The sequence below is a fragment of the Choloepus didactylus genome, chromosome 2 (assembly GCF_015220235.1).
Source record: "Choloepus didactylus isolate mChoDid1 chromosome 2, mChoDid1.pri, whole genome shotgun sequence".
NCBI lineage: Eukaryota > Metazoa > Chordata > Mammalia > Pilosa > Megalonychidae > Choloepus > Choloepus didactylus.
Genome location: NC_051308.1, coordinates 240,150,795 through 240,292,414, shown reverse-complemented (window position 1 = coordinate 240,292,414; position 141,620 = coordinate 240,150,795). Strand labels below are relative to the sequence as shown.

Genomic DNA, 141,620 nt, shown 5'->3' with positions numbered 1-141,620 from the left:
AAAGCAGGTAGTAGAGCTGGGCCCCACCCCTTTCCTCTTAGAGAAGATAGACCCCCTAGGGGGAAGTCATTAGCATTTCAATGGTCTCTCTCTGCCGGTGCTATACCCTTGTCTGGGTCACAGAACTGGGAACTGAAAATGGCCAAGGCTTTCTCCACTGAGTCAAAAAAGAACAGAGCTAGTCCAAGGTGACCCTCTGGCTCTCCAAGGGCAGTCATCACCCAAAGCCTCTGTCTGCTTGTTAGGGATTCATACCTTGTAGTGAGCAGTTCACACTCGCTAATTAAAACCCCAGTTGGAGCTCAGCTGAGCTATACTCACTTGCTGGGAGAAAGCTTCTCTCTGGCACCACGCGGCTTTGTAGCTCAGGCTGTGGGGGAGGGGTCTCCTAATTTGGATCCACAGTTTTTACTTGCAGATTTTATGCTGTAATCTCGGGCATTCCTCCTAATTCAGGTTGGTGTATGATGAGTGGATGGTCATGTTTGTCCCCCTGCAGTTATTCGGGATTATTTAGTAGTTGTTTCCGTTTTTTTTTTTTTTTTAGTTGTTCCAGGGGGACTACTTAGCTTCCACTCCTCTCTATGCCACCATCTTAGATCCTCCTGCTTTATTCTTTCAGATGCCTTTGAAAATGGAATTGCTTTCTTAATTTCCCTTTTGGATTATTGCAAATGTATAGACATACAATTAATTTTTGTTTGTTGAACTTGTATCTGGCAACCTTGTGGAACTCATTATTAGTTCTAATAGTTTTTTGAGCATTCTTTAGTATTTTCTACATACCAGATCATGTCACCTATGAATAGAGATGGTTTTACTACTTCCTTCCCAATCTAGATGCCTTTTATGTCTTTTTATTGCCCAACTGCCCTGGCTAGAACTTCCAGGACTGTGAATAGAAGCAGTGAGAGCAGAAATCCCTGTGTTATTCTTGATCTTAGTGGGAATTCATCCAGTCTGTCACCAGTAAGTAATTCTAGCAAAAGGATTTTCATGGATGATCTTTTCAGGTTGAGGAGATTCCCTTCTATTCCTAGTTTTTGAAGTGTTTTTATCATGAGAGGATGTTGGTTATTTTCAAATGCTTTTTCTGCATCTACTTAGATGAATATGTGGCTTTTAAAACATTTTTATTCTCATAATATATATATAACCTAAAATTTCCCCCTTTTAACCACATTTAAACATACATTTCAGTGGTGTTGATTACATTCACAGTGTTGTATTACTATCACCACCATCCATTACCAAAACATCGTGAGCCTCCCAAACAGAAATTCTCTACCAATTAAGCATCAATTCTCCATTCCCTGCCTCCATCCCAGCCCCTGGTAACCTCTATTCTATTTTTTGGGACTCTATGCATTTGTTTATTCTAATTATTTCATATTGGTGAGATCATACAGTATTTGTCCTTTTCTCTCTTATTTCACTCAACGTGATGACTTCACCTTTCGTCCATGCTCCAGCATGTTTCAAAGCATCATTCCTTTTTATGGCTGAATAATGTTCCATCGTATGTATATATACCACATTTTGTTTATCCACTCATCTGTTGATAGACACTTGGGTCACTTCCATCTTTTGGCAATTGTGAATAATTCCTCTGTGAAACTCAGTATGCAAATCTCTGTTTTCAATTCGTTTTAATATATACTTAGAAGTGGGATTGTCAAGTCATATGGTAATTTTATACTTAACTTTTTGAGGAACCACCAAACTGTTTTCCACACCAGTTGCAAATTTTACATTTCCACCACCATTATACCAGGGTTCCCATTTCTCTGCATCCTCTCTAACACTTATTTTCATTTTTAAAAATAGTAGCTATTCTAGTGGGTGTGAAATGATATCTCATTGTGGTTTGATTTTCATTTCCCTAATTGCTAATTATGTGCAACCTATTTCTGTGTGTTTATTGCTAATTTCTGTATCTGCTTTGGTGAAATGTCTATTCAAGTCTTTTGCCACATTTTAAAATTGGGTTGTTTGTGTTTTTGTTGTTGAGTTGTAGGTCCTGAGAGGCTTCCTTATGTTTTTTTCTGGGAGTTTTATAGTTTTGGTTCTTGTATTTACATCTTTGATCTATTTTGAGTTAATTTTTGTATATAGTATGAGGTAGGGATTCATCTTCATTCTTTTGCATATGGAAATCCAGTTTTCCCAGCACCATTTGTTGAAGAGACTATTCTTTCCCCGTTGAGTGGATTTGGCACCATTGTCAAAAATCAATTGGCTATCGATGTGAGGGTTTAATTCTTAACTCTCAATTCAATGCCTTTGGTCTATGTCTGTCCTTGTGTCATTACAAGGCTTTTACTATTCCAGAAGTTGTAGGATTACAGAAAAAGCATGCATAAAATACAGAGTTCCCATATATCACCCTATTACTAACACCTTGCATTAATGTGGTACATTTGTTACAATTTATGAAGGAACATTTTTATAATTGTACTATTAACTATAATCCATCATTTATAGTAAGATTCACTGTGTTGTACAGTCCTGTGTATTTTAAAAATTTCATTCTAGTAAATATATACAACCTAATGTTTATTTCTGAACTCTCAATTTGCCTCCATTGGTCTATATGTCAGTTGTTGACAATTCAACAAAACCCCGATTTCAATAATGGTTAGAACAACTAGTCAGTAAGCAGATCTAGCTAACTATTATTGCTGAATTGTCATTTCTCCTTTAATTTTTGTCAGTTTTTGCTTCAGGTATTTTGGTGCTTGTATTAGTCAGGGTCCTCCAGAAAAACAGAACCAAGAGGGTATGAAATAAACATGAGGTTGTTCAGAAATAAACATTAGGTTGTATATATTTACTAGAATGAAATTTAAAAAAAACATAGGACTGTACAACACAAACAGTGAACCTTACTATAAATGATGGATTATAGTTAATAGTACAATTATAAAAATGTTCCTTCATAAATTGTAACAATGTATAAATTGTAACATATGTATATGTGTGTGTGTGAGAGTGCATATATATATATTTAGGAAGAGAGAGAGATTTTTTATAGGAATTGGTTCACATGACCATGGGGATTGGCAAGTCTGAATTCTGCAGGGCAGGCTGCAAGCTGCTAATCCAGTGACGGTGACGCTGAGTTTCGCAGGACAAGCTGGCTGGCTGAAGAAGAGGCAGAAATTCTTCTTTCTGCCTTCTGAAATCCTCAGTTCTGGCTTTAAGATCTCCAACTGATGAAATGCATAGACTCCCCTCATTGTGGAGGGCAATCTCCTCTGTTTATTCAAGGAGCTGTAGATGAAATCAACTGACTAATGATATAAATCCATCTATGAACTACCTCACAGAACAATCAAGCCATCGTGTACATGACCAGACAACCCGACCCCAGAACCTGGCCAAATTAACATATGAAATTAACTGTCACGGTGCTCTCTTGTTAAGTGCATGCATATTTACAAATTGTTATATCTTCCTGAGGCATTGACCCTTTTATCGTTATAAAATGTCACTCTTTTTCTCTAGTAACATTTTTAAACTCTGTTTTGTTTGATAGTGGTATAGCCACTCAAAGTTCTTGTGTTCAAAGTTTCATACAAACATCAAACACAAACATCTTTTTCCATCTTTTTACTTTTCAATTTATTTGTATCTTTGAATCTAAAGTATGTCTCCCACATAATTGGATCTTGTTATTTTATCCAATGACAGCCTCTACTTTTTGATAGGATTAATTCATTCACATTTAACATTATTATTGATATAGTTAAGCTTACATCTTTTGTTTTTATTTTTTGTTTCATATATGTCTCATGTCTATTTGTTCCTCTATTCCCCCTTTATTGCTTTCTTTTGTGTTAAGTGAATATTTTCTTATGTAGCATTTCAATTTCCTTAATGATTTTTTACTCTGTTTTTTACTAACCCCTTTAGTGGTTGATCTAGGGCTTACCATATGCATGCTAACTTATCAGAATCAGCTTTGGATTTATAATTTATACTAGCTTAATTCCAGTAAGCTATTGAAATGTCACACCTAGATAGTTATATTCTCCTTTCTCACTTTTTTTGTGATATTATTGTTATACATGTTGCATCTATAAATGTTACAAATCCAATATCACATTATTATACCTTTTTTTAATTGAGATTGTTAACATACCATACAATTATTCAAAGATCCAAAGAGTAAAGTCAATTGCCCCTGGTACCATCATATAGCTGTGCATCCATCACCACAATTAATTATTTTTTCAATTTTTAGAACATTTTCATTACTCCAGAAAAGAAATAAAAACAAAAAAAAGGAAACTCAAATCTTCCCATATGCCTAACCACCCCGCCTCCATTATTGATCCATAGTATTGGTATAGTACATTTGTTACTGTTGATGAAAGAACATTAAAATGCTACTAACTGCAGTATATAGTTTGCAATAGGTATATTTTTTCCCTATATGCCCCTCTATTATTAACTTCTAGTTATAGTGTCATACTTTTGTTTGCTTCATGAGAGGGATTTCTAATATTTGTATAGTTAATAACAGACCTTGCCCACCACAGGATTCACTGTTTTATATATTCCCATCTTTTAACCTCCAGCTTTCCTTCTGGGGACATACGTGACTCTGAGCTTCCCCTTTCCACCACCTTCACACACCTTTCACCAATGTTAGTTATTCTCACACTGTGCTACCATCACCTCTGTCCATTTCCGAACATTTAAGTTCAACCTAGTCGAATGTTCTGCTCATAATAAGCAACCACTCCCCATTCTTTAGCCTCGTTCTATATCTTGGTAAGTTATATTTCATGTCTATGAGTTTACATATTATAATTAGTTCCTATCAGTGAGACCCTGCAATATTTGTCCTTATGTGTCTGACTTATTTCACTCAGTATAGTGTTCTCAAGTTTTCTTCATCAACCAATTTTTTTAAGTTTTTTTTTCACACACTGTCCTAAGTAAACAATCAGTGGTTCCCTGTATAGTCACATATTTATGTATTCACCACCACCACTATCTACATAAGGACATCTCCATTTCTTCCACAAAGAAGGAGGAAGAGTCAAAGAAGGTAGAGAGACAAAAGAAAAAGAAAGAAAGAAAAATGACAGCTAGGAAGCAACAAAAGGAAAGATAGCATTAAACTAAAGTAGAATAAAGAGTCAGACAACATCACCAATGCCAAGAGTCCTATACCCCTCCTTATGTCCCCATCTTACATGCATTTAGCCTTGGTATATTGCCTTTGTTACATTAAAGGAAGCATAATATAATGTTTCTGTTAATTATAGTCTCTAGTTTGCATTGATTGTATTTTTCCCCCAATACCTCCCTATTTTTAACACCTTGCAAGGTTGACATTCATTTGTTCTGCCTCCTGAAAAAAACATATCTGTACATTTTATCACAATTGTTGAGCACTCTAGGTTTCATTGAGTTATACAGTCCCAGTCTTTATCTTTCCTTTTTCATTCTGGTGTCCTACATGCTCCTAACCTTCCTAACCATACTCACAGTCATCTTTGTTCAGTGTACTTACATTGCTGTGCTATCATTGGCCAAAATTGTGTTCCAGACCTCTCACTCCTGTCTTTTCCTATGTATCTGTAGTGCTCCCTTTAGTGTTTCCTGAAGAGCAGGTATCTTGTTTACAAACTCTCTCATTGTCTGTTTGTCAGAGAATATCTCCCTCATATTTGAAGGACAGTTTTGCCACATATAGGGTTCTTGGTTGGCGGTTTTTCTCTTTTAGTATCTTAAATATATCACACCAATTCCTTCTTGCCTCCACGGTTTCTACTGAGAAATCCACACATAGTCTTATCAAGCTTCCTTTGTATATAATGGATCGCTTTTCTCTTGCTGCTTTCAGGATTCTCTCTTTGTCTTTGATGTTTGATAATCTGATTATTAAGTGTCTTGGCGTAGGCCTATTCAGATCTATTCTGTTTGGGGTACACCATGCTTCTTGGACTTATAATTTTGTGTCTTTCCTAAGAGATGGGAAATTTTCATTGATTATTTCTTCTATCATTGCTTCTGCCCCTTTCCCCTTCTCTTCTCCTTCTGGGACACCCATGACACATACATTTATGCATTTCATGTTGTCATTCAATTCCGTGAGAAATTGCTCATATTTTCCCTTTCTTTTCCCCATCTGTTCTTTTGTGTGTAGGATTTCAGGTGTCTTGTTCTCCAGTTCCTGAGTGTTTTCTTCTGCCTCTTGAGATCTGCTGTTGTATGTCTCCATTGTGTCTTTTTTTTATTATTATTTTGAAATAATTCAAAGTTATAGGAACAGTTGCAAAAACAATACTAACCCCATACACAGAACTCCATCATACCCTGACCCCCCTCCCCTGATAGTCCATGCTGTCACATCGCTATTTCTTTCCCTCCCTCCCTCCCTCCCTATCTATCATCCATCATCTTTTGCTCTGTCTTCTGAACATATGAGAGCTAGCTGCACACTTCCTTGAACAAACACTATAATTCACATATACACTTCCCATGAACAAGAACATTCTTTTATGCAATCCCATTAAGCACAGCTAAGAAGTACAAGAGATTCAACAATGATACAAAGCTTATATTCTATATTTCCTTTTCCTTATGTCTCAACTGTGTCCCTTTGAGACTCCTGTCCTCCATCCTCCAATCCCATCCAGGTTCGTCCTTGGCATTCAATTGTCATCTATTTAGACTGCCTTTTTTTTTTTTTTCAATTGTGGAAACATATATACAGCCAAAATCTTCCCATTCCACCCCCTCCCTAGCCTTCCAGTAGTGGGATTAATCACCTTTAGAATGTTGTAATGCTCTTTCTCACCATCCATTACCGGAAATTTCCCTTCACCTCAAACAGCAACCCTACACTCATTTCTTAACTCCCCATTGCCCCTTCCCCCATTTCTCTTAACCCATACTCTACTTTTCATCTGTATGGTCATATTCTCTGATAATTTCTTTGTGTTTACTGTGGGGCTTAAAATAAACCTCTTAAATCCATAACAATCTTGTTTTTCTTTGATACCACCTTCACTTCAATAGGACAATAGGACATATAAAGTATGTTCCTGTACTCCTCCATTCCCCCACCTTTATATAGTTGTCTAAAATTACATATTTTATGTTGAGTTCAAAACCACTGATTTGTCATTAGAGTTTGTGTATTTTATATCATATAGGAAGTAAATCGTGGAGTTACAATTTAAAAATTATTGACTTCTATTTGTATTCCATTGTGGTTGGAGAATGTGCTTTGAGTAAATTCAATTTTTTTTTAAATTTATTGAGGCTTGTTTTATGTCCCAGCTTATGGTCCCTTCTGGAGAAAGATCCGTGATCACTAGAGGAAAATGAGTGTCCTGGTGATTTGGGATGTAAGGTTCTATATATATATCTGTTAAAATTCTCTATCTCTCTTTCTCCCTTTCTTTGTTTCTCTGTTGGTAGGGCTCCCTTTAGTATCTGAAGTAGGGCAGGTCTTTTATTGGCAAACTCTCTTAGCATTTGTTTGTCTGTGAAAAATTTAAGCTCTCCCTTAAATTTGAAGGAGAGTTTTGCTGGATAAAGTATTCTTGGTTTGAAATTTTTTTCTCTCAGAATTTTAAATATGTCATGCCACTGCCTTCTCGCCTCCATGGTGGCCGCTGAGTAGTCACAACTTAGTCTTATGTTGTTTCATTTGTATGTGGTGAATTACTTTTCTCTTGCTGCTTTCAGAACTTGCTCCTTCTCTTCAGTATTTGAGAGTCTGATCAGAATATGTCTCAGAGTGGGTTTATTTGGATTTATTCTATTTGGAGTTCACTGGGCATTTATGCTTTGTGTATTTATATTGTGTAGAAGGTTGGGGAAGTTTTCCCCAACAATTTCTTTGAATACTCCTTCTAGACCTTTACCCTTCTCTTCCCCTTCTGGGACACCAATGAGTCTTAAGTTTGGACATTTCATTTATCTATCGTATCCCTGAGATCCATTTCAATTTTTTCGATTTTTTTCTCCATTCTTTCTTTTATTCTTTCATTTTCTGTTCTGTGGATTTCTAGGACACTGAGACATTGTTCCACTTCCTCTAATCTTGTATTTTGAATATCCAGAGTCTTTTTAATTTGGCCAACAGTTTCTTTTATTTCCATAAGATCTTCTATTTTTTTTATTTACTCTTGCAATGTCTTCTTTATGCTCTTCTAGAGTATTCTTTATGTCACTTATATCCTGGGCCATGGTCTTCTTGATGTCCTTTAAATCCTTTGCCATGTTTTCGTTCCTTGATTGTAGTTCTTTGATTAATTGTGCCAAGTACTGTGTCAATTCTGATATTTTGATTTGTGTGTTTGGAATTGGATTCTCTATATCATCTGGTTTTATCATATGCATTAAGATTTTCTGTTGTTTTTGGCCTCTTGGCATTTGCTTTGCTTGATAGGGTTCTTTCAAGCTGTAAAAAACAGATACCAATCTAATTTTTCAGAAACACAGTTTGGTGGCATACGCTTTCTCTAACTAACCAGCACATGGTGTCCATGAGTCACCTATACCCCTCAAGTCATTTCTCAACCTTGTTCCCACGGTGTGTGGGGAAATGATTCTTGTGGGGTTCAGCTGGAGAATTCAGTTTGGGTGTGTTGCTGGAGCCGTCCACCCTGAATGCAGGGCATGTGTCTGGGTGGCCAGGGAGGAAGAGCAGCTTTAATATTCAAATCCCCCAGGTTCCCGGAGATTCAAGGCCACCTCAAGAGTCTAAGCCTTCATTTCAGTTCAGCCCCAGACCCTCTCTCTCACTGTCCCACAAACCACCGGACTTGGTGTAGTGTCCCTGGGTTCTCCAAGCGGGTCCCCCCTCCCAGCCACAATTCTCCAGGACCTCTGCCAAGGGAATGCCGCGCTACGTCACCAGTGCGCGCCATCCCTCAAGGGAAGCCCCGGGCCTCTGGGCCGTGCAGAGGTGCTCTCAGCCTGATGCAAAGATGGCCAAATGGGGCGTCTCAACCACCCCCTCCTCGCACAGTTCCTCCTTCCCAGCTCCGGGACAACTGACAGGGCTCTGGGCTGTGGGCACGGCCCCGGGCAGGAGTTTATCCAGCCCTCTGGGGAGCCAGCTGTGAGCCGTGGGGTTTCTTTCTGCTTCCAGCTCTCCCCTCCATTTCCCTGGCCCTGAGGGTATCTGTAGCGGGCTATCCTCTAGGCCAGACACCGAGAGGCTGGCCCAGCCCCCTCTTGCTGTGTTTTACTGCATGGTTCCCACTGTCACAACTGCAGCCACTCCTGGGTTTTCCCTTTTTTTTTTTTTTTTTTTCCTTAAAGAACCAGTCGGTCTCCAAACGCCAACCCTGGCTTCTCCACACTGCCGCATGGCTGCAGGTCTTCCAGCCAGCTTACTCACTCATTTCAGAATGCAGACTCCTGGTTTCACCAAGTATATGGCCCCCATGGTACTAGCAGACCTCATCCAGCTGGTGCATTGCTGTAACTGGTATTCTGGGTCACTTTCTCGTTTTTATCTAGTGTTTTTCATGGAGGTGTTTTTTGCCGTCTCACCTAGCCGCCATCTTAGTTCCATTGTGTCTTTTATCTCTTGTGTTGTGCCCTTCATTTCCATAGATTCTGCCAGTTGTTTTTTTTTTGAACTTTTGATTTCTACCTTATGTATGCCCAGTGTTTTCATTATATTATATGCTTCATCTCTTTTGCCATATCTTCCCTAAACTTTTTGAATTGATTTAGCATTAGTTGTTTTAATTCCTGTATCTCAGTTGAAGTGTACATTTATTCCTTTGACTGGGCCGGAACTTTGTTTTTCTTAGTGTAGATTGTAGTTTTCTGTTGTCTAGGCATCTGGTTTCCTTGGTTACCCCAATCACGTTTTCCCAGACCAGAATGGGCTCAGGTCCCAGAAGGGGGCAATATTCAGTATCAATTTTCCCTGAGGATGTGTCTGAGAAGATTGACACACCCTGTGAGGCATCAAGCCACTGTGCTTTTCTTAACCTGCCCAGCAGGTGGTGTCTGTCAGCCTGTAGCTCCTGACTGGTATAAGGAGGTGTGGCCCCCTTAGTCCTTAGTTTCTGTTTTGGCTGTTTTTCCCCAGGCTCTTGGGTCTGGTTCTGAATGGGAGGCTGGTAATAGGGCTGGGCACCACCTCCTTTCTCTTAGGGAAGATACACCCCCGAGGGAGTTATTATCTGCATTTAAATAGGTTCTTTGTCTATCTGACTCTGCTATTTCCACCCTTGTCTGGGTCAGAGTGCTGTAAACTGAAAATGGCTGCGGTTTTCTCCACTGAGCCACTCAGGTTGAGAGGGAGAAAAAGGGATAGAAAGCCACCTTTCAGGGCCAGTCCACGGCCCGGCCCCCAGTTTCACCCGTCAACCAGAGATAGCACCCAGTCGTCTGGGTTCCCTCTCCTAGGACAGACAAGTCCTCCTGCTCTTCAAGGTCAGTCATCACTAAAAGCCTCTGTCTTCTTGTTGGGGATTTGTAGCTTGCATTGAGCAGTCCACATTTGCCAATTAAAACCCCAGTTGGAGCTGGACTGAGGTATATTCTCTTGTTCAGAGAGTGCTGCTCTCTGTCACAGAGAGGCTTTGCAGTTTGGGCTGCCATGGGGGAGGGGGCTCTCGTTGCAGGTCTGCAGTTTTTACTTGCAGATTTTATGCTGTAATCTCGGGCATTCCTCCCAATCCAGGTTGGTGTATGATGTGTGGACAGTCATGTTTGTCCCCCAGCAGTTATTCCAGATTATTTACTGGTTGTTACTGATTGCTTTTAGTTGCTCCAGGGGGACTAACTAACTTCTATGCCTCTCTATGCCACCATCTTCTTCCATCTCCACATTGTTATAACTTCTGCTTTATGTAATTTTGTCTTTTAAAGAAGCTAAGCAAAGGAGAGAGTGTATATATTTATAACTTTTATTATATTAGCCATTTTATTTATCATCTCTGGTTCTCTACATTTATTCCTATGGATTTGAGTTACCCTCTGGAGTAATTTCCTTAGCCCAATGCAATTTTACTCCCACCCACTTCCTTTATACCATTATTGGCAAATATGTTACATTTCTATATGTTATACGTCCAGTAATACATTTTATGCATATTGTTTTATACAATTACTTTTAAAATAAATTAAGAGAAGAAAGTTGAAGAAGTATGCATTTACATGGTTTTACTTAATTACTTAATTACCTTTACTGGTGTTCCTTGTTTTTCCATGTGGATTTGAATAATTGTCTGGGGTCACTTGTTTTCAACCAAAAGAACTTCCTTCTGGTATTTCTTGTAAGGAGGGTATGCTAACAACAAATTCTCTAAGTTTTCATTTATCTGGAAATGTCTAAATTCACCTTTATTTTAAAAAACAGTTTTGCTGGATATAGAATTCTTGGTTGACAGTTTTTCTTTTCTTTGAGCAATCTGAATGTGTTAAATTGCTACCTTCTGACTTCTGTTGTTTCTGCTGATAAGTCAGCAGTTAATTTTACCGGGGTTCTGTTCTAGTTTGCTAATGCTGCAGAATGCAAAACACCAGAGATGGATTGGCTTCTACAAAAGGGTTTATTTGGCTACACAGTTACAGTCTTAAGGCCATAAAGTGTCCAAGGTAACACATCAGTAATCGGGTACCTTCACTGGAGGATGGCCAATGGCGTCCGGAAAACCACTGTTAGCTAGGAAGGCACGTGGCTGGCATCTGCTCCAAAGTTCTGGTTTCAAAATGGCTTTCCCTCAGAACATTCCTCTCTAGCAAGCTTGCTCCTCTTCAAAACACCACTCACAGCTACACCGAGTTCCTTCTCTTTGAGTCAGCTCATTTATATAGCTCCACTGATCAAGTCCCACCCTCAATTGGTGGGGCCATGCCTCCATGGGAATATCTCATCAGAGTCATCACCCACAGCTGGGTGGGGCACATTCCAAGCAAATCTAATCAGCACCAAAAGGTCTGCCCCACAAGACTACATCAAAGATAATGGCGTTTGGGGGACACAATACGTTCAAACTGGCACATTCCACCCCCTGGACCCCAAAATGACATTATCTTTCCAAGTACAAAATACATTCATTCCATCACAATATCACAAAAACTTAAATCATTTCAGTAACAATAGTTAAGTACAAGATCCTATCAAAATCAATTACAGGCGTGGTGGGTCCTAAGGCATAATTCTCCTTTAGATTTGGATCTGTGGACTTAGAACAAGTTATATGCTTCCAATATACAAAAGGAGGGACATTCATAGGATAAACATTCCCACTGCCATAAGGAGAAAGAGTAAGGAAAACAGGGTTAACAGGACCAAAACAGTTCCTAAAACCCAAAGGACAAACTCCATTAGATTTCAAAGTCTGAGAGTCATTTACAGAACAACGTTGCATCCTTGGGGCTTGAGAGAGCGGGAGTCTAACCCTTCCTAAGGGCCTTTGTGGCAGCCCTTTCCTCTCCAAACACTTGGGTGAGTGCTCCAACTTATCCATACATTGGGGAGACCACCTTCTCGGCCCCACCCTCCTCAAACATCGGGGCAGCTCCCAGATTCCCTTCCATCTCTGGGGCACACTCTCAACCCCTTCAGAACAGTGTGGTGGCAGCCAGGCTCTCCCCAGTTCCCTGGAAATGTGCTCCACCCTCTTTGGGACCTGGGATGGCAAAACTCTTTAAGAGCATCGAGGTGGAATGCCTACCCTTGACCTCCAGGGCAAACTCACCCTTTCCGTGCATGTGGGCCACTCTGCTCTCCCAGCCCAAGGCCTCTTGACTCCAGACCTCAACCTCCATGGCTCTGTCTTTGAAGAAATTTTTCCTTCAGTTTGTTCCTTGTCTTTCTCCTCCAGTCCAGACTGGCAATGGCTCTGTCTGTAAAGATCTCGCAAAACTTCTGTTGGCTTTGCATGAAGCACACAGGGGTCAAAGCCATCAGACAATAGGACTTTCCACAAATCCTTTCTGCTTAACTCCTTTTCCAGTCTTGGCTTATACTGAAATGACAGCTGGGTTCCATGTTTGGTTACATCCTCATATTGGGCTGTAGCTTCTGGGATTCTACCCCCTGGAAGCTCATAATTTTCCAAGCCATCAGCTTCTGGTTTCTTTGAACCCAAGAGTTCAGTTCTAAGTTTATCTCTGTCCTGTCGCATTTTACTATAAGCTGCAAGGAGAAGCCAGGGTACATCCTCCACACGTAGTCTGGAGATCTCCTCAGCTAAGTATTCCAGGTTGTCACTTTTAAATTCTTTCTTCCATCTGACACCAGGACACAATTTTGCCAATTTCTCTGCCACTTTAAAACAAGGATCGCCTTTCTTCCAGTTTGCAACAACACATTCATCATTTCTGTTCAAGGCCTCGTCAGAGGTATCTTTAGAGTCCATATTTCCACAAACAGTCTCTTCAAAGCAATTTAGGCCTTTTCTATCAAGCTCCTCAAAATTCTTCCAGAATCTTCCCCTTATCCATTTAAAAAGCCATTCCAACATGTTTGGTATTTGCAAACTCAGCAGCAAAAGCACCCCACTTCTCTGGTACCAAAATCTGTTCTAGTTTGCTAATGCTGCAGAATGCAAAACACCAGAGATGGATTGGCTTTTATAAAAAGGGGTTTATTTGGCTACACAGTTACAGTCTTAAGGCCATAAAGTGTCCAAGGTAACACATCAGTAATCAGGTACCTTCACTGGAGGATGGCCAATGGCGTCCGGAAAACCTCTGTTAGCTGGGAAGGCACGTGGCTGGCGTCTGCTCCAAAGTTCTGGTTTCAAAATGGCTTTCTCCCAGGACGTTCCTCTCTAGCAAGCTTGCTCTTCTTCAAAACGTCACTCACAGCGGCACTGAGTTCCTTCTCTTTGAGTCAGCTCATTTATATGGCTCCACTGATCAAGGCCTACCCTGAATGGGTGGGGCCACGCCTCCATGGGAATAGCTCATCAGAGTCATCACCCACAGCTGGGTGGGGCACATTCCAAGCAAATCTAATCAGCACCAAAAGGTCTGCCCCACAAGACTACATCAAAGATAATGGTGTTTGGGGGACACAATACATTCAAACTGGACAGGTTCCCTTCTAAATGACGAGTTGTTTTTTCTTGCCACTTTCTAGATTTTTTCCTTGTTTCACTTTCAGCATTTTTATTCTGCTGTGTCTTTTGTGGATGTTTTCATGAGTATCCTACTTGGAGTTTGTTGAACTTCCTGGATTTGTAGATTAATGCTTTTCAATAAATTTAGGAAATTTTCAGCAATTATTTCCTTGAGCATTTTTTTTTTTTTTCTGTTCCTTCCTCTTTTTTCTCTCCTTCTGGTTCTCTCATTATGGGTACATTGGTGCACTTAATGGTGCCCCACATGTCACTGGGTCTCTGCTCATTTTCTTCATTCTTTTCTCTCTTTGTTCTTTGGATCAAATAATCTCTAACCATCCATCTTTGAGTCCTCTAACTCTTTCTTCTAGCAGTTCTATTTGACTGTCGGTCCCCTCTAGTGAATTTTTCATTTCAGTTATTGTAGTTTTCAACTCCAGAAATTCCATTTGGTTCTTTTTAAAATAATTTCTATCTCATTATTGATATTCTGTATTTGATAATATTCTCTATTCTCTATCATCATCATCCCTTTACATCTTTAATCCTTTGCTTCTTTAACTACTTTGAAATCTTTTTCTGTTAAATATGACATCTGGTAGCTTTCACAAACAGCTTCTGTGCCCGCTTTTTTCCAGTGCATGTCATAATTTCCTGTTTCTTTGTGTGCCTTGTAATTTGTTGAGAACTGGACATTTTAGATATTTTATTGTAGCATTATGGATGCCATCCTCAGAGTCTGGGACTTATTGTTAATTGCTTGCTTACTTGTTTAATCACTGCCTGGATTATTTTAGTGAAGTCTTTACACACTCACACACACCCACAGTATGACACTTCTAATAGTGTTCCTCGGGGAGAGCAGCTTTGGGTATACCCACAGTCACCCCAGGATGCCAGGGGCTGTGGCAGGGCTCTGGTTGACTGTCTCTTTCTCTGACCACACCCAACTGTTAAGCTCCATTAATCGCCAGATAATTGTTCTAGTATTTTAAACAATGTTCTGGTTCGTAAATTGCTCCACAAACTAATCCAATCAAGTTCAGGCTCCTTTTGAAAGGATATTCCTGAGGTCAGTGTTTGTGATTTGACCCCAGAAGGGCTCCTTCCAGCTGCCTCTTTCCTTGTTTCTCTCCAGCAAACTAGACCTATGGGTTAGTCTTTAGCTTCAATGAATCTTTGAGTCTCTTCTCAATTGTCTTTCACCACAACCCCCACTGCCCTTAGGCTTGAACTTCTCCACACTCTGTTGCAAATGACATCAATTCCTTTGGGGAGAGATTTGGAGCTCTCTGTTCTACAGCCTGGGCGAATTCTCTGAGCCCTGGCTCTAGTGCTGGGTGCGGTGCACTTCCTTTTAGGTGACATCCCCACTTTAACGGCTGAGGACTTGGTGGAAGGCATCGGCAACAGCCCCAGATCCCCTCTGCTTTCCTCACCTGGCATAGAACCCCTACCGTACTGTCACAGCCCAAGAGGGCTTTTGTAGCCAAAAGACTGAAGAAAGCACCAGACACGTTCTGAGACATGAGCTTTTATTATGGGGTCTACCTACAGGGTGGGAAGTCGAGTCACATTGCCCTGAATTCAGGAGTTTCTCTGAATGGATTCAGAAGCTGCTCTGAATGGCAGCAGGTTCAGAGCCCAATGTGAAAATACTCTGCACTTTTGGGGGGTGTTCCAGTTTGCTAACGCTGCCCGTTATGCAAAATACCAGAAATGGATTGGCTTTTATAAAGGGGGTTTATTTGGTTACAAAATTACAGTCTGAAGGCCATAAAATGTCCAAGGTAAGGAATCAGCAAAGGACACCTTCACTGGAGAAAGGCCACTGGCATCCAGAAAACCTCTATTAGCTAGGAAGGCATGTGGCTGGCATCTGCTTGCTTCCAGGTTGCGTTTCAAAATGGCGTTCTCCAAAGTGTTGCTCTTGGGGCGTTTTGTCCTCTCTTAGCTGCAGCTGCTCTTTAAAATGTCACTCTCAGTTGCTCTTGGGGCATTTGTCCTCTCTTAGCTTCTTTGGAGCAAAAGTCTGCTTTCAAAGGCCATCTCCAAAATGTCTCTCTAAGCTGCAGCTCCTCTCTCAGCTCCTGTGCATTCTTCAAAGTATCCCTCTTGGCTGTAGCAAGCTTGGTCCTTCTGTCTGAGCTTACAGAGTGCTCTAGTAAACTAATCAAGGTCCACGCTGAATGGGCGGGGCCACACCTCCATGGAAATTATCTAATCAGAGTTATCACCCACAGTTGGGTGGGTTGCATCTACATGGAAACACTCAAAGAATTATGATGTAATCAACACTAATACATCCGACCACACAAGATTGCATCAAAGATAATGGCATTTTGGGGGACATAATACATTCAAACTGGCACAAGGGGGCTGAATAAGCTGGTTATAAGGGCTCAACATTCCAATGGGTATGAGAGCATAAGGTGGGAGCAGGGGTCTTGCAATGTAGGGAGGGATTGGTTGTAGTCAACAGGGAAGAGGGGAGGATTATAGATTATCTTGTAGATAACGGTATCTCAGGGAGTCTCAGGATGGAGGTATAGATCACATTTAGCAGCGGGGGCCTGATTTTACAAGGAGAATAGGTCAAACACTAACTGTCCTAGGTCAAGCAAGCTGCTGTGTGCAGTCTTCAAGGCCCTTGGGGAAGGCCCTGAACCCAGGGCTCCCACACCTACAATCCAGGGCAAAGGCTATTGGGACCCAGTTTTTTCAGCAGCACCACCCCCAAGGAGGCATCTCTGTCCCATGAGGGGGGCCAGGCAGAAGAACGGAGCCTCCACTCTCAGCGTCACCTGTCCAGCTTAGCCTCAGCAACAGGTAGCTGGGGACATGCTGAGAAGTGCTGACATCCTGCACCTTCGGGGAAGCCCTGTGCTCCTCACTGTACCTGTGCGAAAGGAAGTTTCTGTCTGGCTGAGCAGGGAGTAGGGAGGGAGAGAGTGGGTCTTGGTTTAAATACTATAGCCTCTCACTGCTTTTACTGAATTATAGTCGATTTTTTTGAATAAATGTTTCTTCATTTGCTGTGTGCCCTTAGGACCATTCCCAGAGACTTTAAATGGTTGTTTTAAAAAATAATTCTTGCCAGTTTCATTGGGCAGTGGGTCTGCAGAACTCTTCATGCTCTTATGCCAGAAGTGTGGAAGTGTTTTTAAAGAACTTTGCAATAATTATTGTCACAAGACCAAGGTCATCTCTTTATTAAATTCGTTTCAAAGTCATGGAACTCTCCCCAAGCCTAGTCATTGCCCAATGTCTCATTTAAAGCTACTGAACTTTGCTCTGCATCTTTTCCTTTATTGTGACCATTAACAATATCTATTAGAGCTAGGCTGCAATCTCACAATTTGCCAGAAGGTGTCACTGTCTAATAATATGTAATCCTGAACGAAAATACAGAAATTTAAAGCCAAGTCTTTTATAAAATGAATCAATGTACTATAATTCATGAATACTATAAGATCAAAATTCATCTTCAGTTTCACTTTGTAAGATAAGTGCATCTTATGCTAAGGATGGAGAATGGGGACTAGGACTAAATTTTATTAATATGCTTTAGTGTTCTTTTTAGTTGTGATGGATCTTGCCACACTGTGGCATGGAAACTTTTTTTTTATTGTTGCAATAATATCTAAAATGTGTATTATCTTGAAATTCCTCAAATTTCATTCTAACACAATGCCCTGTGCACGTTGTATGCAATAAATATTTATTGCACTCCCCCATCCAAATCCTAGGAAACATGTAGAGTTATTGTACAGATGAGGAAATTGAGACTCAGAAATGTTAATTAACACATGCAAGCTCCCACAGTTGGCAGACAGCTGAGCTGGGGTTTGCGGGAGCGCTTCTAATTCCAAGCACCTTGCCAAGTCACTCCAATCGGCAGTAGGGACTCAGAGAGGGTTGGAGCCCTCAGCACTTGTGAGGGCAACGGGATTCTGCTCTACGGCCCCAATGAGTGTCCAAGACGTGTCTGGACAGACTCAGAACTATCACCAGATACACAGCTTGAAAGAGTAGGCAATGCTAATTTTTTAAAAATGCATTTTTACTGAGACATATTCACACACCATACAATCCATCCATAGTATACAAATCAATGAGGTGACACTAATTTGATATCTCACAGATCTTCTGCATCATTTTCCTTAGACCAGAGAAGTGCACAAGTTGGGCCCACGCAAGAGATGAAATGGGGGGTGGGGGGGGTGGCCCCACCAGGAGCCCAGCGCCCCCCCACCCCCATCCTTACTTGTCCCTGTAGAATACAGTACTTGGTCTGAATCTTGAGTCAGTCTTCAAATTCCTGGGTGGTGTTTATCAGCTGATGTCACGAGATTTCAAGATGATGTATCCTTTTAACAAGCAACAGCATCACGCTGATTTGATGAGTGCACCCTCCCGGCACACAGAGTCTGGCCTTGGATGTCCAGCGCAGCGCCACGCCGAAGCGGGGTAAGCTGGATGACCAGCTCTCCAGCATCATCGGGCCTACCTGCCCCGCGTCCCAGAGGACAGGGAACCTCACTCTCCAGGGCTTCTTCCTGGAAATGCAGGTCAGCAGGATCTAATTACCCAACGTGATCAGGGCTGAGATTTTAAGATTAATACTGCTGAAGTGTGGGGAGGGTTCTGAGGAACCTTCCTTGGGACCTGTCCTTTTCATGGGGCCCCCATTGAAGGTGGGGTCTCTGGCCCCACATGAACAGACCCTGCTGCTTGACCTCCATGTGGTCTGCCCCTGGCCTGCCCCAGAAGGACTAACAGCATCACAGCCCCAGGCTGTGTGGCTGCAGGGCCAGCTCCACTGAGATGTCAGCACCCAGCAAGGGACACATGTTTCCTGCTAGACACAAGGAAAACGGAAGGGGAATGAACCAAACAGAGGCAGTGACACCCTGTGATTTTCAGGAATTCAACTCCTCTGGGGTATATGAGTAACTTGGAAAGACCCTCTGCGGTCCCCAAGGTTCCTTCAGTTCTCCTAAGTGCGGTAACCTAACAATTCTCAAACTGCAACATGGGCAGAGGGAGGCGTGCGCTATTTTAAATTCAAAGCACCACCAGACTGCCGGGATAGCCGCCCACCTGTGCAGCCTGGGGTTCAACCTTCCTAGACAACTCAGATCAGGAAAGTCAACCAACGGCCGAGAGCGCCCACTCAGGCCCTGCCCACCGCCGCCAATTGAGCCTCGGTATTTTTATTCTAGGTTCAAAACAAAACAAAACGAAACTGGCTTTCAGAGAAGTGAGAAAATAACAAACTTTGGCATCTAACAAAGTCCAGTGGGGTTCCCAGCTCTGCTGCAGCCTTCCCAGGTAGGGTCAAGACTAAGGACGGAAACCACAGCAGTTCTAAAAACTTCTGGAGTCATGCTAAGTCCCCTTCCCCTTCACTACACACAGTGAGGTGTGGGAGCATTTAAAGAGATTCTGCTCTTAAAACAACAATTTCTTTAAAATCTTCCCAGTCCTAGCGTGTAGGATCCGCCTGAATGCGGGGTTGACCAAGCAATCGCTAGTTCATTCAACAAACATTCCTGGCGCGCCTACGGTGGGCTCAAAGTCGGCGAGGCGCTGGGGAACCCGAGGTACCCGGGTCCCCGGGGACTCGAGGTCTTGAGACCCCCCCCTTCCCAGTCCCAATGGGCACTGAAAAGAGGAGCACGTCGCGAGGGTCCCCGCATTATTCGCCTGTCCACGTGCCGCTGTCCCGCGCCCCAGAATGAGAGAACTTTAAACTGTGGGGAATTTCAGATGAGACAAGCAAGGCCTCGCTTCCGAGGTTACGGAAGCAGCCCCCACCCTCCGAAAGGAGGTGGGTTTTTTTCTTTTTTAATTAGCAAGCCCCCGACCTCCGGGCCTGGCGCCGCCGCGGGCCTCCGGGTGTCGCAACCCCGACCTCGCGCCCCGCGGAGGCTGCCCGGCGTTTCCCAACGACGCCTCCGGGGGGGACGCGAGGCCGCGGGCAGCCAACGCCAAGGCCGAGGCCGCCAGACGCCGGGGCCGGGCCAGCCAGGGCGCGCGCCGCCCCGCGCTCCCGCTCCCCCGCGGCCTCGCGCGCTCCAGGCGGGCGCCCAGGAGGAGGCGGCGACGGGGGTCGCGGGGGAGGGCCGGGCACGTGACGCCCCCCCCCCCCCCCGGCCGCGACCCGCCCGCGCCGGCTGCGCCCTGGGGCCGCCCTTGCAGCGCCGCGCGCGGGACCCGGAGGGGCGGGGCGGGCCGGCTCCGCCCCCCCGCGCTGGTCGTTTTTTTTTTTTTTTGTCACTTTAAAGCCCTCGGTCGCTTCTTCTCCCTCGCGCAGGAGTCGCGCTCGGGCCGCCCGCGCGCTCGCAGCAGGAACCAGGCTCCAGTTGCCGGCGCCGGGGCCGCGGGAGGAGGCGGCTCCACTCCCGGCGGCGGGCGCGGCCCGGGCGCCCCGAGCCCCGTCGGCCCCGGAGAGCGAGCGGTGGCGGCGGCCTCCCCGGGCGCGCGGTAGGCAGGGCTGGGGGCGGGCGCGGGGGTCCGGGCACCCGGGCCCGGCGGTTGGGCGCAGGGGGCGCGTTCCTCCTCTCACTGGCGCCGGGGACCCCCTCGCTCGCCGCGGGTCCCTGGGGAAGGGGCCGGGGCGCCGCCCAGCGCCGCTGCAGCTGCGGACGGAGGCGGGTCGCGGCGGGCTCCGGGCCCACCTGCGGGGCAGGACCGGGCGGGACAGGGCGGGGGTCCCGGAGACCCAGGGACGGGTCGCGCCCGCGGTTGAGTCTCGGCGGCTGCAGACGCGGGAAAGGGATCTGGGGCGGCGGCCCCTGCCGACCTCTCGGGGCCCGGGCGCCCCGGAGCCCCCTTCCCTGGCTGCCCGGCGGCCGGGAGGGGGCACCGCGACCCCGCTCCGCAAAGTTGGTTTCGCTTTTCCCGCCAGTCCCGAGCGCCGATCTGCAGAGAGGCCCGCCCGGCCCCCGGGGCACCCCCACCCCAACCCCCGCCCAGCCTGTAGCCGCCTCCCCCGGGAAGCCCGCCGGCCGACATCCTTGGGCGGCGCCGCCGTCCCCGCCTGGCCCCGAGCACCGCGGCTTCTCCCGGCCCCGGAGGGAAAGCCCGAGTTTGGCAGGACCTATTAAAAGAGAAAAGTTAAAGGAACCTGTGTAGGTCGGTCGGCCCCGGGATCCGATCACCCGGTGCCCGGGATGTATATATTGGGTGGGTGGGTGTGGGGGTGGTGCTGGGTGGTTGTCCTGTCCAAATTCGAGTGATGGGGACAGGGACGGTTCCTCCCGAAGCAGACGGTACTCGGGCTTGTGGGCTCAGCCTGCGGGTGAGAGTCTGCCGGGCTGGGAGGAAGCTGTGTGTGGCTGAGTGCATGTGTGCGTGTGACTTTGTGAGCCTGTGTCTGGTGTGTTGGTGTGTGAGCGCCTGTGAGTGTGTGTGTGTGTCTCTGTGTGTGCTTGCCAGTGTATGTGTCAGTGTGATAATGTGAGTGTGAGGCCGTCTGTGACAACCTGGCAGTGCCCCACCCCCGGCACCCCCAGCTGCTTAACTTTCCTTGCTTGGCTTTCACATGGGGGCTGCGCTGGACCCCACACCCCCGCCGGGGACGCCAGGGTGCCCAGCCAAGCAGGCAGGCTCGCTCTCTCTCCTTCTCTCTTTTTCTCTGAAAACGAACTGGGCAGTTTGGGGGCGAGTTGGCAGGGGCTGCTTCCTGTGAGTAATATTTAGTTAAACACTCCAGCCAGTAGCATCAGAAACTGGTCATGAGTGGAGTTTTAACAGGTGTTCGTGGCAAACGCGCCATCCTTGGTGACTAAGGTTTGATGTCTTGGGAGAATTCTCTCCCGGGGTAGGACATGGGGTGGGGGGAGTGAGGCTCACAGTTTCATCCTGGTTGTTTTCAAGGGGATGCTGTGTCTCCCCTCAGTGCTGTCCGTCCCTTCCTCGTACTCCCTCTCTGGGCAGCAGAAAGTACTGGATTAAGCACTCCCGGCCAGGCAGGCTTGGTCACCAGGGGGTGGTGGAGTTGGAGAAGCCCTTACAGATCATCCCTCTCTTCCCAGCCCTGTTGACCAAGTCCCTGAAGGCCTGGCTTCGGCAGTCGGTGACCTCGCGTCCAGCCCTGAGGTCACGGGCAAGGCACGGACTGTCTCCCCAGCTGTCAAATGACGGGTTTCATTAGATCATTTTAAAGGCTCCTCCTGTTCTCTTGCTGCCTTTTTCTTCTGCAGGAAGCACTTTACCCAGCAGATGGGGGGTGTGTGTGTGTGTGTGGATGTGTGTCTACTTGTGGACCGATGGGGTGCCATGGGTGCCATAATGCAGTAACTTTACAAGCCTGCTTTCTCTTTCCCAGCCTGGCAGGCAGAGAAAAGAAAAACTGTAGAACATTTAGCCCAGTGGCTCGGACAGCCAAGAGCAGCAGGCGGGCCTGGTTTCGGCTTCTGAGAGCTCGGTCCCGTGGGGGAATGGAGAGATTTCAGGGTCCTTGGAAAGGAGGGGTCCTGCCTGGGGCTGGGTGAGGCTGCATTCCTTGGGCTGCTCACGACAGCTAGGTCCACCCTTCAGTGGTTCCCCAGGACTGCCTCATGAAACTCGCCCCTGGGCAAGCTGCACAGATGTTTAATTTCTCCCACCAAGCTGGGGCGTGGGGTGGGGGGCCTGCTAGGTGAGGCCAGGGCTACCCCTGCTGCCATGTTCCCCACTCCCCGTCCTTCTCGCACCCACCCCTCCTCCCAGCTGAGTGAAAACTTGCCTGCAGACGCTGTTTTGCAGTTAGCAAAGCCTCTGATTCTTACACTGTTTGCGAGTTGAGTCTGGGGATTTCTTACCCATGCTTCTCAAGAAACAGGTTGTGGCTGGCGTGCATGCATTGATTGATCTTTTTGTTTCTGAAAAGTTTGAGAATAAGCATCTTCATCAGACAGAAGCACATGAGCAGGTACAGGTGTGTCTCGATCTGTTTAGGGGTGCATATGCCTTCCCCCCAAGTCCAATGGATGAAATCCAGAAGTACAGGGGATTTCATTTTGGACTTTGAATTTGGTGCTTTCCCTGTCTTCCGTCGTCTGGTAGCACCCTCCCATATAAGGGTCAAAGTGGCACTCTGGTCAGCTGGCAGCACTGTGCTGAGTGCTCTTTGGGCATGACCTTGGTTGAGCCCTAATAACTATAGTAGCAAGAGACACTTTCATAGCGTCCACCAGTACCAGACAGACCCAGCACCGAGGCCTGTCACACTTAGCTCTTGGACTCTTCCTAGAATCCCTGGGCTGTAGGCTCTCCAGCCCCTCACGTGCTGCTGAGGCTTGGGATGGGCAGGTGATGTGGCCAAGGGCTCTGCCACTGAGCAGGGAAGCCAGAATTCTAACCCCTGATTTTGGCACCCAGGCCCTAAACCCCGGACAGTGTGCCCACTGCCCCTGCCATAGCCTTGCCATCAAGAAGCGTGTATTTATATATATTTTTTTAAGATAAAAATGTTTTATTTGGAAAATTTCAAACCTGTACAAAGTAAGAGAGTAAAATGAACCCCCAGATGCCATCACCCAGCTCCAGTAGGCATCACACAACACTCACACACACGCAATGCACATATATATGTGCACACGGACACACACACGCACACACACATACATACACGCACACACATACATGCATGTACACGCATGTGCTGGATTATTTTAAAGCAAATCTCAGACATGCTATTGGGTCATATGTAACTACTTCCCAAGATACGTGTGAGAGACGAATCGAATCTCAAAGAGGCTGACTTGGGGACAGGAGTCGGTGTTACCGGATTCCTTCCTGACTTGGAGTGGGATCCTTTATTGCCGTGACCTTGATGGGGAAGGACAGTGGAATCCAACGGGGGGAGGGTATGGAATCTGCCTTGTGCCGCTCCACCCCTCGGAGCCTTCGGGAAACTTCTCGCTTGTTTTGTGTTTGAAAAGCTCTGTTCATTGCCCAACAGTAAAAATAAATGAGTACAGTGATCACGAGACAAACCACACCAACATCAGGCTGCGGCGCCTGGCCTTCCATTGGCCGTGGGGAACCCCAGAGAGGCCTGGGCTTTGCCCCCCACCGAGGGCTAGGCCTTGTGCAGTGCAGGCCCCGGGGATTTGTGGTGGGGCCGGGCATCAGGGGATGTAGACATAGCTGGTCAGTGAGTGCTGGGCCGGACCTAAACCCATCTCAACCCTCTTGAATCTACTGCGCGGATGTCACCCACAGGGCACATCTTGGAGATCGAGGGAGGTGGAGGGTCATCTTGGCTGACGTGGGCCCAGGACTCGCGATGTGTGGGATATAAATGCACACTGGGGAGAGGGCTGCCGAGTGGGACTTTAGAATCCCACAGCTGCCCCAGTTGGGAACAGACAGGAAGCTCGTGGCTGCCCAGAGCCACTGGCTCCGTTTTGGGGCTCTCTAACTGTTAAAACTGCATCTTCATGTCGTGGTGCCATCTGCCGCCTCTGTTTGTGGTCTGGGACCCCCTCCCCACCTCCCCGACCTCAGGGGTGAGTGGCCTTCTCCTTTGGGTCGTGGATGCTTTAAGAACCTGGTGGAAGCCTGGGACCCTTTCCGCAGGAAACTTCACATACACACACGCAGCCACAATTGTGCGTGCTGGTCTAGGGAGTTCCCAGACCCTCGGGAACTCATCTGTCATCTCCCAAGATCCTGGGGTCCTGAGCTTAGAGACTTCCCCAAGACAGCAGCTGTCAGAAGGAGCCGGGATCATCGAGGTCCCAGGGGGTCCTTGGGTGTCTCAGCTGGCAGCCCTGAAGTAGGTGGGCAGTGGCTCCCGGCTAGAGGCTGGTTAGGATGTCCCCCGGGTGGCAGGTGTTTTATCTGTGGGGGTGGCTTCCTGGACTCGTGGGAAAACGAGCTTGGAATGTGACGGGACCATGTCAGCAGCATAGTGGCAATGGAAGACTGGTGTTCTCATCTCCTCTCTGGTCACTTGGGAGTCTGAGAAGCCCTGCTCCAGGGAAAAGAAAAGCAAGGGAGGAGAAATGCCCCAGTGTCCCTGGTTTTGGGCATGTGGGAAGACACCCAGCAGTGGCAAGGAGCCTCCCCTATGAGAAGCCTGTCCCTGAATGGCTGAAATGGGCCTCCTGCTTTAGGGCAGGGGCCGAAAGGCTCAGGGTCCTGACCCTTCTCCGCTGTCTCACAGCTGATCCTAAGGAAGAGAGCAGGCTCCGGACCGAAAGCCAGAAAAGCTGTTCCACGGAGAACTGATGGGTTCAGGCTACATGCACCAGACACCACGTCGGAGGCCTTGAAATGCTCACAGCCTGTAGGGCACATAGAGGTGTGTGATGCACAGGGCTTAGGGAGCAGAGAGGCAGGAGGGACCCACCCTGCTTTGGGAGGGCTTCATGGAGGAGGCATCTGTGCCCTGTGGAGTGAATAGGAGTTTACCAGATTATGGATGAGCAGATGGGGCCAGCTTTGTGTGTCAGACTTGAGGGTGCAGCCATAGTGGGGTGAGCACCCAGCATGCTACTTGCTGAGCTTGAGCTTGGGCAGGCCACGCACCCATTCTGAGCCTCAGTTCTTGTGTCGGTAAAATGAGGATTCTTTTGGTACCGCCTCATGGGATTGAGGTGCTTGAGTTATGCAGGTAAAGCAAGCATGTGCAGCCTCTGTAAACCAGGGGCATCCCCTGCTCAGGGCGGCTTGAGGCTGAAACAAGAAATTGTGTGTAGGACCCCACCCAGCCTGGGCACACGGGAGCTCGGATGGCTTCGGTTCCCCCTTGCAGTCTCTTGGGCAGCAGCACTGGTGGCACGACCAGGTTGGTTCTGAGAGAGAGAACTCCGGGGGCTGCGGCCGTGAGGACCTGGGCTTGGGGACACGAGAAGGCCCCGCGTGGCTGCATGCTGGTGTTTCATGGCCGGTGGGGACGGAGGCTGGGGGCTCTCCCGAGGTGGACCCTGCAGGCTGGGGTTACTGTTGATGTGGCAGGTGAGGAAGGGAGAAGAATTCTGGTGCCTCTGAGGTCCCCAGCTGGCTTCGGGGTTACCGTGGGAGGCCACCCTCCCGAGAGGGCTGAGAGTGGACGAGACAGAGGAGGAGCCACTTGGAGCAGGGGACCCAGGTACACCGGGTGGCCTCAAGCCTGTCCCCAGTGGAGAGCCTGGGGGGAGACAGACATGGCAGGACCTGCCTCACAGGGTGTCGATGCTGCTGGCAGGGGAGTGTTGGGCTGGGGCTGGGGTTTGCCTGGGGGACACCCCTCATTCCTGGCATTTTCATTTGGAACCGGGAAGACGCCTTTCTCCAGTGCTCGTGTGCTCACGCCCAGGCCCACGGGTTTGGGGAGGGGTGCCTCTGACGGTGCTGGGGGCCACGGGGCCACTTCTCACCTGGGCTGTGCTTGGATCGCAGAGAGGGGGGCCAGGGTGCCCAAAAGCCACCAGGGAAGTTTTGGATTTTAGGGGTGTCTTCTCTTTTGTTTTTTTTTAATTGCATTCACTGAGATTACAAACCCCAGAGAGGGTGGCACCATGCTGTGCTTTTTGAAAAAAAAATGTTAAATGGGGTGACAGATATACAGCCTGATGTTTCCCATTTTAACCACTTTTAAGTATACAATTCAGTGGGATTGACCACACTCACAGTGCCTGCCACCCTCCCCACTGTCCACGACCAAAACTCTCCCATCAGCTCAGGCAGAAACCACACCCGTTAGGCAGCCACCCCCCATCTCCCCTCTCTTCCCCACGCTGCAATCTGTCCTCCACCTTCCGTCTCTGTGACTGCGTGGTCCAGCTGTTTCGTTTAAGTGGAGTCATATGACAACTGCTCTTTTGTATCTGACTGTTTCATGCAAGGTGACGTCCCCAGGGTTCATCCAGGTTGTGGCATGTGTCAGAACTTCACTCCTTTTTTACGGCTGAATAATGTTCTGCTGTACAGATAGGCCATGTTTTGTCTGTCCGTTCATCTGTCGATGGACTCCTGGGTCGTTTCCACCTTTTGGCCTTTGTGAATCGTGCTGTGATGAGCACTGGTGTGCGAGTAGCCGTCCGAGTCCCTGCTTTCAGTTCCTTCGGGTGTAGACCTGAAGTGGGATGGCTGGCCCACATCTATAAGAGCTAACTATAGGAGGAACCGCCACACTGTTTTTCATGGTGGCTGCACCATTTTACATTCTCGCATCATGGGCTTCCGTGCTGCGTGTGGGATGTGGGCAGAGGGGCTCTGCTGGTGGGCTTTTCGGACCCACTCTCCCTGATGGACCCTCTGGGTGGGTGAGGTTGGGTGAGGCTGTTTGTCGGGCCTGTGCGCTCTGGGCTTCACCTGGTCACAGACCTGCCACCAGGGAAAGAGGGGCCGGCCCCTCCGGCCACACCCAGCCCCCTACGTCACCTTGTCACCTGCCCGTTCTCAGTGTGCAGAGTGCAGCCAGCACACCTGGTCTCCATGCCTCCCTCCCCCGATGCTCCCAGGCCTCTACACCCCCTGACTTGCCCCCGAAACTGCTCAGCGGAGGTCACTGACGGCTCCCCAGCTGCCAGATCTCACCAGCACATTTTACTTTCTGTCTCCTCTCCTGTCCTGCTGCCTCCACTGCCTGGCTGCTCCCTCCTGCCTAGAAAGTTCTGTCCACTCCTCAGATGCCAAGACCACCTCTGGCTTCTGCTGTCTCCCTGACTGGTCCTGCTTTCTCTCCCTGTGGGGTTCGTTTCCTGCCGCCCCCTCCCCAGCCCCACGCACGGGTTCCCCAGCCCCTCTCTTAGCATTTCAGCCACCTCTTCTATATTCTGTGGATGCCCAGTTCTGTCTCTGGCACAAATACCCTCCACCCACCGTACATGTTTCATGCCGACCAGCCCAGCTTCCAGCTGCACTTTTCTCATGGACATCCTGCAAGCCCCTTTTGCTGAACTTTTTAACAATGGGGCTCCTGGCACTCCCCTCTTCCCGGGCCCACTTGCTGCTGTGGCGTCTCTGCTGCTTGGTAGCCCTGGAATCCAAGCCAGACGCACACACTCTGCATGGGCAGCTAGCGGTTGTCCCCCTGGGCTGTCGGCTCCAGGAGGGCGGCACCGGGGCACATCCATTCTGTGCCCTTGGTGCCCGCAGAGGGTCCTTGGATGCCTGTGGGAGGAATGGGTGCAGGCCAGGCTGGCGACTCTGTGGTTTTGGGCAGAGGCTGGGAGGTGGCCTGGTCCGGGCCTCGCCTTGGAGCCTTATGCCCCGATCTGTGTGGGGGGTGAGGGAGAGGTTTCAGGGAGGTGTTGGGCCTCGGCCCTGCACACAGCCCAATGCACGTGGTGTGGGCTCCGAGGTGGTAGCTGTTGCCAGGCCTCCCCCTGGACTCTCAGTTCCAGGGCCCTACTGCAGAAGTTTCAATTCTCAGATCTGAATTTCCTCCATGACCCCATGGGAGGTCAGAGATGCTCCAACCAAGGTTCATTTCTCATGAACCGTTATTGGACCACTCAGTGTTCATTCCTTCATCCAGAACTTATTGAGCACCTGCTGTCTGCAGCTGCTCTGCTGGGGCTGAGGATACACAGGATGGAGGTGGTTTCACTCTGCAACCTCACTGTCTAGTGGAGAGACAGGCTGTCACCAGTAATGACAGTGCCAGGGGTGTGGGGACATGGGGGTTTGGGTGGGGAAGGCAGGTGGGAGGGATGAGCATGGGCTAGTGTGTGGCTGGAGTGAGGCCAGGTGAGGGCAGAAGGGCCCACATGCCTTGGTGATGTTGGTGTGACTACGAGTGACCTGGGAGAGGGTCTTGTGCTTTAGGGTGACTGGGCAGTTTTGGAGAATCGGGCAGCCGGCCAGGACACTGTCCAATGTGCCTGTGGGGAGCTGGGCTGGGCCGCAGGGGTGCTCCTGGAGGGCAAGCTCTGGCTTGGCCTCCTTGGGGCAGCCGAGGGCCTCTCAGGCAAGTGCTTGTTCCTGTCAAGTGGCTTCACCTTCCCAGCACTGGGGTGGGGTGGCTGAGCCCTGGGCCTCCCTCCGGGTGAGGCATCTTCCCACAGCCTCTGACTTGGCAGTTCTTTCCTTATAAATAGCCAGGTTTCGACCACGGAGAGCATTCTGGGCACAGCAGTGTTGGGGGACGGTAACCAGCTTTCCTGTGTGATGTCTCTTTCCCGCCAGGGTCAGACCGGGGCAGGCGGAGCTGGGGTGCAGTGTGGGCAGGCTGTGGGGAGGAGGGTGGGTCTGGGCTCCCAGGGCACCTGGAAAGCCAGGCCGGATGGTTTGAACACAGTGAGGTCACTGTTGCATCAATGAAGTCTTCTGTTGTGGACAGAAGAGCCGTGCAGTTGCACATGAGATCAAGTGGCGTAGAGATGCATCCTAATTCAGGCGGGGTGCCGAGGTTGCCTAATGGGGGGCTGATGTGGGGCTGGCCTGTCCAGGTGTGCCCCAGTACTGTCCAGGTATGCCCCAGTACTATCCAGGTGTGCCCCAGGTGCCATCCAGGTGTGTCCCAGTACTGTCCAGGTGTGCCCCAGGTACCACCCAGGTGTGCCCCAGGTACCATCCAGGCGTGCCCCCAGGTGCCGTCCAGGTGTGCCCCCGGGTGCTGTCCATGGGGTGACTCCCTCAGTCTTCAGAATCCCAGTAACACCTCTAAGGTAAACAAGGCCCCACTTGACAGATGAGAAAACTAGGACCCCACAAGGTTAGTTCAGGGTCACCCAGCTGGTAAAGGGAAGAGCCGGGAGCTGAACCCCAGCAGCCCGACTCCTGGGTCTACACCCTTGACCACATGCTCTGCCGCAAAGAAGGAACAGAGAAGAACGGAATGATTCTGAGGGACGGGTCAGGAAAGCTAGTGTCACCGTGCTCTGAGAGTGGATGCAGGAGCCAAAAGAGCCGTCTCCAGGGTGGCCCCAGTTTGTGGGGACCCGACGGTGCCCCCCGCAGAGATGGGCTTGGTGGCTGGGTGGCCGTCCCACCTTGATGGAGAGCGCGGGTGGGGTCTTGACCTGCCGAGGCCCACGCATGTGCTGGTGTGTTCTGCAGACACTGGCTAGTTAGGTTTTGTGGGGGAAGAGTGTTTCCTAAATGGGAAGAGTATTTCCTAAGTGGAAGCTGAATTTTCCTTCCTGGCTCCTCCATAGGCCACTTGGAGGTGGGAGCGGTTGGGTTCAAACAGTTTGTCTGAAAGGTTAACCTAGAACGGCCAGTATCTTCCTTCTCTCATGGCCGTGGCCTCCGCAGACCTAGCCACTGCGTTAGTGCGCCCAGAGAAACAGAACCGGCAGGAGATATGTGTTATATACATAAAGAGATTTATTCTAGGAACTGGCCCATGTGACCATGGGGATTGGCAAGTCCGAATTCTGTAGGGCAGGCCACAAGTTGGAGACTGGTGAAGGTGAAGTTAAATTCCCCAGGAGGAGATGGCTGGGTGAAGTTGAGACAGGAATCCTTCTTTCTGACTTCCGAAATCCTCCGTTCTGGCTTTAGGATCTCCAACCCATTGGAAGAGGAGGCTCCCCTCATTGCTGAGGACAATCTCCTTCTATGCAACCGGCATAGAAGCAGTCGACTGACAGTAGATGCAAATCTATTTAGGAAATACCCTCACAGTAGTAATCAGGCCTGAGCTTGCTTGACCAAACAGCTGGACACCATCGCCTCACCGACTGGATACAGGAGACTGACACAGCACTACCCTCTTCCAGCCAGTGGTCTTTTAAAAATGAAAACCTAATGATTCCAATCTCCTTCTTGAAATCCACCAGCAGCCCCCCACAGGTCTTAGGGTAAATTCCCGGATTTATGAAATGATTCTTTGGAGCCCTGCGGACTCGTCCCAGACGTGGCTTGTGACACACACACACACCCCCAAGCAGTGATGTCACACGTCTCCTGGGTGGCCCAGATCAGGCTGGTGCAGGTGCTGCTCCCCGCCCCCGGCCACCCAGGGGGCTGGGGCACCCTTGTCACACTTAGTTTCTGGCAACATTTAAATGTGCTCTCTCTTCCAATCCTTTTGGTTTTAGCCACTTCTTTCCTTCTCTCCTTTTCATTTCTTTTCTCCTTTCCTCCCTGTGTTTTATGAGTTAGAGGCCGGAATGGGGCGCCGTGTGCCCGAGTCTTACTCGGTGTGTGGCTGTAATCTACAGCTTCCAGCTGATGCCCTTGGGACGGTGACTCGGTCGCTCCAACCCGTGTCAGCCCCCACGAGTGTCATTTGCTCTGAGCCCACCTTGCCTGGGCCACTGGCCCCCCAGCAGCCGGTCCTGCGAGCCTGGGTCCCCAGAGCTGCGGTGCCATGACACGCGTGGCGTCAGTTCAGAGCACAGACTGGGGGTTCGCCCAGCGCGGGGGAAGATGGCATCTGCCCCCACCAGAAGGAAACACTGATGCCTTGCTGTTGGAGTTCTCCTGGCTTTTTCCTGCTGTTTCCCTCCCGTTCTCGGGCCGGCACTTAGTTGAGCAAATCTTACCTGCCATGTGTAGGGTCCTGCCAGGAATAGCCTAAACCATCACTGACTGCTGCCGTGGTCACTGCGCTTGCCACCGTGTGGAGATTTTGAATCTGTAAAACGACCCTGCAAGTTAGAGCTCACCTCCCAGTTTGCAGAGGAGGACGAGCTTCAGAGAGGGTTTCCACACTGCTGGAGGTAACACAGCAAGGTGGACAGTAGCGGGTTTACCTCCAGGTTGGCCTGCTTCCAAAGCCTGGGTTCTTTTTCCTGTGATTGGAGAGCCTGCTGGCAGCATTTATTAGGCTCTTAGTGTTTACCAGGCACAATGCTGGAGGTGCGTAAGGCCGTTCAGGACCCCTGGTGGAGTCCACAGGTGTGTGAGGGAGGCTGGCTGTTGGCCAGGTGTGGTGGGTGGCCACGGGGTTCTGCCCACGGCTGTTCAGGTTGCAGGGTGGAGGACAGGGAGGCAGAGTGAGCCTGAGGGGGGACTGGCCATCCTGAGCAGGACATGGAGAGGCTGTCCGGAGCTGTACAGCATGGGGGCCTCCAGGGCCAGGGCCAGGAGCTGTCAGTGGGTCTGGGGTGACCTCACCCACCCACCCACCCTCTCGAAAGTTGTTTCTAAGATGCTCGGAGAAGATGGAACTTTTCCTCTTGATTCCACGGTGCCCCTTGGTGTTCAAAGTGTGCCAACCAAGGGCTCTGGCCAGTTCGACTCCGTGGTCCTCTGGTTTGGAAGTGCTGGGGGGTCTCCCAGGCAGATCATGAACCAGCCACTTGGCAGTTTGGCTGTGGGGCTGACTGAGGCACTGGGATTCCTGGGTGGGGTGGCGCTGCTTGGGAACCCTAAATTTCCCATGGGCAGAGGATGGTAGGAAGACCCTGTGATGCTCCCGCAGCCACCCTGGCTCGGTTCCCACAGGGGAAGTCCACCGAGGAAACGGGGCTCATGCAGGTGGGATTCTCCTGGTGGGTTGAACCCGTGAAGCTTCATGCAACCACGAGGTCCAGCTCAGGAAGCTGAGATCGGCAGTTTCCGTGAGGGGTGAGGGGCCAGCGTTCAGTTCTTCTGGAGCCTCAGTGGATCTCGGGGGGATGAGCCCCTGGATGGGTCAGGAGCCCTTGGGAATCAGGACTCGTCCCTTAAAATTACTCTGAAGACGAGCCCGGGGGCCTCTGCTGGATTGGACATGCTTGAGAGTCTTCTCGAGTTGGAGACTTTAAGCAAGCGGTAGGAAGGAAGGGCCCCTGGCATTTGTGAAGCTTGGAACAAGTACCCTAAGGGATCAATGGCAGCTGGAATTGATTATAATTCTACAGAAATGTCAGGGTTCCTTTAAAAAACATCCTCACCTTTGGAGAAATGTCCTGTTCAGAAATACGGCTGGTTTATTCCCCTTTGGTTCCCTCCTCTTGGGTCAATTTGAAGCTGTTCTATGTGAACAGTCTTTTTTTTTTCCTTCCCACTTCTTGTCCCCTGAACTTCCAGAAAGACCATTTTCCTCATCACCGTGTCACACTCAGGGGTGTCTAGACTGCTCTGCATAAAGGTGTTTTGTTTCTTTGTAATTTCTTCATTATTCGGCCACTATCCCCTGAATGCCCTCCCTGTCCTGCTGTCACAGCACAGAGAGAGAGAGAGAGAGACAGGGCCTGACAGAGAGAGAGAGAGAGAGAGAGACAGGGCCCGACAGAGAGAGAGAGAGAGACAGGGTCCGACTCAGGCCAGGAGGATACCTGGGGTGTCTGTCTTTTCCTAGCTTTGCTGTCCGCGTTTATGTGTATGTTTTTATTTTTAGAGGACAGTGTCAGCAGAAGCAAGGGCAGAGAGTGCCCTGAACCCCACGTCTGCACCACCAGCTCTGACAGTCAGCTCCTCCGTGCATCTCTGACATCCCCCTTTCCTTAAAGATCAGTCTTAGTGACAGCGTCAGAGCCCCAGGACGTACCAGATGAGGCTCTTGTGTTTTCAGGGGGTTTAAAGCTGAACTTTGTTTTCGTTTTCCCAGTAACTCCAAAAAGGTGGCATTGGGCTCCCCTGGATGCCGGCCTGGAGAGTCGGGGCTCCCACGTTGGGGCACTGCCTGCCCGGACGGTGGAGAGACAGGGACCTTTGAACCAGACCGGTCCAACTTCTATTTTTGGGGTTTGTTTTGTGTGTGTGAGAGGGTCCTGTGTAAGATTTCAATTTGGGGGGAGTAGTTTGCACTGCTAAAAAATAAGCTTGCAGTCCGCTCTCCTGAAGGCTGGCTGTGGGTCATCTCCTTCCGCCCATCCTGCCCCTCCTGCCCCGGCCCTCTCCCCGGAAACGCTGCTTGGAGGCACAGTTAAAGGCCCGTGCTTGCCGGGCAGGGGAGTCCAGGTGGCTCTGCTGGAGTTGCAGGGTGTCGGGTGGAAGGTGACTCTGCCCACCATGTTTCGGGTTTGGGGGATGTCACCTCTATTTTCTTCCTGGGAAGATGGATTTGGAGCACCCCTGGAATGCCTGAAATTAAATGCCCTGGCCAGTTAAAATAGCTGTGTTCAGACAGACTAGAAAAACGGAGCTGGCTTTCTCTCCTGGTGCTGGTGACTGAGCAGCGAGACGCAGTAGCCCTTGTGATCATGAAGTTTTGTGTTAATGTAACCGTGTCCTCTGCCTATTTTTAATAAGACAAAGAAGGTACGTGACCTTCCTGAGTGTTTCAGGCAGTGGGTGCCACCTCTTCAAGGCTCAGAGTGTACACACAGGGAGCTAGTGCAGAACTAGTCTTTCAGCCGTTTTACTGAGGTGTAATTTCCATGCCATGCAGCTCACTTGTACAGTGAAGTTTGCTGATTGGCAGTAATTGTGTACAGTTGGCAGCCCTCCCCACCATCCTAAAATTCATTTTCTCATTCTTTCAGCAGGCTCTGTGGGTGCCCGGCCTGGGGGGCACGGGGAGATGGTGGTTTTTCCCAAAATCTGTAGGTGCTGGTAGCAAAGTCACAGCCATGGAGGTTTCTGGAACGGGCAGCTTGTGAGCTTGAATTTGGTGGAAGGTTGGCCAACCTCACTCGTTGACTCATCTCTCTGAAGTGGCACGGTTTTGGAAAGCACCTGGCAAAGCTGCCCGGGTGGAGTTTTCAGGATGGGGAGCCCCCCCACAGCAGGAGATGTGGGACTGACCGCCCAAAGCCAGTCCCAGGCGGGGCATGTACACAGCGGAGCAGCGGAGCCGTGTGCCTGGACCACCACCTCCTGCTGCCTCTATAAACAAGACGCGCTCACTCTGGCTTTCGAGTGCAAGGCTGTGTGTGAGCCAGGCACCACTCTAGGCTCCTTCCTCCTCTTAGGCCATTTCCCACCTAAGGACCTGCTGAGTGAGCTTCATTATCCCCGTTTTACAGATGGGAAGATCAAAGCACAGAAAGGCTGGACCACCTGTCACTCAGCCAGGGATGCTGACGCAGGCGGGCTATGCTCCTGGGCGCTGCCCACGCTGCCTCTGAGCACCAGTTGGGGGAGGGGGTCTCAAAAGGCAGCTGTCATTGGGAGAACGTACCGTGCCAGTTCTGCGCTGGGGGGCGGGTGCCCAGGTGCTCTGGGATGGGCAGCGGGGGAGAAGCTTCTGGAGGAGGGAGGCTTGACCACGCAACGAGAGGGTGTGGGAAGGCTTCCCAGGTGAAGGGGGCAGGGGTGGAGGTGGGGAGGGGGGAGCTGCTTCTGTGACCCAAGCCCCAGCCCTTAGCAGGTGCCCAGGGACGGCCAAGCGGACGGAGCGGAAGCCACCAGCCAGGCAGTGCTTTTCTCTTCCAGAGGGACCAAGACAACTTGAAAATGTTCCCAGATGCCCACTTGACATTTTGGACATCTCTGCAGGGCTGTGAGCTGAGCCGGCCGTGTCCTGCCTAATTCTCCCCTCACCCCCCCAAAATAAACAAAACAGCTGGCCAGCTCTGGAAGCTGGAGGGCCCCCCGTTCTGCAGGCCACCATCCTGCTTCCTTCTGACACGAGCATCGATTTGGGGCTTCTCCGTTTTGACAGCCACCCCTGAACGTCCAGAGCGGCGGGGGCCCCAGGGCTGGGCATCTTTTGTTTCATGACCAAAAGGGGAGGGAGGAGGTTGGCAAAATGGGACGTCGGCTTCTGATCTGTTTTGTAAATCACGTAGAGGATGTCAGAAAAGTCCGGCCTCCTCCCCGGGCTTCCCCGGGCCAGACTGGGATGTAGGTTTCTTACATCGTCCTTGTTTTTCTGCAAGAAAAACCAGCCTGAAGTGTCAGACTTTAATTACCTTCCCAAGGGACCCTTCCCGTGGATATTTCTAGTGGCAAGTGGCTGAGGTCGTGCTCCTAAATAAAATTAGGGTTTTAAACTGGGTCACAAATTCAGATGCCCCCTGGGGCCAGGAAGGGAAGCGGCCAAGGAAGGGTGGTAAAGGAGGAGACGACAGTGGCAGAGGGGACATCTGTCCACGTAAGGGGGGGTGGGTCCCAGGGGGGGCTGTAGCATCTTTTTTCTTCCCCCTAAGAGAAGCCAGCAATCTAAATTTTTAAAACATTGGAAAATAATTTAGTGTGGGTTTGTTTTTTAAAAAAAACAAAAATTTGTCCTCCCTCTCTGAAGATGAGGAGGACGCAGTTGGGAAGCCCAGTGCCAAGGGGCTCAGACGCCACCGTGACCTCCTGCTCCCCGCCCCACCCACCGTGTCTTGGGTAGAGCAGCCAGTTGCCCTGGATGCTGTCCCCGGGCTGGCCCCTGAGGGACAGAATGCCAGGCAGTCAGCTGCCCATCTTAGCTCCTCTTTTCATTCCCTGGCCCGGCCACGACCTGGGAGGCTTAAGACAACACTAAGTGTTCTCTCACCGAAAGCTAGAGGTCTGACATCAAAGGCAGGGAGGGGCCCTGGCCAGGCCTTTGGCTCCTGGGGGTGGCCGCTGGTCCCTGGGGTCCCGTGGCCTGTAGACACATCACTGCAGTCTCTGCCGCCGCCGACACACCTGTGTCTGTGTGTCCCTCCCCTTTGTACAAAGGTACCAGTCATGGGATTTAGGCTCGTCCTAATCCAGTGCAACCTCATCTTAACTAATGACAGCTGCAGAGACCCTATTTCCAAGTAAGGCCACGTCCAAAGTTCCAGGGCACATAAATTTGGGGAAGACCCTAAAATCCCTACAGCCCCCGATCCAGAGCCAGCAGGTACTGGCCACCCACCAGGTGCCAAGCACAAAGTTCCTAACGTAGATCATCCCTCAGGATCCCAACAACACCCATGGTGGGCTGTGTTATCCCCTTTTGGCAGATGAGGAAACTGAGATGTGGACTTGCCCTTGGGACTTGCGATGCATCCTGATTTTGACCCGCCACTGGGGCATCAGCGGCAGTGTGGGAAGCTCTGCCTCCTCGGTGTCCCGGAGCTGGCAGCCCCGGGCCATCCTGCTCCCCCCCCCTGGAGAGGGGACCCTCGGGAACCAGGAGGCCCCACCTACAGAAGGCCAGGCCTCCCAAGGTTGCTGACTCATTCTCTTTGCAAACGCTTTGGTTTCACATGTTTGAGTTTCCAGTAACTACGTGGGTGGATTTGTTTCATTTAAGGGGAAAAACAAAACAAAGCATGGAGGGGGTTTTCTTTCCCAAGAAGACTCAGCCGATGACGGGTTTCGCACGTGCAGCCAAACAGGTGCCAACGGTGGGGGACGGAGCAACACAGAGGTGCAGAGCGGACGGTGGCCCTGTGCTCTTCCCAGCCCAGCCCTGCCCCAGCTGCGGTGAGGGGGGCGGGGGGCGAGGAAGGTGCCGGGTGAGAGCTGGCTGCAGCCCCCCAGGACCTTACCCTGGGAAGGAGACTTCCCAGCGGGCCGAGCCACCGGCTTCCGCTAAGTTGGAGACTGCGGTGTGCCTGGCCGAGTTATATTCTGGAGAAGCTTCCAAAGGACAAGAGAGGACAGAGGGTGTGTGTGTGCATCTGTCTGTCTGCCCACATGCACCCTGCTGTGGCACAGGCACTGACCGAGCAGAACAGTCTCTGGCCTTGGCATTGTGCCGTGCCAGGTGAGACCCCTTCCATGGGTGGGTGGTGGTGAAGCGGCCAGTCGTTGGGGGAGGGGCACCCGGGCCTGGAGCAATCTGCCAACCGGGACAGGAATGTTCTGGGATTTTAGAGCCCGTGCAGCCGTCCCAGTGCATCCCGCTGTCTCTGAGCACAAATGCAAGCATTCTGGTGATGTCACTTGGCTGGTTTGACAGCAGTGAGGCCCCTCTCCAGAAATCTGGCTTTTTCGCTGCACGATGCCATCTCAGGAAGCTGTGTTTGGTTTGGCTCTGGGGATGGAAGTGTGAAGAGCCTGGCTTGGGAGGCTCCAGGACCTTTGGTGTGCTATTTAACCTCTCTGAGCCTCAGTTTCCCATCTGTGAAATCGGGTCTAAGAGCACTGCCTGATGGGGACGAGACCACACGAGTGAACTGCCCCATGCTTTCCCTCAGGAGCGATCCAGGCTTGAGACTGGGTGGGGACCCCCCAAAGCGTTGTCCTGCTCCAAGGTGTGAAGATGCCCTGGAATTTATAATCCTTGATCCTGATCTTTGAGGGTGTGCTTCATGTGCTTTCTAGAAGGCAAGAGGGCAAATATTTAGATAATTCTCGAGCACTAATACTGGGCAAAAGGGAGATAAAGGCAATGAGAGGCGAGCAGAGTTCTGAAGTGTTTACTCTTGGTAGATGAATCCAAGAAGACTTCCTGGAGGAGGTGACATTGGAGCTGGGCCTTTAAGGATGCATAAGACCTGGAGAAGGAGGAAAAAGGGCAGGTTGGAAGAAATTTGTCACTGGTGTAAGGGGGAGTTTGTAATGCACGACCATGGGGAGCTTGGGTAGTACCTGCCTGGCACATAGTAAGTGCTTAAGAAATAGCATCATCCATTTGAGCCCCACAATTCTCCTGGGTCATTGAGTGGGGGCTTTTATTCTTCTTTGACCTTCCATTCATTCAACATGTTTTTTTAAGGGCCTCTGTGTGCCAGGCTCTGTCCTTCCTTTGTGGGACATGCAGACGGGAGACCAGGAAACAGTCCCAGTTACCCATCTAATTGCCTTGGTTGGGATTTTGAGCCTGTTTTATTCTGGAACTTCCCGGTGCCCTGGAGCGCGCAGGCTGGGTGTGGGGTCTGAGCGAGCATCCTCTTGGGGCCTGAGGAAAGGGGATGGACGGTTGTGGGCTCCGTGGGGCCCAGGATTCCGTGGCAGTCAGGTGGGGACGGGAAGCAGCTGTGCTCACTTCCCTGTTTCGGGCAAGTTGGGAAAATGCAGCGTTTGTTCTGGGAAGCTCCAGCCTGGGGAGAGCGATGTTTCCTGTGGCCCCATGAGGGCAGGGTTTATGGGGGCTGGGCTGACCGTGGGGGAGGGCTGCAGGTGGGCGTCCCCCGCTCTAAGCCCCTCCTGCTGTTTGTTCCGCGTCCTTTCTTTGCTTCTGTCTCCCCTGGGTGTGGACCTCCTGCAGTGCAGCGTCTCCAGGCGCCCTCTGCCCTGTCCCTCTCCGTCCCCCAGGCCTTCCCCCCTAACCCTAACCCTAACCCTAACCCACTCCCAGGCCCCTGGCCTCCTGGGAAGACTGTCAGTTTTGATTCTGGCTGCTGATCTAGACCCTGGGCAAATTATTTAGCTGCTTCGAGCCTTGGTTTCCCCATCTCTAAAGTGGACGTGGGACGCATCTGCAGAATTGCCACAGGAGATTAAGACAGACACCAGCGTGACTAGCGCCGTCGCATTTATTTTCCGTTGTTCGGAGAATGCGCTTTTGCGTACTCAGCAGTTTTGGCGGGTCGCCCAGGCCAGTGTCTGCTAGGCTGTGGCCAAGACGGGTCCTGGCCCTGAGGACTCAACCGTCCGGTGGGAGGACACGGCAGTCACACGCGCTGGTGATTATAATGCAGCGTGGCTGGTGCAGGGCCAAGCCCAAGGTGGGACCCCAGCCCAGGATCCCCACCTGGGGGTCCCTGAAATGGGCCCTGAAGGGTGGGGAGGAACTGGAGCGGGGACAGTGCGGGAAAGGCCGAGCAGGGCAGGGCGCAGCCAGCAGGGTGAGGGGGCTGGCGGGAGAGACAGGGCCGGGCCTCTGGGCCTCCTGAGCCGGTGTCCCCCTTGGTGCTGCCATCCACCCCCCACCCCCGCCAGCTGCTTCTCCTTGTCTGGGACTCTGGAATGGAGGGGCAGAGGGGAAGCCACCTGCAGGCCCTGCCCGCCCCTGCCCTCCCCTGGAGACCCCTGCCCACTGCTGTCCTTCTGGCCTGCGTGTGCCCTGTGGTCTCTGGGAGGCTGCCCAAGGCCAAGCCAGACCCCTCGCTTCCAAAGGCCATGGGGTGAAGCAGCCCCAGCTGTTCGCGAGCCGGGGAGATGGGGAATGGGATCGGGGTGGCAGGCGGTGATAGGTTTCACGTGGTTTTAAAGGGCAGGCTCCTCTCGGGTCCAGGGGTAGCTGGAATGAGTTTTTTGGGGAGTGGGTGTGTGCTGTTGGTGAAACCACTTCTCAAAGGGCGTGACTGCTAACACTGACCGGCCTGGTGGCCTGAGACTGTGCAGCCCACTCTGATGAGCTTTGCCTGTGTGGGGTGCTCCTCTCTGCTCCCAGCATCTAGGCCCAGACCTCCTGGGGAGACCACGGCTGGGGTCAGAGGCAGGAGGGAGACTCGCCTGCTCAAAAGGATGGGGGGGACTCAGTACCTTCGAGCCCATCGGCTGGGTGGCTTCTGGAGTGGCAGCCAGCTTCACCTCCCCAGGCCAGGCCAGACCCCACGCCACCCCCCACCTCACTTTGCTTTCTCTTTAAGCTTCTCTCCTAATTTTGCACAGCAGAAACTCCCTTCTAGAAAGGGTTACTGAAAACCCACCGTGACAGGCCTTGATCCAGCACGGGATTTGCAGCAAGAGTAAGATAGAACCAAGGGGAGTTACTAGCCATGACTGTCTCTTTGGCCGGGGCTCCAGGTGCTCAGACACTGTCTTTTGTGCCCACCTGGAACATCCCCTCTGTCCCCAGCCCGGTCAGGTGACTTTATCCTCTAAAGGACTTTGCCCAGGCACAGTGGGTGTTCAGTAGGTATTTGTTGAATGAATGAATGAATGAATGAATGAAAGAGCCGGCCAACCTCTCCCCGGAGGATGGAAGAGTTAGCCTCCGTGGTCCCATCAGCTCCTGTCCTTCTCCACGAGGGCAGCTCCTAGGTTGTCTTGGGGACCCTTTGCTTCATAGACAGTGCTTGGCGCCCGGTGGGTGCCAGATTCCCTCATGGACAGCATGACTGGACCGTCCAGTTGGATCCAGTAGGATCCTAGCCACACCCCTAGATGCCCCCCACCCAGCAGTGGTGCCCTGTCAGGCGGGCTCTGGGTTTCCTCCTTCCTCGTGGGGAAGTTTTTGTTTATGTCCCGGGTGCTTCTGAGGCCAGTGCCTCCTGTGGCCAGCTGCAATGGGGTGGAGCTACGGTGACATCTGCTCAGGAAGGGTGGCCGTGGTGGGGGGGAGGCTGAGCCACACGAGCTCCAGTCGAAGCCCCCCTGCTCCTTTTTAAACAGTCACCCAGTTCTTCTCTGCTCTGTCCACATCTCCCAGGCCGTGGCCTGGGATCCCGGTGGAAAAAGCCAGCAGTCATTACAGGTACTGGAAATAATCTTTTTCCCTTTCAACCTTTTCTTTATCCCCTTCAAAAAAAAAGAAAAGTAGACGGAGCCGAAAAAAGCTCTTAAATCTTCTCCGTTTAGTCTGCCGAGGCAGCCCAGGCGGTGGGCCTTAAACATTTGCATTCTTTGGGCTTAGCCCGCTTGCTTTGAGTGTCGAGTTTCTGGGTGAGTGGTACATGTAGGGTGAAGCGAGAAGCTACCAGGAAAGCATGCGTGCTTTGGAATTCCAAATATCCCGGCGGCACGGGGCAGCCTCCCAGCCCAGGGCCCGTTCTTGGGAGACAGCGGCCTCTGAACGAGTCTTGCTCGGGCCCGTTGTCCATCACCTGGGTGTCTGCTAGGGAAGTGTTATGGCAGGTCAGCTCTCCGGGCCTCTCTGTGTGCAGAGGATTCTGCCAGCGAGGGGACAGAAGGTAGCTCCTGCAGGCCGAGTCTCAGCACACCTGAGGCCCGTCGGGGGCGAGGACACCATCAGGTCCTGCAGCCATGGACACACTGCAGACCCGGCTGCAGGACCAGCCCTGTTACAGAGGTGTTCAATAGTGAACTGCTGGACTCAGTGTCGGGAGAGACGTGGGGGGGGTGGGGGGTGCAGCTGGCCAGGGAGCAGCACCAGGTACCTGGGGGGGGGGGCTCACTCAGCCACGGGGGCATCTTGGGTGTCGTTTTATGGGGGGGGGGGTGCTGGGGAGTGTGAGGGCAGCCAGATCAGTGCCGACGGGCCCTGCTGACCAAGCACTCACCGTGTCTGCTGGCAGTGGCCTGCCCCGTGGGGAGCTGCCCTGGGTCTCTTTCACACACGCGCAGGAGCAGGCCCAGGTGATTAAACCTGGAAATAGCATCGGGAAGGTGATTTAAATACCTGCCCTCCCTGAACTCCCATCCTCCAAGGGTTGATTGACTGTTTATTATAGGAAACTTTTAATTTTGAAATAATTTCAAACTTGCAGAAATTTCGAAGTTGTAGAAATAATACAAAACCCATACAGAGAACTCCATCATACCCCCTTGTGCTGGTTTGGAGCTGTTATGTACCCCAACTTGTTCATATGTCCCATTCTGGTAGTGAATGGTGGTGAGCGTAGCATAATTTTGTGAATCTGATTAATCCCAACAAACTGTATCCTTGGGAATGGTCAAGATGGGAAATTTTAGGCTGCATATGTTTCTACAACTAAAAATCAAGAGAGCCTGTGAGATTAAAGAGACAATGACAAGTAAATGCAATACATGATCCTGAACTGGATCTAATAATGGAGGAGAAAAGGCCCAAAAGGATATTCTTGGGACATATGAACAAGTTGAAGTATATAGACTGTAAACTTTAGATCAATGTTAAAATTTCTGAACTTAATATTTGTACATAAGGTGGTGAATATCCTTATTCTTAGGAAAAGTACATTGAAGTATTAAGTGTTCAAAGAACATGATGTGTGCCATGTGCTCTCAAATGTTCAGAAGAAAGCAAGATAGGTGTAGATGACAGAAATAGGTGATGGATAATAGACAGAGCATGATACGGCAATGTAGCAATATACTAAAGTTGGTAGATCTGGGTATCTGGGTGGGGGTGTTTCGGTTTGCTAAAGCTGCCAGAATGTAATATACCAGAAATGGACTGTCCTTTCCAATGGGGGTTTATTAGTTCACACATTTACAGTTCTAAGGCCATGAAAATGTCCCCATTAAGGCATCAACAGGATGATACCTTCTCTGAAGAAAGGCCGATGGCATCTGGGGTTCCTCTGTCACATGGGCACATGGCCAGAGTCTGCTGAACCTTCTCTCCTGGGTGTAGCTTCTGGTTTCCATTGTTTTCTCCAAAATGTCTCTGGGCTTCTGTCTTAGGTTCCCTCTCTTACCTCCTGTGCGTCCTTGCTTCTTTCTCCCAGGGCGTTTCCCTCTAAGCGTCTGGGGGTCCTCTCTTAGCTTCTCTTTGGCAAACTCTGGATTTCATCTCTTAGCTTCTCTCCTGGTTCTGATTTCAATGGCTGTTACATTATGCTACACTCACCACCATTCACTACCAGAACTTTCCCGTCACCCCAAACAGAGAACCTGTACCGTCTATGCATTAATTCCCCATTTTCCACTCCACCTCACGCCATAACCTGTGGTCTACTTTCTATCTCTGAATTTGCATATACTAGCTATTTCACCTAAGTGGAATCATACAATATATACCTTTTTGTGTCTGCCTTATTTCACTCAACATGGTGCCTTTGGGGTTCATCCGTGCAGTTGCATGTGTCAGAACTCCATTCCTTTTTTACAGCCGAATAGTATTCCACTGTATGGGTGTACCACATTTTGTTTATCCACTCATCTTTTGAAGGACACTTGGGTTACTTCCATCTCTTGGCAATTGTGAATAATGCTGCTATGGACATTGGTGTGCAAATATCTGTCCAAGTCCCTGCTTTCAGTTCTTCGGGGAATATACTTAGAAGTGGGATTGCTGGGTCATATGGTAGTTCTATTTTAATTTTTTGAGGAACCACCGAACTCTTTTCCACAGTGACTGCACCATGTTACATTCTCACCAGCCATGTTCTCTGCATCCTCGTCAACACGTTACTTTCCTTTTTTTAGTAAGGAACATCCTAGTGGTGCAAGGTGTTTGATTGGCTCTTTATGAAAAACCCAGATCCCCGGGACTTAGATCCTAGTGCTGACCTACTGCCCTTAAGCAGCACACCAGGCTGAGTGTGCACCAGCTTCGTCTCCTCAAATCCTCGAAACAATCCTACAGGGTCGGTGCTGTCATTACCCTCCTTTTGCTGATGGGGAAACTGAGTCTCAGAAAAACTTAGGTCATAGCAAGGAAAGGGGCAGAGCTGGGATTTGAACCCAGGGTTTTCAGCTCCAAAGCCTGTGCCCATCTGTCATTTTTTACACATTTTCAACAGATTTTCATTTGCTATTTCGGTTCTGCTCCCTAATCTGTCTTGGGTATTGACCTGTTGGAAAACAGGATTTAAGCATCCTAACTTTGTGGGTGATTGGAAAGGGGTACCTGTGAAGACGGCCCCAGGGGCCAAGGCTGATGAGTTGTTTTCAGAGGCCTCGGGGCAATGGTGCACTTGCTGGGCCGAGGGTGGAGGTGGGCTGGGGAGGGTCCTGGGCCAACTGAGGCAGGAAATGGGCAGAACATTCCGCGGGGTAAGGAGAGCCTGCTCACACAGTGGCAGGTGCTGGACGTTCAGTCTAGCTCAGGCCACACCGATGGTCAGCAGGAGGCAGAGGTGGAGGGGATGGGGTGCTGTCATCCCCACGGACACCCCCCTTCCTGATACGCTTCTCCAGCCCCGCTGTCCTTTGTTGTCTGGCCACGTCAGGCGTCTGGGCTTGCAGGGAGGTTCCTGCACGGGGCTTGGGAATAGGGCCCTCCCTTCCCGTGCCGCCAGCCCTGACCCAGATGTGACCTTCCCCGCGGTGACAGTGTCTGGACACCACTCTTTGATGCCCGCCGTGGCAGGGAGGAAAGAGGACAGTGCGTGTCCCCAGGGCAGGGTGCCGCCCTCCCCGGTTCGGGCCTTCGAGGACCTTCGAGGACAGTTGCTTGTGGAGGCTCCGTCAGCAGCGCCCCCTCCCCCTCTGCCATATTGAAAAGGGGAAATCCATACTCCCAGGCCTGCTGTCTGAGCATTTGACCTTTTCCCCTTCTGGCTGGACTGGCGGCCTCGGGCATCTGGAAATGACAGACTGGTTCCTGCTGGGCCGGGGCCGAGGTGGGGAGCGGCAGCCTGACTGGTCTCCGCTCGTCACCCCATCCCAACGGACTGGCTCGCGGCAGCCGTTGGTCCTTCCGGAGAACCGCTGGGGTTTTTCCATTGCCCCCACCCTCTTGCCGAGCCGTCCCTCGGGGCCTGATGGCAGAGATCACAGTGGACCTTGGGAGGTCCTGGCCATGGAATCCGGGTCCCCATGCATCCCCGTCAGCGCGTCCCTGGTGCCCAGGCCTCAGTGGGCCCTGCCCCAGAAATCCGTGGTGGGCTGGCTGCATTACCCCTCGCCTGGTCCCAGGGCCCCGTCTACCAGGGGTGGCTAAATTTGGGATGAATTTCCAGTCTTCATAGAATCTCAAACACAGAAGAATACCCAAACCCATGTCCTCCAAGGAGGGGTTTCCTCCTCTCACATGGGGTGCCCTGGTCTCCGGGCAACAAGTGCCCAAGTTGGGCAGAGTCTAGGGAAATGGCCTTTGCAAAGCCTTAAGGTGGACGAGGCCAGGTCTGCACCACTGACGTTCCTGCTTCCAGGTTTCCAGGGTGCTGCAGGATGAATTTTGGGGGACTTTGGGACCGTGGACCTTTCCCCTGCACTTCTCTTGCTTCCTCTCCCCCTGTGGCAAATGGGAAGTACAAGGGGAGCACCAGGATACGGACCCTAAATAGGTGAGCCACCTGCAGATGCTTCTACCCTTGGCAGCCTGAAATCCAGCTCTGCAGCCCCCCTCGGGCGTCTGCTCTGTGTTCTGGCTGCCCTGTCCTGGGCCCAGGTTTTAGGCCAAGTCAAAGTGAGGAACCAAAGTCCTGGTAGGTGATCGCACGTTCATGCATTTCTGAGCCAAGAAGTTTGTGCCTCTGCTGCAGCCGCACTGTGCTCCACGGGGACAAGAGCTTTGTCCTTCTCGCCACCATGTACCTGCCGCTAAACACTTAGTAGGCCCTCACATCTGTGTGTTGCTTCGTTGCATCGCAGCACAATTGGCTGTTAGTGTTGTCACACCTGTCACTGCCCTGTGCAGCAGGTTGCACTGAGACCCCAGGGTTCAGCGCATAGTAGGTCCTTAACGAGGTTTTGATTTGGAACAGGGCTTGCATTTGGCGCCTGGACGTGTGTCCCTCGCTGTTCTCGGGGGGTCTCTTTGGGCCCAGACTAGGCAGGGCTGTGCGTCCTGGATGCTGAGCACCGAGGAGCAGGCCAGCCTGAGCAGGGACGGGGCCGAGTCAAGACAAAGGCTCAGTTGTGCCCTCGGAGAAGATCCAAACCTGGGTCTCCCTGAGGCTGAAACTGCCAGGCCCGGCCTGTCTTGTTCCCATAAAGGGCACTTTGTGTGGGACTCCTGGCAGGAGGGGGAGGCTGGGCAGCGTCTCCAGGCACCCAGACGCTCCCTGGGAACGTGTGACGGCCTCGGAGCCACAGCTCGCTGCCGTGGTACCTCCTGTGACCCTGGGCCCTGTAGCCGATCTGGGGCAGACGGTCGCCTTTGGGAAAGCCAGTCCGTCCACCGTGTCATGGGGCAGCGTCTGTCGAGTCCAGACCAGACACATTCTTTCTTGGAAAACTGAGTGGGGCGGGGGCGGCGGGGAGGGCCCAGACTGAGGAGAGGACCCTAAGGAGCTGCCCTGTGCGGGGTGGACAGTGGGGCCGTTGGCAGCCGCAACTGGAAGTGCAGCGGCCCCCCTGGCTGCCGCCTCCCACATGGAGGGCTTGTGTGGGTGCAGCCGGGGCGTCTTCACATGCTGGCTTGGAGCTGTGGTGGGCACAGAGCCCCCCCATGGAGGGCCCACCACAGAGCCGGCCTCTGCTCCCCCGGCTGACCTGGGCCCCTCAGCCCAGGCGCTGGCTGTACAGATAGGACTGTGGTGTGGTTTCTGGCCCCGTGTCAGTGCGCCTTGCCCCTGGGAAAGAGTGGCCCGCACAGGCCAGGGTGATGGGGCCAAGGCGCTCCCTGCTTTTTGGGTACCAGCTGGCCCTGAATACTAGGCATGATTTGGGGTGTGTTGGATTGAGCCCCCAGCACATCTGGAGAGTGAGTTCTCACAGGCAGAGCCTGGGGCAGAGGAGCTGTGGATCATGGGGGAACGTTCCGTAGCAGGTCAGGGACAGACAGATGGACGCCTGACTGCCTCCTCAGGAAGGGGGTGCAGGAGGGGGCGGGACTCGGACGCCCTTCCTCGGGGGTGGCACTTCTATGGCACGTGGTTGTGTGGGCAGGTGACATCACGAAGCAAAGAACTTGGGCTTTGAGGCGGGAGAGCCACTTGCTCATTCAGCAAGCATTTATTAAGCACCTACTGTGTGCCAGGCTCTGCTCTAGGTGCTGGGTAACGGCTGTGGACAAGACACAGCCCCTGCCCTCACAGAGCGTATATTCTCCCGGCAAGACGGCCTCAAACAGATAACTGAGTAAGTGTACAGTCGACCCTCATTACTCGTGGTTTTGGTATTTGCAATTCACCGCCTCGCTGAAGTTTGTCTGAAACCCCCAAATTAATAGTGGCAGTGCCTTCACGGTCAAATGTGGTCATTTTCACTGTGCAGAGCAGTGAAAAATGAGTCCCCAGCTGAGGGTGAGCTCAGGGACGTTCTGCTGTCTCATCTGAGCCCGCATGCTGTGAACAAGTGTCATTTTGTCGTCTATTCCATGCCACATTTTACACATTTTTGTGCTCTTTGCCAACTGTAGTGCTGGTGTGCTATCTAGTGCACCTGAGTGACAGAGCAGCCATGACGGAGAGAACGCGTGTCAGCGAAGCTTCATTCAGTCTGGGTTACAGTGCAGCTGGCCATGAGTTCTCCGTGAATCAGCTGTTCTTGTTAAATAAAGGGTCTTGAAACAGAAGCTCCCACAAACAAGGTTATTGACTGATGTGTCAATGAAAATGTGAGCAGAGGCTCACGGGCACTGCACCCTGAATTTCCCCTGGGGGTCACAGTTGAGTCTTTGCTGATACAGTGTTCTCCGTGACCTTCCAGAATAACGAAAACAGCTATAAGAGAGGAAAGCAGGGAAAGGGGCAGGGGCATTTTAAATGGACGGTTGCGAAAGGCCTCGGGGATGAGGTGGCCTTTGAGCTGAGGCCCAGTGGGGCTAAGGGGAGAGCCATCTGGGTCCTGGGCCAAGTGTGGGTGCACAGGCAGACGGCTTGGGAAGTGCAAAGGCCCTGAGGTGGGACGGCCAGTGGGGAGGACAGAGGATGGGACAGGCGGGAGGACGGTCCTGGGGACTGCTGGGCACTCTCAGACATTGGCTTTTCACTGAGGGGGTGGGGACAGAGGTAGGGACAAGATCTGGCTTAGGATTCAGACCTGGGGAGGCGGCTGAGCTCCTGCAGTCACCAGATGAGAAAGTCACCAGATCCAGTGGGGAGCAGCGCAGGTGTGAGTGGCCGAATCTTCAGGGCAGCGTTTGCTCCTGGGGGTGTTTGCGTTCTGACCCCCATTTGCACACTGTGGGTGAATTCTGCCATAGTGAGACAGGACAGCTCCCTCTTCACTCATTCAGCAGACGCCCATGGGTGCTGGAGCCCCCTTGCAGAGTGAGCCCTGGCTTCAAAGAGGAGCTCTCCAGGGGGTGGGGCAAGTGAGAAAATCAGCAGTCCGTGCATCTCCTGAGAGGCAAGGACTTTCGTGCTCAGTATGTTTTGTAGTCTTTAAAAAGCTTGACTTGGCAATCAGCTAGGACTTCTTCATTTGCAAGTGACAGAAAACCCAACCCAAACAGGCTTAAGCAATAAGAGGTGAAAGCATCAAGGGGCTTCAGGCACAGCAAGATCCAGGTGCTCAAACCCTGGTGTCAGCTTGCACTTCTCTCTGTTTAAGCATCTGCTTTCACTTGTGTTGGCCCCTTTCTCAGAAGATCATTTAAGTTAAAGCAGAATCCCAGGATTGGCCCCAACTGGTCCCGTATATTCCCCGTCATGGTGGTCTGTGGCCTCTGATGCTGCAGACTGAGGTTTTGTGCCCACCCCAGAGCCAGGAGTGGGGCCCCCAAAACAGAACAAGAGAGGCCAGCTTTCCGCCTGACAGCTCCTTAGGGGACACTGTGGGTATTTTCATGGGGCTGGCAGGGGTGGGGGCAGCTGTGAGTTGGAGTGGGGTGTGCCGTAGCAGAGAAGGGATGAGAAATGAGGCCAGAAAGGGGACAGGACCAGATCATAAAACCCTTCCACGTGCAAGAGTCGTGGCCTTATCCCCGAAGTGCCCGTGGGCCTGGGCAGTTGTTGGCGCTCAGTCCCCTCATGGGGTAAACCGGATGTTGCAGGGGAGGCTGCCGGCTGCTTTTAAGCCCAGAATGGGCTCCATTCGGGGAGCATTTGAGAGAGCTCCCTGTGGGGGCTGGCAGGGGGCTGCCATCAGCACCTTGGGGGGGACTTAGTGAGAACCCAGCCCGGGGGAGGCCCCATCACTGCCTGCCCCCACCCCCACCCTGGCCCCCTGTTTCCTTCTGTAGCAGGTTCTGGAGCTCCTCGGATGCCCCGCTCCGTTGGAGGGGGTCTGGATGAATTTGGGTGGAGGAGTTGAGCCCTGGCATGAAAGGGAGAGCCGTTTGGTTCACTTTTAGCACCCACCCGCATTTTGGGGTTGTTTCTAAAAGCCATCCTGGGCAGGCACAAAGTCCCCCATGGGTGGATTTTCCTTCCAAAGAAACTTGCACAAAAGATGCACCCGGGTCCTTTTGCTGCTTCCACTCAGAGGGAGGGTCCTGCAGGTGACCCCCAGTGTTGTCCCGTGGCAAGGGGTGGGTGTGGGGGCAGAGCTCTCCTGGGTCGTGGCAGCCATGAGGTCGAGCCCCCAGACCCCGTGCCCTCGTGATTCTGTCTATTGTTTGGCCGCAGAATCGCGGCTGGGCCAGTGGCTGGCGAGGACTGGGCGGGTGGAATGTTCTCCAGGGTAGGCTTGCTCTTCCCCTGCCCTTGGTGGGTCGGGTCTTTGGAGAGTGCGTGTGAGAAGACTGTTGGGGAGACCTGGGAGTTAGTCCTCGCACCCCCCAAGTCTAGTCACACGACTTTTCTGAGCCTCAGTCTCCCCCTGGATGGAGGTCAAGAGATGAGCCCACAGCCACTCAGACTGTGCCCCGGCAGCTCTTGGAGGTGCCCAGAGTCCCCTCAGACAGTCAGTGGGTGTCTGAACAGTCACCCCAAACTGCCCCTCACACAGTGGCCAAAAGAGCACGACCTGAGTTGCAGGAAGTTGAGCTTCTGGAGCTGGTTCTCTCCGGGTCGCCACCGTCTGCCTTGGCCCAAGGTTCTCCCCGGTGGGGGGAAGGCAGGAGGGAGGGGGGAGCTGGGAAGCTGGGGGCGCCTGAGAACCCAGGGGGCGGCTGCTCCCCCAGGCCGGGCTGCGGCCAGGCCCCGCTTCCAGACGGATCTGCTGGGACAGAGCCACCCTGGCCTTCCCGGAGCCGACTTCACAGCTTTCCCGACTGCCAGGCCGCTCTCCTCCTCCTCCTCCTCCTCCTCCTCCTCCTCTCCTGCCAGAAACGGGCAGCGCGGGCAGGCCGCTGCGCAGGGGCTTTCCTCCCCACTGCAGTTTAGTCTGCGGCGGCTCAATTTGAAAGACTTATTGCCTCTGAGTCAAAACACAGAAATCCCCCTGGATGCGCATGGCACTCACTGCCGTGGGAGCAGCTGGCGCCGAATCTGTGGGGGCAAGGGGGGGTCCCTAATCCTTTCCGGCCCGCAGCCCTCACCCAGCACTCTGGGAGGAGCAGGCACCTGGGTCCCAGGACCCTGGCCATCCCCCCACCCAGGGGTCTTTGGCTTTGGGACCTCTGAGGCAGGTGTGCAGGGTCCCGTCCGCTGGCGTTTCTCGGGGAGAACTGCCAGTGCTGAGTGCCTGCAGGTGCTGGGGTAGCACGTGAGCCCACATCTCCAGGGTGGGCTGCTCATACGGTGGTCATGTGGCAAGACGTGAGAATCGTTACTTTTATTTTTATCTCATCCTTTTAAATGTGTGTTGTTTTGGCCTGTGTTTCATAATGCATGTAACCTATTGATACAGAGGTGTGTGGGTACCACTTATAAATAGGTGTGTTCCTTTGGGGGTTACATGCTTTGAAGTTGTTTGCTTGTTGGGTGCAAATCAAAAAGGATGGGAAACTCTGCTGCCCTGAGGCCCTGGTGGTGATGGGGGTGGTGTCCCAGGGGCCCGGGAAGGCTGGTGGCTGGAGAAAGCGAGGGTGGGAGGGGGCGTGAAAGCAGAAACCGCCCCGAAATTCTCTTGCCTTCTCGGTGCAGCTGGTCCTCCCAGTGTGCACGGGCCAGGCACCGGAGGCCTGCACTGGGTAAACTGAGTCTCGGTGGTGTTTGGGGGAGGGATTTGGCCCCCCTGTCCTCAGGTCTAAACCAGGGCTCAGCGCACTTGTACCGCCATGAAGCGCCAGACAATAAATATTTACACTGTGCAGACCACGCGGTCTTGGTTCCAGCCACTGAAATCTGCCGTTGTGCCGTGAAAGCAGCTGTAGACAGGCCGTCAACAAACGGGTGCACCTGCATTCCAATAAAACTTTATTTACACACATAGGTGGTGGGCCAGATTTGGCCTGTGGGCCATAGTTTGCCGACCCCTGGTCTAGATGAAGAAAGAGGACAGGCCCCAACAGGGCAGAGAACCAGCCTCGGTTCCCCCCAACCCCCCATCAGCGAGCCCCCAACCTTGACCTCATGAGTCGGTCCTGGGCTTCCGGAAGGTTCTGCAGCAGGTGTGGCCCCAGTAGCCGGGTAGGCAGGTGAGAATCCCCTTATGTCACATGCTAAGCACTCTTGACCCTGCAGCACACGTTTACACCGTCCCCTTTGGAGCCAGGTCAGCGTGGCTGTGGGGGATGGAGCCGAGGGAGGTGTCAGGGGCCCTGCTCGTCAGAGAATCCACAGAATCACAGGGCAGCAGGGCTGGAAGTGATTCGGAGGCCTTCCAGCCCATTCCCCAAACTGTTGCCCCTTGGGTTTGTCTGAAAAGTTGTACAGTGAGAGGGGCACTCTCTTCTCTTCGAGTTTGGGAAGTGCTTTAGTTGAACCCGCTAAGTTTTGGATTTCTGCAGGACTTTTCAGAGCCTTTAAGAGGCTGATGGGCTTTGTGAATCTCCAGGAGGGAATATAATAGGCATGTTCCCCAAAACTCAGAAACTGTTTTTCAGATTCTTACTTATGAATCTGTTGAGTTCATTTTGGGGAACAGCTGATCTCTGCCGATCCCTCCATCTTGTAGACAGGGAAACCCAAGGCCCAGAGAGGTTCAGCATCTTGCTCAGGGTAACACAGAAGCCTGGGGACGGTGTGTGGGCGAGCACCAAGTTCCTACTCAACCGCCTTCCAGGCTGCCTTGGGGAAGCCTCGGAACTGAAGCTCCCCCACCCCACCCGCCTCTGCCCTGATGTGGGGTCACGGTTGTCGGGGACCCAGACCTGTCCACACTGCGGCAGTTTTGGCCCAGGGCTGAGTTGCATCCTTTTGTCTCGGATTTCTCGGTCATGGTGCTGCGGATGTTTGAGCCAGATTGTTCTTCATCGTGGGGGGCAGCATCTCTGGCCTCCCCCCACCAGAGGCCAGGAGCACCTGCCCCCGGCTGCAGCAACTAGCTGGGAGGGGGCAGGGGGCGAGGGTCGGGGCGGCAGATGCCCGGTTGAGAACCACTGCCCTACGGGTGTGACTCTGCCTTCGCCAGGATGTGCCGATAGGCGGCAGAAAGACCAGCCAGAGCTTAGAGGGACGTTTGGACGTACAGGAGAGTTCGCTGGGTGGGCTCGGGGGGCGTGCAGCATCCAGGCAGCCTGCTTGGAGAGTCCTGAAGGGATGTCACGTAAAGGGGGTCCCTGGGCAGTTCAGATTGAGGGCTTGATGGGTGGGAGGGACTTGGGGGGAGGGAATGGAGGGTGTGCGCCAGGGTTGCAGGACTTCAGGCCGTGGGCAGGTGGGTACTGGGGGTGAGTGATGCTGGATGGTGGGTGAGGTGGGAGGACTGGAGCAGAGTGGGGAGTGGGGGGGTGTTTTAGGAGGTGAGGCTGGGGAGGGCAGCTGGTCAGGCAGGAGGTGTACGGAAAACCTTCAGGGGTGGGGGCTGTGGCTATACACACATTTTATTCCTGAAAAGTCGATGCTCTAAGGCTCTGGGAGTCTTTTCTTGGACCGAGCCCTAGCGTCCAGGGAAGAAAATCTCCTCGGTGGGTGGGACCATGGCTCAGGGTTGACCGTGGCCAGCTCGGAGTGGCCGGGAAACAGGCGGCTGCCCAGTTTTCACAGAGGAAAAGGGAAAACCAACCATCTGCTCAGGCCTCTCTCCCCTTCCACTCCACAGGGTCTTTTCTCACCAAAGTTTGCCAGACACCAGGGGCTTAAACTAATCGCGAGGCGTCCGAGTTCAGGCAGAGGGCACATCCTGAGGTTCTATTTGAAAGTCTGACAGGAGCTCGTGGAAAAGAAAGGGACCGTGCCTGTGCCCAGTTTTTTGTGTTGCTTCTTAAGTGACAGGGGCTGCGGAGGGTTCCGGAGGGTCTGCAGGTTCTGGTAGGGGTGCAAGGGGTGGACGGAGACCAGAGCGGACTGTGAACCACATCCCAGGGGCAGGAGGCAGCCAGATGGGTGCACTTTTCCAGGATAACATTACAGCACATGTCACAAGGGCTTTGACCTCAGCCGGCTTCCAGGAGGCAGAGCCGGACCCGAATTTAACCATGTTCATTCATAGTGATCAGTTCCGCCTGGAGAGAATATGAGGTTCGGTGCTTTCCACCTTTGTACTTTTCTGTAGTTTTCTCCATCTCAAAACAAGCTCTGTTGTTGGTTTTCATGCATGTGCGTCATGAAGAACAGAACCTAAAGAGGTAGAAATCAACCTGGAATCCTTCCACCAGCGATAACCACCACTAACATGGTGTTGTTTTCTAAACTTTTTATTTTGAGATAATTTCAAACCTACAGAATGGTTGCAAAAATAATGCAAAACCCATACGGAGAACTCCAGCATACCACCCAGATGCCCAGGCCACTAACGTTTGACACCCACACTTGTAATGCCCTCACGCACACACACACGTGTGCACACACACTTCCTAACTTCACCTGGACACGTTTGGGGGAGTAGTTTCTGTTAGCTTGTGGCTCCTCTCTCCTACCTCCTCTTTTCCACTCTCATCCCAAACCAAAGTTAATAACCCAGAGCGTGGCCTTAGGAACTTTATTCTTCTTAACATGAGCCTCTTATTGGGGGATAATGCCTCTTGGGTCAGGAGAAACAAAACACAGCAGAACCTTAGATGAGCCCTCCTGCTCTGGAATATTCTGTAGCTCCCTGTCAGCCTGGGCAGATATGTGTGTGTCTTTGGGGCTGCTGTTATTTTCGTAAAATGAGATCATCTTCCCCACTCTACCCTGCCCTTCTCACTGAAAGCACGGGGAGCTGTGCCAGGTTCACCGGCGTGGCCCTGCCTCGTCTTTTCGCTGCTGTTACTGGTTGATGGTTCAGGCACACAGAATTGTCTGCGGGTTGCTCTCCCGCCGATGGCAGTGCAGTTCCTTTGGAGTGGCAAAAATGGGGGCAGCTCTAGTAAAGTCCTCTTACAGAGATCCTTAGGATGGGGTTTCCATTTCTATGGGCTCAAGTACCGGGAGTGGGATTATTGCCAGGCTGGATGCCGGTTTGTTTCCCAAAAGGCTGCTCGGAGTCCCATTTCCGCCAGACACGCGGCCACACACACGCCCTCACCCCCAGCAGTGGCGGGCGCCGTCCTGGTATTCACTCAGTGATCCGAGGGTGTGAAGCAGTGGCACATTATGACTTTATTGGTGTTCGTCTGGTTTATTTGCCATTTGGACTCACTGGTTTCTGAATTGCTTGTCAGATCCTCTGGCCATTTGTCTATCGTGCAACAGAAGGACGAAACAAGCGTGACAAGTCGTTGACGGTTGTTAATTTGGGGTGTTAGGAATCTGGGTACCTTTTGTACATTTTTAAATTACACATTTTCAAAATAAAAAAGAAACTAACTGAGAGTGTTCTAGGAAGTTGGTTTGGGTGGGCAGGGGCAGAGAGGCCTCGTGCACAGGGGGATTGTTTGGAGACTTTTGCCTTGTGAGCAAAATGACCCAGACAGCTTGAGCAGGCACAGATTTGAGCAGTTTCAGGGAAGGAATCTCCAGCATTTGTTGAGAATGTGGGAAGCCAAGAAGAGGAGGCACCAAGGTGTTTGAATCTGGGTGAGCAGAAGGCTGAGGACAGACGCTGGCCGAAGTGCGGAGCTGGGAGAGGGATCAGGCCAAGGCTCTTGGGAGCAGGTCAGCGTTAGAGCGATGCTGTTTGGTGGGTGTGTCACATTTGAGAGGAAGGGGTCAGGAAGAAGAGGAGCTCCCACCTGCAGCTGGGAGAGCAGAGGGACCCTCTGAGGGGGGCCGTGACCGGGGGTGGGGGCCCCTGAAGATCACCTGCGTTTAATTAAGGAGCAGAAAGGGGAACCTGCCAAGGAGCCTGGATGGGAGCTTTGCAGAGCAGGTGGTTCCGCGTCGTGGAAACCAAAGGGCATTGAAAGGGTAAGGACGTGGTCAGGACTTTCAAAAGTGGTTGAGAGGTAAAGAAGATGCCTTTTTTTAGGCGTGCTCAATTTATCGATTAGGAGCTCGTTGACCTTGAAAGAGCAATTTCCCTAGCGTGGCTGGGGTTCTGCAGCCTGACTGCGTGGGTGGTGACTGGAGAGGGTCCAAGGGGTGTCCTTCGCACTCGGGTCCCACCAGGTGTTCTGGGCACCAGCGGGGGTGACCGAGCCAACACTCGGGGCACGTGAGGCCCCAGCAGTCCCCAGGAATTGGCCTCACGGGGTTTGCATCCACAAGGGAAACAGTCATCGGTGCGGAAACTACCCTGGTCAATGTTCTGTTCCCACTGGTGGCCCGGAAGGACCAGGGAGACATGAGTCATTTCCTGGACAGCAACCTGTCTCAGCTTCTTAGTCGTTGGGCTCGGCCTTTCGTAAATCTTTTTCAAGTCCACTTCTGTTTCCACGTCAAGGTCGTGAAGCCGGGGTGGAGCAGCACCTGAGCACGTCGAATCGTCTTGGCTTTGGGAGATCGCCTGCCTGGGGATGTTTTAAGGCCTCCTCTTTTTTTAATTCCAACTGGAAAGAAAGGGCTTTGGCAGAGAGGTCTGAGGAGCCCATTAGCCAAATAAATGGGGACGTTCCTTCTCGGCTTAGGCCACTTTTCCTCTCCTGGGATAAAGAGATCGATGTGTGGGCAGCCTTCTCCGTCGGGCGGCTTAACGCAGCGGATGGAGCATGGCCAGGGATGGCCGGCCGGAGGTTTTAGCATTTTCCATTTGTTCCAGTAGCCTTGGGATGGACGGACTCTGCTTTTTGTCACTTCATCTTTCTTTACCTCACTTTAATTTTTCTTTTTTTTTTTGTTTCATATAAAATGGAGTGTTTTGATCGGGGGCGTCTTTGTGCTTTAAGAGGGAGGTGTCCCCTGGCTCCCGGGTCAGTGGCTGGAAGGTTCTCTCTGGAGTTACGGTTTGAACACCTGGACAGCGATTTTCACAGCCGCTGCCTGAACACACTGACGTGTTCAAAGTGCCAAGTGCTCAGGTGTGTTCCGGACACTGAGAGCTCAGTGAGCGTCCGTTCTGGTTGGATATAACCTACAGCGTACCAGGAGCTGGTCGACCCAGTGTGTATATTCATCACCGTCTGATTCTGCCGGCCGTCTTTCAAAGTATGTGTTTAATCTTCTCATTTTCACAGGCGAAGAATTAGCAGTGTTTTCTCATGCTGTTGGTTTGAAGTGTTATTTATCTCCTGGGGTTCTTAGCACACTTCAAATTTTCTGTTTACCTAAAAGAAATTTTCTGGTTCTTCCTTCCTGGTTTTGAACCTACCTCCCCCAAAGCAAAAGAAAGAAAGAAAGAGGAGTGGGGGGTTATAGGGCCTCATGTTTTCTGACAGCGTTCGAGAAGTGTTTCTGGAAAGGCAGGAGGCCGCGGCCCCCGATGGGCTGGGCAGCGAGTGCACCTTGGCCCCGGCCGAGACAATAAAAGGGTAATCAGTGGCCGTGTTTATGGAACCACTGTACTTGACTGCACGTTTCATTGAGTAGCAAAACTGTAACTGCTCTGTGGAAACAGAAGGCTATTAGCTCTCTGTTTATAGTTGTTTCTGGTTCCGATTCGGAAACCCAGGGGGTTGGATGAACTTGCAGAGGGAGGCTCTCAGATCTGTCACCTCCTCGGCTGTCCCTGCCAGTCCCGCCTGGCACCCCGCTTGGCACTGCCCTTTTTGGGGCACCAGGGCCTTGACCATATGGTTCCAGCCTATTTCCAGCTCTCACCCTCGCATGGGCGTCCCAAATCTTCCTATCACTCTAATCAAACTCGACCCTCAGCCCAGTCCCCCACATACCTCCCTCCCTCGACCCATCTCTGTTTTTGAAATCTAACCCCTTGGTCCAGAACCCCTGGAAGGGCTCACCCCTGTGGGACCCCCATCCTCCCCCACCGCCCCTCCCAGCCTGCCCCGGCCCCCCGGCCTCAGCATCTCTCCGGATCATACATCCTGCTTTGCTGGAAGCTTTCTGAGGACAGCATCTCTCCATGAGGCTGGTTTGCGTCAGTTTCCCCACCCCAGCCCGGTCTTGCTGATTGAATGAGAGGTGGTTAGAGAAAGAGCAAGGCCTCGGCAAGAAGCTTATATTTTTTCCTGATGGCTTAAATTTTTCCTTCCTTCATCACATGAGAGCAAACTCAAGTTTATAGATTTTTAAACAGAAAGGAACACTGTTAAGTGACTTCTTCCCCTGCTGGGTTCCCGTTGGGGAAGGCAGAAATGCTTGCCCTGTCCAGGCAGCCAAGACCTCAAAGTGGAGTGCAGGGGGCAGGTCTCCAAAGAGGATCTGGCCTCTAAGTCCAGTGATCCTTGGCCCCTCCCCTTCCATTCCAAGATCACAGTCTAACCAGAAGGCCTAGAAGAAACTTATCCATCAATTCTGCTTGTCCCAGCCAGGGCAAGAGATAAGGGGAGAAAGAGGGTAGGGGGGCAATAAGAGGGGTTTTCTAGTAGCTTCTGTCTGGTTGTCCCTGAAATGTCCCATTTAAATTCCTGGCCTGTCACTGCCGGGAGCCTGGGACTGGAATCCTTTTCCGCGCCGCTGGCCCGACCCCTTCTCTGCGGCCAGGGTCAGGGTGGGGAGCTGCAGTTAGCTCCCAAGACCCCCGACACCAGCACTCGGGCAGGGGCGAGGGGGACTGTAAAACTGGCTTCTGGTCCTGGAGCGGGGCGGGGCTTCCAGCCTCCAAAGACACTGATTTGTTTAAAAAGGAAAATAGCCCGGGGCTGGGGCTGGGGCTGGGGCTGGGGCCTGGCCTCGTGGTGCCCTCCCCCCCCGTCCCCCTCCCTCCAGGTGGCCCCTCCCCCACTCCTGCGGGGCCGGCAGCCGGGGTGGGCACTTGCTCTCGGGCCCTGGAGCCTGCTGGCCTGTCTGGTCGGTTGAGGTTTTCACTTTGTTTTAATTTTAAGACTTATCTGGTCTGGGGACAGGAAACCTTTTTTGAGGGGAAGAGGGTGGGGAGAGCAGGGCAAGGCTGGGGGTGGTGGTGCGGCGGTGAGGTGCGCCCTGGCCTGGCTGGGGGTGGGACCCCCGGCTCCCCCAGCCCGCCCCCCACCCCAGCTCCCGGAGGGGATGCTCAGGGCCCTGGGGCCACGGAGGCTGCGAAGCCACAGGTAAGGATGTGCCCCCGCCCTCCCCGCCTTCCATTCATTCCGACTCCTCTCCAGTTTTCCCCCCACCCACCTCCGGGGAGGGTCCAGGAAGCCAGGGCGGGCTCTTCCAGCCTGAGACCGAGTGTGGCTTTGGGGTGGGGGGGCAGGTGTCCTGGAGGCTTCCTCCTGTCCGAGGCGAGGCGGGTTTGGACCTGCTGCCTCATCCCCTCCCACGGTCTGCAGCCCGTCCTCAAAAGGGCTGGGGTGGGGGGATTGCTGCCACTCCCCGGGTCCGGGTGCAGGGAAGGGACAGCATGGCCTGAGCTGGTGCCTGGAGGACTTTTAGGTTCAGGTAAACCATGGGGGGCTTGGGCAGGAGCCCCCACCCCTACGTGTGTCCCCACCTGGGCCAGCCGTGGAGGTCACTCGGCTCTCCCGTTTCCCCTCGGGCCTCCCTCCCCACTGCACACAGGGGCTGGGGTGCCTCTGCCTGGGGGAGCCCCTGCCCCGGGGAGGAGGCGCGGGACTCCCTGGGGTCAGGGGCGGTGGGGGGGGCGCCATGGCCTGGGGCCCCCCTGGTCGCCCTGGGAGCCTGGTAAGGACTTTGCATTTTCTGATTTGCTGGTGAGTTTCTTTTCATGTCATGACAAGTTTCTTGGGGACGGGAGAGTTGGCAATGTTGCTGAAAGGGGACTGAGCCAGGAGGGTCGTCGACTGCCCCTGAGGACCCTCTTTGGGAAAGCCTGAGGTCCAAGGGGGTCACCTCCGCCCCCGCCAGGCCGGGACCCCTGGCCGATTTGAAATCCTGCTTTCCTGGCTGGCGACGCGCTTCTCCCGCCCGCCTGGGGCCCAGCCCGGCCCTCCTGGGCTTCTCGGGGGCAGCCGAGGCAGGGGCCCCGCATCCTGGGGAGGGTCCTGAGAAGGGTCCGGTTAGAACTGGCCCCTGTGCTGGAGGCTCATGACAGCGGGACCCGATGCCTCTGATTGTTCCCAGCAGCGCAGCCAGCTCCAGGCGCGGCGGCCTCCGTGTTTGTTTTGCCTTCTGTGTTCGCCCGGCCCCTGGTAACCAAGGGCCGCTTCCCCCTGGCGACGGCGGCGCCCGCGCAGGCCAGGCCCGATGCGGCCGGGCAGGGGGGCCCTCGGGCCGGGGGGCCGGGCTGCTCCCGGGGCGCGCGCCGGCCGCTTCTCCCCCGACTCGCTGGACACGCTCGCGGGGTGTCTCCCAGCCCCTGGCCTGAAACCTTCCAGAACCTGGGAGCCTCGGTAGGTGGCTGGGAGACGCGGAGGGCACTGCTGTCGGGCCAGGGACGGGGGTCTCAGGCTGGGCGGGGGGCCTGGCCAGGACGGGTGCTCAGGGCCCAGTGAGCCCCAGTCCCCAGGTCCCGAGGTAACACGGGGGGGGGGGGGGCACAGAAAGGGGATGGAGGTGATCTGCTGTGGGAGAGCCAGGCTGGGGGAGCCAAGCTGGGAGGCCTCCGTGGAGGAGGGGGCCAGGCACCCTTGGAGAGCCGACTCTCACTGGGTGGGGTTGTGTGGAGCCAAAGGAGCCACCTTGCAGCAGGTGTGGCCGTGGGAAAGCTCGAGGCTCTTTAGGGAATGGTGAGGCTGGTTTAGTTCGTTGGAGTCTAGGGGATACCTGGAGGAGCAGAGGGAGCTGAGGGCTTGCAGGAGTGGGGAGATGGGTTTTGAGCAGAGGAGGGGGTCCTCCAAGAGGTGTTACCCCAACCTTTGGCTTCCCAGACCCCAAAGGTGAGTAAGGGACAGCCCATTTTGCGCTCACCCCCTGTGGATCTGGCAGAGGGACGGGGGTCCTGGTGGGCACTTGCCTCCCCACGGCATCTGGCAAGCCGGGCGGCCTCTGCATTTAGCTTGTTAAGGGTCAGTCCTTTCAGGACTGGCTTCCTGGAGACAGACTGGAAACTTCTAGGTCTTCTTTCTGATGTTTCCTCTGCACCTCCCACTCCAGGAGGACCCAGCCTGGCAGCCCCATCCACCCGGGGCTCACTGATCCCAGGGGACCTGGTTAAAGCGCCCTCAGGCTGGGGCAGGGCCCGAGGCTCTGCATCTCCACCGAGCTCCCAGGTGACCACGCTGTGCTGCTGGTGCCCAGGCCCCCGGGAGTGGCCAGCACCCAGAGACAGGGCACACGGCTAACCGGCTCCCACGCCCCAAAGGGACTTTTTCTAGAACAGAGAGGGGGTCGGACGGCCGCGGGTACATGGTCCCAGGCCTGTCTGGTTTTCCGAGTGGGGGCCTGGAGGGGTTGTCGGTCAGGAGAGGTGGGCTCTGTGGGGGCACTGGGCCCAGGCAGCGTGCGGGGACAGGCCTGAGCTCGCCCTGTGACTTCCACACGGAGCCCTGCGCCGGCCAGCTGCTGAGACTATTAAACCTCGGTGATTCATTGCAGCGCATTTCAAGGCAAAGACGCTGTTAGGAAAGCTTGGGTCCCAACGGCTTGTTTTGTTGGCGGGTCTGGCTGCCTCAGCAGAAAAGAGGAGCTTTTGATATGGGAACGGAAACTTGGGACGGTGTTAGAAATATTCAGTGTGTTCGGCGGGAGAGAATTTGTGGTCCTCCTCAGCTCTGGAAACTCGCTGCCTGAGGATGAAGGCAGCTGGGGGTGATGGGGGTGGGGCAGGGGTACAGGGAGGAGGGCTGCCTGCAGCATGGGGGGGGGTACCTCACACCTGGGTCTCATGGTCTGAGCCCTGACGTGGCACCGTCCTTGCCACTGAAGGCCGTGGAGCCCCTTACTTTGCTCCCGTTTCCCCCTGCAAAGGTAACATGCTGCTGCTTTTATTTTATGGAAAGTCAGGCTTGCAGAGGAAAAGACCTGTCTGACATCACAGAGTCTTGTGCCCCTGTAGTCCTGAAATGTCCCTAAGGTCAGGCACCTGGTCTGGCGCTAGCAGCCAGCCCTGGGCTTGCTTACCTTCCAGAAGTCGGGCTGACTTGGCTGTGACAAGCAGGTGCCTCCATTCCTGCTTCTTCCTCTCTCCTCCCTGACTGCCGTCCTGGATCAGCCCATTAAATGGATAGTGGGTCTGTTTCCCTTTTTTCCACTTCCCCTTTGTTCCTTTTGCATTTTCTAAGTGTGGTACTCGAGCAGACTTACCCCAGATCCAAGTCGCATTCCTTAGGTGCATCTTTGGGTGGGAAGGTCTAGACCCCACAGCTGCCAGGGGATGGGGGAGGTGGGGAGGATCTGAGGGTACCTACAGCAGACAGCAGGAAACACCCCCTCTCCCCACTGTGGAGACCACTCTGTGCCGTTAACAAGCTTCAGAAGGTGAGAGGTGGCCCCAGGGAGCTGAGTCTGGACACCCTGGAGCTGCTGTTGCTGCGGTTGCTCAGTTTGAGTCAGGGAACGGGTTTTAGGATTTGTTCTGCTGCATTCCACCACTGGGGAATGATCATAGACTTCCTTTTTAAGAAACCCTTCCTTCCTTCCTTCCTTCCTCCCTTCACACCCCTAGATTACGAATGCTGGCTTTCCGTGGGATGCCTCCTTCTAAGGGGTTTAAAGCAAACCAGTGAGTTCGGAACACTCAGCACCCCCAGTTCAAGGATGAGGAATCTGCAGCTCAGAGAGGTTAGGTAACTTGCCTAAGGCCCCCCAGCTCATGGAGCTGCAGTTTAAACCCAGGCTGCCCAACTCCAGGCTGCATGTTTCTTTTCCATCTTATAGGCACTAAGCAGTCTCACTCCATCGACCCTTATCTGCAAAGCTCGCAGTCATTTTTTCAGCTGATTATCTGTTTTCTCTGCTATACTGTAAGCTACATGAGGGCAGCAGCATTTACCTGTTCTGTGTGTATATAGTAGGGGCTGAATAAATATTTTTGGAATGAATTACAGCCATTCCCCAGGCATCTGCATTGGAATCGAATGTTTTCCAAGTGCTCATCAACAAAATACTCACAGACCACCTGTCAGGTTGTGTCACTTCTCCAAGGTGACTCTTGTCTATTTCATTGGTTCTTATTAATTTCCACTTGGAGAAGATGTTTTCTGGAAGTTCAGGGTGGGAAAACCCAATCCCAGTTTCCTTTACTTTGTATGGCCCACATTTTAGAATCATCTACCTTGTTGAGATTCATGGGCACTAAGGAAGATTCACCTGTGCTGCCCCCCTGGTGGCTTAGCAGGTACTTGGTGGATGGGTGAATCAGCAGCTCAGAAGCCTTAGCCTTGAAGACAGTCCTTTTTTGGCCAGCGTTGCACGTTCTGCAGGAGCAAGTCTGGCCAAGGCTCTGCGGGAAATGGACCAGGTCTGCGAACAGTAATCCCCTCGAGGCTTGCAGAAGCTCAGCCCATTGGAACAGATTTTCCCGTGGTGACAAGTCCAGTCAAATTGCGTGTGACCCTAGGGCCCTCCTGGCTGCCGGCAGAAGCTCAGTTGCGTGGCTTCGGAACTGGCAGGCAGGTGCCGACGTCATCGACAGGGAGAGAGCGGGGTCTGAGGGGCCAGGGCAGTTCTCTGATAGCAGAAAGCAGAGCCTTTGCCAATCTGGAGTGGCCTCAGGTGTTGACGTGCTTTGTAGAAAAGTGGTGACCTGGGGACGCAGGTGTGACTCCCCTTCTCCCGGAGGGCTCCAGGTTCTTCCGAGGCCGCGCTTGTGCATGTGTTGGTCAACCCTGCCCAAACCCCGGACTGGGCGCAGGCATGCTTTCCAGATTCCTCCAGAGAAACTGGATCCACAGGTGCTGCCTCGAGGCAGCAGGGGCTGCCCAACCACAGCTCTGCACTTTTTCTTTAGAAGAAAGAAAAGGGAGGTGGGGTCTGGACAGTAGCTGCCCGGCTCTAGAAGGCTCTTCACTCCACACACGTGAACGTTGTGAGCACCGTCCCTGCTTCCGTTGCCAGGTGTCTGGGGGCTCCGAGCCTCTTCCCGTTCTTCCTCGCTGTCCTCCCACCCACACCCACCTCCTGCCCCTGGGGATTTGGGAGAGGTGGACATTTTTCATCCATTAATTTTTTTTTCTCAATTGAAGTGAAATTCGCATCACATAAAAACCACTATTTTGAGGTGAAAGAGTTGCATGCAGTACATTTGCAGTGTTGTGCCACCACCACCTCTGTGTCATTCAAAACGTTTTCAGCACCCCAAGCGAAAACCACACACCCCTAAAGCCGTTACCATCCCACCCCTCCCACACACACACGTTTCCCCTCTCTCCAGCCCCTGACAGCCACCAATCTGATTTCCGTCTCTGGATTCACCCTCTTCTGGATGTTTCGTATAAATGGAATGAGACAGCATGTGACCCCTGGTGCCTGGCTTCTTTCACGCATGTTTTCGAGACTCACCCATGCTGTAACGTGTGTCAGAGCTGCATTCTTTTTTATGGCTAATACTCCGTCATATGGAGATACCGCCTTTTGCTTATCCACTCATCAGTTGGTGGACATTGGGGTGCCTCCATTTATGTTTTCCAATAATCATACAACAGCGGTGAGGAACAAGGAAGGGAAACTCCTAATAAGCTCTTCGTTCTAAGCACAGCCACATGTTAATTCTGGGTTCTTCCATCTCTTCTCCCACATGTGCCTGTGTAATTGTTGCTAGGCTTTAACGCGGGGTAGACACAGTTGTGATGTTTGTTGCCTTGCTTCTGCTACGTGGTCTGTCCGGTTGGCATTTTTAACGGCTGCGTGGTTCTCCATTGGCTCCTGGACTGGGGAGCCAGTCCCTGCTGCCCGGCCTCCTCAGGCACCATGTAAATCGTGCACCCTTCCGCTTGCCTGGAAGCTCAAGATTAATTTATGCTTCACTTTGGACTGCCCTGAGGAGCACAGACCTAGCTGTTCAGGTCTTTCCAGGTTGACCAGATCGGAGGACGTGGGCAGGCAACGTGGACCTAGAGAGTTCCCGAGGGCTGTTGTGGCTCTGAAAGTATGTTCACGTGCTTTCTCTCCAGCTGGCCAGTGAGGCTCAGGGATGGAGCCCTCCCCCGGGGTCTGGTTCACTTCTGTGCAACCCCTCTCTAGGGAATGCTGGCTAGATTGCACTAGAAGATGCCTTGCCCAGTTCCTTCTAGAATCCTTTCCAAGGTCATTGGACGGGTCCAAGTAACATACCTTCAGTCTAAGTAACTCTGCAGACACACCTGAGTGCCCCCAGCCTGCCAGGGGTCACTGGTCAGTCACAAAGATCAGGAAGCCTGATGGTTGGTTACTTTGACTTTGATTTTCTTCCATTAAAAGTGAACAGAGTCAGGGCGGGGTTTGGTTCTGAGGTTCAAGATTTTGAGGCTGATGAGGGGAGAGGTGGCGTGAACTAATTGGAAAGAAACCGCTTGAAGACTATCCTGTTTTGGTGACATTCTTAATTCCCCACATGTAATTGTCATTAGTCTAAAGCAACCTCAATGTCCATCTCTAAGGGAATGTTACAGAAATTACAATAATTGCACCCAATGGAATATTATACAGCCCTTAATGCATATAGTTCGTGGGAGACCCAATTTGTACTGTGCTGACTTGGGAGAAGCGAACTGGGGGATATATGTGTGGTGTGAACAGGGGGGTATATGTGTGGCATGAACTGGGGGATATATATGTGGTGTGAACTGGGGGGTTATGTGTGTGGTGTGAACTGGGATATAAGAGTGGTGTGAACTGGGGGTATATGCATGGTGTGAACTGGGGGGTATATGTGTGGTGTGGTCCTTTTCCATAAATGGACTCTCCCTGGGTCTGTGCCTGTATGTGTACTGGGAAGGGTCCAGGAGGACACACATCCTGCACTTCCCACTGGACACTTTGGGAGGCAGGTGGAGACTTTAATTTATGGTTTGTACATTCCTGTTTGAGATTTCTTATGAGCATGTATAATGTGTGAAAATTTAAAAATCATAATAGAACAAGACATTAAAAAAATTACAGTATAAATCCAAGCATGGTAGTTCTTATTTAACATGGACTTGAAAATCCAAAATGTTAAGATATAATGCCTTTAAAACAGTGGTTCTCACACTTTCATTTAGCAGCATCCTAATTCACGGGTAGGGTTCCTTAGAACCCAGACTGCCGGACCCCATGGATAGGGTCCAAGAATTTGCATTTTGCACGTTCCCAGGGACACTGACACTGCAGGTCCAGGGTCCTGGCTTGAGAGCCTCTCCTGCAGACCTGAGAGTGGGAGGACATCCCCGCAGCCCCCTCCCCTTACAGAACTCCTATGGGACTTCCTGTCCTCTCGACCTAAGAGGTTGACAGCCTTGAATTTGGAGTTTTTTGAGATTGTGCATCTACCTGGTGCTCCTTTGGAGCCGTGGCCCCATGTGGGGCCCTCCTGTCACCCTGCCTTTCTCCCCACCCCTGGCAGAGCTCATTGGCCTGCCCTGGGAGGCCTTAGGGACAGGTAGCATACCCTTCTTGCTTTGTGTTCAAGACCCCATCTTTCCAGGCGTCCCCTAGTGCTAATGGTGAGGCAGGAGGAAAGTGAGGGAGCAGTACATATTAAGCACCTACTGTGTGCTGGAAACCAGGCAGGATGCTCCGGCTGCACAGTCCATGTTGAAATCAGGAATGCCAGCCTTCACCTCCTCCTACAGCTGCAGGTGGTTCCAGAGCATTTTTTCCAGGTCTTCAGGGTTAGGTAAGGGGACCCTATACCCCAGCCCCACTAAACCCTCACGGCAATAGCCGGGCGGTATATGTGTGCCTTGATCCATCCCAAGCCCTTGGGGCCTCCTCACCGTCTCGCTCCTGCTCAGTCCCACCAGGGGGACATGGGATGATCCCAGGATCCCAGCGCCCAGTAAAGCCTGAGTTGGGTCCGACTTCCTGCTCCCCAGAGGCCACTTTTGTGGAGAGAAGCAGCAGGCAGTCGGAGACCCCTTCTCTCAGGCCAGGGGAGGGGCCAGAGAGGGCCTTCCGTGGAAAGCCGGTGGGAGAGAAGCTGGGCCTGCAGAGAGGGCCTTCGTCTGCCTGCAGGGTCTCCTGGCACCTCCCCTCCTGCCGCCCACTCTGTCCCCACCCCGGGAGGGCGAGCTTCACTCTCCTCAGCACCGCAGCGAGCTGCTGGGACCATCCGAGCCACCCTGGGTCAGCGGGAACCAGCATCGAGCCCCCATTTCTGCCTTCAGATCGGGGAGAGGAAAGAGGCCAGGGCCTCCGATTCCGTTATCAGCTGTTCTGTCTGGGGGTGCAGGCGGTGCCAGCGCTGCTCCGGGCCCTGCCGGATTCCTGCTTCTGTTCTTTGGGGCGCGTGTCGGACGCTCGCCCCGGCCTTCGGGCTGAGTGGTGTCGGGGGCCTGCAGTGTAGATTTTGCTCCCAGGGCACTTGGGGCGGGCAAGCTTGTGAGGTTGCTGTGTCACTGAGGGCCCCTAAGAACGGGGCCTGCACCCCGCACGGGGGCCCGGGCTGTTGCACTCACGGCCTCAGGAGGCTGCAGCCGCCACTTTGTATTTTAATTTTCAGTCTCTATATGAATGTCACACTGATTTCCCAGGGGCTCGGCTCAACTGATCCGGGCCCTTTCTGAAAATGTCATGAGTAATCTGGGTCCTTCTGTAGGTGTTTACGGCAGGTGCATTTTTGGTCTTTTGAGGTCAGAGGCTAGCGCTCCGGACCGTGTGGGATTTTCTCTCTAAAATTGCTTGTCAGAACTTTCCAGAAGGCTTTAGTCCCTTTGGTTGGTTCTAGAAGAGACTTGTATTTTTTCTCATTTTGATCCTTTCAATCCTTTTTTATTATTATCACGGCAAAAATAATTTAAAATTTACCATTTTTAACCACTTTTCTGTGTCTAAGTCAGTGACACTAAGTACTTACACAGCATTGTATAGCTACTGCCTCTGTTTGCAGAACTTTTTCATCAAGAGGCTTATGTTTATGTCTCTGCTTGGGCAAGAGCCCTGCTCTCCCTGGGTTCTCCCGGGCAGGCGAGCAGGCATCCCTCCCCCATGGACAGTGGGGCGGAGGGACCGTGTGGTACCCATCCTGCCACCGTTGGCCTCTGTGCCAGGGGCTCGCCCGCCCACTCTGAGCGCTGTCATCCGGAAGCCCGTTCCGCCGCTGGGTCGGGGCTGGTGGAAGGGAGCCCCGGAAACCAGGAGCTCAAAAGCCCTCGTTGGCAGGCGTTGCTGCGCGTCCCCTGGGCCGGGCTGCAGAGGTTGCATGCTGACATCCTAACAGCCGCTCGGCGCTCGGGGCACCGCTCGGGCAAACTCTTGCAAAATCCTGGGCTGCAACCACAGATGTGGGAGGCGGAGGGGCAGAGCTCATTTGATCTTCAGGTGAAAGGAGGCTTTATAAATGGGTCACCTTGTTCCACATCCTGAATTTCATTCTTTCCCGTCTCGGGTCAAAACAATCGTTTCACTGTTCTCGGGTCACTGAGAGTCGCCAAGGGGGCCAGAGCTGGAAGGAGGAGGGGGCACGGGTTGCCGCTCCCCCCGGGGGCCCCTTCTCTGTGCTCTCTGCCCCGTCCTTTCATTGGTCCCCATGGACTTGTCTCCAACAATGTACTGCCCGTCCAACCGGCCTCTGAAACAGGAAAACAAAAGGATGATTTATAGCAGAGGCGGGGCCCCAGGGCCAGTTGACCCCAAGGCCCTGTTTTGGAAGGTGAGGTCTGCAAAGTTGCAGCTTGAATTCAGTGGTGCCGGCGGTGGTGGTGGAGGTGAGCTGCAGGCAGAGGCTGTGGGCACACGGCCTGAGCTGGGTGCTGCAGGCCCCTCGCCGTGCTCTCTGCTTGCCAAGCCCCTCGTCCTCCCGCCTCCTTGCAGCGGTGGTCTGTCAGGGTGGGCTCTAGGCCAGGCCTGCCGTCGGGGGTTCTGCTGTGCTCTGCCTTGCTTTGTCAGGTGCCCTGCGGCTGCCAAGGCCGGTGCGGGACCCAGAGGCCTTTCTGTGCCGCTGATTTGGGCCGGCAGGGGCAGGCAGCTGCCTCCTTTTTACTGGGTAAACGGAAGTTTGCAATTTAGAAGCAGCATAATTGAAAATCTTTGGAGAAATTAGTGTAAAAACTATGTCCCACTTCGGGATGATGCTTTGTTTTAAATGCTCTTTGGCTGATTATGGAGCCTTAACACGTGTCTTCATGGGTAAAATTCAGGGTGCTGGTGCTGAAACACTTACCTGGCGCCTGCTTTATAAGGAGGACTCGCGTGGAACACCTTTGGGAGTGGTTTTGGAGATAATTTATTTGTTCTTGTGAATGTGATGTGTTAAATCAGTGTTTTTTAGCCTTTTATTTTTCACGGTTTTAAAAATCATTTTTGTTACAGAGGTTGTACATGCACATCTTTTAACATTTCAAGGTAGACAAGTGTATAATCGGAGCATGGCTTTCATCCCACCCCATTAACCTTTGTGAGAGGTTCAGTATTTATTCTTCTAGACCTTTCTCGTGCCTACACACATAGAAACATGGGCAGACAGAGCTTTTTAAAATTCTGTTCTTACAGACATGAGGTCCTGCTCTACATATTGTTCTGCAGCTTACCTTTAAAGAAGCAAGTTTCTTTAAAAAATGTGGCACTTGACACTGTCAGCATATCCGAGGGCCTCCTGGCTCACTCTCCATGGCCTGACGCCTCCCCCGCCCAAGCCCCCCAGTGCAGATGGGCACTCACATCAGACGCTCTCTCAGTACCCCCCAGCTCCACCTGTGTGATCCCCCACCTGCTCTACCCCCACCTGTGCGATCCCCCCACCTGCTCTACCCCCACCTGTGTGATCCCCCACCTGCAGCATGCCCCCTCCCCCCACCCCGACCCTGACCCCTGCACTGTCCCCACCTGCTCGTGTTGGCATGCGGGGGTGGTGCTGGGGGCACAGGGGGCCGAGCTGGGACAGGTGGAGCTAAGGGCAGCGGTGGTGCTCACAGCAGCGGGAAAAGTCAGTCCTCAGTGCAGACTCAGCTCGGACTCAATGTTGCCTCCAGAGCCGCCCGAGGATGCGGTGAAGGTGACTGTGATCCCGGCCTGGGGAGGACGCCGTGCACGGGCAGCCACGGGGCGGTCGCCATAGCCCCCCCCCCCGGAGCGTCCCCCGAGCGTAAACACCACGAGACGTGGTCCATTCTGTTTCGTCACCGGGTGTCAGGGCCTCCGTTGTATGGCTGTTTTCTCCTTTGACCCTTTTTGATCTTCACAGTGATCTGATTTTACCTGTAGAAAACCTTGCTAGGAGCTCCCAGGCCACAGGGCTTTTAAGTGCTCCTTTAAGTGTTAGTGTATATACTACAGACAGACACACAGACACCCACAGCATCTGCATGCATGTATACACAGATACACACGCATCACACACGTGTGCACACGCTCACTCTTACCCTAGGTTGGGATACTCTTCCTGCTGCCTCTGAGCCTGCTGATGAGATGACCACTCACCCGTCAGGACCGGGAACCCTGGCCTCCTGCCAAACCCCAAATCCTGCTGTACTCTGCACCCCTTCTCACCTCCTTCTCACCTTCTCACTTCCTTCTCACTTCCTTCTCACCTCCTTCTCACCTTCTCACCTCCTTCTCACTTCCTTCTCACCTCCTTCTCACCTTCTCACCTCCTTCTCACCTCCTTCTCACCTTCTCACCTCCTTCTCACCTTCTCACCTCCTTCTCATCTCCTTCTCACCTTCTCACTTCCTTCTCACCTCCTTCTCACCTCCTTCTCACCTTCTCACCTCCTTCTTACCTCCTTCTCACCTTCTCACCTCCTTCTCACCTCACCTCCTTCTCACCTTCTCACTTCCTTCTCGCCTCCTTCTCAGCCCTTCTCACCCTTTCCCACCTTCTCACCTTCTCTCGTCCTCGCCTCCTTCTCACCTCCTTCTCACCTCCTTCTCACCTTCTCAGCTCCTTCTCACCCCTTCTCACCTTCTCACCCTTTCCCACCTTCTCTCCTCCTTGCCTCCTCACCTTCTCAGCCCTTCTCAGCCCTTCTCACCCCTTCCCAACTCACCTCTTTCTCACCCCTTCTCACCGCCTTTTCACCTCTTTCTTGCCTCCTTCTCACCTTCTCGCCTCCTTCTTGCCTACTCACCTCCTTCTCGCCTCCTCACCCCTTGTTTCCCTTTCCCACCTCTTTCTCACCTCCTTCTCACCCCTTCTCACCTCTTCTCACCCCTTCTCACCTCCTTCTCACCCCTTCTCACCCCTTCTCATCCCCTCTCACCCCTTCTCATCCCCTCTCACCCCCTTCTCACCCCCTTCTCACCCCTTCTCACCTCCTTCTCACCTCCTTCTCACCCCTTCTCACCTCCTTCTCACCTCCTTCTCACCCCTTCTCACCTCCTTCTCACCCCTTCTCATCCCCTCTCACCCCCTTCTCACCCCTTCTCACTTCCTTCTCACCCCTTCTCACCTCCTTCTCACCTCCTTCTCACCTCCTTCTCACCCCTTCTCACCTCCTTCTCACCTCCTTCTCACCCCTTCTCATCCCCTCTCACCCCCTTCTCACCTCCTTCTCACCCCTTCTCACCCCCTTCTCACCCCCTTCTCACCCCTTCTCACCCCTTCTCACCTCTTCTGCTGAAGTGCATTTGTCCTTGGGAAGCACCAGGCACGAGAGCCCCCTGTGCCACCAGCTGTGCCGCCCTGGGGGCTGAGGACAGTGGCAGCTGTTCATTATCTGCAGCAACTGGAAGTTGGTGGGACAAGAGGAGTTTGTCTTGAGGGGAGGAGGAGCAAGCAGGTGCAGTCTCGGGGACACAGGCTAGTGTGCACATGGGCCTTCTGGGAACTCAAGGGAACAAGAGGAGTGGGAGCTGCCAGCCGGGACCGCCCGGGCATTCACACCTCTCTCCTGCTCGCTGCCGGTGCTCTTTGTGAGTATAGACGTGTGTGTGAGCATGTGTGTGAACGTGTGTACTGCAGGTGTGTGCACGCATAGCACGAGTGTGCATACTGTGTGTGTGCATTGCGCTATGCGTGCAGTGTGCTGCAGGTGTGGACATGTGCGTGCATGAGTGTGGATGTGCTGTGCGTGTGTGTGTGCGCTTGGGTGTGGCATCTGACTAGTGTGGCGGCAGCAGAGCTGTCTCAGCCGCTGCTCCTCCCCTGCCTTCGCTCTGCGCCCTCTGCACTCTCTCCTGCTCAGGAGCTGCATCTCCCCGCCGTGAAGACTCGCCAAGGGCTTGCGAAGCCTTTCCGGCTCCTGACTCTCCTGTGGCACCCCCAGGTCCTGCAAGGCCTGGGCATCTGCATTTGCCTCTGATGGAAAGACAGGAAAGTGGGTGGTCCCAGAGCTGGGACCCCCGCTGGCTCTCCCCAAGGGCCTGCTGCTGGACGCCCCTCTTGGCCCTGTGGTTGGCCGGAGCACCCCTGCCAGATGAGTGGTCACTCGGCACCTGGGGACGGTGCCACCCCTCCCCTGGGGTCCGTGTCCAGGCATTTTGGCCAAGGGGTTGGCAGCGTTTTGCTTGGCTTTGGAACAGAGGCCAGCAGACTACGGCCTGTAGGCCAAATCCAGCCGCCTGCCTGTTTCTGCTAATGAAGTTTTATTGGCATGTAGCCATGCCCAGCCATTCATGTCTTGCTCACAAAGCCTAAGATATTTCCTCTCTGACCTTTAAAGGAGAAGTTTGCTGACCCCTGGTCCAGAAGGCACCTGAATCTCAATCTGCTCTAGCCCAGCATCCCAAGCCCTTACCCGGGTGGCCTGGGGCCAGGCGCTGTGACCCAGGGGACTGGGTGACCACAATCCTTGTCAGCTGTGCAGAGCACCGTCCGGGGAAGGGTGGGGGGAACAAAAGTGAAAATGCCAATTGTGTCAGATTCTCTCTCAGATGTTGTCTCACCTGACTCCAACCCCTTGGCCAAAACACCTGGACACGGACCCCAGGGAAGGGGGGCACCATCCCCAGGTGCCGAGTGACCCTCGTCTGGCAGGGGTGCTCCAGCCCACCACAGGGCCAAGAGGGGGCATCCAGCAGCAGGCACAAGCCTGTGGCACCTGGTGACAGCCCCGTCTTGTGGGTGAGCCGGTGGAAACTCAGAGAAGTTAAGGGCAAATCCTAGTACGTGGCCGAGCCGCCGTTACAGTGACTGAGTTTTGCCAAGACAGGCAGCTCCAGGAAAGCACGGCCAGGGCAGAGCTGGGCCGGGTGGGCTGCTGCTGTGGGAGGAGGCTGAGGGGATGCCCCCCTAGCCTGGAGTCGGAGAACGGGGTGGCCGCGGGCTCATGGGTGTCCGGAAAAGGGTGGCTCTCTGGGGCCATTTTTTAAAATGAGAGAGACGGGGCAGCGGATGGCTTCGGTGTCTTCGCACACCAAGGGGGTGGCTCAGTGTGGACAGCAGGAAGCTGAAGAGAAGGAAGTGCCAGCTTTACCCATAGCCTGGACACGGGGTGGGGACAGGCAGGTGGCAGATGAGTCAAGAGTGGCCCTGGGGTTGCCACAGCGATTGCCCCCTGGGAGGTGACTCAGATGGCAGGAAAACCCAGAGGCCCCCTGGCTGGGGCCTGGGTCCCCTGGTGAGGGGCCACCCCACAATGCCACCGGCACCTCCATCTGCTTGTCCCTCCCCAAGCCTCCTTCCTCCCATGGACCCCCACCACTCAGAGCCACGGGGTCCAAGGCCCAAACTCTCTTTCTGGTCACCCCCCACATGGTGCCTGGGAAGGGTGGAAACTTAGAGCAAGGTGGTGTCACTGGGCCTCCCAGCTGGCAGTGCCCACTCCTCTCAGATCTCCCCGTCTTCTCTGGTCGCCCGTCCTGAGCCCGGACTGCACCTGCTGCCCAGGAACCCCTTCCTTTCCCACCCCGGCATGGCTGCCTCCAGGGCTGCCCATGCACAGGCCCCTGGCTCTGACGTCGGCAGACCACAGAGCCGCCGGTTTTTGTAAATAAAGTTTTATTGGACACAGCCACGCTCATTTATTTATGTAGCTTTCATGCTCCGGTGTCAGGACTGGGTGGTTGCAACACAGGCTGTCTGGCCTGCAAAGCCAAAACATTTCTTCCTGGCCCTTTACAGAAAAAGCTTGTTGGTCCCTGGTCTGGCTGAAATAGGAGTGTTGGATGCGTAAGTGTCGGGGCTTATTTACCTGGTGCTCCCTTCCCCACCCCAGCTCCGCCCCCCCTTCCCTCACGTTGTGGTCCTTCTCCTCTCCCACCATTTCCCTCCAAGTGTTTCTTGTTGTTTGGGTGACTTCTCCCACCTGCCTTCTCCCTCGTGCCCTGACTCGGGCTCTCCCCTCCTCCCTCTCCCACCTGTTCCTGTGGGGGGGTGGGTTTCATGCCAGGTGAGATCCCGGGAGACAGCTGCCCAAGAGAGGTGGGCGCTTCACTCCTGAAAGCCGTAAATGAACTTTCCTGGAGCCGGCTGGGGTCCCCACGGGGTTGGAGGCAGGTGTCCAGGCAGAGAGATGGGTGTGGGTGTCTGCTCAGCCCACCCCCCTCGGGCTCCCCAGTGCTCCCCCCGAGGTCAGAGGGCAGTGGGAGAGCAGAGTCAGGGAAGGCCGTGGCCGAGCTTGGCCATTCTCCTTGGGCACCAGGACCACATGTCCACCCAAACCAGGCTCCTCCCACCCTCCCTAGGGCTGTGGAAGGTTCCGGCACAGCATCCGGACAAAGCCACAGGGAGCCCAGGAGGTTTCGCTGGCTCCCAGGGGTGGATGGACAGAAAGCTTGGACTCAGGCTTGTTCTGGGAGATTCAGCACATGAAGTCACTATACCCACAGAACATTCCGGAACCGGACGGTCACCCAGCTGACAAGGGACACTTCCGCTCAGCACTGGCTTGCAGAGGTTTGACACAGGAGTCCTCGCCTATCTCTGAAGAAATTACTGTCTCAGCAAGCAAGGGAGCCCCTGGCTCCACACCAGGAAAAGTGGAGTCTGGTGAGCCAGAGTGTTCCTATGCCGGAACATTCTGCCGGGGACCAACGTTTGCCCGATCTGCAGGCTGGCCATGCAGCAGGTCACCTGCAGAGGGAAGCCCTGCTGCCTCCCTGGCCAGCTTCCTTTGGTTCCCTTGGTGGTCCTCAGAACAGGTGACCCAGCGTGACGTTTTCCTGCAGCCGGCTGAGGCATCGGCAGCCTCTCTGTGGACTCATGTGGATACGTTTATTTACCGGGAGCCTGCGTCGGGTTGGAGCCTGTCCCCCAAAACGGGCAGCCAGGACACCCTTCCAGAAGCCCAGGAGGGTTTTGATGGCAGAAGGAGCCTTTTCTCTTGAGTGAGGCCCGGGAAACCAAAACTACCCGCTCTTTTCCTCCCCCCAGGGCTGGGAACAGAGGGCGGGGGTAACGGGAGGGCCAGGCCTTGGCCTCCTGTTCGTCCTCCTGGGATAGAGCCTTTTCTGGGTGCTGCAGTTGGAGAAGACAGACAGACGCAGCCAGAGGTGTCCCCCAGCCCTGCCTCCCACTCTTCTTTCAAGCATCCAGGGACTGTGAAGCCAGCGTGGGAGGGCAGGGCCTCGGGGCCACACTTCCTCCACAGATGGGCGCTGCTACCGGAAGGGCGGGAAATTGATGGCTCTGGGAGGGTGTGCGTGGGCAAAAAGCAGTGCTTGCCTTAAGCCTGGGTCCAAAACTCCCTGAGGGTTGGGGGTGAGAGCCTCCTGTGCCCACCTGCCAGCCCAGGGGCCTCGAGAGGCGTCTCAGGCAACCTCAGGGTTGGCTGGTCCAGGCCGGCCAAGGGCACACCCAGACCCCCGCCCCCTGAGTGAGCTTCCCGCCTGCACCGGGGCTCCCTTCCCCAGAGGGAACTGGGGGTGCAGCTGTGATCTGGCAGCTTGAACAGCTGCTGCTGGTGCTGGAGGGCTTTAAATAGCGCAGCCAGGGAAATCACCTTCTTTTGGCTAAAGAAGCCCACTCACCGGTGGCCAGTTTCAGGATTTGCACCAATGTGGACTCCCTCCCCGTGAAACTGAACTCCCAGCACCGAGTGGGTGTTTGGCGAGTGTCTGCTGTGTGTCTCCGACCGGGCACCCCATACATTTGAGGCCCCAGTGGCCCCTTTCCTTTATGACAGCACCACCGCACGGACAGGGCATGGCGGATTTCACTGGGCTCCATCTCTCAGGTGTGACGGGGCGGGGACGGGGCATCAACAGGGCTGCAGGGCCGTGCTCCCGGGCCGGCCTGTTCCCACCAACCTGTGCTCAGTTAACTTTTCCTCTTTCTTCCTACAGCCCCTGCTCACCCGCTCTCCTGTTTTTCTTTCTGTCCGTTAGGCAAGGCCGTAGGCTCCACAACTTGTGGAGGTCTCCTAGCAGCCTTCCTCGGGAATTCTGCCTGGACCTGATTGGAAACCAGGAAGACAGGCCCCGTGGTTGATGACTTTGCCTCGGGAGCCCGCACGAAGGTGACACCCGCAGCCAAACATGGGTCAGAAGGTCACGGGGGGGATAAAGACGGTGGACATGAGAGACCCCTCGTACCGGCCCTTGAAGCAGGATCTCCGGGGTCTGGATTACTGCAAGCCCACCCGCCTGGACCTGCTGCTCGACATGCCCCCCGTGTCCTACGACGTCCAGCTGCTCCACTCGTGGAACAACAACGACCGCTCGCTCAACGTCTTCGTCAAGGAGGACGACAAGCTCATCTTCCACCGCCACCCGGTCGCCCAGAGCACGGACGCCATCCGCGGCAGGGTGGGCTACACGCGGGGGCTGCACGTGTGGCAGATCACCTGGGCCATGAGGCAGCGGGGCACCCACGCCGTGGTGGGCGTGGCCACGGCGGACGCCCCCCTGCACTCTGTCGGGTACACCACCCTCGTGGGAAACAACCACGAGTCCTGGGGCTGGGACTTGGGGCGGAACCGGCTGTACCACGACGGCAAAAACCAGCCCAGCAAGACGTACCCCGCCTTCCTGGAGCCGGACGAGACGTTCATCGTCCCCGACTCCTTCCTCGTGGCCCTGGACATGGACGATGGGACTCTGAGCTTCATCGTGGACGGACAGTACATGGGAGTGGCGTTCCGGGGACTCAAGGGCAAAAAACTATATCCAGTCGTCAGCGCAGTCTGGGGCCACTGTGAGATCCGCATGCGCTATCTGAACGGGCTCGATCGTAAGTGTCCCTGCCAGGTGGCCCTGGGTGGATGAGGGGGTGATGGGTGGACGGACAGAATAAGGGTCTTTATGGAACCCACCGGTCTCCGCTTGACCGGCCTCCAGGGTCACTCTGCGGTTGACCGAATTCCGTCAGTAGCCAGCGTGTTGTTGAGCCCAGGGTTTGCACCGTGGGGATACCAGGGCCCTCTGGTTTCCTGCCACCCCTACTTCCCGTGGTTGACAGCCAGTGACCTCACTTGCTCATTCGGCAGGTTTGGGCTCTTTCTCTCGGGGGCTGCAGTCTTCCGAGTGGGCTCCTCTGGGGCTTGGATCCCCAAGAGGGGCTTGTTGGGTCGTGACTGGGGGATGCCTTGGTGGGGGAGCACGTGAGCTGGACACACACAGAGCCTTTCAGCGGCGATCTCCGTGTGTCCCTGCAGAAAGGGGAGTGGACTTCCAGACTGCGTGACAGTAGCCCACGTGCAGAGGCGCCAGCCTGGTTGGGGGAGGTGGGGGGCCCTGTGGCTGCCCAGCTGAGTGCCCGTGGTGGCAAGAGGCCCCAGTGTTCCAGAACGATCCACCTCTACTTGACTCTCGCTCCACCAGCTAGAGCCGGGGACCTTTTCTACTTGGGCCAAAGCTCCATCTACCCCGGGCTCACTCACCCTAAGCGGGGGCTGATCTGGTGCCCCCGCATCCTGGAGTCCCCCTGCAGGCCAGGCAAGCACCATCAGCTGCTTTCTTCCTGCCCGCAGATGCACGCCCTGACCTGGAGACCCCAGACCTTCAGGGTCTCCCACCACTCCCCTCCTCCTCCTCATCCACTTTGGAAGATCCTGGAGGAGCAGCCCCCGGGGTGATCAGGCACAAGCCAGCACCTCCCTCCCTCCCCATCCTGGGTGCTGACAGCGAGCCCCGGTCAAGCCCAGCACCCTGGGTCCTGGCACCCCCGAGCAGAGGCAGCCAGGTGTGCCCCTGGCAGGTGGCCTCCCCGAGGAGGTAACCTCAGAGCCAGATTAGGGAACCAGCCTGGCGGGTTCCGAGAGCCCTTCTCTCCGGGTGAAATGAGCGAGTGGTGGGAGTTGCCCGCCAGGACGGGGAGTCCCCGGGGACCTTTAGCTTCCGCGCTACACAGACAAATGAGGGAGCTGCTGGGCCGCAGACTGCTGGTCTCCAGCAGAGAAGTCCAGCCCCGGCCCCCCCAGGAGCAGCTCTCGCCGCCCACTTAGCCCGGCTCCCAGACCCCGCGGCGGCCGGGGGAGACAGGAGCCGGGGGCCCAGTGTGCTGGGGCAGGGCTGCGGCGGGACCCACTGCAAAACAGTACTGGTGGCAGTGGGAGGAAGGCTCCGCATAGGCCTGCACCCGATGGGGAAGGTGATGCTTTCCTGACTTTTCTTGTCTGGAAAATGTAAGAGGGAGAGAGAGACAGAACTGGAGAGCACGTTGTTGGGAACTGCGTCTGGGAACTGGACCTGGGATGGGGCTAGAGGGGCCACGTGGCTCGAGTGCCCACCTCACAGCACTTGCAGTTAACAGTGAGGGACCCCCACCCCCTGCCCCGTCCCCCAGCATCATGGTGTTGTGACTACCGGGGCCCCTGGCTTCTCTTTTCCCCCAGACCCGTCAGACCCAAACAGGCCCGTCTCCCCACGGCCAGGTGACTTTGGAGGATCATGATGGACGTGGATGTTGTCGGTTCCTGGGGTGCTGAGGGGGTGCCATCACCTGCTCCAGCTCCGGTTAGGAAGCAGCACGAACTGTCCTGTGTTAGCACAGCCGGCCCGGACCTGCCGAGCCGACACCTCCATCCCTCGTTGCGGGGTGTCTCGTGTCCTAGAGGATCGCCGCGGCTGTGGTGCAGGAGATCTGGACAGTGGGGCATGAGCGACCACGGGGAGGCCAGAGGCTGAGGGAGAGGCGACGGGGCCATGGACCGGGGAGTGAGGGGAGTCCCCTGGGAAGGGGCACGCCCCTGGGTGGGACAGGAGATGAGAAGGGAAAGGTCAGAGGTAGCCTCAAGGTGGTTCAGCCTGGGCAGGTGGATAGATGGAGCTGCGTGGCCCAGGTGGGGAAGCCTGAGAGAGGAGCAGGTGGGGGGCGGAGGTTAAATTTGAGATGCTCCCCAACGCGTCGGGTCTGGGGTCCAGGAGAGTGGAGAGTGGCCTGGGCAGGGGGTCGTCCATGGATGGACAGTCTCTGAAGCCGTGTGCGCTGGGCGCCATCACTCCAGTGGAGGGAGCAGGGAGGGAGGAGGCTCCGTGGCTGAGGTTGGCGGGCAAGGAGCAGAGACGGGACCAGTGGTCGGTGGGGTCCAGGAGAGGAGCTTCCTGGCAGCCAAGGGGAAAAGATACTTCAAGAAGGAAGGAGCGACGCCAGGTCGAGTACGTTGAGGGCCCAGTGGTGGTCATTGGTGACCGTGACCAGGGCCCCAGTTAAAGAGACGAGGAGGAGTGTGGGGACAGCAGACACAGATGCCAGATGGGCCAGAAACAGAGAGAGCCCAGCACTTCCTCTTGCTCCCCACCATGGGAAGAGGGGTGCCCCGGGTCAGGGGTCAAAGGCTGCCTCGGTCCTCTGCCCCCTGGGACGTTGCCCTTTGCCCTCTGCGGCCACGCTCTCTCCTCAGCCCCCTGGCTTCTCCCCGGGTGCTTGGGAGATCAGGCGCCTCCTACCCAGGCCCCCCGAGCTGGATCCAGCCTTGGGCAGGTGCGGTGTGTGCAGTACCAGGGGGGCTGGAGGCACCAGACCCTGAGCTTCGGGGGCTGCAGTGGGGGCTTCGTTCTCCCAGCCCATCGTCCCTCAGTCACCCCCTCCCCAGCAGAGGGGCCACAGAGACGACGAGTGAGTTACCGGGGCGCCCCGGCGTGCACCCCATGTGACCCACTGGCTTTGCCCCCCGAGTGTTCTCTGCACCCCTTCCTGGGCCCTCTCGTGGGCAGAGGCTGAGGAGGAGCCCGGGGCCCAGCATGGCCCCCAGGCCTGCCCAGTGCCCCTCCTGGAGATGCAGGAGAAGGCCCCTTTGCAAGCACAGCTTGGCTGGTCCCCGGGGAGACTCCCAGACCCCGTGGGTCCACCCTGTGACCCCCACTTTTAAAGGAGCTCCCGCTAAGGAAGCGTTCTCCCCCGTTTGGCATTTTAAAATTCCTCCTTGGCAGCACCAGGTAAGCCGGGTGTGCTTTGCCGAGGCTGAGGGTTTGGGGAGACTCAGCTCTTCTCCTCAGCCCCTGCGGCATCTCCTTCCTGTGCCTCATTCCGGCTGGCTTCTGGGGGGGCTCCTTGGGGGAGACTGATCACCCCCCGCCTCGCCAGGGCCTCCCCAAAGAGGACAGAGGCCCCGGAGGTGGGGGGCAGGGCACGAGGCCCCCGCAGGCGGCAGGCAGCCCCCTGGTTGACAAAACCGAGGGGTCGATGTTTTCTTTCACTCCCCCTTCTGAGAACCGCGTAAGGCACAGGGAAGGCAGAGCCACACATCCCAGGTGGCCGTCCCCCCCACCCCACAACTGTCCAGCCCCCGTTCCGTGGAGTCCTCACCTCGGGGAGGAGGCCGTGACGATCGCTGGAGTCAGGGGCATTTCCTGATGCGCTGTCTGACCCGTGACCCCACAGCACGGCTCCCTGCTCTCAGGAGGTTTAAGTTGGGTCAGAATCTCTCAGGGAGCTACAGGGGTCCACGGGCTGGGGCGCATGGAAGTCGGCTCTTCCCGCTCATCCCCCCGCTGCCCCCACAAACAGCTCCTGGTCCTGTCCGGACTTCTTTCAGAGCCAAGTCTGGGCTGCACAGGGACAGAGCCACCCTCCAGGAAGACAGGGCCCCGGGGGCACCCCAGCAGCCCGGGCCCAGGCAGCCTTTTCAGGATGGAGGCCGCAGCCAGAGGTTACTCTGACCTGCGGCCTGGGGCAGCTCAGCCAGAGCCCTGGGACCCAGCTTCCCCTGCTGTGAGATCCCCTGGTGGTGCCTGGGGCAGTGGAGGTACAGGGGGCCCCGGGCGAGACCCTTGGGGGTCCCAGCAGCAGCTGGGCTGGCATTTCCACCTGCCTGTCACAGGCCTCAGCCCTCCGCTTAGCTCTGTCAGGCCAGGAGAAGCTGTGGGGTCTGGGGTTTCTCTGGCTCTGACCTTGGTCATGCCAAGCTGGGGATCAGCCCAGCCTGGGACCTGCCCCTGGCTCTGCCCCCCAAAGTGTGTGACTTGAGGTGCAAGTTTCTTACATTTTGCTGGCAGCTTGGTTTGGCTAGGAGCGTGGGGCTGAGGCCAGACCACTCAGATTCGAATCCCAGCCCTGCCCCCTTCTGCCACCTCCCACCCCGCTCTGTGCCTCAGTGTCCCTGGTTGTAAAATAGAGCCTGTGAGCCGTGAGGCTAACACAGAAGACTCCTTTACTGGAAACCTGCATGGGGGTTGGGGTCGGGTGTAGCCGGGGCCAGCTGGCTCTCTTGTGCCCCAGACTGGCACGTCACGGCGGCTGCTTGTCAGGACAGGGCAGAGGGGCATGGTTGCGGAGGGGGGAGCAGGGACGACCCAGGCTCGAATCCCAGCTCCGTCTGCTCCCAGCACAGTGGCGCCAGGTGCCGGTTACTTGGCCGTCATGTCCCTTGGTTTCCCCACCTGCATATCGGGGCTTAGGAGGGTGCCCGGCCGAGGGAGGGTTCTCTGAGTCAGCCATCGACCTTGCTGCTGTCGTTAGAATCATTTGTCCCAGAACCATTTAGGCCGTGTGGCCGAGCTGGGCTCACCTGACTCCTCTCTCTCTCTCTCTTTCCTCGGTTTCCCCAGCGGAGCCCCTGCCGCTCATGGATCTCTGCCGCCGCTCTGTGCGCCTGGCCCTGGGGAAAGAGCGTCTCGGGGAGATCCACACGCTGCCGCTGCCCGCGTCCCTCAAGGGCTACCTCCTCTACCAGTGACGCCCGCCGCCACGCCGGAGCCACCGGTGCCTGGTGCCAACTCACTGAGCCGCCGCCGCTGGGGCCGCCATGCCGGGGCCCGGAGCCCGGGGCTGTAGGCAGGAGTTCCTGCCCCCTCGTCATCCCAGCCTGGTGGACACGGACGAGCCCGACACAGCCTCCTTCCCCTTCCCGACGGTGGCAGAAGGCAGCCCCCCGCGTGCCGCACCCCATTCCCCCATTTTCAAAAGATACAGAATAAACTCCTCGAGTCTACGTGGAGCTCTGATCTGCTCTCGGGGTGCCGTGGGGAGCCCCCCACACCTGCCAGGAGGAGTCTGCAGCCACCAAGGGGTGCCACGGCAGTGGGGCTGGTGGGGGGTGCCCCCGCGGCGCTGAAAGGTGCTTACAGGAGGCCGCGGCGGAGCAGTGGGTGTTCAGCCCGGCAGGGGCCATGCCGCGGCAGGTGGAGCACCCCACGTCAGACGCACACCACGGACACCAGGGCAAAGGCCAGACTGGACCTTCCAGCATCCTCCCGCCTGCTGGTGCCCCTGGGACCCTGTATTTATTCTTTTAACAATAACAGAAGCCGTTTATTTATTCCACTTAGGAAGGAAACCTCTCTTGGGGGCGTGCGGTCACTTTTCTCCCGCCTGCCCCTCCCTGGGACGGGTGGGCCGCCCCTGCCCTGCCCGGCTGTCGGTGCCGAGTGCACGCGGCCACAGGCGCACGGGGGTCCTCGTTGGAATCCCTTCACCTGCAGTTTCCTGGGGCCTCGCCCTGAGTTCCCGGTGGGCCCCTCAGGGAAAGCTGGCCTCGCGTGCAATCCGAGTGTGTTCGGGTGCCCTCGGATGAGCGCTCCCCGGGCCTCTCCAGGTAGCTGATTACCTCGGGGCTCACATACCCTTGCACATGGTTTGGTTTCTTACGTCTTCCATGGGTTTTTTGGTTTGGGTCTGGTTTTGCTTTTCTAGCCAAAGTTTCCCAAGTGCACCAGAACTAAGAGGGGAGGGAGAGCGGGTGCTGAGCCCCGAGAGGCCAGGAAGGGTGAGGCCGGGCCCGGGCTCGTGCCACTTCCTCACGGCCCCCCAGCCTGGGCCCCAGGCCCCAGTTCCTCACGACCCCCTCAGAGCCTCCCGAGGGCCGGGGGTGGGGCAGGGCAGCCAGCAGGAGAGGGGTGTGCTCCCCCAGCTCCCCCACGTGGCAGACTCCAGCGCCGTGACCCCCGGGTGCTGCCCGTTTACTTTATCTCAGAGTCAGCTCTCTTTAGAACCTGACGTCAGCTTGTTCCTGTGCAGGTACAGTAGAGGACTTTATCTGTTTAAAATCTTTAATATATATCCATGTATATTTGTCTGTAAGAATTATGTTTTAAACAGCTGCTGTAGGGTACCTTTAAAAAATCTTCCAGTGCTGTGTATTTTTTGAAGCACAAAATTGGTGCCAAGTCTGGGTAAGGAATGGAAATTACCCCCTTTATTATTTTGAGGTGTTTTTTTTTTCAAGGGGGGTGACCTTACCTGTAAGACTTCCCCCACTCCTGTTTTCGGGGAGGGGGTCACGTTCTAGTTGATGTTGCACAAAAGAGAATTGAACTTGTACAGATCTCAGTTTTATCGCCTTGCCCCAGCCATCTCCCATGGAGGGCAGATGAATTGCCGGCTCTGTATCATCTCTCTGCACACACCCGCCGCCCCCCAACTCCCCGGGACCCTCAACCCCCTCCCCTTCTTTTCTACCAGCCCAAAGCCTTTTGGCTTGTACAGTTTTGAAACTCCCGTTCTATTTTATGATCGTTGGTAATACTCAGTAACCTAATAAAGGAACGTTTATGAAAATACAAAACCATTTTGGTTCCCCTCCTTTGTGCCTTGGGGGAGCGGGAGAGGCACGGCCGACCCCTCCTGGGTCCGGCTGGCTCCACCACCCAGTTTCCAATCGATGGTGACCCCCTCAGCAGAAGGAGGGGTGCTAGCCGGAGCCCAGATGCGGGAGCACGCCGGAGTGTGATTCCACAGGACCCCTGGCCCCGCTTCAGGAGCTCACAGACCTGGCAGCCCAGCTAAAGGGACCTGCCAAGGCCACTCGAAGGGCCTTGACCCCTCCGCGTGGTTGGGAAACCTCGGGTGACAGCGAGCCGAGTGCAAGCCCAGGCACAGCCCACTCCCCGCAGAGACGATGGGAAACTCGGGCCTATTCAGGGGCTGGGTGAGCGCAGCCTCCTGATAAGTGAGCAGTCGAGAATTCTACTAGCTGTGATCACATGTCGATGACTCGTTTCCAAAGCATTAGCTCCACTGCGGGGACTTTTCATAGGACGGGGCGGTGCTGGGAAAAGTGCCCTTGGGCTGAGGCCTGAGACCATGGGACTGCGGTCGCGGTTACTGCTTCTGGGGGGAGTGGCGGCCGGTAGCTGAGCCCTCAGCTCTCGGGGCTGCTTAAAGGGTACCGGCGGCGGGGGCTCTTTCCCGGAGGCGAGGGCGAGGCGGAGGACTTGGCCAGGTCCTCGGCGGGAGGCGTACAAGGTGTGGAGGGCGGCGATAAGGACAAGACACTCTTCATCCAGTAGGAGTATGCGCCAAAGAGATTTATTCAGGGGTGATCACAGGTTATATAGGCTGGTAAGAAGGGTAGGGCTGGAAAAAAGGTGAAGTAGCCTTAAATGGCAATACTGAAGGGAGAGGGGCTAGGATTGGTTCTGAGAGGACGCAGGAGCCGTTGCAGCGGGCGGGAGTTGTTCTGGCCACGGTGCATGCGCGCTGGCGGTGGCAGGAGTTGCCTTGGCACAGGGGAGTGTGCGGGCAAGATAAGGAAGTGGGGAAAGGGCGGTTGGGAGAAAGGCGGTTCCCTCCGGCAAGCCTCCCCTGCCAGTGGCATTTTGGGTGAGGAAAAGGGAGCTGCCCTGACCTCGCTTCCCAGGCTCGGGGGGGCTGCAGAGGGCACTAACGCCCGTACCCACTACCCTCCCCAGGGGGTGATATCAGGTCCCCTGGCCCAGGCCTGGTAAGTCGAGGTACAAGCTCAGTCACCCGCATGGGACCAAAGTCCAGGTCCCTTTTCCTGAGACCCACCTGGCAGCTTTGCTCAGATGTCCTGCATCGGATCACCTGGCACTAGCGGCTAAAATGCAGATTCCAGGGCCTTGCCCAAGATGGACTAAATCAATGTTTCTGGGGCCAAGCCCAGGAATCTGCAGTTTCCCACCTCCCCAGGCAACCATGCCTAAGAGAGCTTGAAGACCACAGCTTTGGACCATCCCAGCTCCTTTCTCTTGCTGGGGATCGGGAAAGTATCCAATGGGTTAGCCCGGTAGGGAGCCCAGGGACCCCCGAGGCAGACTGATGCCCACCGGCTTTGTGACCTCGGACGAGCCCCCGTAAAGTGTCAGTCATCCCGGTGCTTTTCTCACGGGAAGGCAACAAGGGTGAGGCGAGGCTCTCAGCACGGGTGCAGTATGTTGGCGAGTGTGCAAAGACACGTTTAAAAGCCCACGTATTTGTGTTCTGGGAAAGGGCAGTTCCCTGGAACGGGACTTTGTCTTTGCGAATGGACCAGACATTCCTAAACCAACTTCCTAAGAATTGCTCTTTCCTCCTGGGAAAAACCTCCAACGATCAAGGTGGGTTTTGGGGAAAGGGACCCCCAGACGCCTCCCCCAGGCACACCCGGGGCTGGCGGTGGGAGGAAAGGGGCGGCTGAAAGTTATTTTTAGGTTGGAGTTCAAGTCTGGGTTGCAGTGGGAACTCGGCTTCTTTTGAAGGGGGTGGCCGGCAGGGAGTAGGAGAGGGAGTGGGGGAAACAGGGGCCCTTGTGCTGCAAGAGCCTGGGGGGCAGGGGGGTCGGGCGGGGGTTCACGGGGCCGGGAGCCGTGTCCATCAGTTCATCTGTGCGGCTTTGGCGCCGCGTGGCCGTGGCTAATAGCCCACCTTCAGCAGGTAGCAGCCTTCGGGGCCGGCCCGGGAGGGGAGCGGCCCCCAGCTCCATCCATCTCCGCACGCACCTCCCCTCCCGCTCCTGCGAAATGAGGAATCTGGACTCGACTGAACCATAAACCATCCTGGGGGGGCCGGGGAGGGGGCCGAAGACAGAGCAATTAGTCCACGCTCCGGGCCAGACACCCAAACATGGTTGGATTCCAGCTGCAAAGAATATTTGAAATAAATGAGCTGCCTGGGGCCAGCAGTTTGCTGTGTTTTCTGTGCGGGGCCATGGCAACTGGGGAGGAAATCATGAGCTAGGGATTGGGCTTGAGAATCAACAAACGATGTCCTGCCCCGGCCAGCCCTGCCGAGGCCTCGCACGGCTCCCGAGGGCTTCCCGGGGCTCAGCGGCTGGCAGGCGGGACGCTGCCCGGCCCAGGGCCTTCCGTGTCCTCTACTGGACATTGTTTTTTTTCTTTTTCTTTTCTTTTTTTTTGCTGGAAACTTCTTCCCAGGCAGAACAGCTGCTGCGGCGGCTGCCGGGCTGATGATGGTTTTCCTGGGTAGGGGAAGTATTCTCGGTGGAAAAGCCCGGGCGAGACGGAAGGTGGCCCTGACCTCGGCCGCGGCTCTGCCTTCCTGCCCGGCCCCAGCTGCGGCCGCTTCTGGGTGTGTTCTGTGGGCAGAAAAGGCCAAGCCTCCCCCAGCTACCTGCGCCTGGCCACTCCCGAGGGGGTCCTGGCTGCGGACCCCAAGTGCGTCTTATCGGGCCGCTTGAGGAAAGGGACCCGGCTGGAAGTCGTGGCCTGACATTCATGGATGCCTCCTGCATCCGAATCATCAGGAGAACTCAGGAGGGAAATACAAAATCCCAGAACTCTGATGCAGAAGTGGGGCCCTGGAATCTGCCTGTTTGAACACCCCTAGATGACTCAGGGTCTGGGGACTGGTGTTTGGGAGTCTTTCGTTGCTCTGGGGATCCCTGGAGCCCCTGGAATTAAATGCAGAGTTGCACCCATTCGGGTACATGCTCTTCTCCATGGTCCTTCAAAGTCCTGCGAGGGGGAACCCAGACAAGGAGGCCTGGGAGCACCAATCTAGAAGCTTCCATGGGGATGTAAGGTGGCCGGGGTGAAGGGGACTCCTCTGCTCCCCAGCCCTAGCCACACTGTCTCAGTCCCTAACCCCGGACCTCAGAGCTGCCAGGCCGGCGTCTCACCCAAGCACAGAAGGAACAAAGCAAGGGGGTGCCCAAGGGGAAATACAAGAGTGGAGCCAAAGGAACCCCCAAGCTTTGGTTTCCCCCAAGGAAATTAATCCCTGGAAAACTGAACCAGGAGCTCAGTGATACCATGCGGCTCTCCGAGCTGTCACTCAGGCCAGCCCCCTCCAGCTGGGCCACCCACCCAGGGACTGATCACAAATGTTTCCCACCACGTCAGCCCGGCTTGCTGGGACAAGGCACCCACCAGGACGGTGTCTCTCCACGGATCGTCTCTCCTTCTGTCTCTTTGCAGCATTAAGGAGCAAACTTTCCAGCACCCCACCCTGCATTCCCTGGGCCCCACCTTTTGAAAGGCTTTTCAACCAAAGCACATTTGTGAAGTACACTCCCAACGTTTTCTGTCCAGCAAAGACGGCGATAACTGGCCATCCAAGCTTCGGATGACTATCAGTGGCATGAACTTGAGCCAGAAAGCCACGAGCTCCATCTTCCAGCCGGTCCATGTGCTGCAGCTGCGTGACCGAGGATCCGGGGTTCGGTGCCCAGCTCCCCGGCTCACTACCAGGACGAAGGCTTCGGGCAAGAAGCGCCACGAGCCTATTAAGCAGTCACTGCCCCCTCCCCCAGCACCACCCTCCCCCCAGCCCCTGGCGACCCCAGTCTGCTTTCCGTGTCTTTGGTTTTTCCATTCCGGGCATCCCATATTAACAGGACCGTACAGTAAGCTGCCTTTTGTGTCCGGCTTTGATCACTTCCAATTGGCTTTTAAGTGAGGTTCACTGGCGCCCTTCCCCATTACTTCTCCACGTCTTCATTTTCTCATTCGTAAAATGGGGGAAGAACATTTCCCGCTGGATAGTTTCGTTGCAAGGCTCAGGTGAGCCGAGGTCTTAACCTTAGAAAGCCACCTGGCGCAGGTAAGAGCTCGATAAAGGCAGCTGTTAGTAAGGTTCGTCCCACCCCTGGGGATCTGGACACCCTCGTTCATGCTTGTAAGTTTACCTGGGCTCCTGGGGGGCATCTCTGCAGGGACGTTGCCTGGGCCCTGGAGCCTCTGTCCCTCTGGACGGAAACGATCCCAGTTTTCTAAAAGTCAGCTTCGTAACCCGAGAGGAGAGAGCAGAGCAGTCGCGAGCTGGTGGCCTTGGTCAGCCTCTCTGGTCCCCAATTTCTACATTGTATTCGCTTCCTACTGCAACAAATTACCCCAGACCAGGTGGCTTCCAACGAGGGAAGTGTATTCTGTCACAGTTCCGGAAGCCGGAAGTCGGAAACCAAGGCATCGGCAGGCCACGCACGCTCCCTCGGCGGCTCCAGGGGAGGTGCCTTCCCGGCCTCCTCCAGCTTCAGGTGGCTCCAGCGTCCCTTGGCTTGTGGCCACATCACCCCAAACTCTGTCTCCGTCATCCCACGGCCTTCTCCTCAGGGTCCCTGGGTCTGTCCTACAAAGACAATTGTCTGGATTTAGGACCCACCGGGTAATCCAGGATGATATTATCTCAAGAACCTTCACTCGATCACATCTGCAAAGACCTTATTTCAAGTAACGTCCCATTCCCAGTTTCCACGGCTTAGGATGTGGACGTATTTTTGGGGGACCACCATTCAACCCACGCTACCCATCTTTAGAGCACGGTTCTTAACAGGACACACTCATAGGGTGACCATGAGGATTATGGAACGATCGATGCCAACAGAAAACGCAGCCCAGCGCCAGGCCGTGGTGGGTGCCACAGAGAAGCCAAGGATTGGCATTGTCGTCAGCCCAGTGCCATCTCCCTCCTGCCCTGGCCTCTTACAGCCAGTTCCAGGAGAACAGATTTTCTATAGAAGTATGTTCTGACGGGGTGAGTACCCAGGTTTGCTTGGAAGCTGCAGGGCCAGGCTGAGGCCAGATTGAGGAGAAGAACTTGTAGCTTGTTCCCAGCTGCTCATTAGTGGACGGGCGGCTTGACCGCTCTCCTGTTCTCCCCGCTGACCAGCAATCTTGATTGGGTCCCGGGGCCTGGGATGGGCGGGTGCTGCCCAGAAGTCATCTGAAACACGGGTGCACCAAGGCACGTGATGCCCGAGGGCCGAGTCACCCACGGAGACATCGCCCCCGTCGCCCCCAATCTTTCTTTGGGGCACGAATTCTCACAGCTTCTCCAGCCAGGCCGGCTCCGAGTTGATCGTACAAGGAGATGGAATGTGCATCGTGGGCTATTTAGAGCGTGAGTGGCCAGAAGGCGTGGCTGGGGCTTGGCCAAGCAGAGGTGCCTCAGGTCCGTGCAAGGCAACTCCATGCACATGGTTTGATTTATTGGAGGGCTGTGAGCAGCTCCAACTTCAGACAGAGAACTATTTGAAGCCGCTGCCAGATGTTGTGTCTGCATTGGGTTTTTACAGCTTGCTTACTGGTTAGCAGTCAGCCTCCCTCCAGAGATCAGCCTGCCTCAGCGGGTGTGAGGCCCAGCACCGGACCCCCAGCCCGTGCCTGTCCTGCCCCAAGGGCAGCCAGGGAGGGGTCCTGCTCTTGAAGCACCCCAGCTCCCAAGGGTGGCAGCACAGCCCTGAACACGGGGTGTCTTTCATGGACCCTAAGCTTCTGGAATGTTCTGCCCAAGTTCACCGCTGGACCCTCTGGGATAGGCAGAGTCTAGAACAGGCCTTGAAACCCCATAATCGGCTCTGCAAAGACACATCCCTTGGAGCTGTTCTTATTTGACAGGGCTGTCCCCAAGCACTCGTGAGGAGCCCTGGGGTTGTGGGCATAGGGTGGTTGTTCCCTGTTCTCTTTCTGTCCGTCCTTCCACCCCCAGGGCGGACAGACCCAGCCTGGTCCCCCACCTCCCCACCCATTGTCCTCTGGCCATGTGACACCAGCCTCCTTAAGTGGAGCATGGAAGGCCATGGAGACCAGGGCTGGGAGCACAGCTCAGCCAGGGACTCTGGAAGGTTCCCAGACCTCTGGAAATCCTGGCGAGCCAGAGGATCCCAGGGAGGCACCCGGAGAACCGACCTTTGGATCCAGGCCACCGTGTCAGGCCAGAGGCCAAGCCCATCAGGCGGTCTGGGGTTTCCCTAACATGAGAACTGTTGGGGTTCACGGGACTTGGGGTTTGGGAGCGTTTCCCAGTCTCTCCTGCTGCCGCGGAGGCCTGGAAGCAGAGACCTGTGGCAAGAGGCATATGACTCAAACGTTCGCTTCCTGAGGCCACTTGGAAAGACATCCGGGAACGTTTGCTCTGGAGCGGAGTGGGTGACAAGGGAGAAGGGGTGGGGCGCGGGTGGGGCGGGGGCCGAGCCGGGCGGGAGGTTGTATAACTCATCTCGTTGCATGTGAAAGCACACTTGTGTCCGTCCAGGAATCCCAGACCCTGCCAAAGTGGACAGAGTGTTCAGTCCCCTCCCGAAAGTGCCAGAAATGTTTTGTCCACTGGAAAGGAAAACATCCTTTCCTCGGCACTAGGATTTGGCTCTCCCTTGAGGGAGAACGCCTCTGAGGGCCGTGTTTGGGGGAGTGGGGCCTGGCGGTGGGGGGCTGGGGTGACCCGAGGAGGGGTGGGGTGAGGGTGGAGGTAGCATGCCAGGCCCCGGGGACCCTGCCTCCCCGGCAGCCCTAAGGAACTGGACGTCACTGAACCACACGGTCCCAGCTCCCCGTTTTTCACTTCTTCCCGCAAAGATCTGAAAAGGAAAAGATCTTGAGCAGCGGCCTCTCTCCCAGGAACCCGTGAGATGGCCCAGAAAGGATGGTGGAATTTGGGAAGTCCCTGGGCCAGCCCGCCGCAGGGGTGAGGCCCGCAGCAGCCCGTGGAAGCGTCCGGGCTTTGGGCCCAGAGCATCGGCCGCCCATCCCACGACTCGGGACCGGTCACCACCTTTGGGAGCCTCAATTTCATCTTCCGTCAAGTGGGAACAAGGACACCTTCCAGCCGAGCTCGTGGTGCAGCAAAGATCAGACAAGTCCTGGGAGGGCGGTGATTTTCTGAGAAGGAGCGAAGTCCACGGTACCAGTATATCTATGGGAACATGGGAAAGATAAATATCTTAGAGATGCCCATGTCTCCCAGAGGCAACCCCCTCTGGTCTTGGGGACTCTCCCCCTGGGTCTCCTGCAGCCTCGCTGGAAGCTGGGAACCCTTTCTGATCAGCCCCTCTCCCCCAGGCTCCTGTTGTTTCCCCAGAGGGAAATGCCTTTGGAAGGCATCCTGGCTGCCTGCAAGGAAGATAAAAGAGGCTTTTTCTGCAGAGGGCGAGCACTGCGTCAGGGAGGGCCCGGGGCAGGGGGTGAGAAGACCCACACCTCCATCATCCCATTTGGTCTGTGCCAGAATCTTGCTGCACCCCGGAGATTCCAACTCAGAAACCCAGGCTCCCAAGCAAGATCAGTGGATAGGGCACAGACCAGCAGATGCTGGAGCTGGCACTCAGAAGAGGGAGCAATGGACTCTACCAGCTGTCAGAGAAGGGATGCCCAAGCAGGGTTTTGAAGGATGAATAGGAGGTTGTCATTTGTGGAGGCACCTCTGCCAAGTGGGGCTGGCAAGAGGGCCTGCTTTGTTGGGTTATTTCATGTAAGGTGCTGGGAACGGTGCCTGGCACTCAGTGAGGACTGGGTGAGGGCTGGGTGGGTGCTATAAGTCAACATGCTGTCGAGCTCCCAGCCCTCAGCCTCCCACCCCCAGCCCTTGAAGGATACTATAACCCAGACCTCCAGGAGTCCAGGCCCAGTTAGCCATCTCTGGCTCTGAACCCTCGCTGGGTGCTCCAGTCACAAAACCCACCAGCCGCCTCTCTGCGTGTGCTCCCTGGGGAGGCCAGGCCCAGCCTCTCAGGGTGCCTGTCTGCTGCAGCTCCTGGGGCTCCACCCTTGCGGTGTCTTGTTTTCCTTGGAGTGGCCCACTCGGCACAGGGTGGGGTGTTCAGCCAGGAGTGTCCTCACCTGGTGCCCACACCTGTCCACACCTGGTGCTCCGGGCAAGGTGGGGGAGCTGGGGCCCCAGCCCCTTCCAGCCCAGGCTCCACAATGGCCAAGCGCCAACTGAGGCTGCCTTCCCTCCTCCTAAAGCTGTTTCCTGGGAAGGAGCTACAGGGCCAGGGCCTGCTCCTCCTGAAGGCGGAGGGTTCAGAAAAGGGCTCGGGGGCATCCAAGCCCTGGGCTCCAGCTGCAGTGCTGCCACTCACCTGGGGCCTGAGCTCGCTTGCCCCAGGCCACACAACTGGGAAGGGGTGCGGCTGGAACTTGCCACAAGGCCTCCCAGGCCCCACATCCTCTCCTCTGGATGCCCCCACCTTGCAGGCAGCAATCTCGCTCCCGCTGGCTCAGCAGGAGCTCCCTAAGCACCTGCTCTGCGGGGACTCTGTGCTGGGCCCTGGCTGTAGCCCCCTTTGGGAAGGCAGGCACCACGTCTGCACGGTCCCTGTTGTGTGTCGCCAGCCTTGGTCCTGGCGCGTAGTAGGTGCTCAAGAAACACAGTTCGAACAGCCAGGAGAAGAGGCCTAGTCCGTGGTGCAAGGGTGGGCTGTGGCCAGTCTGGAAGGGCCGGCAGGAGACTCCCCTGGGCTTTTCCAAAGGAGAAGGAGGCCCTGGCTTCCCTGACCCCCAAGGCTCCAGGACTTGAAGCTGAAGGGCTGTGCCAGGAGGGAAATTGTACCTTCAGCCGGGACCAGCGTGGAGTGGAGGGCAGGACGGACTCGGCACCAGATTCTGGGAGATGCCGTGTTCCCGTAGCACCCCACCCCACCCCAGGAGGGGCTCCCCCAGCACCCTGACCTTCCAGCTCACAGGAGATGCAGGACCAGGAGTCAGCCTGGTGCCCACTGCGCCCCGAGCACCGCGGGGACAGAGCCGGGTGGTCACCAGCTGACCCTGCGTCCACACCTTTCCTGCTTGGCTTCCTCTGATGGGGCCCTCTCTCCCTGGCCGGGTCTGGGCCTTCCCCTCGTCTAACTGCCCCCCGGGCGCCCCCTCTCAGCTCTGGGTCCACACATAAGCCCCAGTTGCAGCTGTTTTGCCGTTTGGGAAGGGCTGAGTCAAAGCCACCCTTGCTGACTTCTCTTCCTTCTCTTTTCCAGGAATTGACATTTCTGTCCAGAGCCCAGTGCATCATCCCCTGAGAATGTTCACCGAGAGGGCCACGCCCTGGCAGAACCATCTCTCACTTGGTGCATGCAATCAGCGAACATTTTTGGCACGTCCACCTTGGGCCCGGCCTGGCCAGCTCTGCAGTGGAGCGATGAGAACGAGAGAACAACGACAACCGAGCCGTCGCTGGTCATGACGCTGACGAGCCCTCACGACGGGCAGTGCCTCCCTAAACTCTGTCCCGGATCCCCCACCTTGAGGCAGAGGTTCTGTGCTCGTCTCCCTTTGACAAATGGGGACACTGAGGCTCGGGGCAGCTGGGAGCGTCGTCTGGGTCACACACACGGGAGCGGGCAGTTTGTGCCCAAGACTGTTGGGCTCAGCCTCCCGGCTTCTGCCTTCCACACCCTCCAGGAGAGGGGCACCCAGAGCCTTTCCAGCCCACAGCGGCCCAGCCTGGGGTGGGGTGTCTGAGCCTGGGGGGACTCTGGGTGGGGAGGGCAGGTTGCCATCACCGGGACAGGAGCACATAGTCAGGTGGGACGAGGCTGGCGCAAGAAAGGCTGGGCCTGGGGGCTTCCCAGGGAGTGAGGACTTTCCTAGGCAACAGGGAGCCCCCGGGAGAGTTAATGAAGGTGGTAATAAGAGCAGATAATCTGGGAGTCTCTGGCATTTTGCCCCAGGATGCAGGTCTACCTCCCCCTTGTCTGGACCCTTGAGGACAAGGCTTGGGTCACTGTTGGGACATCTTGATGTGTATCCATGGAGCAAGTGAGCGAATGAATGAATGAATGAATGAATGAAGTGATAAGTGTCCGACCAGGGTGTGTATCTCCTTGACCACTCGTCTGGGGCCTGATCCCCCGGAAGCATGGAAACTGGAGTGCCCAGCAATGGCCTGGCCTGGGGACCCTCATCTCCGCTGGGGGCAGCACCCCAAGGAGGGGCGGCAGGGTCCACTGGGGCCACTTGCCCAGCCCCCGGCCCCCAGGGAGGCAGAGGTTTCCGCAGATTCCTGGCTGCTCTGGAAGGCCTGTCCCCAGCCAGGTCTCCTTTGTCCTTCCCTGCTGTCCCCCTCCTGGGCAGACGCTGGGCCTCCCTGCGCGTGTCTGCCGAGGAAGGGCCGGGCCGGCTTTCCTGGGGCCCCAGCGCACCCTGTTTTCTCTGAAAACATCCCCATGTCCAAAACAAACAGGGACAATCAACCTGGCCGAGGTCACCTTGGTGTCCCTGGTTCAGCATTGGTTCCCAGCTTATTTTTATGAGCCGCTTAATCTCCACGCCGTCCTCTGTTCTAAATAAACGGGGCCGCGCATTCCAGGATGGCCTCAAATGATAATACCAGCTGTCTAGACACGGGCCAGCCCACTGACACGATCATAAATAAAAATAGCTTTGTGTTCCAGCCTCTTGCCAGAGCCAGGGAAGGGGGGGCAGCCTCCCCGCAGGCCGACGGCCAAGCGCGCCAGGACTTGCCTCCTGCCTCTGCCCCAGCCCGGTGCCCGGGGCAACCTGGCAGAGCCCATGCTGGCCATGGGAGGCAGGACAGGGGCCTGGGCTTTTCCACAGTGGCCGCCGACCCCACTGGGATCCAAGTGGCCCAAGTGGGCTCTGTGGGCAGTGGACACCCAGGCAGGCTGTCAGAGACTTCACTCTGGACTCCAAAGTCTGTGCTCACCCACAGCTCCCTGGGCCTGGGCTGGGACAGCCTGCGGGGCCCAGCCCCCGGATAGCTTAGGGTTGAACCTCCTAGCAGGGGATGCTCCCCTCCACCCAGCAGAGATCTCGGAGCCTGCAGGGTCCGGAGCTCTGCTCAGCCCAGGAAACCAAGGCTGGTGGACAGAATCTTCAGCCACTCAGCCACCCCTCTCGTGGTCTGTTTGCTCCAAAGTTCACTCGCCCACATCTTCATTCATTCGCTGTGGTTCCCTAGATGTGGGATCAGAAGCTGCCCCCCACCCCAGAGCCAGGAGGGGAGGGGTCAGGTCTGAGAGCGGTGGGCAGGTGATGGGAGCTCAGGGTGCCCCCAGAGCCGAGTGTGCTGGGGCCATGCCAGGGCCATGCCAGGGACATGCCTTCCTGAGTGTCCAGGCCAGCGTGGGGTCACACACAGGGACACGGCTGGCTGCTCCAGGCCCTGGCCCCGGCCCACAGCCCCATACTGCCTGCATGGTCCCCTCCGGATTAGATTGTGTCTACTCAGAACGGCACCCTCGCAGGGGAGGGGCCCTTGTGCAATGCACAACCTGAACACCTGTGCAGGGTAGCCCGGTGCCCTTCTCCCTGCCTTTCCCCAGGTCTGCTCTTGATCTAATCTCTCCTTGGGTGAGTGGAGTCTTCATTTCTGCCTCTGGTGTGGGCCAGGGGTGCCCTGGGGCCATGGGTGAGCAGGAAATGTGCATAGAACAAAGAGGTGGGGGTGCTGCGATGGAACCTGCCGGGCAGGGCCGGCATGCGGCCCTTGGCCTCTGGACGGGTGGGACTGCTGCTTCCATCCCGGGTGACCCTGGGCCTCAATCTCTATCCTCCAGGCTCCTAATCCAGTGCTAAGTGGCACCTTCAGGCCGGATGTCCAATGACCACCCCCCAAATCATGCCAAGCAAGTCTGCCATGTGAAGGGACTGGCCCACCAGCCCCTCTGGCTCAGGACAGGCCTCTCCTGGGGCCCTCTCCAATCAGGGAGACCCTAAAGGCCTTCGGGAAGGGGCCATACACACTGGGGTTTTTTCCTCTCCTTTCCCCCAGTTCAGTCTGATCTAGTCTTTCCTCGCCTCACACAGACAGAGGGCACAAAAAGGGAAATGTCTCTGTTCCCAGCATCAGTAGATGTGACGGCACTGTCAGAGGAGATGAGGATTACAGCCACCTCCAGCGCCACAGCGAGACCCCACCGCTGGGGCCAGGCGTCCCCCACAGCTTACCAAGAGGCAGCTCTGCTGGCCCCCAGCAGCCCCCCAGTCATCTCCCTTTCCCAGGCTACAAGGGAGTTACTGGGGAGCCCCAGGTGAGTCCTGGACAGAGAAGGGGTCACCAGTCACTCACCCCCTCAGGACACGTGCTCACACACCCGACTTGAGGCCCGCTGAGAACCAGGAGGAGGTGGTGGGTGGGGCCGGGGCTGGTGGATGCACACCCATCGCCCGTCAGGTTGCAGGTGGCACAGGCCCCCATGGGGCCAACATGCTGCAGAGGGGACAAGCCAGCTGGGTGGTCCTGTACCAGGCAGGGTCCTGGGTCAAGGGGGCATCGGCAGCAGGGGCAGCGGGCACGGCCCCAGGACAGGAGCCGAAGGGGAGGGACAGGGGTGTCAATGGCCCACCTAGCGGGCCCTGGAGAGAGAGCGACCCCAAGAACCAGGGCGGGACGAGGCCCGTGTGTTGTCCCCTCCCCACCCAACACACAGGAGGCTCAAAAACAGAAGCAGAGGGAAGAGTGAAAGGAGAGAAAGAAGAGAAATTAAAGCGCACAGGCCTACGCTTTGCAAAACTGAAACTGAGCCTGCATGAGTCAAGAAGGGCCAGGAAAGAGCACCTGAGCGAGCTCAGCTGGGGACAGCGAAGGCAGCAAAATAAACCAGCTACGAAGTCTCCGCCTCGGTGACCGTTTCTGGGCACTGGCCCCACACAAAGCACCAGAATATTCCATCTCATTCAGCTCCCACAGCACTTTCTGTGAGTTTGGACTTTATGGAGGAGGAAACTGAGGTCTGGGGTATACAGGCCCGGCTGAAGCGTGACTCCAGCCGCAGGAGGCTCAGGCCGAGCCCACTCTGACTTCACTCTGTGGCCTGTTCCCTCCCCTCCCCTCTCTGTGCCCTGCACTGCCTGGCACTTGGTTGGCACAAGATGTGTTTATTCAGTGAACGGCCAGGAGAAAACAGAGCCCTCCCTGCCCCTCTCCTGGGTCCAGCCTGCACGTCCTGCACATCAGCCCCTCACACCGCATTGATAGAGGATGCTGAAGGTCTCAGTGGACCTACCTCCCTGAGGTTGGCCACAAGTTGCCCAAAAAAAAAACAAAAAGGGGACCTTAAAATACAGAACCTGATCATAGCAGCTTCAAGAGTGACCCCAGCCCTACTGTCACGGCTGGAGACGGATTCAGAGATGGGATTGTAGGTTCAGACAGAGCCCTGGCTGGATGTCTTCTGAGGACCAAACTTCGCCCCTCCAAAGTCCTCACAAAAGGGGAGCAGGGCCCCTGTTTACTGTAGAGGGAACTGAGGCGCAGAAAGCGAAAGGGCTGCTCCAAGGTCACCCAAAACAGGTGGCAGACGGGCTTCTGGAGGCTCAGTCTCTGCCTTGGAGCCTTTGGGGGAGCAGCCAGAAGATCTGGGGCTCACGGTGCCTGGAGCCAAAAGGGCAGCGTCGTGGGTTGAATTAAATGCCCCCAAAAAGACATGTGCAAGGCCTGACCTCCTGTCCCAAGAGTGTGAACTTATCTGGAAGTAGGGTCTCTGAAGATGCAGTTAGATGAGGCCAACTGTATCGGGTGGCTCCTGATCGAGTAGGCCTGGTGTCCTCATGAGGAGAGAAGGGACCGACATGGGGACAGGCCGAGTGACGACAGAGGCAGAGACGGGCGATGTATCTCCAAGCCCAGGGACACCAAGGAGCACCAGGCGATGCCAGGAGCCAGAAGACGCCGGAAGGACCCTCCCTGTGGGTTTCAAAGGGAGAACGGCCCTGCTGGCTCCTTGATCTTGGACTTCTGGCCCCAGAGCTGTGAGACAATAAATTTGTTGTTTCCAGCCCCCTAGTTTGTGGCACTTGGTTACAGTGGCCCTGGGACCCCAAGACAGACAGACTTTGAAGCAGCCACCCCATCAGCCTGGGGCCAATCTGAGGCCCCACCCCTTCAGGAAGGTCCTTGGGACCTCGGGCTGCTTTGGGGTGGGGGGGTCACAGGTGGCAGCCGGTGATTCTCCAGCTGTCACACAACAGCCAAGAGTGTCACGGCCCGTCCCCAGACAGCCCTTGAGGTCTGACCTCCCCCTTCCCAGGTGAAACCTCTGCCCACCTCCCCACCAGGCTGGAGTCTTGGAGCCCATACCCTGCCCCTGCCCTTCCTGGAAGTCACAGCGGTCCCTGATTTCCTCCAGGGACCCACCTGCCAGATGTGTGCCCCATCCCAGGCAACATCCCCCTGGGACTGGGCAGGCACCGTTTGGCAAAGCATCCCTTTCGGCTGGGGACACTCAGTGGGAAAGACGTGAGCCCGGAGAAGCTGGGAGCCGTCCTGCCCCTTCCAGGAGCCACGGGGAATGGGGCTGACAAGGACCTCCTGAGACACAGAGCTGAGAGATGAGAGGGACACACGCCGACTTCAGGCCATCGATGGCACACAGAGCCCAGAGTACCTGGGCCAGGCACCCCCAGGACGTTCAGGGCACGTAGCTGATGAATCTCCTTTGGGCTGAGGCCCACCAGAGCTGGGATCCCACCACTGCAGCCCACCGGAGAGCCCCCTCTCTCCAAGTCCCCACACCCACAAGGGGCTCTCTCGGAGGGAGGACTGTGATTCCCACGTTTAAGTGGGAACGATGGCTGTGAGGGCTGAGGGAGATAGAGTGGGTGTCCAGGGATGGTCACTGAATCCTCCAGACTCCCGACAGGGGACAGGCAGTGCCCTGAGGACAATTCAAGGAGGGGGACGCTCCAAGGAGGTGCGAGAACCCAGAGCTGCCAAAGCAGAGCTGCTACACCCCTGGGCCCAAAATGCAACAGACGGACGGCTGGCAGCAAAAACCCGAGCTCAGAATGAGACAGTCATGCAGAGCAGGACACCTTCCAAGGGGCAGTGGCCTTCAGTCAAGGGACACAAGGGACAAGGGGGCCTTGGAATGGGGTGAATAGTGACCCCCCAAAGTCCACATCCACCCAGAACTTCAGAATAGGCCCTTCTTTGGAAATGGGGTCTTTGCAGATCTGTTAGGCCAGGCGCTTGAGGTGGAATCACCCTGAATTTAAGGGGAACCCTGAATCTGGAGGCTGGGGTCCTTAAAGAAGAGGCGAGAAAGAGACACAGAGAGAGAGACAGCCAGGAGAAGATGGAGGCGGGGAGTGGAGCGGTGCTGCCATGAGCTGAGGAGCCCCAAGTCCACCAGAAGCAGGAAGGGGCAGGAAGGATCCTCTCCTGTGGCCTCCCCCCTTCCTGTAGACTCCTGCTGGGCCCCCCAACCAGAAGGTAGAGGCCGTGGGGAACCCGGGATGTGGGCCATCCAGGTCAGCGTCCGCAGCTGAGCACAAGGGAAGGTGGAATCGGGACCTGGAGAAGATGCCCGACACGGTGGTTTTCACAGTGACATCTGCCCCAGACTTCCCAGGGGCAGCAGGAGCTCTCTTGCTAGCACCAGAGTGGGGAGCAGAAGCCACAGGGACCTGGCAGACCCCAGCTTGCCGGAACCATGGGGAGAGTTGATGAAGATGACGACGATGTGGGCCTGCTTGCAGCCCACTTCCCGTCATCACACGCACATCCACGAGCCTTCTGCAGAGATCCACAGTGGGCTTTCTCCGCTGCACCTCATGCCCTCTGTTCTAGACCATCACGGACTAAAAGGTCAAGGTCAGGGAGAAGGTGTCCGTGCAGGAGGGGGTCCAGGAGAATTGGGGCAGGTGCTCACCTGCGGTAGAGGAAAGCTAGGAGAATTGCAAGAGTGTTGCTTCAGTCTGTTGCCAGCTTCCCTGTCCATCTCCCACCCACCCCCAGGTCCCAGGGGACCAGCTCCCACCTCTCTAACTGGCTGCGTGAGCACCAGCTCAGGTAACTGGTCCTAGAAAGCAAGCTCAGCATGCATTTCTTGATCACAGCGTGCCCAGGAGAAACTAAAGCCCATTTAATGATCCTCAGGGCTCTGGAACTGGACTTCTCTGTTTTCTTCCTTTGCAACACTCAGGTGAACAGAAGACATCGACGTGGGAAGCACACTCAGATTTTGATAGAAGTGCTTGGCATAAAACTGTTCAAGAAATAGCACAATTTATTTGTGTATTTGTGATTATAATTAATGACCCTAGTGCTAACCCCACCTTTCCCCTCCCATGGAGAAAACTGCACCTTAATCCAAAGGGCTGGGTGACACTAGGAGAGGACACTTTGGGTTGCCAGGGACAGCAACTCACCTCCAGCTGGCTTAAGCAAAATGGGAATTCAGCAGTTCATATGGGAGAATTTCAGGATCAGCTTGATCAAGGCTTCCCTGAGGCTGTCAGGACACGTCCCAAGACATCACCCAGCCCTGGAGTCCTGCTTTCCCACGCGGGTTTCACCTCGAGGCAGGCTCTTGCCTCAACGTGGCCCGGTGGCCGCCGGCAGCTCCAGGCTTGCATTTATGTTCAGCCACCTCAGTGCTTCTCTTTTCCCCACAGTTTCTGCAAAAACCCAGAATGGAGACTGTTTGTCTCTGTCCTGGCGGCCGGCACTGCCCCGGATGCTGGGGGTGTGGTCAGCTCTACCCAGTCGCAGATACCCGGAGGGGGAGAGGGGGTTCCCAGAGGAAGGTCCAGGAGCTGTCAGCTCAGCAAAGAATTCCAGACAGGGCGGGCGAGGCCACAGGTGCCCCATGTTCATTTCTTGCTGCTGCTGCAACAAACTACAAACTCAGTGGCTTCGAACAATGCAGAATCATTCCCTTACAGTTCTGCAGTTCAGAAGTCCTAAATCCCAGGTGTCAGCTGCACTCCTTTTGGAAGCTCTCAGGGAGAATCCCTTGCCTTGTCTTCTCCAGCTTCTAGAGGCCTCCTACATTCCTTGGCTGGTGGCCCCACTTCCGTCTGCAAAGCCAGAGCAGAACATCTTCAGGTCTCCTGTCTGTCTCTGTCTCTCTCTCTCTGACTCTGCTTCTGTCATCACATCTAAGGAACCTGTGATGATATCGGGCCCACCCAGATAATCCGGGATCACCCACCATCTCAGGATCCTTAACCACACCTGCAAAGTTCCTTTGACATGTAGGTGCATCCTCTCCGGGTTCTGGGGTATTCGGTCGTACGCCTCCTGGGTGGGGGGCGTTATTCTGTCACCACCTACCCTGTAAAGATTGGCCTCGTCTCCATCCTAATGCTCTTTCATTCAACCCTAACTTTAACTACTAGCAGATTATTCAGACCTGCCTCAGAGGACCACCAGCCTGTCAGACCAGCCCGCTGCGGTTGAGGAAGCTGCCCCTGAACTTTGACCTACGCGAATGGGGCCCAGGACGCAGTCCAAAAGAACCTTCCCCCGAAGTGCCGGGGGTGCAGGAGTGGAGGCCCAGTGGCTTGTGGTGAAAGCCGAGGGGACCCCGGGCCCTGGACACATGCCTGCCCCAGCTCTCCAGGAAGTCACAAGAAAGGCAAAACTAAGGAGCAGAACCTGCTGGAAGAAATGATACAACTCAACCAGCTTCCCACACTTTCTCAGTACCATTTGGGTGAACTCTTGGGGCAGAATTCCAATCCCAATCAAGAGCATGAAGATTTAAAAAGAAAGAAGTTTCACTGGGAGCACAGTTCACTCTCACAGAATTGGCCCCTACCAGATCGGCTCATGCCCCCGAAACCTGGCGCCCTACCCTTGAGTGTTTGGGGCCGGTGGTGCTATTTGTTGCAAGGGGCTCGGCCCTGCTTGACAGGTTCTGGGAATGGCCAGTGCCCAGGCAGGGGTGGGTGCCCTGGAGACCACTTCCCACCATCGTCAAGCGCCACTCCATGAAAGCCCAGTGCCAGCTTGGTGGTTCCCCCGAAAGTTAAACATAGACTCACCTTACGACCCAATCATTCCACTCCCAAGATCAGACACAAAAGAATTGAAAGCAGGGACTCGGACACTTGCACACCAATGTTCATTGCAGCTTCATTCACAAAAGCCAAAAAGTGGAAAAGACCCAAGTGTACATCAATGGATGACTGGAGAAACAAAATGTGTCATATCCATGCAACGGAATATTATTCAGCCGTGAAAAGGAGTGAAGTTCTGACACATCCTACAACATGGGTGAACCTCGCAGGCATTAAGCCGAGTCAAACAAGCCAGACACAAAAGGCCAGATATTGGATGATTCCACTTAATATGAAATACCTAGAACCAGTAAATTCATAGAGACAGAAAGTAGATTTGGGTTTACCAGGGTAGAGTTTGGGGAAAGGGGGAGTGTTTGCTTAATAACTCTGGGTACAGAGTTTCTGTTCAGGGTGATGCAAAAGTTTTGGTACTGGATGGTGGCAATGGGAGCACAACACTGGGAATGGAATTAATGCCACTGAATTGTATACTTGGAAATGAGTAAAATGGCAAATTTTATGTGATATGTGTATTACCACAAAAAAATTAAATGAAAGTCAAGCCCCGCAGGCCCAGGACTGAGGCCCCCCAACAGCTCCGTGGCCGGGCCTGGGCAGCCCTCGCTGTTTCTTCCAGAGCCCTCAGTGGGCAGCTCCAGGAAGGATGAGTGTCTCGGGGGCCTGGGGCCTGGAGGCTGGTCCCCCAATTCCTTCAGGCTTGTCCCCTGGGTGGGATTTCAGAGTCCAGAATCCTCCGTCCAGGCCTCCCCGGCTCAGCAGCTGGGGAGATTTTAAAATCCCTTCAGTTAAGTCAGCGCAGCCGGTGGCAACCCGTGCACACCCCCAGCCCCCCGGCCGCGGGGCCCTTGGCATGAGGCCCCGTCCGAGGCCTGCCAGCCACACCCTGGGACCAGCCAGGTTTTTCCTGAGTGGAAGCAGGGTTCAAATCCCACGCGCTCTGTGGGACCGAGGGGCCCAGCTGGCCATCCGGGTCCCCCAGACAAGACCAGAAATCCTGGCCGTCGGCTGCACCTCCACCCTGCTGAGTCACACGGGAACTCTGGGGACCAGGAGGCAGGTGTGGGGCCAGGGCGGGCCGGGGGCCTTTGCACAGCCTCTGCTAGGATTTCAGGTGGGCAAGGAGAGAGCCAGGCCTGGAGTCGGAGGGAAAGCTGGAAAGGCTGCAGGGAGGATACAGCTGCAGCCGCGGGCCCAGACACCACTTCCTTTCCCCCACCCCCTCCCTCCTTCCCAGGGCCGGAGCCCACCGAAGACCTCATTCTCTGGAAGCACTGCCGGGCCCCACCCACAGGTCAGACGGCCTCGGCCCTCCCGCTCCAGCTGCTCCCACGGCCTGCCGGCCTGGACTCCCACCCCTCCCGGCCTCCTCCTGCCCCCGGGGCTGCTGCCCCCACCAGCTCTTTCATTCTGCCCTCCCCAGTATCTAGCACCAAGCCAGGCATCCAGTCGGTGCTTAATAAATGCTGGTTTCCTCTCCTCGGCATCACCAACTGCAGCCTAGCAGACCCCCGCTTGTCCCCGTGGGCGCTCAGCATGGAACTCTCAAGAAGGGGTAACTAAATAATTAGCAAGAACTTGGCTGTGGGCCTCTGGGGAGGTGGCTGAGGACAAGAGGGGACCAGATTATACTGGGGTGTCCCTGCCCACCCCCACCCTGGAAAGATGCAATCTGAAGCCACCCCCTGCTCTCCCCTCCCTGGGAGGACCTCGGCTGTCACCCCGGTTGGCGAGCTGCCCTTGGGCACCGTCCTTGTGTGCAAGCAGAGCCACGTTTTGCCAGGTGCTGGGCTGGCAGCTCAGCCCATCCTGCAGCTGGAGGCCCAAGCCAGGGGCTTAGCAGGGCCCTCTGAAGTCCCAGTCTCAGCTGGTGGCCTTTCCCTCTGGTTTCCCACCAGGGAATCCCACCGCCTCTGGTGTGGACAAACACCCCCCAGAGCTTGGAATTGAAGAGTCATCTTGCCAGAGAGCACCCAGCCAGTCTCGGCCTCTGTGTACTGGGACTTTGGTCTTCTACAAACCAACCCAGGCTTTGGGGTGCAGAAGGGGAGCCAGCATCGGAGTGTGCTGGGCACCAGCCCCCTCTCACACAGGAAGAGCCGAGAACCTGGGGAAGGATGTGCAGAGCCATCTGCTCCCCTCACAGGCAGGGACTAGCGGCCGGACAGCTGGGATTAGTCAGAGGTTCCGAGTTGGGTCCCCGGCCAGCCCAACCATGGGGACCGTCTCCAAGTGGAAACCTCGGCCCAGGCCTGGCCAGGAGTTGGCTTGTGAGCTGGAATCGGCCCAGTCCACCTGGCTGGGGACATCGCCAGTCCAGGCCATGCCAGCCTCTGGGGTCTGCAAGGAGGAGCTCAGGTTTGTTACCCCTGGCTCCTGGAGGAGAGGGGATGGGCTCCCTGCCAAACCCGGTGTCCCCAGAGCTGAGCCTCTGATCCAGCCACCCAGCAAACACCCCAGAGCTCTGCTCTGTGCCGAGCCCCGTGGGGGCGGTGGAGGAGAGGGGGACTTAGATACTGAGATAGACAACACCCCCAGACAGACAGGTAAAATCAGGACCACAAGGTATGACTGAGCCGAGGCCGTGGAAGGAGAGGGAAGCAGTGGGAGCCTCTAGGAGTCAGGCACGGTTGCTTCTGGGAGACGGGCTCCTGGGCCCGGCCTTGCAAGATGGCAAGCTGGGCTGGTGTGGACCGGCTTGGCAGGAAGGGGGTGAGGATTCTGGGGTGACCACACCCCAACACTGGGGGCTCAGGCCCTTCTTGGCGCCCTCAGTGTTCCAGGCCCAAGCCCCAGAGCCCGGACCCCCAGCCTGGGAAGCCGCAGGTGCACCTGCCCGGCCCGCGGCCAGGGAAGTGACTCTCCTTCCAGGCTGCTGCGGGCTGCCTCCCCGGGGAGCACGCAGGAAAGAGTTTGCAAGTTTTATGGCCACTGAAGTCGGGCTCGAGCCTGGGGAGGGCGCGGGCCAGGCCGGCCGGTTCTAATTAGGGGATTGGGCTCCTTGCAAAAGCCCACAGGGCTGGGGTGAGGCCAGGTTTGCAGAGTTTTGCAGAGCTTTGCACGGTGTCTCCCAGCAACGGAGGCCACTTAAATGAGGGGAGGGAGGGGTCCCCCCATGTGCAGGTGCCGCTGGCCCTGCTGACAGCCTCCGACAGCCGGGACCCAAAGGAAGTGAGGGGCAGGGTCTGGTTCTGTGCTTTACTTTGCGTTTGCCCTGGGTGAGCATTCTAACACCATGCTTGGCACGTAGTAGGTGCTCGGAAAATGATAGAACAATGTCTAGCTCACAGTAGGCGATCCAAAAAGGCAGCTCGAGTAACCAAACTCAGTGCCCTGAAAACCATGTCCAGCAAACAGCAGGCACTCAGTAGACATTTGTTGCACGAATGAAGGAATTAAGTTTTGTCTTCAGCACCAGGCAGTGAGGCCCATGAACACGGGCGTCCTGGGCTACTCGTCCCTGGGTCTGCAGTGGGGCCAGGAGCAGCCGAGGGCCCCCTATCCCGGGCCGGGGGCAGTGGGACGGAGGCGGCCAATGGGCAGCTGCTCAGACGGGTGAGTCTGGCCTTTGCCCACTGTTCCCGGCAGTTCTCTGATTCACAGCTGTCTCAGGAACAGTCATGGCTGTGTCAATAAATAGCGGTGACGCTGAATGACCCCTTGTCTCATGGGGCCAGTTGGGCCTTCCTGCCCCTCCAGAGACCCCGTCCCGGCCAAACCCAGCACGTGGCTTGCTACACCGGTGAGAGGGCCCCGGCGGAGAGCTGATCGTGCAGAAAGCATTTGCTTTGCAGCGTCTAGCTTGGCTTTCTCGTTTTAACCAGAAGGCCCAGCCCTTCTGGGAACTCACGACCCTGTGTGCAAAGCGACGGACAGCTCGGGAGACCCTGGCTCCAGATGAACCAGGAAGGTGCCCAAATTTGACCCTGCCCTCCCCTCTGCAACCCTCCGAGATATCCCCTTTCTTCCCACCAGGCTGGAAATGAACAGTCTCGTGTCTCAGCAGACACAACATGCCAAGCAAAGACAAGCTGTCCTTTCTCTCTTCACGGTTCACCCTTTCCACGGTTTAGGCTGAGTAAGTTTGAGCTGTATGTCCTCAACTGCACCCCTAGAGGAAAGGGTAGTGATGACCACATCAAATTTGGGCCATCCCTTCAAGTCAACTTCAAAAATATCTATTTGTTGCAAGCTTTCTATACACCAGGCTTGGACCTGCCCTCAAAGAGTTTATAGTCAAGAGGGAGACTGAGTCATTGAACAAGTCAGCCACTGGTGCGGGATTGGGGTTTTAGAGGAGAAGTTTGGTTGCTGCCAGAGGGATTGAGGACTGAAGACGCCTGCAGCCAAAGATGAGGGGCCATTCTTGGTTGGAGCCTATATGAAGACCAAATAAGGGCAGCAGCTAATTTTAGGGACTACTGGAGAATTTAAATATGAGTTGAATGTTATATAATATTCCTGTATCAAAGTTAAGGTATGAAAATAGAATTTTGGGCATGTACAAGACTGTCTTTGATCATAGAAAATTTATACTTAAATATTTAGGAGTGAAGTGTCATCATGTCTGAAATATACTTTTAAAAAAATTATTGTGGATTTACATGTAACATCAAATTTGCCGTTTTAACCATTTTTAAGCGGCATTAATTACATTCACAATGTTTTGTTACCACCACCGCCATCCATTACCAAAGCTTTTTCGTCACCTCAAACAGAATCTGTCCATGAAGCAATAACTCTCCATGTTCCCCATTATTCAGTCCCTGGTAATCTCTAATCTACTTTCTGCCCATGAACTTGCTGGTTCTAGATGTTTCCTATGAGAGGAATCACACAACATTTGTCCTTTTGTGTCTTTCATTTCACTCAGTGTTTTCACGTTTCATCCTCATTGTAGCTTGTGTCAAAACCTCATTCTTTTTTGAGGCTGAATAATATTCCACATTATGGATATAAATATATATATATATATACACCACACTTTATTTATCCATTTTATTGGTCAGAGTTCTCCAGAGAAACAGAATCAAAGAATCAACAATAGATATGTATATATACCTATATATATAACAAATCCTATAAATAAGTACATAGTGTATATATATTTATTATAAGGCATTGGCTCATGTGATTTTGGGGGCTGGCATGTCTGAATTTGTTGGCAGTCTGAAAGCCAGAAATTCTGGCGAGAGTGATGCTGAATTCTTGACCCCAAATTCCTTGAGCTTGAAACTCAGGGAGGGGTGGAGCATGTGGTCTTGAGGCAGATTTGCTTCTGATCCCTGGAACCCTCATTTCTTGGAGGGCTTCCAGCTGGTGGATGGAGCCCACCCACAACATGGACAGTCATCTCCTTACTGAAGGTCAACGGATTGGGAGGCTAATCCCATCTAGGCAACACCTCCACAATAGCAACCAGACCAGTGCTTGACCAAACAACGGGACAGCAGAGCCTAGCCACGCTGACACATCACGTGGACCGTCACACAGGCGTTCATGCTGGAAGGGCGCAGGGTTTCTGTTCGGGGTGACGGAAAAGTTTTGGTAACAGATGGTGGTGACGGTAAAACAACATTGTGTTGTGAATGTAATTAACACCACTGAATTGTATATTTCAAAGTGATTAAAATGGGAAATTTTAGGTTATATATATGATACCAGAATAAAAATTTTAAAAGACTGTAGAATGGTACAACACAAAGAGTGAATCTTAATGTAAACTATGAACTGTAGCTAACAGTATAATACTATAGTATTATGTAAAATAGTATTATAATTATAATAAGATTATAATAAAGGTACACCACCAATGGAAAGTGTTAAACTGTGGGGCTGGGGAGGTGTATATGGGAACTCTGTAATTTCTGCATAATTTTTCTGCAAACCTACAGCTTCTCTAATAAGTTTTTTTTTATTTAACCATCACATCCATTCATCTGCTGATGGACACTGGGGTTGTTTCCACCTTTTGACAACGTGAACAGAGCTTCTAGGAACATTGGTTAAAGTGTCTGTTTGAGTCCCGGATTTCAATTCTTTGGGGTTTACGTAGGTGTGGGATTGCTGGTAATTTTCTGTTTAACTTTTTGAGGAACCGCCAGAATGTTTCCTATAGCTGCTGCCCCATTTTACATTCCCACCAGCAGTGCACGGGGGCTCCAATTTCTCCGCATCCTCACCAGCACTCGTTATTTTCTGTTTCTTTAATAACAGCCATCCCAGTGGGTGCAATTTACTTTTGAATGTTTTGATTCACCAAAGACGAAGCAGGTGCCCACAGGCCGAGTAGAGAGAAGCCGAGCAGAGGACACAGGACAGAAGGACACAGGGACACCTGGGGGCTCACCGAGTGGGGAACAGTGTCCCCCAGCTTCCGGCTCCGACCTGGGGTGCCAGCTGTACCTGCAGGCTCAGCCCCAGTGGCAGCTCCAGCCCTGCCCTCTCTCCAGTCTCTTCTCTCCAAAGGCGTCACTTGCCTTTGTATTTTGCAAAGCCACCCAGAGAAGGGGCGCCAACCCAGGGAACGGTTTGGGTTTTGGGGGTGGCCCAGGGTTGCCAAATGTAGCATGGAACATTCTGACACTGAAAAGTTATTTGTTTTTCATCTGAAACTCAAATTTAACTGGGCGTCCTGCATTTTTATTTACTAAATCACACAATCAGGGTGGGGGAAGGGTGCCCTGGGAGGAGGGGGCATGTGCAGGGGGGTTGAATGAAATGTCCCAGGAAGGTTCACCTTTGGGCCTTTTATATAAAGCCCGAGATGCTTGCTCGTCCCCCTGCTGACCTCACGGTCCCTCGGGGCCAGTCCACAGAGACGAAGCACTTGCTGCCGTGCAAACACCCGCTGTGCCCATCGTCCCACCTGGTGGTTTGGTCCTGATGAGGATGGGGGTTCCCACAGGCTTGGAACCTCCCACCTGGCTTGTCTGCTTCCCTTCTCTCCACCCTTGCCTTTCTCCCGGAGCCGGCCGCGACACCTGTCCCCTTTGCATGGCACCCTGTACTTCCTCCGCGTTCACACTCATCCCACTGTTCTGCAGCCATGCTTGGGCTTGTGGGGGTGGGGGCCTGGCCTGGCAACCCTCTCTCCTGAAACACACACAGAATCCCCACTTCAGGGCATTCGTAGACCCCTGGGTCGATGCTGTAATTTCCTGGTTACTCTGCTCTCCCCCACTAAAATATAAGCTCCGTAAGAGCCAGTTCACCACCAAGCAGTGCCTGAAACAGAGCAGGTGCTCAATAAAAATGAATGATGCTTACGACCCATGCTCATCCCAGGGTTGGCACAGACTGGTGCTTCCTGAAGGCTGTCTGAATGAATGAATGAATGAATGACCCAGTGCAAATGGCCTGGTGCCCAGTATTTTGCCTGCTGGACTGGACTCTGAAAGGTGCCCCAAGGCCACCCCACCCCTGCCCTCAAGAAGCTGCCAACGCCCTGGTTCCGACCTCCCAACTGCTTAGTCAGAGCTAACCTGGTGCTTCTGGACCATATTGCAAGTGGGTGGGCACCGGATTTCCCACACTCAGAGTGTCCCACTGGGGTTCTCGGGCGGCTCACTGATGCCCAGACACAGCCTGTGCATGTCACATAGCCCCAAGGATGCTCACCAGAGGTGTCATGATGGGCGGGAAGAGGGGGACCCTCCCCAGGTCATCATACCAGAACCAGTCCCACCTCAGCGCAGACATGGGTGCCAACTTCCCAGGGGGCCCCGGCCACAGGGCCACTGGCTGAGCCGATGCGGTGCGCCCTGTCTCTGCATTAACAATTTTCACACGCATGGTAATATTCCGGGCTGTGCCAGTATATGTTTAACAACTGGCTCTCTGGGGGGAAATGTAACCATAAACATAAGTACATCAGTTTAGCATAAATCTTACTATAAATAAATGCTTATTTATTATCCAGTTCAGCAAAGAAGCATCTCAAATCCGTGATGAAAAGGTGCAGTTCCAACATGAAGGCTGATTGATATTTCCATTAAAGAGTGAGAAAAAGTGAAACCGTGAAGTTGTACATGGGAACGTCACTTTCCTCCTAGACTGGATAACAGTTTTTGAATACTGGAAGAACACTGCCTAAATTTTTTGTGCTGTTCACACGGTAACGGCTACAGACACAACTCAGTTTCAAGTTTAATCTGCGTTATAAATATTTTCTCCATCACTTTCTTAAGTCTAGAAGATAAACAAAATAATAAATCAAGCCCTGACTTGTAGCTTTGGCCAATATCCATGGTGTAAATACTTCCCTGTGGCTGATTTCGAATGTGGAGTTGCACCATAACATAGTGAAATAGCCATAAATAATTTCAAGAGCGTAGATAATAGTAAAATGTAGTAATTGGGAAGTGATGAATTGTGAGTATTTATCGCATCGTTTTTGATACGATTTATTTTTAAGATAACTTTTGAAGATGGGTGTGTTTTAATAACAAGCTCACAAAATCCTTGAATTTTTACCCATCAACCATTGTGAGCAGACTCAGGGCAGCTCCAGCATGCCAGTGAAAGCACATCTCATCTCCCCACAACTCTGCAGGACGGATTTGACTTTCCCTGCTTTATGGATCAGGAAGCCGAGGCTCACAGGCTGCACGACAGGGGCTGGGCTGCAAGACGGCTGATGAAGACGATACTGGTCCTTCTCATGTTGCTTGAGCTGGGCCACGGGGAGCAGGGGCTGAACCAGGAGTGGGTCTGGGGATTTTATCTTTGGGTCAGCCCACAGTTAACACACTTCTCCACCAGCCTGGCCTGGCCTCTGGATATCACAGCCCCGGCGTGTCCGATTCACTGAAAGGAAGGCACCAGGGTGGGGGTGGGGGGCTTCCAAAGAAGACAGCGCAGTTGCAGAGAGCCCCCCTTAAGCAGGACACCTCCATAACATAAGACAGGAGGATTCTGCCCATCTGTTTCTGAAAATAGGAGCCAAATCTCCATAACCCAAACGCTAAAACAAAAAAATAGCTAAAAAGCATGAGGTAGGCCTCAGGGTTTCTCAACCTGGGCGTTACTGACATTTGGGGCTGGATAATTCTTTGTCACGGGGGCATCCTGTGCACTGTAGGGTGTTTAGTGGTGTCCCCACTAGATGACAGCAGCAACCCCCACCCTGAATGGTGACAACCAAAAATGTCTCCAGACATTGCCATTTTCTCCATCACCTTCTCATGTCTTTGTTGTCCCCTGCGGTGCAAATCCCCCCCCCCCCATTGAGAACCACTGTGCTTGGGAAAGGGGGACACGCTGGCTGTTCCTCCCGGGAAAGGGGGCGAGCAGGGAGACGCGCAGCTTGGAAGAGACACATTCAGGGCGCAGACTGATGGATGGACCGCGTGGGTTTCTGGTCCCAGAGCGGCCTCCGGCTCTGGCGGAGCAGGGAGAGGACTTGGCAAGGGCGGGAGGACCCGGGGAACTCCCAGAGCCAGCCAAGCCCACTCAGACAGACGCGCAGCCCAGAGACGCGACGTCTGGGCTTTCCCAGGAACGAGATTTGAGCGAGGGCGAGGCCTGGAGCTGTGGCCTCTTTCAGCCAGGAAATGCAACTCTTCCCTCGCTCTGCCTTTAACTGAAGAGACAGTGAGTCTGCGTGTGCGTCATGCGACCAGGTGCCCGTGTGAGAGGGTAGGTGTTCTGCTCTACTCCAGGACAAAAGCTCCAGGAGGACAAGAATGTTGCTTCTGCACAGCCCACAGCAGGTGCTCAATGAACATCTGTTATATGCACGAATGGGAGGCAGGAGTTTGTAGCCTAGCTGGGGCTGCGAGTGGGGAGAGACACATAAGCCAAGGGTTGTCTGGAGCCAGGGAAGGTTTTGTGGATGCCTGAAGGACTGGAAGGAGTTAGACGGCTAAGAGTGTTATAAAGGGCATGCCAGGCAGAAGGCACAGCATGCATGAAGATGCCGAGGTGAGAGACAGAGAGTGTGTGGCTGGCTGAGCGTATTAGTTTCCTCTGGCTGCTGTAACAAATTACTTAGTGGCTTAAGACAAGACAAATGTAGTATCTTCCAATTCTGGAAGCCGAGAGTCCCAAGTCAGTCTTTCTGGGCTAAAATCAAGGTGTTGGGGGGAGGGGGGGCTGCGTTCATTCCGGAAGCTCTAAGGGTGTATCCATTTCCCTGCTTTTTCCAGCTTCTAGAAGCTGACTGCAGTCCTTGGCCGATGGTCCCGCATCACTCTGACTTCCACTTCTGTCCTCACATGTCCTTCTCTGAACCCTGACCCTCCTGCCTCATTCTTGCAAGGACCCTTGTGGTTACATTGGGCCCACACGGATAATCCAGAAAAATCCCCCCATCTCAAGATCCTTAATCGCATCACATAAGGTAACACTTGCCATGGAAGGTGGTGTATTCACAGCTTCTGGGGATTAGGATGTTATTCATTCCATCTACCACACTGAGCACAAAGAGAAGCGTCTGTGTGTGAGTGTGGCTGGGGATGCGGGAGTCGTGAGGATGCAGAAAGAATCTGGGGTCAAGTCACGGAAGGCCTTGTGCACCAAGTCAAGCCATATCCAACTGGGGCAGCAGCAACAATAACCCTGTGGAGTTGTCTTTTACTTAAAACTGCCAGCAATCTCACGCTAGCTTCAAGGGGTAAAAAAAATATATTGGCTTGTATCTGAAAAGTTCACAGATGTGCCAGCTTCAGGTACAGCGAGATCCAGGAGTTCAATGGATAGCGTCAGGTCTCCATCTTTCTCCATATGTCTAAACAAATCTCTACCAAGATTACTCTCTACAGGCTAATCTCTACAAAGGGGTTATGTGGGTCACCTGAAACCCAACAGTTACCTCCTTCCAGCTCAGCTCCCACCTCCCAGGAAGAATGCTGCTGCCCAGTGACTCTGGTGGGAAAATGCCTAGGTGTATTCTGATTTCTGATTGGCCAGCCTGGGTCATGTGCCTATTCCTAAGCCAATCACTGAAGTCGGTAGTTTGGGGGTGGGGGTGGGGTACCCAGATTGGCACACTCTGTCTGGGTCACAGACCAACCCCTGAGGAGAGGAAGGCAGGGTCTTGGAAACAGAATAGTTTCTTGCAGGATGAAGGGATGCTGCTACCAGGAGAGGAGGGAACAGATGCTGGAGAGACAGAATCAGCAATATCCAGGGTCGTGGGAAGGGAAGGGCCTCTTCAAATGGAACCTGTCCCACCATGAGCTGGACCAATCAGCAGCCTATGAGGTGCCCTGGAAGCAAAGGCTCCGCCCCACCACGAGCTGGGCCAAATTTCCACTGCCTGGAATTTGAAGGGAAGGTACCTGGAAAGGGTCAGGCTCTTGGGAAGAGAAGTGGCTGCAGGAAGATGCGCAGAGGGTCACTGAGAGCACAGGGATTTGCTGAAGGTCAGAGCCCTCTGGGAGGGACAACCCGGACGCTGCAGGGGCAGCCCCAGGTGCGGGCAGCCTCGGGCCAGTGGGCCTGGGGGCCTGGTTGAGGGTCCCCCTATCTTCAGCTCCACATGTATCCTTCCAGGGGACCCCCAGTCTCTGAGGCACCCCAAGCGGGCCTCTCTGTCCCTGAAACCAGCAGATTCAGACTCTAACACAATTGGGTGGTTCGCGCCCTCCCCTCACCTCCCAGGCCCTGCCGCCTCCTTGGCTGCCCTTGGCAAGCAGCAGCCGTCCTGTGGGTTTAGCTGTCAATTCGGGGGCACCTTCGTGTCTGAGGCCCCCTTATGCCATTAGCAATGATTTTAAAAATGCAATCACAATCTCAAATAAATGTTTAATGGACTAAAGGAAATGTTGCTTTAAAAGGTTCACTTTCAAATTCCAATACAGGAGGCTTAGTCTTAAGGCCGGCTCTGCAAAGCATCAGCCCCTGTGCCTGCAGGACGGAGGACCCTGGTGTGACCTAAGCCAGGAGGGAGGGGACCCTGGAAGTCTGGGCTGTGGAGAGAGGGATGGGATGGCAAAGATTTTCAAAGAAGCACAACTTCTGCATGCAGTGGGTGCTGACCAATCCTTTTGGAATTGATTCGTGCTTTTGAGGAGGAAGCCAAAATGGTTCTTTCCGTCCTCAAAAAATAAAACACAGCCATATCCCTCTGCATCCGCTGGAGGCTTGGGAAGAACAGCCATTCTGCAAACACACCGAAGGGCCTCCTGCGTGCCTAGTGCCACGCTGGGCCCTGGAGCAGAAAGGAAGTAGCAGTGCCCAGGTGCCCTCCTGCCACCCACCGCTCCAGCCCCGGCCCTGAGCCAGACCTCTCCCCAGCCCCCTCCCGCCTCATCCTCACCCTGGCCCAGCCAGAAGCGCTTGGGCAGCCTGACCTGTTTTGCCCTCTAAGTGGAAACAGGCTGTTGGGAAGGCAAGTCTGCTCAGGGCAGAACCCAGAGACTCTGTTTACTCATGTTCACCTCTGACCAAGAAAGAAACACAGCTGTGGTTATCAGAAAGCTGCTGAGCGGTTGGGGTGGGGGCGGGTGGGGGGGAGGAGGAGGAGAGGAGGTTGGGGGGTACTGGATAGAGACGTTCTGAATCACAAGATCTTATTCATGGGGGGCAGATGTGGCCACAGGATGGGACGGGGTGGGAGTGGGGTGAGGGAGTTCCAGGCTGAGAACAGGGCTCCTCATATCCCACCTCCTGCCCCCAAGAGAGCCCGGCATTTCCCAGGCAGAGCCGAGGAGGTGTCTGTCCCCTTGACCAAGGGGTGTGGAGACGGCCCTCAGGCCCGAGGGTGTGAACGGGTGAGCCCTGTAGGCCATCGGAATCCTGCCAGAAGATTGATTCCCGGGGGGCCCAGGGCAGCCCGGCCTTGGCAGAGCCCCACAGCAAGTGTCCCCACCTGCGGGGTGAGGCAGGGCAGGACCCAGCAGCCCCGCACCCCCATATCTCGGGGGCCAAATCTGCCTGTCGGTTGGCCAACCTGTGGACCCGAGATGGAAAATCCCCCAAGCATGGCCAGTAACTGCCAAAACCACTTGAAAGGGGAAAGTCTCCCATTGGTTAAAGAGACTTGAGACTTTGGAAATGTCAGGATTAACTAGCAAATTGGTTGCCCAGAGTTCCCTGGAAAGGCCTAGAAGAGGCAGGACCAGAGCTTGGAGGCTGCAGTGGGGGAAGTTGGGCCTGGCGGTGGTGGGCTCAGTCTGTGCCCCATCCTGGCTCTCACCCCACCCGCCCAGCCAGTGGCCCACGTCTTCCCACGGCCGCAGGCAACTTCCGGGGAACTGGGATCTTTAAGTCCGGAGAGCATGCCTCCCAAATTCCTTGGGATTTTTCTACCCTAGTCAAAAGAGTATCTATTTATAGATGTGGAAATATGCGTGGAGAAAGGACTGGAAGGAAATACATAAAATGTTAACATTTTCATTTTCTTCTTTTCCTTATCCGTGTTGTTTTACAAAAAGTAAATATGACTTTCAAAATAAGGAAAAAGATATTTTAAAGTGTAATTAATCTTGATATAAGTTATTCATGCTTGTTTTAGAAAAGTGGAATGAAGAAATTAGAAGTCACCCACAATAACATTAAACATAAACATTTCACTGTTTTCTTTTGTTATTTTTTCTATGCAGACGTTTTGGATGCAGGTTTTAGTGTTGCGTGTCTGTGTGTGTGTGGGTGTTTGAACATAGCTATATAAATCACGCAGGATTTTACATTATTACAAAACTTTTGCTAGCACCGAGTCATCATAATTATCTTTAAAAAATGTCTATCTAATATTTTTCCAGTAGACAGACCATTATTCATTTGGCCATTCTCCTTTTAGATAATGTAGGTAGTTTTCAGATTTTCATTATTATAAATAACATCGTTGCAAACATCTTCCTATGTAATGTAGAATTCTTTCCTTTTTGGAGATTACCATCTTAAATCAAAGTCTCAAATTTCCAGAGGTGAGATTACAACATGAAAGCCTTTCCACACTACAAACAGCAGCCTCAATTGGAATCCAAGTTAGAAATTCCTAAGTCCTATATTTAATCCTGCCAAAGGTTATTAAAAGAAAAATGAGAATGAGGCTTGGCTGGGGCAGGACGGGGGGGGGGGGGGGGGGGGGGGGGGGGGGGGGCTGGAATCCCACCCAGCCCTCCCCCCCAAAAAAACACCCACGTGGTTTCCATCACCAGCAGGCAGGCAGCACCCCATGAGTCTCGTGCTGGCCCCCCTCGGGTCCTGCAGAAGGGGAGAGAACCCACAGACCCCCGGTGGCGTCGGGGGGCTCCGCGCTGGACCCTGGGCGAGGAGGCCCCTGCGGCGGAGTGGGCTGGCCCGGAGCGGGGACACGGGGCACGCGGGGCACGCGGGGAGGGACGCCTTTGTCCCCAGGGATGGGAAGGCAGAGCGCAAGCTGCGCCTGCAAAGACGGGCAGGGTCTCTGCGGGCTCCCGGGTCGGCAGTTGGGGCCCACCCAGGGGAGCCAGGAGGAAAAGAGATCTGGCAGCCCCTGGGACGCGGGGCACCCCCCCGCCCTCTTATTTTTAGTGTCTTGGAGCATTGCCAGAGTGTCTTCACCTCGGAGGTGACGTGTCCTCATCGTCCCGGCCCCCCAGCTCTTGGGGCCTCCCTTTTCCCCACCTGCCCCCGCCCCGCCCCTCCTGAGCCCCCGCGGCGGCGCCTCCCTTCCGCGCCCTCCCCGGATCCCGTTTTTCTGCGGCGACCGCAGCATCCTGTCCCGGCCCCGCGGGGCTGCCTGGACGCCCAGGGCCCAGCGGCTTCCTGTGGGACAGACAGACACCGCGGGGGCCGGTGTCTCCCCAGGTCTCCGGGCCGGCGCGACCCCAGAACACAGCGGCCCGCCCGGGCAGGGGGGCCCCACTCACGCGCTCCCCCGCGGACACGCTCACATGCTCACACTCGCTCACGCGCGCTCACTCGCATGCTCACACATGGTCACTCTCACCTGCTCCCTCACGCTTATGCACGCACATCACTCACACACGTGCACACATGCGCCCACACTCATCACACGCACTCGTGCTCACACCCACACACCCACATGCGCTCAGTGCTCTCACACTCACTGGCGGTCTTACACACTCAGACTCAGGCTCACACGCCAGCACACACACTAGCACGGTCACACGCCCGCGTTCACACATACTCTCGTTCACTCACACATATTCACTGGCACTCACACCGCTGGCCAGCTCTGCTTCTCCCTGAATGGAGGGACAGTCTCCAGGTGCAGGCCCCGCGGGAGGGGTGGCGGTGGCCGGGGTCCAGGGCGAGTCCACGACCCCCGGTGGCTGCAGCCCCCACCTCAGCTCCCAGCTCCATGCACACAGGCTGTGCAGGGGATCTGGGTCCAAATCTGGGCTCTGCTGCCTGCTGGCTTGGGCAGGACTGGGCTCCGGGCCTCAGTTTCGCCATCTATAAGAGCAGGGCCTCCATCGCCGGCATTTTGGGGTGATTAGAGAATTGCAGCCTGCTCCGTGCTGAGCAGAGGCCATGCACATTGTAAATGCTTGATAATCAGAACAGCTTAAATACCATGATTATTTGAGTACCTCAGGCATCCAGCTAAAGCATCCAGAGGCCCAAGTAAAGTCTCCCAGAGTTTAGTCTTGTTCCACAGCATCCCTCGTTCCCCAAGAAAAGGTCCCTTCCGGAAGTATCTGTCACCCCCGCCCCTGCCCTGCTCTATCCATCCCCTCCCCAGCCACCACCACCAGGACAGCCCCTGGGCACTCGGGGACTCCAGGTCACCTGCGGCTGCTCTCTGTGCCCCACAGACATGGCACCAAACCCAGCCAAGGCCTGGCTCCCACTTCCTGCCAGACACAGACACACCCAGACAGCAGCACTGCAGCCACCCCAAAGCAGGCTCCAGGCCCCAAACCGGGCAGCTCCCTCCCCTTTCTGGGATGCCCCCCCCCCCCCGCCCCCTTCCACGCCTTGGTCAATTGCTAGCCTACGGTTATTTTCTAGCCAGATGAAACTACCACGTTTTCCCTCTCCTCTGCCTCTCTTCTTTGGTCTAATCACTCTGGGGTTTTTTTCCCCTACTTCAGCATCTTCCCTGACATCTTGCTGTCCAGTCCTCCAGGGTTAGCCTCTCGCCTTTCCAGCCTCAGAGCCCCTTTCTGCTCCATCTTCCCTACTAGGCTCAGTGGGCTTTCCCATCTCTCCATCCCTATCCCAACCCCTGGACCACCTCCTGCCGCATCCAGCCCCCTCCTTCTCACTCTTCTCCCTCCGCAGCTGGAAGGGGCAGGGCCAGCACCCCCCTCACTGGCACCTGCGTCTCTGCAGCCTTCCCTCCTCCAGTCCGTCCATCCATGTCAGCCTGTCCATCCATGTCAGCCTGTCAGACCAAATTGGCGTCTCTGGAATCCAGCTAAAATGTCAGCCAAAGAGGGTCCTCTCCTCAGAGCTGTCTCTGCAGATGAGGGCTGGGGAGGGCAGGAGGGGGTGATTTCAGGGGAAGGCCAGAGCCTCAGGACACCAGACACAGCCATCCCCACATCGAACTGGACACAAGGAGCCCACATCTTTGTGTCCATCGGTAGGGAGATTTTGTCACTGTATGACCCCGCAAGGCTCTGAAGCCCTCTCTTTGGGGTCAGGCAGTCATCTGAGAAGAGCCTGGGATGCACTGCCACCTCTCCTGCAGAGCCGAGTGCCGGCCCTGGGCTGGGCTGGTCCATGGTGGCTGGGCCGCCCAGCTCTGCCCCCCAGCTCTCTCTCCAGGGCCCCCAGGTGGGGTCAGGGAGGGGATCTGTGCCCCCATTGGGGAAATTCTGCTCTGCCCATGGTGCCCAGGGTTCTCCTGCGCAGGCATTTGAAATTCATCTTCCCAAGGATGGCTCACTTGCTTGGGGCTGATCATTTGGTGCCAGCAGGTTGAGAAAGATAAATGCATTGCTCTCTGCTTTGGTCCATGTTTGGGGCCAGATAGACCTGAGTTGGAGGCCCAGCTCTGCTTTGTCTTTGCTGTGTGATCCTGGGAAAGTTACTTAATCTCTCTGACCCTCAGCTTCCTCATGAGTTATCAGAGAATTTACTTCCAGGCTTGTGAAAATTAAATGAGCTCACACTTGTACAGCTGGGCACGAAGTGAGCACTCAGATGGTGTCATGGGAAGAGAAGTAGCGACACTGGTGTTGTTGAAGATCCACGACTCTTGGGACTAAGTCGACAGCGCAGGAAGTGAGGTGTTTTCCCAGGCACCAGGTGTGCCCTAAACCATTCGGGAGGTGGGGAGGGAGTGGGCCAGAGTCCTCAGAGCCCTCACTGGGATGGATGGTGGGAACTGAGGCCCAGCTCTGGGGGTAGCTTTCCCCTCTTTTGCCACCTGGAGGCTGCCCTCCCCCCAGACCCCAAAGGCAGAAAGGGAGAACGGGTCAATATCACATGCGTTTCACCTCCTTCTCAAAGGGCACCAGGCAAAAAAAAAAGCCTTGCTTTCTCCAGGACTGTTACCCTACAAGGCTGTTTCCACTGGGTGAAGGATAATGGTTAACAAAGACAGGTTTCCAGGGCTTGCAAAGGGAGAGCACATCCAACTTCAGCTTGGGAGAATTCTGCTTCTCCCACTTCCAAGTAAAGTGTTTCTTTCCTTCCTTCCCCCCTTCCTTCCTCCCTCCCTCCCTCCCTTCCTTCCCCCTTCCTCCCTTCCTTCCTTCTTTCCTCCCTGTTTTCCTTTCTTTCTTCCTTCCTTCCTTCCTTCATTTTTTTTCTCCAGGAAGTCCCAGGTGTTGAGAGGGTGGGTGGATAAAAATCTTGGGACAGGTTGAAGCAGGTCCTAGTTGACGTAGGTGGTAAAACAATCCTGCTATTTTCATTTTATTTTCCTACCTGAGTCTTTGCCTGGCAGAATTAAATATGGAAAAAGTTGCTCCCCCCTCCAACTCATACCACCCAAATCTTTTAATTTTTTTTTATGTTTAACATCTTAATCGAGGTATGATTTACTTACAATGAGCTACACCCACTTAAATTGTACAATTCACTGAGTTTTAACAGATGTACACACCTGTGAAACCACCTCCACAATCAAGACACTTGATATCAAATATATTTTACTGGTTTTCAGGGAATGACATCATCAAGATGGTGAGCGTTCATTCTCCAGAACTCTTTCCCCCTGCAGATTCTTTAAATAACTAGCAAAAATTTGCAGAACCGTATTTTTCAGAGCTCCAGAAAAGTTAAAGGGTTGCAGTAACTGGCAGAATGCAGAATCAAGAAGAAGAAAACAAAAATTGTAGGGAAACATCATGGCATTCTTGCTAGTTCTTTCCCCAACCCCACCCCATCTCGGTGTGGAGCCAGCTTGTGCACTCAGCGCAGGTTCCTGGCTTTGTTCTACAGGAAGCAAAGTAACCCCCATGCACACAGTGGGGTGCTTGTATGTCTGTACCAATCTATCGATGGCAGCCTGAAAGACTGAACAAGGGCATTCCTCTTTGGCTTGCCATCCCAGAACTTGCCCTGCATGCAGAAGCAGCTTGCAGACAGCTAAAACAGTGTAAGAAACAATCAAATTGCAGCAGTCTGGGACAAGGTTTTACCAGCTTTAAGGCATACAGTAGAGCACCCAGGCCCACGAGGAAAGACTATTTCATAGGGAGAAGGGGGGGCATTCAGATCCAGGTAAATGGAGTGATTCCTAAGGCCATGAGCTCATGTCAGGACAAGACACATGCTCAGAAAAGACTAGAGGGCTTTATGCTTTTGCCTCAGTCTTTTCTTCAGGTTCATTGTTAGGCCTGCTAAGCTTTGAAGGACAACACCAGCTAACATACAGCCAATCTGCAAATACCATGAAGGGTGTTTTTGTTTATTTTTGTTAGCTCAGCATTCAAAGAAATCTGTCATATCACAAGCTAGATATAAATTTAGGAACAGACACCACAGGGACTAAATTCCAGAGTTGGCACATTAAAATATTAAAATGTACAGTGTACACATTACAAGCATTCAAAGCAATGAGAAATGGTGACGCATCCAAAGGAGCAAGATAAAATGTCAGAAAACATCAATGAAGAATACCAGGCTTTGGACATTCCAGACAAAGACTTGTAAAGAATGGTCTTAAATATGTTCAAAAAGCTAAAGGAAAACATGGCAAAGAACTAGAGGATATCAGGAAAATGATATATGAACAAACAGAGAATTTAAGTAAAGAGACAGAAATTATAAAAAGGGACAAAACAGAAATACTGGAGCAGACAACCACAATAATTGAAATAAAAAATTCCCCAGAGGAGTTCAACAGCTGATTGGAACTGGAAGAAGAAAGAATCTGTGAAATTGAAAGTAAGACTATTGTAATTATTGAGTCTGAGGACCAGAAAGAAAAATGAATAAAGAAAAGTGAACAAAGCCAAAGAGACACATGGGACATCATCAGGCATACCAATATATGCATTATAAGAGTCTGTGATGGCTATGTTCATGTGTTGACTTGGCCAGGTTACGGTGTCCAGTTGTTTGGTCAAGCAAGCACTTGTCTGCTTGTTACTGTGGGGATATTTCATGGATTTAAATCATTAGTAAGTTGATTGCGACTATGACTGATTCCATCTACGATCAACTAAGGTGTTTGCCTTCAACAATGAGAGAAGTCTCATCCAACCAGTGAAAGCCCTTAAAAAGAGAAGTGAGGATTTCAGCAGCCATAAGGGAGAATTTCCATCTCTATTTCAGCCTGCCAGCTTCTCCTGGGGAATTCATGAAAAATGTTCATTGGAGTTCCCAGCTTGTGGCATGCCCTATGGAATTTAGACTTAGCCATCCCCATTGTTGCGTGAGCCAATTCCTCTAATAAATCTCATAATATATTCACATTACATATATAAATATATTATTTATATATGTCAATTCTGGTTCCCTAGAGAACCCTAACTAACACATATTTGGTACCAAGAGTTGGGTTCCTAGAAGTAAAATAGATGGGCTGTCTACTAAATTCCCCCCTTGATCTGTGTAAGTATAAGAGTCTTAGGTCAGGTGAACAAAAGTCTAACTTGAATTACAAAAACAAAGAGCCCTGGCTCCTTGATCAATTCCCAGACTTGAGGCAGTTAACAGACCCAGATCCCCTTGAATGAAGGGAAGGCCAGATCCCTGTGGGGAAGGACCCTGCTACACTGTCAAAAATGTATACTTCCTCCCAGCCTTCCCCAGGGAGGAACTATGCCTTTTACCAGGGTAGCTGTGCATTGGGGAAAAGGAAATGTTCACACATTTTGGGGATTATTAGACATTGGCTTGGAAGTGACATTAATTCCAGGACACCCAAAATGTCACTGTGGTCCTCCAGTCAGCGTCGGTTCTTATGGACGTCAGATGATTAAGGGAGTTTTAGCTCAGGTTCATCTCACAGTGGGTCCAGTGAGTCCCTGAATCCAATCTGTGGTTATTTCCCCAATTCCAGAAAGCATAATTGTATAGACATAGTGGGAGATCCCCACATTTGTTCCCTAACTTGTAGAGAGAGGGCTCTCACAGTAGGAAAGGCCAAGTAGAAGTCACTAAAACTGCCCCTTCTTAGTAAAACAGTAAATCAAAAGCAACACCACATTCCTGGAGGGATTGCAGAAATTAGTGCCACCATTAAGGACTTGAAAGATGCAGGGATGGTGAGTCCCACCACATCCCATCCAATTCTCCTATTGGACATGTGCATAAAACATATGGATTTCTGAGGATGAGTGTGAATTATTGTAAACATAACCAGGTTGTGACTCCAATCGCAGCTGCTGTTTCAGATGTGATATTTTTGCTTGAGCATATCAACATATCCCCTGGTACCTGGTCTGCACCTATTGATCTGGTGTTCCAGTTTGCTAATGCTGCTGTTATGCAAAATACCAGAAATGGATGGGCTTTATTAAGGGAATTTATTGGGTCACAAATTTACAGTTCTATGGCCATAAAAGCTTCGAACGTAAGGTATCAACTAGAGGATACCTTCACTGAAGAACGGCCGAGGGTGTCTGGAACACCTCTTTCAGCTGGGAAGGCACATGGCTGGCATCTGCTTGTCCATAAGCACCTGAATTTTGTATCAAAAGACTTTCTCAAAAATGTCTCTGGGATTCTGTCTTCACTCCTCTCTCTCAGCTCCTGTGTGTCCTTGCTTCTTTCTCTGAGGGCATTTCTCTCTAAGCATCTGGGGGTCCTCTCTTGGCTTCTCTGGGGCTTCATTTCTTAGCTTAATATCTCCAAACATCCTTCTGTCTGCATCTTCAAGCATCTCCAAGTGTCAGCATCTGTGTCAGTTCTTAGCTCTCTTAAATACTCCAATGAACTAATCGAGACCCACCCTGAATGGGCAGGACCACATGTCCATGGAAATAATTCAGTCAGAGGTTTTGCCCACATCTCCATGGAAACAATCAAAAGGTTCCAACATATTCAAAAGACTAATAAGTCTGCCCCCACAAGATTGCATTAAAGAACATGGCTTTTCTGGGGGACATAATATATCCAAACCAGCACATCTGGCAAATGCTTTTTTCTCCATTCCTGTTGGTAAAGACCACCAGAAACAGTTCTTTTTCTGCTGGCAAGACCAGCAATACACCTTCACTGTCTTACCTCAGGGGTTTATCAACTCTCCAGCCCTATGTCCTAATTTAGTCCTCAGTGACCTTTATCATCTCTCCCTCCCAAAGACATCACACTGGTCCATTGTGTTGATGATATTATGCTGATTGGACCATGTGAGCAAGAAGTAGCAACTACCCTAGACTTATTGATAAGGCATTTGCATGTTAGAGGATGGGAGATAAATCCAACAAAAATTCAGGGAACCTCCACCTGAGTGAAATTTCCAGGTGTCCAGTGGTGTGGAGCATGTTGAGCTACCCCTTCTAAGTTGAAGGATAAATTGTTGCATCTAGCCCCTCCTACCACCAAAAAAGAAGCACAACACCTAATTGGCCTCTTTGGATTTGGAGACAACATATTCATCATTTGGGTGTGCTACTCTAGCCCATTTACTGAGTGACCTGAAAAGTAGCTGGTATGAGTGGGGATTGGAAAAAGAGGAGGCTCTGTGACAGGTCCAGACAGGACCATAGGATGCAGCAGATTCAGTGGTGGTGGAAGTGTCAGTGGCAAATAGAGATGCTGTCTGGAGACTTTAGCAGGCCCCTATAGGAGAGTGACAGCACAGGCCTTTAGTATTTTGGAGCAAAGTTTTGCTATCCCCTGCAGATAACTACTCTCTTTTTGAGAAAAAGCATTTGGCCTGCCACTGGGCCTTAACAGAAACTAAAAGCTTAACCATGGGTCACCAATTTATCATGAGACCTGAGTTGCCCATAACGAGCTGGGTGTCGTCTGACCCACTAAGCCATAAAGTTGGGCATGCACAGCAGCACCCCATCATAAAATGAAGTGGTACATACAAGATGAGGCTCAAGCAAGCACTGAAGGCACAAGGAAATTGCATGAGGAAGTGGCCCAAATGCCCATGGCCCCCATTCCTGCCCAGCCCACAGCTATGACCTCTCAGGGAGTTCCCTACAATCAATTGACTGAGGAAGAGAAAATTGGACCTGGTTTACAGATGGTTCTGCACAATATACAAGTACACCTGAAAGTGGACAGCTGTGGCTCTACAGCCCCTTTCTGGGTCATCTCTGAAGGAAAATGGTGAACGGAAATCCTCCCCTGGGCAGAACTTTGAGCAGTGCGCTCAGTTGTTCATTTTGCTTGAAGGGATAAATGGCTGGAGGTGTATTTGTATACTGATCCATGGGCTGTTGCTGATGGTTTGGCTGGGTGGTCAGAGAGCTGGGAGGAACATGATTGGAAAATTGGTGACCAAGAGTTCTGAGAGAGGTATGTGGACAGGCCTTTCTGCATGTGTAAAACACCTGAAGATATTTGTGTCCCATGTGAATGCTCACTAGAGGGTGGCTTCAGCAGAGGAAGATTTTAATAATCAAGTGGATATGATGACCCATTTTGTGAATACCAGTTGGCCTCTTTCCCAGCCACTCCCATTATTGCCCAATGGGCTCATGAACAAAGTGGTCATTGTGGTGGTGATGGAGGTTATGCATGGGCTCAGAAACATGGACTTCCACTCACCAAGGATGACCTGGCTCCAACCACTGCTGAGTGTCCAATCTGCCAGTAGCATAGACCAACACTCAGTCCCTGATACAGCACCGTTCCCTGAGATCAGCCTGCTACCTGCTGGCAGGTTGATTACACTGGACCACTTCCATCATGGAAAGGGCAGCATTCCTGTTATTGCTATTGCTTTGCTGTATTCTACACAACATTGCTTCTGATCAAGGAAACTACTTCACAGCAAATGAAGTGCAGGAATGGGCACAAGCTCATGGAATTCTTTCCCCCATTATCCTGAAGCATCTGGATTGATAGAATGATGGAATGGCCTTTGGAAGACTCAATCATGGCACCAACTGGGTAGCAATACCTTGCAGGACTGGGGCAGTATTCTCCAGGAGGCTCTACATTCTCTAAATCAGCATCTACTCTATGGTGCTGTTTCTCCCAGAGCTGGGATTCGTGAGTCCAGGAATCAAGGGGTGAAAATAGGAGTGGCGCCATTCACAATTACCCCTCATGATCCACTAGAAAACCTTTTTTTTTTTTTTCTCTCTCTGTCCCTGCAACCACAAGCTCTGCTGGTCTACAGCTCTTAATTCCAAAAGGAGGAGTGCTTCCACCAGGAGACACAACAATGACTCCATTGAACTGGAGGTTAAGACTGCCACCTGGCCACTTTGGGCTCCTCATGCTTCTGAATCAACAGGCAAAGAAGAGAATTATTTTACTGTGGGTTGACTGATCATGACTATCAAGGGAAAAGAAGACTGCAGCTAAACAATGGCAGTAAAGAAGAGTTTTTCTGGAATACAGGAGATCTCCTAGGGCATCTCTTAGTACTACCATGCCGTCTGATTAAAGTCAATGGAAAACTGCAACAACCCAATCCAGGCAGGACTACCAAGGTCCCAGAAACTTCAGAAATGAAGGCTTGGGTCATCCCACCAGGCAAAGAACCATGGCCAGCTGAGGTGCTTGCTGAGGGTAAAGGGAACATGGAATGGGTAGTGGAAGAAGGTGGTTATAACATGACCTATGTCCACATGACCAGTATAGAAATGAGGACTGCGTAGTTATGAATATTTCTTCCTTGTTTCATTAAGAATATGTTTGTATATACACATAAAGCAAATACCTTTGTTTTCTTCCTCTTCACCCCTTATCATATAATGTAAGTTGTATTAACTTTGTGTAACAGTATTTAATTTGTAAGATATCAAGTTTAAGAGTGAACATTATCCAAGGACTTGTATGCTTTCCTGAGGAAAGAATTAGTGCAATTGCATTTGTGCAAAGGACAGTTGAGTATTGTTAGGTGAAAATATGACTATTACTGTGTGTGTGTTTGTGTGTTTTTCAGAAATTAAGAGTTTAAAGAAATGTGTATGGGTGCCAAGTCAACAAGGGTGGACTGTGATGGTTAAGTTCAAATGTCAAGTTGGCTAAGTTATGATGCCAGTTGTTTGGTCAAGCAAGCACTGGTCTGATTGCCACTGTGAGGATATTCATGGATTTAAATAATCAGTAAGTTGATTGCATCTATCCTGATTACATCTACAATCAACTGAGGAGATTGCCTTCAACAATGAGAGATGTCTCATCCTATCAGTTGAAGGCCTTAAAAGGAGAAGTGATGATTTCAGCAGTCAGAAGGATGAATTCCCATATCTCCACCAGCCAGCCAGCTTCTCCTTGGGAATTCATTGAAGGCTTTCATCGGCGTTCCCAGCTTGTGGCTTGCCTTATGGAATTTGGACTTGCCCATATTGAGGCTCAGAATGAGAACAGAAAAAAGGCCAGAAAGAATTTTTGAAAAATAATGGCTGAAATTTTCCCAAATTTAACAGAAGATATGAATATACACATCCCAGTGGCTCAATGAACATTAGACAGGATAAACTCAAAGAGATCCACACCCAGACACATTACAATCAAACGGTCAAACACTAAAGACAGAGGGAGAATCATGAAAGCTGAAAGAGAGAGGCAATGTATCATGTACAAGGGGGCCTCTATGAGATGACATGTGGATTTCTCATTAGGAACCATGGAGGCAAGAAGGCAGTGGGATGACATATTCAAAGTGTTATTTTTTGGGTTTTCATAAGGGTGAACCATTTGTATTATTCATGACATTTTTACTGGCAGGTGGCAGGAACTCAACTCATACCACCCATGCAATGAAGGGGGAATGTTTATTCGTTTAACTGGAAAGTCCTGGAATATACAGGCTCCAGGCAGGCCTGGATCCAGGACCTCAAATAAGACCATGGTGGCTCTTTCTCTCCATCTCAAACAAGCTTGCTCTCTATAGCCAGCAAGATGGATGCTGTCAGCCCCAGGCTAACATCCCATCTATTTAGTGACACCAAAGGGGGAAAAAAACAACAACAGTCTTCTCTAGTAGCCCTGGAGAAACCTGATTGTCCTTCTTTGGGTCTTGTATCCATCCTGGATGGGGTGGAATCAGCACCACTGGTGTTCCTGAGAGCTCCGTGTTCCCAACTCCATGCTCAGTGGTGTCTACAGCTTGAAATTGACCATGGTGAGAGTATTTACACCATGGAAATTGGCAAATACTACAAATCAGGGCTTCCCCCAAGCCACTCCCCAGAGCCAAGAGTTAAACATTTATGTACACCACAGAGTCAGCACTACCTTAACCAATGACAGGTTCTCCTGAGGGAAAAGGTATTCTGTTACCAGAAAAAGTCGGGGGTGGGAGTCCGACCAAACAGAAATAAAAGAGGAACCCCCACTCTGTTGAATGCATGGCTGGCTAGAGTGGATCTCAGGGAAGAACCTTCCTGTTTAAGGAGCATGATGTATACAACCTACTCTCAAATGTTTAGAAAATGTGGGAGGGAGGGGGAGAGGGAGGGAGAAGGGGGGAGGGAGGGAGAAAGAGAGAGAGAGAGAGAGGGAGAGAGAGGGAGGGAGAGAGAGAGAGAGAGAGAGAGAGAGAGAGAGAGAGAGAGAGAGAAAGAGAAAAGGATATAGAGATGGATAGATCCCTAAATGGATAAGTAAATGGAATGATGCAAAATATTGAAAGTTGGTAGATGCGGGTATCCGGGTGGGGGTTATGTAGGAGTTCTCTGTGTGGGTTTTGTTCTCTGCATGGGTTTTTGTATTATTTTGCACAGGGACACTGAGAGGCCAAGGTTGAACCCACATGCTGCCTCCCAGGAGAAGGGCCCCAGGCTTTGCTCCTCCACAACACCCACCTTTCGTCTACCACTGCTGATCACATTCTATGGTAAATTAAAGTACTTCCTGAGCCCACCACTTTCTGCAAAACTATTCCAGCAACCTAGGCCCACGCTTTTCAGCTTGCTCAGCTATTTTAAAACAACCCTCTCAGAGCAGCCCGGGAATGGGGGCTGAGGCTCGATTTGAGGTTAAACAAATAAGTGCTATTCATCCACCAAAACTCAAGGAATGAAAGATTGTTTAAGGCAAGTTCCCAAGCTGTGGACTCCAGAAAAATTGCTGCTCCAAATTGCTGGGTTCCAGTCCAGGGTTCTTCATTTCGGAAGAAGCATCAGGGTTGTTTTCAGCTGCGCTCTGCACGGTGTGCTAGCGCTGGTCGGGGGGTGGCGGGTGAGGGCCGCCAGGCAGCCCGCTGCGGCCTCTGCTCGTCCAGACTCTGGGCTTTCTTGGCTGTGTCCACCTCCTCTCCCAGGACCCACTGGACCTGCTGGGAAATGGCCCCACTCCATTCTGGGACCCCTGGACCAGACTGCTGGGTGTTGGAGACAGACTGCTTTTCTTCCTGTATTTTGAGAATAGAAGAGAATAAGAAAAGAAAAAAAATTTTTTTAAACATGCTCAAACAAATAAAACTCCTCTCCACACAAAAGGAAAGCCATCTGGGTTTTTCCTGAGCCTCTCAGAATGTAGGGTGCAGAAGCAACTCAAGAGAGGGGCCTTCCTTCTTTCTCTAAGAGTCATCAGCCTTTGTGCTCAAGCTGGAAGATTTACAGGAGTTTTCAGAGCTTTCCCCTACCCTTAGAAGTATTCCATGGCAGAAACAACACTATTAGCACATATGCCATTTGCTCCCCTGCATTGCCTAACCGTGCCGGGTTGACTAGTTCCAGCCGATGACGTTGAACAGAAGTTATATGAATTGCTCCCAGGCTGATACTGTAAAAAGCTCATGCCCCATTCTCCATCTTTCTTTCCTGGCCACTGAGACTGTGGGGGCTGTGAGTTTCCAATGCTGCAGCCCTAAGATTGAGCTTCTGTCAGCAGGGTCCCCAAGTGACTCTGTGGAGTGGAATTGCCGGCTGGTCTGCTGGGATGTATAGCATGAGCAAGAAATAAACTTTTGTTGTGTTCAACCACTGAGATCCGGGGTTTGTTTGTTATTGCAGCGTTACCTGGCATACTCTGCCTGATTCACACCCCTGGCACACTGATACACTCTGCGACCAGTATCCAGGAGATGGAAAACAATACTTCCTCCCCTTCGGGCCAACAGCCTTCAGCCGAAGGAGCTCATGAAGTTAATTATATTCAGGGGCTCCAAGATGCCTTTCCCTCACTCAACCATAGTCTGCCCCACCTCACCAAAGATTTAAGAGCCTTTCCGAGGTTTGGGCCTGGGCCTTTGCCTTCTTTAGTGTCTCTCTACAGAGCTTGGTGGAGCACTAGCATAAAAATGATAACTCTCACGGTCCAAGGCATTTAGCAGGGCACATAGCACTTTCACTTACGGTCCCACAGGGAGGCTGGGACAGGCTCAGTTTCTCTTTTAAATTTATGAGAACATGGAAGCTAGGAAGGTTTGTGTCCTGTCCAAGGTCACCTAACTAATAAAAGGATTTGGACCTAGGTCTTGTATCCCTGGACACAATACCAATATTTCTCAAAATGTAGCCCCTGGGCTCTGGGTGGGGCCTGGGAATCTGCATTTTTCAAGCTCCTCTGGTGACAATTTTGCTCACCAAGAACCCTGGTGCTAATCCCCTCCTCACACACACACACACACACACACACACACACACAACCGCCTCTTCCCTCCAGCTCAGCGTTGTACGGTGGGAGGAGTTGAAGCCATCACCAGTGCCAAGGGCTCTGAAGGGGTGCACCAAAGGACCACTCGCCAACTAAAACAACAAATAACACAAAGCCTTCCCTACCAGGCTGCTCTTTGTGCCTGAAACTCGTCCAAAAGAGCAATTTCTTTGGATTAAAATGCACACAATCCTACAAATACTGAGCACTTCTCACGAATTAACTCTGGTCATTCCCAACAGAGAACAATTCCTTTAAGAAGACTCTACAAGGTAAGTTCTCACAAGGGAACATTAGCTAAGAGTCAATACCTTGAGCCCAAATTGCAAATCCAGCTGGACATTGCACAGGGTAAGATCTCAGAGGTAGGAAACGGCCTCAGGGGGTGGGGGGTGGGGGTGCGGGTGCAGAGAGAGAAAAAGGCCTGAGGCGGGAGGTGGGTAAAACCTCACGCGCTCCACTCGGCAGGTATGAATGTCAGGATTACCTCACACAGCAACAGTTAAAAAAGCTGAAAAAGAGTCCAGCCTCCAATTAGAGATATGAATGAAGCAGACCTGGTTAGGACCAAGGCAAATCAGGCCAAAGGGTAAAGGACAATACTGACTGTTTTAAAACTTCAACTTCCATGTGTGACCAAGGGAAGAGATATTTATTTGGTGCAGGATCTATATTTTCTGCAGTACACTAAATAATTTAACTTCTACAGTCAGTTTATTCAAACACCATAATTATACGGAACTTTGAATAGGAAGTGAGATCTGTTGGTTTGTATAAGTTAGTGTGAAGCCCTGATACATCCCAGAGTAATTTGGGCAGAGAATTAAAATATATATGCAGGGCCCCCTGAGGAGCTGGGGGGAAATGCAGAAATGTTGGACATCCCCACCTGGGTTGTTGCTGATGTTCTCACAAACATTGAGGACTGACGGTTTGGTATGCTGAGCCCTCTGTCTTGAGGCTTGCCCCTATGGAGCTCACTACTGCAAAGGAGAGGCTAAACCTGCTTATAACTCTGCCTACGAGTCTCCCCGAGTGCCTCTTTGTTGCTCAGATGTGGCCTCTCTCTCTAGCTAACCCAACTCGGCAGGTGAATTCAGTGCCCTCCCTGCTACGTGGGACCTGACTCCCAGGTGAGTAAATCTCCCTGGCAATGCAGGATATGACTCCTGGAGATGAGCCTGGACCCGGCATCATGGGATTGATAGCATCTTCTTGACCAAAAGGGGGATGCAAAATGAAACAAAATAAAATTTCAGTGGCTGAGAGATTTCAAATGGAGTTGAGATGTCACTCTGGTGGGCATTCTTATGCACTACATAGATATCCCTTTTTAGGTTTCAGTGTATTGTAATTGTTAGAAGTAAATACCTGAAACTATCAAACTGCAGTGACTGTATAACAATGTAGCTTACATGGGGTGACAGTGCGATTGTGAAAACCTTGTGGTTCACACTCCTTTTATTCAGTGTATGGATGGATGAGTAGAAAAATGGGGACAAAAACTAAATGAAAAATAGGGTGGAATGGGGAGGGATGATTTGGGTGTTCTTTTTTACTTTTATTTTTTATTCCTATTTTTATTCTTTCTGGTGTAAAGAAAATGTTCAAAAATAGATTGGGGTGATGAATGCACAACTATATGATGGTGCTGTGAACAGTTGATTGTACAGCATGGATGATTGTACAGTTTGTGAATATATCTCAATAAAACTGAATTTAAAAAAAAACCAAAAACCTCATGCGCTCGAAACAGACAAAACTGAAGTAAAACCTCAGCCTTGCTATTTACTACCTGGGGGCCTTGCAAAAGTTGCTTCTCCTCTCTGTGTCTCATCTGTAAAATGCTACTAGCAGTACCTACCTTAAAGAGTTGCTGTAAGAGTCAAATGCATTCATACATATAATAGTATTTATTGATCCCTTACCATGTGCCAGCAGCTTTCTAGGCACTTTACATATACTTATAATCTTCACAAGTACCCTAAGATGTAATTATTGTTTTATCCATTTTATAAATGAGGAAATGAAGGCACAGAGAGGCGAAGTAACTTGCCCAGAGTTGCACAGCTAAGGGCCAGAGCCCACATTTGAACCCAGGGGGTCTGATTCCAGAGCCATCAGCCCTAGTGGAGGCCTCACCTCATCACAGGGCTCAGACCGGGGCCCCCTGAGGCCCAAGTCCAAATGCAAACTGAATGGTCACCATAATTATTATCACGGCTGAGCTAAGTGGTGAGGGAGCCCTCTGCCTGTTCTCCCCTCCACTGCCAAGACCCAAGCCTCCTCCAACCTGGGGGAGGGCAGGGGTGCTGCCTCCCAGAGCCCCGAGGCCCCGGGATGGCCACAGCCCCTTCTCCCAACACACCTCCCTCACCATGCATGACCCTCACCAATGGGAACCCCCACAAATACCAGCTTTACTGACTACCCCACACTTGCTTTACTGCCCACCCAGCAGTTGTCCTGGGATCAGTGATCTGGTTGTCTTATTTTGCTTGCTTTTTAGTGCTTGTCCTTAAGGAAACCGCAGTGTTGCAAGGAGAAAAGGAAGCCAGAATTTACTGAGCAGTTACCACATGCAAGACTCTGAGTCCAGCAAATCTGTGCACGGTGCCTCATTGAGCCCTCACAACCCCGGGAAATGGATTGTATTGTCTCCATGTAACAAATGAGGAAAACAGGCCCGGAGAGGTGAAATTGCTTGCTTGGAATCACACAGCAAATCAGCAGCACAGTGCAGCCGCAGACCCTTGTCTGTGTGAATCAAAGGCACTTATGAGAAGGGATGTTCAGAGGGGATCTTAGACCCAGCCCCCAAAGATGAAGTCCCCGATCCTCACCCACTCCTCCATGCAGCAAGCGTTCCTGAGTGGCTGCTGTCAGGAACAGATCAGAGGATGGGGAAGCCGGTCTCAGCTTCATTCTGCACAGCAGGGATGGGGGTGGTTCTTAATAGTGTATTTGGAGAGGTTTCCATTGTCCCCAAGTTCTCTGAGGGCTGACCCCTTGGGGATAGGGGAATTCCATGTCCTTCTGGGAGAATCCAAACTTGTGGGGTTTCAGGAAATTTCTGACCTGCCAGATTTCTGTGTAGCCAATCAGTCAGAGCTGGGGAGAAGGGGCCCAGAGGGGAGCTTTCCCGTCAGCCCAGCTTTCGTCTCTCACATGAGCCTGAGACAGACAAACCACAACCACAGACTCGACCAGCTGTGGAAGCATCGAACAGGAAACCCAGAACATCTGGTACTGCACTTCCTGTGAAGGCTGTGCGAGCCTGGGTGTGTGTGTGTGGTGTCCCCCTGTGTGCACGTCTGTTTTCTCTCCCACTGTTGTTTAGTGGGATGTGGATGCAGACATGGTTGGAAACCACAGGCCTTGTGGTTACAAGGAAGCCAGACACTAGCCCCCCCGCCCCACCCCCCACCCCTTAGAGCGCCGTGCTCCTCCTCAGACCGCGACCCAGGATCTGACCCAGCTTCGCAGGCCACCCTCCAACACTCTGCCCATGTTTGGCTTCAAATCGCCATGCAATTGAAGAAAGGATTTCTTTTCCTTTTCGATTTGGGTGGTTTTAGTGGTGCTTGTTTGGTGATGGGGCGGGAGGGCTTTACTTAAATATAACTTGGCCTCAACCCACAGACCCACAAAAAGCAGCGTCTGGATAAAAGCTGTTTTTAAAACAATTTGAGAGACGCTGTGGATGACCACTAAGACCATGTGCTGGCCAGGGAGCTGTTTTCCCACTAGTGGCCTGCCCTCTGTGTAGGGAGTTGGAGAGATGGGGTGTTTGGGTTTTTGTTTTTCCCTCTCCATTTTTTTTTTTTTTTTTTTTTGGAAGGGAAGACATATAAGAAAGTGGAAGAAAAGGCTCCCAAAACCGTAGCATGAAGTCTAACTCTCACATCACCCTTATCGAGTAAGTGTTGTTATTATGCCTACTTTCTTGAATCAAAAAATTGAGGTGCAGACAGGGTTCACGTCTCACTGATAATCACACAGGAGGAGGGCTAAGATCAAATTCAAATCTGATTCCTAGCCACATAGCAAATCCAAGAGGATCACTCTTTATTCTTTCAATGAACAGTAACAGTCTAAACTGTGCCTAGTACACAGTTGGTGTTCAATGAATGTTTCTTGAATTATTCAACAAAATGTGTCATCCTTGACAGCAGGCGCCTAGACATTATCACTGTATCCCCAGGGCTCAGAGCTTGCCCTGCACGGAGTGGGTGCTTAATAAATGTCTGGGTATGAATAAAAAAAAAATAATTGAGCAAAGGGATTCAAAGTTTCAGAACAGTGACACTTCATTTGGAGGTCACTTATGTAGCAAGATCAACTGTCTGGATTCTCTCTAAAAAGCTGAAAGGGGGTAGAAAGAGCCACAAGCAATCCACAGAGATCACAAGTCCCAGCACTTCAAGTTCACGTATTTGCCCAGAGCAGAACTTCACAGCCCCTCACAGGAGTCTGGCTACCCTCATTACAAGCAGCTCTAAAAGGTATGGTGGATGGTCTTTCCAGCGCACAATTAGAAGCATCGGTTTCGAAAGATGACCTGCTCAAGGAAGCTTGCGGACAACAGCAATCTGGGAGTTCAAACGGCGTTGTCAGACTCGTAGGTGGCACTGTGGATGCAGCGATGCAGCGCCAGGAGAGCTCAGAGCGAGAATGAACTGTCTGACTCTCCGACCTTTGTCCTCAGATCGAAACTACAGCATCTGCGATGACTTCTCTGGGCCCGCAGACCTCAGAACCAAAGCCAGGCGGCCACTGTGCTGGAGGTTAATTGCGGCCCATGCGCCAACCTGAGACGACACATGCGCAGTGTCCCGCGTCGCGCTCCTTTGACACCAGCCCACCACGGCGCCCGCCCTACCCAGGCAGGGTTACGTCACGCGGCAGCGCCACAGGGTGGGTGACGTCATCTTAGAGCGCCGAGCAGGTCGCGAAGTGCTGAGTTCGGAATGGCAGAGCCGTTGCTGTGGAGACATGGCGTCATGCCCCGCCCCCGAGACGAGATTGGACAAGAGCTGGTCAGCTGACGGGGTGGGGAGGCGAGGTTTGCAAGGCTCTTGGGAGGCCCGCTGGAGTGCCGGCTGGGCGCCGGTTCCCCTGGCAACCGGGACGCCCTCGGGTTGCCCGGATGGGTTGTTCCAAGGAACACCAAGAGGCAGGCTTAGTGCTCAAAATCAATTTGTGGGGCTGCTTTTTTTTTTTTAAGCAATTTTATTGATATATATTCATATACCATACAATCCATTCAAAGTGTACAATCAATGGTGCTTGGTATATTCACTTAGTTGTGTGTTTACCACGACATCAGCTGCCCTAGACAGGGTTCTGCATAGAGCAGTAACGCTTAAGTTTATCCTACTTAGGCTGCGTCGGAGTAGATAGAAGAGTCCTGGACCAGAGATAACCTTGCGCAAATCACCTAACCTCTTTGAGCCTCATTTCCTTCCTATGGAATCTTTCCCATTAGTGTATAAATAAATGATTTCTCCCTTCTTAAGAAACCCCTTTCGTGACTCCATTTCTTCCTCCAGCTCCCACCCTATCCCTCTCTTTTCCTGAATACTAACAGTGCTTGAAAGAGTGTCTCTCCTCCCACGCTTTGTTGAACACCCTCCAGGCACTCTCAGGCTCTTCTCAGTCGTCCTCTTCCTTGTTCTGTTAGCAACGTTTGACTGGATCACCCACTCCTTCCTGAAGTCCTTGCTTCACTGGGCTTGTGGATCGCACACTCTCTTGGTTTTCTTCCTTGTCCCTAATCCCTCCTCCCGGCTTTCATTTGCTGGCCCTTGCTTATCCCTGACCTGTAGTGGTGGCGCCCAGGACTGGCTCATTGGACTTCACTCTGTTTTCACTGAAACCCTTGATGACCTCATTCAGTCTCATGACTTTAAAGACCGTCTATATGCTGATGATCTCATCTGTATCTTTCCATTCTGGACCTCACCACCAAATCTCCATACTTGAATATGCAATTACCTATCTGGCATCAACGTTTGGATGCCTAGTAGGCACCCCAAACCCAACCATCCAAAACTGAACTCCTGAGCTCCCCGCCTCAGACAATGGCACTACCATCCTTCCAGCTTACTCAGTCCCCCAACCCTCATCCCACGTCCATCTGTCAAGTCCTATTGGCTTTTTCTTTAAAATATATCCAGAATCCAACCCCCACCGATACCACTTAGACCAAGCCCCCATCATCTCTCACCTGGATTGTCGTAATCGCCTCATAATTGGTCTCTCTGCTTCTACCCTTACCCCCTCCCCTTCATTCTTTATTCACACAGCAGCCAGAGTAATTCTTTTAAAACAAAAGTCACTGCTTGTGGCTCCTCTGTGAAGAACCTTCCAAAGGCTCCCCTCTCACTGAGGTAAAAGCCAGTTTGACCATGGCCAGCCAAGTCCTGTGTGACCAGTCTCCTGGGAACCTCTCTGAGCCCTCTCCTGTTTTTGACCCCCTTGCTCACTTCACTCCAGCCACACTGGCCATTTTGCCAGGCTCACTGCCTCTAGGCCTTGAACTTGCTTTAACATCCGCATGGAATTTGTCCTCAAATATCCACACGACTCCCTCCCTCACCTCCTTCAAGGCTTGGCTCAAATGTTCCTACTCAAAGAGGTTGACTTGAATTAATCTTCCTATTTTAAATTGCAATTCTGTCTCCCCATGTCTACCACCTTCCCTTTTGCTCCATTGCATCTCTCACCTTCTAATGTACCATAAATTCACCCTATCTTATTTGATGTCCCCTCTGCATACCATGAGGGCAGGAGTTTTTGTCTGCTTTGTTTTACTATATCCCCAGGGCCCAACCAGTGTGTGGCTCATGACAGGTGCTCAGTGTGTATCTACTGAGCGAGTGGATGCATTTCAAAATTGGAGGGTTAAGTAACGGAATCCAAGCTTTGGGGGTTAGGGTTCCAGTCCAATCTTTGCCACTTACCTGCTTTAGGACCTTTAGGAAGTTTATTTAACCTGTCTGAGCCTTGACTTCCTCATTTGAATGTAGTGAAAGCAATACCTCAGCCCTTCACTCTGCAATATTGAACACTGTGCCAGCTGCTGGAGACAAAACGGGGAGCTTAAATGCACATGATTCCTTGGCCATGAGGAGTCCTAGGTTCCAGTCACCCCAATATATGATTATTCATCAACTGTCGCAAGTGTGAGGAAGGGAAAGCCCAGTGCTGAAAGGGAGGGGTTGGCTTTCCCAAGGGAGTGACTTGTTAACTAAGATCCAGAGGATACGTAAGAGAAGTGGGAGAAGGGAACCTTCAGGCAGAAGGAGTAATATGTGCAAATGTCCTACGGCTGGAAGGGGGGCCATAGTTACAGGAAATGAAAGGGACAAGTGGCTGGGGCTCTGAGGATGAGGGGGTCGAGGTAGGAGCCCACAGTTGCAGGGCCTTGGATCACATCTAGGGCTAATATTGGGGGTGATCTGAGAAGAGTTGTGTTAAAAAAAAGATTACCTTGGCCACAAACGGGATGGAGGGAGGTTAGTCCTGGCTCCAGAGTTCGTGTGACAGTGAGGGTTACATGATAAAATGGATGGGAGTGTCTCCCTCATGGGAAAGGGTTGACACAGAGTAGTTTTAATAATTCTCACCTGACATGGTTATTGTGAAGACTGAATGAAACAGAGACTGGGAAGGGGCTTACTAACCTGAAGTGATAAGTGAACAGAAGAGAACGCTAAGGATAAGCGTTCAAAAGTACATGGTTCTGGTTTGCTAATGCTGCCATTATGCAAAATACCAGAAATTGATTGGCATTTACAAAGGGGGTTTATTTGGCTACAAATTTACAGTTCTAAGGCCATAAGAATGTCCAGACTAAGGCATCAACAAGAGAATACCTTCACTGAAGAAAGGCTGATGGCATCCAGAGCATCTCTGTCAGCTGGGAAAGCATGTGGCTGGCGTCTGCTGGTCCTTTGCTCCCAGGTTGCATTTCAAAATTGCTTTCTCCGAAATGTCTCTGGATTTCTCTCTCAGCTTCTCTCAGTTCTCTGCTTGGTTCTCCTGGAGCAAACGCTGGGCTTCATCTCTTAGCTTAGCATCTCCAAACGTCCTTCTGTCTGCATCTCCAAGTGTCTCCAAACATCAGCAAGCATCTGGGTCTGCCCCTAGCATCTCTGTCAACACCCAAGCATCTCTTAAAGGACTCCAGTGATCTAATTAAGACCCACCCTGAAGGAATGTGGCCACAGCTTCATGGGAATACCTAATCAAACTGCTTCACCTACAGATGAGTCACATCTCCATGGAAACAACCTAATCCAAATATTTCACAAGATTGGATTAAAGCATGGCTTTTGCAGGGGGGACATAATATATCCAAACTGGCACATCCATATTTGGGTGATGCTAGATATAAAGTAGTTTAGGCAGATGTGACTGCTTCTTAAAACAAAGTTTTCAATGAGGCTAATGCAAAGGAGAAAATGTAGATGGAGCAAACACTTAATGTGCGCATCTGTATTCTGGAAGCCAAGATAAAGCAGAGTTGATTCAGTGAGAAGGAACACTCATCTTTTATTTCTTTTCTTCTGAAAAGCTTCTCTTAGGTTTGCTTTTAGGAATTGATGCACAGCAAGTACTCCTAAACGATTTGGGGAGAAGGGGGTCATCTCCTCCAGACTCTCAGTAAGAGGGGTGTTGGATGGCAGGAGTGTTTCTCGTTTCATCCCTGGAGTTCAGTGTCAGGACATGGAAACTGCTGTGACCTCCCACCCACTTACAGCTCAAATGGTGACGGTACCCTTTGATGGTTTTATGTAGCAAAGTCTTTTTCTCTTTGCGTTGGTAGGAACCAAGGAGAGCATGTCATCCAAAATGGCTAAAGAACTTTGACCATCCCCTACAACACCCTTCACAGAGGACCATCTGCCAGGGGTTGGGAAGGTACAAAGCAGCGCATCCTAATTTTGGACAGAATTAATTCTCAGAATCTGCTTAGGTCAGAATCTACCTCTTACAAGTCCTGGTCTGGCCCTTAGCAGCTGAACAGGTTTTGATTCCTCCCCTTTATAATGCCAAGTATTCCACAACAGCTGTATGGTCCCCTCCTGAGACCTCCAAATCTTCTGATCCCCAAACAGAACACCCAGCCCCCCCCGCAAAAAAAAAAGTATTTTCTTAACAATGCTTTGATGGATATCCTTATGTATAAACAGTTGCATACTTGTCTTGGATGCATTTCTGTAAATAAAACTGCTGGGACAAATGGTACATTTTATAGCTTTTGCCTTATATTTCCGGAAAGGATGATTTTGTTTACATGCCCACAAGCAGTTTACAAGTGAGCCTGTTTCCCCACACCCTAGCCACTGATGTGGGGAATTCTCATTCTTTTAATCATTGCCAGCCTGATAAGGGAAAACGGTTATCTCATGGTTGTTTTAATTGGCATTCCTTTGATTATGGGTGAGGTTGGACATGTTTTTCAACCACATCCTATACTTTTGCAATCGAGTTTTGTAGCCAAATGCAGAACTTTACGTGTATTCCAGTTAAATTTATCTTGTTGGATTCAAGCAATCATTCCTTCCTGTTGAGATAATTTTGGATTCTGATTCTGCAGTTCCAACATATTGGCCTTCTCTCCCAGTCTCATGTTATTTGCACAGTTGATAAGCAGTTATCTTTGGCTTCATCCAAGTTGCTGATAGAATGTTAAAGAGTTTGAGGCCAAGGCCAGCTGTATGGCACGCTACTAGAGAATGCCTTGGGGATGACACTCTTCCATCTGCTAGTTACAATCCCACCTTTCCTTGCTCTGGAGCCAGGTGGGGCTGAGCAACCTTCACCTGGGACACAGAGCCTGGGCACAGATTCCAGCCTTAGCACTCATTAGCTGTGTGCCCTTGTGCAAGTGGTGTAATCTTTCAAAGCGATGTACCACATAGTCATCTAACATCCCTTCCTGCTCTAGCAACCATTGGGTCAGTGAGGATTTCATGAGAAACCTTCAAATGATTGTAAAAGTCATAGCACTGTAGCGACGTGTCTGCCTACTTCACTCATCTGGTGAAACTATCCCAGACATTCCTTGGTAGATCCAGGCTGACCCTTACAGTCACCCTTTCTAAATGCTTATCAACCATTTATTTGATTATCTGCTCCAGAATTTTGCCCAGAATCAACACAAAGCTCTTTGGCCTTCCACTTACCCAGTTCATAATGTTTTTAAAAATTAGGACATTTGCCTCGATTCTCCATGATTCCCCCAAAGCACCCTGGGACATGGGACGTGTTCAGTGTTCCCTGCCAAGTCTCACCAGGTCTGTAGCCCTGGTTCAGGGCTCCTTCCGGTAATGGGAGAGCAAGTCCCTGGGAATGCCCCTCTCCTCGCAGCCTGGAGAGCGGGTCTAGGGTACGGGAGGGATAATACATAGGTGGGGCAGCAGTGAAAGGAAACAGATGGAAGGACTTGGTTAAGGGGGAAAGGGTCTTCGAAAGAATGAAAAACACCAGCTGCTCAAGTCTCTACCCCTGGTTATCCTTCCTTCTCCTCAGCTCCAGCATAATAAAGAAAATAACCAACAGGTCCACCTCCAACTGAAAGGATAATACGTTATGGAATCTTTCTTTGAGTTGCTTCAACATCAAAACCAACAAGACTTTATCCCAAGGAAGGAACAGTAAACAAAGACCCCACGTTACAGAAAAAGAGACTAAAAGAGAAATTAAGGAACTGGTTTCAGTCACACAGAGACTCAGCCATCAGTCAGGGTGCCTGGCCTCTCACCCCATGCCTGGAACACAGTCATTCATTCACACTGTGCGGAGTTCCCACAAATTAGGGAACGTGGCCATTCCGTAATGCCTGCTCTCGTTCATTCAGACCAAAACTAACAATAAAGGCTAATATTTATCAGCTCTTCCATGTGTCAGGTGCTCTACTAAGTGCTTTGTGTAAATTCGCTCCTTTTCTCCTCACAACTCTCCTATAAGGTAGGGGCTGTGTGCATTCCCCTTTTATTTCTTATTTTTAATAGACTTTATTTTTAGAGTCATTCTCTTTCTCACAGATGAGGAAATCAAGGCACAGAAGTGAAGCAGCCTGCCCAGGGTCCCCCGTCTAAGGGGCAGAGCTGGGGTTTGAACTCAGGCCATCTGGCTCCAGGTTCAGGCTCAACATGGTGACTCTCGGCTGCCTCCGTGAGCTGAAGGCATTGGAGGTGAGCTCCCCCCAAATTGTGAAACTGCATAGCCAACGGAGGTCTCAAGTACCATGGAGTAACCAGCCAGCTCCTTCCATCTCCTGGATGAACTGTGGGAAAAGGCGGGGAGAGAGAAGGAGAAGAGGGGACATCAGTGACCTGGAGTGTGAATTTCCTCCGGGTAATCCCGAGTGAACTATTTAAGCACCTGTGACTACAAGGGCAGACCAACACCGGGATCCTACATGATCACCAGGGTTGTGTCACGTGACAGGACCTTGCCCACCGTCCCTGTCCCCCGAGGCCAAGAGCCGTCACCACCAGGCAAGGCCCCAGTGTTACGGCCTCAGCCAGGGCCGGGCGCCAACCCGCAGTTTCCCAATATTATCTTCCGGTTGCTAGACTACGCTGCTTTCCAATACACGGTTTGGAATACAAAAATTAAAAAGTAAGCACAGAATTTTAATACAAATAATTTCAACCTCAACAAGACAATTGGCTTCTGGTTGAATTGGCAAGGGAAGGTAATGAACTCATTCCGATTGACATATTTAGAGATTCTCTTGCCAAAACAATTGGCAGCTTCGTAATTATGGAAACATCCGTGTTATTTCCACTCACCCAGGATTAGGCCTGCTGGTATCTGATTCAGTGTTTACTTCATGAATGAGGTCAGTTCCCAGCACAGCTGGGATTTTAGCAAAGCAATCCGCGCTGCCGGTCAGCGGACACCGTTCCCACCGAAATCAGACTTCCAGGGCGACATCCTCGCGGTTCACCCAGGCTAGCCCTCTCGCTGGCTCTCCCCGCTGCTCCGAGTCACTTCCTTGTGGAAACGGACCCAGAACGGGCTGTGGCCTTGGCACGATGTGGTCCCTTCCGAGTTCCCACGGCACAGTCGTTCGCTCCTTCAGCCTGCCCTCTTGGGGTGGTAGCGTCTCACCCCAAGGCCACTCGCTTATGAGCTTCAGAACTGCCAGGAAACAGGGTTAGTTTTTTGTTTTGCCTTTAAATTATTTATCCCAGGATGGCTCCTTTGAG

At 53.3% G+C, this 141,620-nt stretch overlaps 1 protein-coding gene across 4 annotated transcripts; it reads left to right on the top strand.

The window, feature by feature from the left end:
- The first annotated feature begins 20,363 nt into the window (after nt 1-20,363).
- Nucleotides 20,364-93,944, top strand: SPSB1 (splA/ryanodine receptor domain and SOCS box containing 1). 4 transcript variants are annotated; one of them, XM_037828590.1, is made up of 3 exons: nt 20,364-20,558; nt 75,646-76,489; nt 92,562-93,944. In XM_037828590.1, the coding sequence occupies exons 2-3, from the start codon at nt 75,796-75,798 to the stop codon at nt 92,765-92,767; spliced, it is 900 nt and encodes a 299-aa protein (XP_037684518.1). In that variant the 5' UTR covers nt 20,364-20,558; nt 75,646-75,795; the 3' UTR covers nt 92,768-93,944. The 4 variants fall into 4 exon arrangements, with proteins under 4 accessions (XP_037684518.1, XP_037684521.1, XP_037684520.1 ...); XM_037828593.1 differs by lacking the exon at nt 92,562-93,944 and adding an exon at nt 81,247-82,687 and having other exon boundaries at nt 20,367-20,558; XM_037828592.1 differs by lacking the exon at nt 20,364-20,558 and adding an exon at nt 58,793-58,867.
- Nucleotides 93,945-141,620: the final 47,676 nt, after the last annotated feature.

Coding starts and splice junctions, on each gene's coding strand:
- SPSB1 (XM_037828590.1), top strand. CDS start 75,796: ATGGGTCAGAAGGTCACGGGGGGGATAAAGACGGTGGACATGAGAGAC. Junction 76,490..92,561: donor CTATCTGAACGGGCTCGATC/GTAAGTGTCCCT, acceptor TCTCTTTTCCAG/GAATTGACATTTCTGTCCAG.